Genomic DNA, 132,171 nt, shown 5'->3' on the forward strand with positions numbered 1-132,171 from the left:
CAAGACCAGAGAGCTGTCTAAGGACATCAGGGACAAAATTGTAGACTTGCACAAGGCGGGGATGGGCTACAGGACAATAGGTAAGCAGCTTTGTGAGAAGGCAACAACTGTTGGCGCAATTATTAGAAAATGGAAGAAGTTCAAGATAACAGTCACACTCCCTCAGTCTGGGGCTCCATGCAAGATCTCACCTCGTGGAGCCTCAATGATCATGAGAGGTGAGGGATCAGCCCAGAACTACACGGCAGGACCTGGTCAATGACCTGAAGAGAGCTGGGACCACAGTATCAAAGAAAACCATAATTAATGCACTACGCCATCATGGATTAAAATCCTGCAGCGCACGCAAGGTCCCTCTGCTCAAGCCAGTGCATGTCCAGGCCCGTCTGAAGTTTGCCAATGACCATCTGGATGATCCAGAGGAGGAATGGGAGAAGGTCATGTGGTCTGATGAGACCAAAATAGAGCTTTTTGGTTTAAACTCCACTCGCCGTGTTTGGAGGAAGAAGAAGGATGAGTACAACCCCAAGAACACCATCCCAACCGTGAAGCATGGTGGTGGAAACATCATTCTTTGGGGATGCTTTTCTGCAAAGGGGACAGGACGACTGCACCGTATTGAGGGAAGGATGGATGGGGCCATGTATCGCGAGATCTTGGCCAACAACCTCCTTCCCTCAACAAGAACATTGAAGATGGGGCGTGGCTGGGTCTTCCAGCATGACAACGACCCGAAACACACAGCCAGGGCAACTAAGGAGTGGCTCCGTAAGAAGCATCTCAAGGTCCTGGAGTGGCCTAGCCAGTCTCCAGACCTGAACCCAATGGAAAATCTTTGGAGGGAGCTGAAAGTCTGTGTTGCCCAGTGACAGCCCCGAAACCTGAAGGATCTGGAGAAGATCTGTATGGAAGAGTGGGCCAAAATCCCTGCTGCAGTCTGTGCAAACCTGGTTAAGTACTACAGGAAACATCTTATCTCTGTAATTGCAAACAAAGGTTTCTGTACCAAATATTAAGTTCTGTTTTTCTGATGTATCAAATCCTTATTTCATGCAATAAAATGGAAATTAATTATTTAAAAATCATACAATGTGATTTTCAGGATTTTTGTTTAAGATTCCGTCTTTCACAGTTGAAGTGTACCTATGATGAAAACTACAGACCTCTACGTGCTTTGTAAGTGGGAAAACCTGCAAAATCGGCAGTGCATCAAATACTTGTTCTCCCCACTGTATATATATATATATATATATATATATATATATATATATATATATATATATATATATATATATATATATATATATATATATATATATATATATATATATATATATATATATATATATATATATATATATATATATATATATGCAAAATAAGTAAAATGAGTTGGACGTAGCTTCAGGACAATCTTTATTTGGACAAGCTTTCGGCCAAATTGGCCTTCTCAGTCAACAACAGCAGGCTTGCATGAAAGATAATGTTACGATAACGATACATAAACATATATATATCTTCTTCTTCTTCTTTCGGCTGCTCCCGTTTGGGGTCGCCACAGCGGATCATCTGTATGATCCGCATAGTGATTTGGCACATGTTTTACGCCGGATGCCCTTCCTGACGCAACCCTGGTCGCCTCTTACGACACAGGGATATGGTACACCTATTTTAACTGGGGTATACACTGGTACTCACTTCGCTGACCTCGGAAGGGTGACAGGCTGAGTCAACCCCCTGGTGTATCAGTGGCCCAACGGGGCTTGAACTCAGGACCCTTTGGATCCCAAGCCGCTGCCCAAACCACTGCGCCAACACCAGGCTAAAGATATTAGATATTATATTATATATATATATATATATATATATATATATATATATATATATATAAAAAATATACATACATATATACATACACATATACGACATGGCCAAAAGTATGTGGACACCTCGTCCAACATGTTATTCCACAATCATGGGCATTCATGTTGAGTTGGTCCCCTGTTTGCTTCTTTAACAGCCTCCACTCTTCTGGGAAGGCTTTCCACCAGATGTTGGAACATTGCTGAGGGGATTTGCCTCTATTCAGCCACAAGCGCATCAGTGAGGTCAGGCACTGATGTTGGGAGATTAGTTCTGGCTCACAGTCGGAGTTCCAATTCATCGCAAATGTGTTCAATGGGGTTAAGGTCAGGGCTCTATGCAAGTTGGTCAAGTTCTTCCACACCGATTTCGACAAACCTTTTCTGTATGGACCTCACTTTGTGCACGGGGGTATTGTCATACTGAAACTGGAAAGGGCCTTCCCCAAACTGTTGCCACAAAGTTGGAAACACAGAATCATCAAGAATATCATTGTACGCTGTTGCGTTAAGATTTCCCTTTACTGGAACGAAGAGGCCTAGCCCGAACCATGAAAAACAACCCCAGACCATTATTCCTCCTTCACCAAACTTTACAGTGGGCACTATGCATTCGGGCAGGTTGCGTTCTCCTGGCATCCGCCAAACCCAGATTCGTCCGTCGGACTGCCAGATGGTGACGCGTGATTCATCACTCCAGAGAACACGTTTCCACTGCTCCAGAGTCCAATGGTGGTGAGCTTTACACCACTCCAGCCGACGCTTGGCATTGCGCATGGTTATCTTGGGTTTGTGTGCGGCTGCTCGGCCATGGAAGCCCATTTCATGAAGCTCTCGATGAAGTGTTTTTGCTGATATTGCTTCCAGAGTGTTCCAGAACTCGGTAGTGAGTGTTGCAACCGACAATAGATGATTTTCCGTGTTACGCACTTCAGCACTCGGCGGTCCCATTCTGTGAGCTTGTGTGGCCTACCACTTTGCGGCTGAGCTGTTGTTGCTCCGAGACGTTTCCGCTTCACAACAACAGCCCTTACAGTTGACCGGGGTAGCTCGAGCAGGGCAGAAATATGAGGAAATAACTTGTTGGAAAGGTTGCATCCCATGACGGTGCCACGTTGAAAGTCACTGAACTCTTCAGTACGGCCCATTCTCCTGCCAATGTTTGTCTACGGAGATTGCGTGGCTGTGTGCTTGATTTTATACACCTTTCAGCAATGGATGTGCCTGAAATAGCCGAATCCACTAATTTGAAAGGGTATCCACATACTTTTGGCCATATAGTGTGTGTGTGTGTGTGTATGTGTGTGTGTGTGTGTGTACACACACACACACACACACACACGTTGTTCTCCTTTCGGCTGCTCCCGTTAGGGGTCGCCACAGCGGATCATCCATAATGATCCGCATACTGATTTGACACAGGTTTTACGCCAGATGCCCTTCCTGACGCAACCCTGGTCGCCTCTTACGACACAGGGATAAGGATTGGGTTTCGCCATGATTCCGGGCTGCACTACACCCTCTCATAGCGCGGCCCAGAGCAGAGCACCCGTCCTCAAGCGATTCTCCAGCCCAAGCCTCTGAGTAGCCGGATTAAAGGCGCATGCCACTACGCCCGGTATATATATATATATATATATATATATATATATATATATATATATATATATATATATATATATATATATATATATATATATATATATATATATATATTCCTATTTTATTTATTTTTACGAATCCGCTTTGGGTGGCTTATAAGGGGAGCTCTCACAATGGATTCCCTGATAACGGTCCTGAAGCTGCCATCCCACGGATAACTCCGCAGCACAGCAGATTACTGAACAACCATGGACACCATCTGAGACATTTAATTTAAATTGGGTCCAGCGTCCAAATCTCACTTTACCTCCCTGGCAAATTATGTACCCTAGATAGGGAACAGTGCTGCCTACATGCCACCGAAATCACGATATAGCCGAGCATCATCAAAGGTGGACGCCTTGGCTATCTGCTACTCATAAAGGAACAGCGGGGGAAGACTCCCTGTTGCAACACACTATGCCTAACCAAGGTAAGCTGACAATCAGACATTTTGGAAAGAGTTTATAATTTTGCAAAACGCACGTATGTGCAAGTCAAGCAGATGCTATAAGTCAGCTATGTCCGGTGATGACACAATTGAAGTTGTGAGTGATTATGTATAACCTTGGCTGTATTTTTTCAAGGCCATTTCAAAACAAATATCAGAGCACTGTGCAAAAAGAGCACAGTTTTCCTTTTTATAGAAAGTACGCAGATTGAATCTACCTCTTGATGTTTAAGGTGATACCTGAGCATTCACCCTCTGCACCCCTCCAAGCACCTACATGACCCCCCCCCCCCACCTTGTTGGGGTAAACATGAAATTTTGTGGACATGTTGGGTGTGTGACCACAACCAACTGATTAGATTGTGGTGAAGATCCGAATCCGGAACCGACTACGAGCATTTTTAAAGTCATTCTTCGCCATTGAGAGATAGGGCTCAACCAATATTTCGCACGATGTCTCAAAAATGTATTGGGTCAGATATGTTCTCATGGATCAGGCATTACGTGGTGGAGGTATGCGCCCTACTGAGTGCCCTTCTAGTTTGTTATGCATTCAGACCCTGCAGGAACCAGTGCAACCACATTTTCCATGGCCTCTTTCATCCAGAGAAGGTCGAGGGCTTTGTTTGGATTAAAAAAATATATATAAACAATAAAATAAGATAATTGGCCCTCAGGCCTCGATTGGGTCATGTGCTTATACACTGCCTGACTTTTTATTTCCCCGGAAGCGATCGAGTAATAAATACGTTTCGTGACGATCATACGTTGAGGTTGTCGTGATTTGTTGTATTTAAAAAAAAATAACAAGAACTTTAAAAAAAAAAAGGGAAAGCGTTCGGTCCAAGTGCATTTTTCAACGCTCAAGATTGGTAATTCATACGAAACCATAAAGCCAACATTCCCCAATTTATCATGCAGGAAATATTTAAATACATATTTCATTGAATTTGCCCGGGAAACACCTGGTACTTCAACTACTTTGTTCTACTAAAGAAAGACTGGCATGTGCTTTCCACTTGGGGGCACCTGAGAATTGTGTAAGTACGGAATATGATGGAGTGGAAGATGAAAGAATGATGGCAGTAGTTTTCCCCCTCCTCCCCATCATTTTACCATTTGGAGATGTCATGAACTGGAAACGGAGAGTCGATGGTATTGGAGGAAAAATAAAACTCCAGTTGAAGTGAAAAGGGTGGGCGTGGGGTTATGGTGGGGAGGGGGTTGAGGTGGTGGAGGAAAAAGGTAGGTAGGAAGTGCAGACAAAATGAGCTTCAAATTCCACAGATTCCAGGAGCGAGACAAGTGATGCTGGGGCTCGAGCCCAAGCGAAGGAGTACTCAATGGAGCTGCTCACAAAGGCCTTGTAGGCCATCAGTAGATCAGACTTTTCAAGGAATGGCACGTTTTATTTCCTACAAAGTGATTTTCATGAAACGACCAACAAGTATAAAGCCAGGAAACTTAAACATCCATCACTGGTTATCATTTCCTGCAGTGATATGTGACAACTGAACACTTGTTTCACATCACAAAAGGAATCTCGGTATTCAGTTCTACACTTCTGAATGAACGCGTGATGTTAGGGTATTTTATAGGGCTGGCAGGATAGCCAAGAGGTACGCAGGCTCACCTCTGAGCAAGCTCGCCTGGATTAGAATCTGAGCCCAGCTATAATCTGTCATTCTGGTGTCTCACAGGCAGGGCGAGGCATCAATGTGTGAGACGTCCCTCGGATCAACGTTAAACTGGGTGTTCCGTTTACCAGCATTAGTTGGTGGATGTGAAAGATCCCAGGGAGTCTTTCCCAAAGAGCCAGTGAGCTATCGCCGGCACCCTCAACAAATTACAAATTCCGACCCTAACCGATAAGTGGCATTGCATCAGTGGCACAGCTGCACTCCCAGCATCAATGCAAACCAGCAGCCACAGGCAGCAGCCACAAATGAATGAATGAATCTCCAACTTCAAAACAAGCCACATCAGCGACTACTATTTTATCCCAAGCTTCACACTTCAGAATTTAATAATATAATACGCATATCAATTCCCCACAAGGATGATTTATATAAATATATATATATTTTTTAAACGAGCTGCAAGGAATTGCCGGTACTTGCATGTTACTGTCGACTCGTTAAAGTATTTGATTTTTTGATAAAATATCCCATCATAGCTGGATTCTTATCAAAATTAATCTCAAAGGACTGTGAACAAAAGTCCACTGTATCGTTCAAATTATTAAAGTGTTATTGAGTTATTTTAATTGGCTATTATTTTTGATAAACAAATGGGTTCTTTCATAACAGGTAAAAGTGGCCACGGGCAATTAACCCCGAGGTGACGACAAACAAGTAACGTAGGAGCAGTGGAGTGTATTCAAGGGGAGTCGGGTAGTCTCGACGTGCACATCACCGAACGATACACGTTCACAGAACGACCGTTCGCCATGATCTGCAGACATACCGCCATAATAGTGCTGCTCTCTTGGTTGAGTCCCATAAACCACATGCGCGTAGCACGGTCCTGCTCTTTTAAAAGACCACCTTTCCGTGCTCGTTCTGCCAACCAACAATGCCAGGCCTGCAGTCGTTTTGCTCCAAACCGATGCTGTCAAACATCCAAAAAAAAAACATGTTTCTCCAATGATCACATGGGGAAAAAATGGTCTCCTCCTGCAACCCCCAACCGCCGTCCCCGTGACACGATGTGAACCAACCTAATCGCGTGTCGATAAAACAGCCGTCGCACGTACCTGCCTCGCTCGATGGAGGGAACCGCGCCTGTAAAAGTAATCCTCGGAGTTTGCCACGAACTGGAGCTGGAAAGAGTTGAAGCGAAAACGGTATTCCAAGTCCTCTACGACTTTGAGATTGCTCTTGTGTTGTTTCGATCGATACCATTGTGCAATCATATTTTCCATCGTTTGCTGCCGTTGAAGGTTTCTGCACAATTAAGAGAGAAGAATGAAAAAGCGAACAGCAGCGACAACTACGTGTTTATTGATTTATTTTCGACACATCGATCGGTATTTTTTTTGGGGGGGGGGAGGGGGGATTTTGTGTGCTTTACACACAAAAGAAATGAGAAATAGTGAAAGTTTTCATGCCACCTTTCCTCTGAATAAGATGTAAACAGCACCTTTGAGCAAAATTTTAGTTCTGAGGAGCAATACATATCCAAAGTGATGAGGTGGTAAAACTTACCGACGTAAGAAAATAGGTTTCTGAGAGAGATGAATTTCCACACCGACGTCTTCAGAATTCGTATAATGCTCCACATAGTTTGACCAATTCTGAAAAATAAATCTGTTGAAACATTTTGTCTGAAAAACGAAATGGATTTTATCATGACATGTATAATTTGAGAAGTGACTGTGTGTTTGGTTGATTTCTATGCACTCCTGAACAGCTGCGATGATTTGAAAATTGCTCGTTGTACTCGGGGTGTGCTCAGGAAGAGTTTAGGTGAAAAAAAACAGGAAAACAGAATTTTACGCGAATGCGTCATTGCTTCTACCAATGTTCGATGTCAACCCACTGATGTGTTTTGTCTCAACGAAAGGTCACACAAGAGAGAAATGAGAGATAAATCAAAGAAAGAAAACATCACATGCTTCCAATTTGAGTTGTGATCTGCAAAAAGATTTTCAAAGGTCACATGACCCTTGACCTGTTGAACCCTAAATTGAAACGGTTAATCTTTGAATCGCATTCCATGCTCGTGTCAAGGTGTGATTGAAATCCCTTTTTTTGGTTCACAAGTTATTGTGGTTACAAAGACTTCCAATAAACGATCACATGACCACCAACCTTTGACCCCAAAATTGAATCGGTTCAGCTTTGCATCGTAGTACATATTTGTACCAAGTATGGTCGAAATCCCTTCAGTGGTTCACAAGTTATCACGGTAATGAAAATCTGCTACGCACGCACAGCTGGACGAACAACCCAAAAACACAATGCTCCAGCTGCAGAGGCATAAAAATAAAAATTCATCGTCCTGGGGGTTCAAGGTGGTGGAGGATGCAAATTCTCTGTACGAGTCGACGAAAATGTGCATCATATAGTGCCACCTTGGAGTGGATGTTACAAGTCTTAATAAAATATGCCGTAGATATCGCAGGAGTGGGAGAATTAACCTGTCTGCAAGGTGGGGTTCTTCACTAGTGTCTTACAATTTCCATTTCCCCCCCCCCAAATCTATGACAAGCTCATTTTGCAAATTCCCAAACATGCTTTAATGTTCCCATTATTCAGCAATAGGCTTGAAAGCACAATGAAAATAAAAGATTTTGCATGCAAATAAAAAGAGAGCAGTCCGCATGGAGCCGTTTCTTCGGATCGAGGCCTTGTACAATGCTGTAAGCAGAGGAGGGAATTCTCCCTGCAGAGAATTCTGGGGTAGCGGCTGGCTTAAGAGGTGAGCTCAGGGATATGATCCATCAAAGAATAATGTTATTTGAGACACATTAAACTCCCAAGAAGGCTGACCAAAAATTACGTAATTTGTGGATTTGCCAGCCAGAAGTTCTTCTTATGGAAGAACAAAGAGGAGATTATAGAACTTTTTTTGCATGTACGATGTCCGACAGCATGGAGCAGAGGTTTGACTTTCATATGATGCTGTGTTATGTTGAATCGAGTCTGGGTTCGATTCTCAACTGGATTCAAGATATAAATATATATTGCTTTCCAAGCCTTTCACACCACGAGGAGCATAGGGCTGCCGAGGAAGTTTCATTGGCTCGGGGGCACAATCCTGGACGGGTCGCCACTTTGACTCTGGATACTCGAATGGCTTATTTCCCAAAGTTAGTACTCATTTTGCCGACCCCGGAAGGATGACAGACCGAGTCGACCCACCTGGTGTTAATTAACGGATTGTCAGGGGCTTCACCATCGGACCTTGAGATCTTAAGCCGTCCATCTTAACTATAAAGCCAACACCAGGTTTTGATTCAAGATTTGTTATCAAGTTTAGAGACAGAAGCTTGTGCATAAGAAACGACGACCTTCTGCCAAAGGACTTGCTTTTAGCAAAAAATAATCTAAGGTTGGACTTTCAATTTTGGGATTGTTGTTACCAACCACATTACCATGCTCTTGAAACACTCATCAATGAAAATACACTTATCCACCTACTTCAATTTCAAATGTGTCTTCTGTTGACTCCTCTTCAGAATCCAGCAACTCCATTGTCATAACAACATGTTCTCCACTCTGGATAAACATGACCTAGAACACACAATGACCACAATAAAAATTAGTGTGCTCATCTTGTACTCATAAAAGGCTGTGTATGTGAGTGTGCGAGTGTGTGTGTGTGTGTGTGTGTGTGTGTGTGTGTGTGTGTGTGTGTGTGTGTGTGTGTGTGTGTGTGTGTGTGTGTGTGTGTGTGTGTGTGTGTGTGTGTGTGTGTGTGTGTGTGTCAGTGTGTCCCCTCCATAACTCCAAAACCATGAAACCGATCAGCCTGAAACTTTGCATAAAACTAAGAAACCTCCAAGGAAGTGCAAGAGTGAAAATTGGTTGTTTGGGTAAATTAAAACACCCCTTTTGAACATAACATCATATTTAATTATAACCTTCATCAGGGAATCCTCGGCCACCTCGCTGTCTGGGGTCTTGAGGCGTTTCCTGGGTAACCTCGCTGGGGTCTGAAGCCACCATGTTTTTTGGCCTGCTCAACCGTGCCTTGACTTGAAACAGGCCACAACGATTTAACAATATTTTTTTCCCCCCCAGTTTCCTCACCCATATCATCAAATGCCTGTTCATCATAGCTATGAATCGCTGGGTACATTGCAATGCTTATAAACGCCTGGAGATGTAAGCGTTCGTGGCTTTATTTAATTTGCGAAAATGAATAACCGAGAATCTCTTAAAAACTAAACGTCATTACAAAATCTAAGCTCTCGATTTGAAAGTATCAGCAGTTCCTACTCCCCCAAAACGTGTTGATTTGTCCAACTCGCACATTGCACGGACATTTCCGGGTGCATCGTTGGATCGACGGCAATTGGTAATCGCTTGCAAAGCCAGGCGTTCCGTTGGAGTACTTGATTGAGTGCTTAAGCCACTTAACGAGCACCCTACAGTCAATAGCGGTATTACGCATGCAGTTTGTGCCATACGGTTCATCTGCTGAACCACGTTGTTTCACCTTTCTGTGATCTGCTTTGATTATTTTAATATACTGTCAGACCCCACCATACGCCGATTCGCTATTCCCGGACCCCATGTATTCGTGGGTCATAAAGTGTGACCTGTTTCGACATTCGCACTTCACATTTGTTTTGTTTTTTTAACACTTCAGTCCTGGTCTCCCAAATCCACCTGGGAAATTGGAAATCAGCCAACATCACACCATTACATAAAAAAGGTGCAAAAACGGATCCCCTTAACTACAGCCCAATCAGCTTACTGTACTTGCAATCATCAGCAAGGTCATTGAATCCATCATTGCAGTTGACATAAAATGGTGGAAGCCCTCAATATCAGATAAGAGATCAGGGCCATCTCTCTTGACATATCTTGAGCTTTGATACAGTCTGGCATCCTGCCTTGCTCTGCAAACTGTCTGCTTACGGAATCCAAGGCCAACTCGACTCTTGGAATCCTGACTTGCTCCCCTCTCAAGTCAACGCGTGGGCTCTCAACGGAACCCTTTCATCTTCTCTGCCTGGCAAGGCTGGAGTACCACAAGGCAATGTTCTCGGCCCCATATTATTCCTAATTTTCACATTGATCTCACTGACTCTGGAAAATCCTTTTTATCTCTTTGCTGATGACTACACCCTCTGCCGTGACATCTCTGATCCTTCTGACAGACAGACAGCAGTCTCTCCCCTCTCCTCAGACCTTGACAAAAAACAAACGGGTCAAATACAATTTTGCTGATGTATCCTGTGTCCATATTGTCCACCATTTGCATTTTCCCTTATCGTTGCCTGCATCCCTTGTTTGTTAAATGTTAAACAATTCTGGCTGCCAGACCATTGGTCCAATCAAGTTGAAATTTAAAACATGTATTCGCCATGACTACTAGATCGTAGTTGTGAAGTTTCAGGTCGATTGATGAAGCATTTCAAGAGAAAGAGTTTTTCAAAGGTTTTCGTTCAATCCAATATGGCTGCCGCACCATGTGACCTATTAATTATTCGTGAACATCCTGGTATCCCCAATGTTTGTGGAACATGTGGGTGAAGTTTACCCTCGATCTGTCAAGCCGTTCTCGAGAAGGTTTTTAAAGGTTTATTCTTTAAAAAAAAAAAATTAAAATCACAGCTGCCAAACCATGTCACCTATGACCTCATTAAAATGAAAAAAAGCTCAAATGCCTGTAGTTGAAGCAAGCAAACCTGTTTTTCAGAATGTTCTCATCATGATCTTAAACAATGAAAGACATTTTAACTGTGTTCTTCCTCTTAACAAAAGGTACAGGAACAATTAAACGTTTTGCAGGTGAGCGTGCAGCATCCAGAAATGTACCTTGAAGCAGTTGTCATCGGCTACAATTTGCTCAGCCTGTCGGTGGTAACAGGCCTCCAGTGGAGCGCGTACAGCATGCGATACGCACAGACCGCCACCCGCACCTCGAGCACGCGCTTCTCTGTGCAGCTTCACCAGTGATATGCATGCCTCATCACACACCAATTGCTGAAGCTGCAAACCCACAAACGTTGTTTATACATCGTGCATTATTATAAATTGATCGAGTATTGAAAGGAAGCACGTCCGCCCGTGTGCGTGTGCGTGTGCGTGTGAAAAAGAAGGCGCAGCACAACATTGAGTTTTCGCAGTTCCTGCTGTCACTAGAAAGCTAATATTTGTTCATGCATTTCACTTGATTTTACATCGTCATTGAGACTCGTAGTTAGACAAGCAATATGTGTGTGAAGTGAATCGATGGGTCGGCATGTCTACAACGGTGAAACTGCTCCATTTTGAAAAAAGTTAATTACTGAGTAAAATGACTCCTTACTGGAGAGGCCTGTGGACATGCGACTGTGGACTCTGGACATACTGGAGGGGCCTCCCCCCCCCCAAGTGTTCAAGACAGTTCACCACCACCTCAGATCGTCCCCAATCAAAACCCATGATCTGTTCTACCCTCATTAACACCCCCCTCTCACATTCCTAAGCATACCTCCTTCCAAATTTCCAGTTTTTCCTTCCTGAGAGTTTGCTTCTGTATCCATCTTGTCCACCCCCCCACCCCCCCCCCTCCATGCGTTCTTCCCTACCTCTCATTTCTCCCCACACGTTGTTTGTCCAATTTTCCCGAGCTATTGGTGTTTCTCCCTCCCCCTTTCCTCTATCTCTATCTCTCTCTCTCCCATCTCCTTTTATTATGTTGCAATGTTGCAACATGATCCATTCAGTGTTCTATCTCTTCCACAAGTCTTGACTTTGGATACAAAAAAAAAAAAAAAAAAAAAAACTGTAGGATATAATAGGGAAAGTTACATGTTCCTATTAAACAAGAATCAGGTATGATTAACTTCGTGCAACTGTTTCAAACATTCATTGAAAAAGCAACGATGGCATTTGCACATAAAGGCAAATATCATATACAACATGTATGAGTAGAGCGCCTTTCCAAGCGTGCTGTGGAACAGCCGCACATGAATAATGCTACTGGAAGCCGATACCTGTCGGCAGGCATGGTGCACTAGACGGTCCATGGTGTAAGCTACAAAGCCGTGAATCGTCAGCAAGTCCCGCAGAGCATCCTCGTACTCCGACGGCTCCATCTCCCCATCAAGTAATCGTCGGGTCAGTGCCAGGAAGGCTGCATAACCACTGCCACCCTTTGCTTCCTTTTCTAGAACCCCCCCCCCCCACCCCCAAAAAAATAATTAAACGAGACACGTGCATAATCAATGGTTTACATCTTCATGCAGATGCCAATCTTCATCAGGCACTGCAACACAATCGAGGAAGTAGTAAACGATCCTAACTTTACCTTTCAGAGTGAAGCGACAACCTCATTGGTTCATAACTTCCTCTTACCTGGCTCTGAGTTGACCTTTTCCTCTGTTGTGTCTGCAGGGGAGATGGCGGTTTCTGTTTGAGGGTTGCCACCTTGAGCAAGCGAAGCCTGATTTTTGGCTGGCACACTTTCAGGTGCGTGTTCACGGATGTAAAGCAGTCGAGTACAGAGGATCTGATGCAACCGCAAGAAGATGTACCATGTCGAGTTTGCAAAGAAAAGGCTGTATACGCTGTCAGCTGCACCAGGATTGCAGGCTGTGGATTATAAAAGCAGAGTTAAATTTAGACAACACAGTTTAACAGATTCTACACAAAAACAACTAAACCTTAGACACCAATAATATACCTTGTGCAAAGGTTTTTTGGATTGCGTTTTCTTGCTCGCAAGGAGAGCCCAGTGAGTGGTCTTCCTTTTCTTCAGAAACACTTTCATCTTCATTTCCGGAACTTTTATCCAAAACGAAGTCCTCTGGGTGAAGTTGTGGAGCAAATAGTAACATCGGAAGGAAAATGAAAAGCAAATCACGGGTGTGCTGTAACTCTGCCGTGGCCGGGCCCGTATGACTGCCTAAGTCGTGAAGCAACAGAGCAGTGGCATCTGTGTGCAAAGTGTGGTCTGGGTAATCTAGGGAGATGTGGGGACTGCTGAATGCCTGAACTTGCCCTGTTGTCATCAGTTCTTGGCGCTGGAATAAAAGAAAAGAAAAGAAAAAGAGGATGTGAGATTAGAAAATAATTTCGTTATTCCCAATTGCCTAGTTTTGCGAATCGATGTTTCATCAATTGTTTTTTTCACATTAACATGAAAAATTTCCAATAAGGAAACGATCGTCAAATAAAACAAAACATTTGCCTCATCGAAAGCTTCTTCAATCTGGTTCAGCAGACTTTTGGAACGTAGTGCTTTGGTATCGAGCTGGCGAAATGTCAGACCACAAGGGTCCAGCGAGCGGAGGTAAAAACGATCATTCTGCTCTCGCCACAACTTGTTGAACCCTTTCTGAGCTTCACGCCATTCCTCTTCACGTGCTTTCAAACTGCTCATGGGGAAAAAAAATATACACTGTATAATGTATAAAATGAAGGGAAGATCGAAGACAAGTGGCCAAAAGCTCGATAACTCATTTGGATACATTTACTGCACAGCTTATATAGTTGCTCTGTTGAGTTTACATTTGGCATGCAAGGGGTTATTGTCAGCGTGCAACAACAAAAACCAGACAAAGTAAGTTCCATTTACTATTTGGGCGAATATGGCGAAAGTAAACGTTTGTTGTCCATAATCGTACACAAGACAAGTAGGTATCGCTGAATTTACCAACAAAACAAAACCAAATTCAGCACTGTTTCCTTGTTTGGATTTTTTTCTTTCAATGTATTGTGTACCAGCTTCTCCAGGAGTCTAAAGGCTGCCACACACTATCTGACAACACCAACGTGACGAAACAAGATCAGACGATGAGTCTTGATTCACACCATGTGGTTGGCGGCGACACTATTTTCGTAAAACAAATTGGCGTAAAAGAAGAAATGCAGGGAGAGTATGAGAATGGTGAAAACTCTGAGCACTCTTTCTTTGGCACTCACACTGGTATGTCACCAACTTCGTGTGAGGAGAAAGAAGTGGCTGTGGGTGTAAAGGGTACAACAGACTTGCTATAGAAGATAAGGGACCTGGTACCTATATTGGATAGTAAATACCGACTCCCTCTGGGAACGTGCCGCTGCCTTAAACTCACATTCCTGCATATTCTTCTTCAATCCCGGAAAGAAGTGCTTTTAAAACAGCAATCGTTGTGATTAAACGGACTTTTGTTATAAATAAATAGCTTATCAGCTTTCCAACTAAATAAATCGATTATTCAGGTACAAACTGAACCGTTTTCATTATTCTACGACAGCAGGAACAAGCTATTCAGCAAACGCTCTTTAATTCGGTAGTGGAGTGTGTCAGTACATGGAGGGAGAGGGAGACACAGTCACAGACACGAGAGAGACGAGAGACGAGAAACGAGAGACGAGAGAGAGACGAGAGACAAAGACAGAGAGACACACAGATAGAAAGACAGACAGACACAGACACGACTTTCAAGGACACCATCTCAACTGCAGAGCAAATTGCGATAACTTTCCGTTTTTGGCCACAGGTAATGCAGTACTGTACTACAATTTAAACAAGCAAGCGCACACATACACTTCACCTATCCAAGGGGAACAGGTAATGGTTCACAGAAGGTAACACCTTCCTCATCTCAAAATCAGAAGAAACCCAACTACCTCACAAATACTAGCCAATAACTTACAAACCTTTAACAGGAATAAATCACAGAAATGATTTACCAACACCTAACAACAAGCAGGCTCAGAGGCAGAACAGAAGGGATGTAAGAGTGGGTGCTGCAGAACAATAGACCATTTACTCCGAAACAAGACTATACTCGAAAACGAAAATGACAAGAACAAAACTTTTGACAGCATCCCACATTCATGGATGATAGCATGCTTGCAAATGTACAAGATAAATCCCCAAGAAATCAAACTGGTTGAGAAATCAAAGGATCCGTGGAATACCCCACCGATCCTGCAGAACTCAGAAGGAAAGATCGAAATAACAGGAGTGAAGATTTACAACAATACAGGAGGCGAGACAATGAAGCATTATACAAATACCTCAGAGTAGAAGAGGACCCCAGGTGTGTCACCAAAGAATGTGCAAAACAATTGCCAAAGAATACCTGTGTAGAACGAGGCTGATCCTGAAAACATACCTCTACCCAAGAAACAAAATCAAAGACAACTAGCAATGCCAGCATTCCAATACAGCTGCAGAACAATAAACTGGATATCAAAACAAGGAAACTCCTCACTATCCACAAAATGTTTTACAAAAACCATTGCATCTCGAGAATGTACCCGCCGAGACAAGGAGGTAGCGGCCTGTTGGAACTCAACCAAGTGCACACAATGACAACAGTCGGATTGGCTGAGTATGTCAAAAGTGCAACAGACTACATAATCCAATTTCCACGCAAACATGAAGACAGCAAGCCAGAGAAGGTATCACTAACCAACCTTGCAAAAAAAATTTCCAAAAACAGGTGCGAATAGAAGATGTGGGCAATTTTCAAAATAATGAAACCTTTCACTTAATCTTCTTTAAAACAAGAAATAACAATAGTACATATGTAAATATAATGTTATTACATGTAAACTAACTGGAATAATATTTTTCTGAAAAAAAAAGAACACTGATAGTATAATTATGATTGTAAATATCAAAATTAGTGTCAAAATGTCTGGAGTGTAACGCATTTGAGCGTGACATTCATAGAAGTTCCTCAAGTTAATCAATGAAAGTACATATATAGACACAGGCGACTCCTGATTTGGATGTTGTTTTTGCATAATGTGGCAAGTGATGAATAAAAATATGTATGGAAGTGATGGTCATTGTTAGTCATAACACTGTAGGGTAAGGGGAACAATTGTACTCTCAAATAAATTTCACGCAATGTGAAACGGTTTTATTTTGAAAAGAGTGCAAATTAAGGGGAATATCATATGTTAATGTTGATTTTGGAGATATTTTTTATTTGTACTACATTTCTTGTGTCTAATTTCATATAATTTGTTTGGCTGTCTTATATTTTCCTTGCACAGTGTCCTTTATAAATTCTCACTCAGTGTTGTCTGGAGTGCAACATAAGTGTCTGGAATGTAACAAAATTTCAACTTTGCAGGTTGTTTATTATCCGGCACTATACGCCAACTGATTTGCAATTAAAACTTGAATGCAGTGAATTCTTTTTGTGAACATGCTTGACTATTCTATGTTAGATAACAGAGCTTTTGTTACCTCGTTTATTTTATCTCATGGATTGGAATCATTGGAAAAATTTTGAAATCTGCCTAAAAATGTTTTTTGTTTTTTTTTGGCATGACATCGGTATACGGTTGTACATTTTGTGAGATATATGTCAGCTGCTAAAATACACAGCAGAATGAGGTGTATTAATGTAATTTTACACTCAAAGCTATTGATGTTGATACAAAAAAAAAAAATTAAGCAAATCCCTCAAAATGTAAACCAATTTTATTCTGAAACCATGAGTGTCAGGAACGAAAACTAAAAAACATTTAAAAGACTAGACATATGGCTATCACAAAATCACAGTTGCATTTCATGAAAATTATTTTCAATTTTTGACCCTTATGTCACACAAAGGCTTCATTATTTTGAAAATTGCCCATGTAACACATAAAAGCGAAACAGCAACGAATACAGCCCCAATGATTGCAAAAAAGATAAAATAGAGATATAAAATGAAATATCAACAGATATGCACTGACAACTGAGAGAATGACAAAAGAGCAGGAAGATTTTTTTTAATAAAAAAAAAAAACAAGAAAAGTCAGACAGATTGGACATGGATGAAGAAGGCTCATTGCAATGGCTCAGAAGAGATCATCTCAACTGGGATGAAAAATGCATCATAATAAATACCCAAGACCAAGGACACCACACCAACAGTTTTAAGATGAGGCCAAAAAAAAAAAAATGTTGCATTGGCGTAACCCGCCCGACCCTACGTTTTTTTTTTTTTTTTTTTGCTATCGATTTCAAGTATCTTGTTGATTGCGATCGCGATCGCAAAAACCCGGAAGTGTTTCGGACAGAACCCGCCGACAAAAAGGGTGGTACTCGAGCCGGGGGAGATTTTGGGAGGGATTTATTAGGATTTATTATCCAAAAATTTTGGGATTTATTAGGAAAAAAAAAAAGAAAAAAAAAAAAAGATCCCGACCGACCTACCCTATTTTTCAGTGACCCGTTACGCCAATGCAACATTTTTTTTTTTTTGGCCTGATGGTGGGACTGAGTCAATCGGACAAGCGTAAGTTTTGCAAGGTCGAAACAAAGCATGAGCCACCTCCTATCGGGATTAAAAAACTCACATCAGAATGAAATAACTGACCAAATACAGCGCTGGAGTCATCATGAGGAACCTGGATAGGATTCTGGCTTCGGCTGTTGCTCGACCCTCAAACCCATCCAGGCGTAGCCAAGTGAACTCTGCAAAAACTATTTGCAAGATTCACCCTTCCATCGACAAAGAAAAAGAAAGAGATGGAAACAACACACACACACACACACCAATAGAAAGCATACAAACCACACACCAACAAAAAGCTCGCACATCCCTCCACCCCACCCCCAACTCACACCAGAAATACCTTAACACTTCCAACCCTTAACTCTACAGAATGTACAAAGGAATCCACCAGCACACACAACACACCGGCCCTCTATTTATAATGAAGATCCATTTCCAGTAAACACATATGACACACTTACGGTTTAATTCATGAATGAATATAAAATAAATAAGTTTTTTTTTTAAAACATTATCCATTTTTTTATTATTATTATTATTTCACACAACTTCCAATGCTACAGGAACGTGTTTACACGAAAACCAACCAAACTTAAACAAGAGATTACAATGACATATAAAAACCTCACGTGACCAAATCAAACTCCTAGCACAATAACCCCTTTCTAACAGCTGTACACACAAAGGAACAACAAGGTATGTCGAACAATCCACTGGCACATCTGCAAAAACATCAATATCCCATTTTCAGGAAACTCATGGAAACATGAACTAAAAGCAATCATTGAAAACGAGGACGGAATGCTCATGTACGTCCTGATGATCCCATCGAGAGTGAACATCGACAACAAATCATTGCGACCAGATATCATATGGAGTTACAACAAAAAAGGAAAACAGCATTGCTAATTGAGGTTTCAGTACGCAGTGATTTCCATCCAAACCGCAATCATCAAGAAAATGACCAAATATCAAGACCTCAATGATGAAGTGAAAAGATCTTGGAAGCTGAAGATAGTCAAAATAGAACCAGCAATAATTGGAGTAACAGGAACGATGAAGAAGAAACTCACGGAGATCCTACAAACCATCCCCGGGAATATTACTACAAACGTACTCCAGTTGGAAGCTGCCAGGGCTCGATGACGATCCTCAAAAGAGCCCTCGGAACAAAACTTTAACGACAACAAAATGTCACAGCTTGGCCCATGAATCGCAATCCTTATTGAAACGGAGGACTTTGCGTATTGGGAGGACTCGGTTCGACCTTCTGAAACACAAATATGGAGATAACAACCAAACCACACACACACACACACACACACACACACACACACACACACACACACACACACACACACACACACACACACACACACACACACACACTTTATTGTTTATGAAGGTTTGTAAAATAGTTAAGGAAACAGGTGAGATTCACGCTACGACACTGAACTTTCGTTGTCCCTTTTTGGGCTTCAAAGTTCACACAAGCTGCAGATGGATATGTCGATGTACGCCTGGAATCGACAACAAGCTGAACTTTAATCAGTCAATAAATTGCGTAAAATCAGCGATTTTCGAAGACTACCACACGCAACACGATGATGCACAAATGTCACGAATAACTCGCCATAAAAGTTGAACAAGTTTCACTTTTACGACTGTCGCTTAACTGTGGAGCTAGAGCACAGGCAAACAACCATATGTTGGCAATACTAGCGCAGACGATGATGGGCTTCATGGCCTCCTCCTGCATTGAAACTCCTTATAAGGGAACTCATCATTAAATTTTGAGTGCCCCTTTTCTTTATACAAGATGCTCACTCACTTTAAACAAAGAATCAAAACAGACACATCCACACACACACGTATGTATTAAAAAAACAAAACATTAGAAAATAAAGCTTCGTTGAAGAAAAAAGGAAATATGTTACCGTTTGAGCACAACTGGGATGCTGTTTGCTGGGTTCTGTTTGAGACCAGCAATGACCTCGGCTGCTTTATCACCGTAAATGCGCTGCAGTGCTTTGCAATTAATAACTTCTGACGTTCCTCCAAGGCAGTCATCCAGGTGCAAATGAGATTGCTCTTCAGGTGAGAGTCTGGAGAGCTTCTTCTGCACATTCTCCAGAACTCGAATTGTGGCGAGGTTGGTCTCCAGCACCACATCCAACTGCACAACACAAAACAGTTATTTGGAGATAGTTGTCGTCCGTATGCAGTACTTGACTGAAGGTTAGCATCTGTTATTGCAGGGTTGCGGCTGTGTCGCCGATGCAGCGTTCCGTAGGTTAGAGCAAGAATTTGAAATTTGTTCAGGGTGCCGGCGATAGCTCGCCTACTTTTAACGAAGGACACCGTGGGATCTTAAACACCCAACAACTAATGCCGGCAGACGGACGCCAAGTTTAACATCTATCCAAGGGACGGCACTCGCATTGAAGAATCACCCTGCCTGTAAAACACCGAGATGACAGTCTATAGCCGAATCAGGATTCAAACCCAGGTAAGACAGCTTAGAGGTGAGTGTGGGGGACCTCTAGGCCATCTTACCGGCCCAGTTATTTGTCGACGATTCTGCTCGACGTATGGAGCAACTCATAAAGTCAGATATATTCAGAACATATACATATGGCTTTGGATTGCCCATGTTGCACTTGACGACCCGAATTGATTAAAGCAGAGAAGCAAGGACAGACCTCAAAGCGTTCATCTTCACAACGATAGATGTGCTCTTCATATTGAGTTTTCTTGGAGCTGACAAAGGTTGAATCTTCTGACCATGATGGAAAAGAAACCCAGATGTCGTTCAAAACCTGCAACAGATGAAAGTATGACATAACTGTATAACTTAACGAGAAAGCATCGAAAAATTTAAAGCACGTCCATGTGCGCTTTGTACTCAAACCAAACAAGATAAAAAAAACAACAGCTAAATGTTTGTTCAATGTACATTTCATCAACTAGCAGAAGCAACCATATTCTCATAATAAAGATTTGTTGAAAATCTAATAACAAAAGTTCAAATGGTAAACTGGTCAACTGCTGGAAACACGCACGCACACACACACACGCAAATCAGAAATGTTAGAACACTATAAAATCAAATAAAAGACACCTCACGACAGAGTGCAGTGCGACCACTACACTTGGGTTGCTGGTAACTTTCAGGGAGCGCACGATAGCTCGGTCCAAGGCGTTTACAAGAAGACAAATCCATTTCAATGTTTTCCACTCGATCCTGCAGAGAGTCTCTTTGCGTGGACATCCCAAAACATTTACCCAGAAGATGCTTGAACTGGATAAGCAACTCAGGAAACTTTCTGAAACCAAGAACAACAAAACAAGTATTGAGAGTCCACACATGTTGCATACCTAACCAAAATATGTTTGTCATGAATGTTTTTTTCCAGTCTCAACACAGTGTCAGAAAAGAAGTACTGTACATTGCGATGAAACATGTCGGGCCAAATTTACAAAAGGCGTTTTCGCCAAACAGTGATTATCTAATGCAGATCAAAACCGAATCACAAGCGTTTAAATAGCAAAAACTTCTACACGTCGGCAAGGGCACGTTTTAGAGAGTGTGTTTAAGGCCTTGAAGCAAGCATTCTATCCATCCATCGGGACCATACTCTGTGCAGAGCGTTGGTGCTGCTTCAGCAGTCTCCTTGGCTATTGGGGAACAATCCTGGACGGGTCACCACTCCGACACAGGATACCAGCATGCTGGTGTTCATTTTGCCGTCCTCCGAAGGATGACAGGCACAGTCAACCCCACCTGGTATTAATTCAACAGCTGAGCAGGATTTGAACTCAGGACCCTGGGATCCCAAGCCCACTACTCGAGCCATTATTCCAACACCAGGCATATGAAGCAAGCACTGCATGGTTTATAATTGGTAGTTTACATGAGACACTGAACATGGATGTGTCAGGAGTGCTTGAATTAGCTCAAGAGGAGGCAGAAGGGGATAGGAATAGGGTAGTTCGCTGACGTGCATCAAGAATCTTCGATGATAGATGTGATCCCTCGGAGAGGTATGATGATATTAAATTTGTTTGGCGTTGCAAACTCTCGAAGGAATCATTTCGTTGGCTACTGAATCTCGTCCAAGATGACCTGGATCAACCTATGATGAGGAGAAGTGAGCTGCTTTTTCTTATTTGCGCCCTTGTCACTTCTCCAGTCTCGGATTGTTCCTTGGTGAACATTGTGATTAAAACCATTCCTTACTCTTATGAAAAATCGTTCTCTCTTTTCTTTCCCGACATGTTGCCGTCATTGGGACACACAAAATCAAAATTGACGTAAGCAAGGCCAATGCGGAATCATTGAGGTGAATTGGTTCGGTAACCTCTTATATGGCACACTGAACAAAAGAAATGTTTAAAAGGCATTGAATCATAACTTAGACATGCACAACTGATTGGCTGTTTATCTCAGTTAGTAAATTTCGATCTAAACGGGCGATTAGCTGTGTGCATACAACGATGTTTTTGGCACCATTTAAAGGTTAGGTGTGTGTTCGCAAGACGCTCGCGAAGCGCTTTTCATAAATTCGGCCCACATTGTTTGGAAACAGTGGTTCCATAAAAGATAGAAAATAAAATAAAGGTTAAGTGTGTTCAATTGGGACCAGCCTTCACACAGTTAAATTTAATTCATGGATATCAGGAATGGAGGAACAAGCAAAGTAAATTAAGAGTGAAGTCGATGACGCGCCATCGCAAACGTCTACCCTTCCGACCGAAGGCAAAGTTGAAAGATGGCAAAAAGTTCTAGCAGGAATGACCCAAAATCAAATACAGAGTTAAAAAAAAAATCTTGGTTTAACCCCCTTGACCCTAAATCACATGAATCAGATGTCAAATCCCAAAAACATCGTTACATATTTCTCTTCAGGTGTTTACAGGGGGGCGGGGGGGCAGTGGTTGCTAAAAATGATATTGCCCACGCACCTTCTTGTCATGTGGTGATCATAACTACCAAGTTTGGTGAATTTCTGTCCAACCGTTTTGTAGGTTCAATGGAGTGTGTGTGTGTGCATGTGTGCATGTGTGCGTGTGTGCGTCGTTGGTTGTTATCTCCATTTTCAAGTTTGAGAAGATGGAACAAAGTCCTCCCAGGACTCAAAGTATCTACCGTCCACTTTAATAATGGTATGGTGACAACTCAGGAGTAGTTTACCATTTGTCATGTAGAGACGATGACAAATTCTACATTGGTGAAACTGTAAGGAATTTGAAACAAAGGCAAGATGAACATGATGGAGCAGCTGCCTTGGGACGGTGACAATCAGCAACAGCGAGTTGTTGCCTGCAATCTGGCCACAGATTTGATCTGGAAGGGACTGGTGTCTTATACATGACGTCAAACAAACTACATCGATTCTGGAGGCTTGGCATGTCAAGAGCAGAGAGGGTGGTCTAATTGGGGAGACCCTGGACATACCCACGCAGTATACTCCTTTGATACGAATGGAAAAACTGGATGGTGCAAACATCCTGGATTCCAGTTCAATCTAAATAATGTTTCTGCTGCCACTGCCTTTCCTGCTAAATCATTTTGTCTCACATTTTAGTTCGACAAAACACAAAGGGATGGAAAAAAAAAAAAAAAAAAAAACACTTGGCAATGATCGATCGGCCTCACCCCAAAAAAGGTTTAATGAGATCAAGTAGGTCTGATACTGAAATAATATCAATGTTGTAAAGATGGATGCAGCGTAAGAAATTTTCATAAACCTCCTGGCTTCGCAAGGCTCGTCGTACCTAAAAGTAAAAAGAAGAGAACATTTTCAAGTGAGACAATGCTTCATAAAATGCAGTTAAAATACAGATTGAGATTTACCTGTTAATGTTCCCATCAGATCCTCGAGCAGTCGAGCTCATGATATAGGTAACCATCGTTCAAATTCCACATTACCAATTGTCATGTAAAGATTTTTTTAAACAGGAAAAGGAACTCGAGATAAATGAAATTTACCTCCTGATACTAAATATTTCAATACATTCTCGAGACCACGTTAACGTTTGAAAAATAAGCTCAGCTGATTTAAACATCGTTATTGTGCATGCATGACATTCACTTTTTTTTTTAACGTCAAACACAGTGGATTCTCCTTATGACAAATACTTTACTTTAGATCAGTTCTGGAAAAAAAATAATTAAAAACTGCATAACTAAATAAATGACCCGCTTTTCGCTTTGCGTGTACGGGGAAATAAATAACTAGAAAGCATCTCAGAATGCAAAGCCCAGCATCCACTTTGTATTCTTGATGAAAACAATAGCAAAAATAAAAAATAAAAGGAGACATTTTAATTCTTCTTCTCCATATTCTCATAATAAGGGTTTGTTCAAAATTTGATGAAAAAAGCTCAAATGGTAAAAAGGTTATGACCTGGACAGACACACTGAAACACAAATGGTAAACTAGAAGGGCACTCGGTAGAACGCATACCTCCACCACGTAATGCCTGATCCACGAGAACATATCGGGCCCAATACATTTTTGAAACATCATGCTGTGCAGTACTATATCGTTTTTCCCCATCTCTCAATGGTGAAGAATCACTTTAAAATTAAAAAATTCTCATATCCAGATCTGGATCCGGATCTTCACCAACATCAAATCAATTCGTCCTTGCGATACACCCAACCTGTCCACCAAGTTTCGTCTGAATCCGTCCACAACTTTTTTGAGATATCGTGCTATATATGAGTTTAGCCCTATCTCTCGATGGTGAAGAATCACTGAAAAAATTCTAGGAGCCGGATCCGGATCTGGATCTTCACCAAAATCGCATCAATTCTTTGTCACACACCCAACCTGTCCACAAAAATGTCATCTGAATCCGTCCACACTTTTTGGAGATATCGTACTATATTTAGGTTTCACCCAATCTCCCAATGGTGAAGAATTACTTTCAAATCTTAGTAGTTGGATCCGCATCCGGATCTTCACCAAAATCTAATCAGTTCGCCCTTGTCACACACCCAACCTGTCCACAACATTTCATCCGGATCCGTCCGCAACTTTTTGAGATATCCTGTACACAAACAAACAAACAAACAAACAGAAAGGGGTGAAAACATAACCTCCTTCACCTTTGGTGGCGAAGGGAATAAAGAAACACAGAATTTTTTTTAACCCAGCTGTTTTGCACCGACATGCAGCGGAGGGGCTAATAAGGCCTATTTCTAGTCACTATGACTTTTGCCCTTTGACATTTTGACCGAATTTTAAAAATTATTTTCTCGATATTCTCATCATGAAGGTTTGATGAAAATTCGATGACAAAATCTCAAATGGTTAAAAAAAAAAAAAAAACAACATTTATGGACTGGACAAATGGACACACCACACACACAATTGCAAAACCCCGTTTTTTTAACCTACGCCTCACCTTGTCAAAGAAAGACAACTCCCTCAGTGTTCCGTACTGACCAGCTGCTGCAAGTGATGCATCTCGAAAACTGGACAAACGCTTGTTCTTCTGCAGAGAGTATCATCCTCAATCACCATCAAAACATGAACATCCATTGCTATCCTGGTTGGAAATATGGTGCTCATTTGTGTTTTTAAAAAAAATGAAAGTCAAAATCTTTTGCAGTCAAGAGAAAGGTTTCTAACAAATTCAACACAGACAGCACATGTGTGGCGCACACGCCTGATACCTGCTCGACTTCATGAAGGTAGACTGTATGATTATTTTTGAACTGATCTTATGTTCTTTATTGCATATGATTATTGTGAGAATTGGTGAGGTCGTATAAACAAGCTTTGGTGGATCACTTTTCTTGATGACGGTTTGAAGCTTGAATGAAAATTGTATGTTCGACGTGAAAGGAATGATGAAATCACTGACATGCAGCATTCTCTTACCCTTGCCTTGTGGCACTGATGTGCGCATCATTTTATCAATAAATCGACAAGCGGTCATAGAACGAACGGTACCTTGCGAAATCAGTCAACTACAACCTTCGCCTTTGGAGCTCAAATCAATAAGCTTCGAGCCTTTGATTGGTGAACCAATTCAGTGTCAACGTGCACACCCTGTTCAAATTTCAAGTCAATCGGATGAAAATTGAAAATTTGTGACCTTGACCTTTGACCTTAAAACAATAGGCTTCTAGCTTTTGACTATCTCGACCAGTCGGTGAAGTTCCATAAAGATCGGTGTGGAATTGTGAACTGTCAGCAATTGACAGACATGCAAACAGACAGAAGAACAGACTCGACCAACCAATATGCAGTACTCGCGAACGTTTGACTTCACAAGCATTAAAGATAGATAGGTCGGTGAACCATCAATGTGGCAACCATTAGGCCTCACGATTTTACAAGGCGTGACATATATCCATCCCTAGTAGTAGCTTTAGAATATGATGCATGAAAGTGGAGCGTCAACGTTGGCAACATCTCCGTCACCATCAAAAAGTTCGACAAACTAAATTGTCTGACACACGGCAACCTTGTTATGTTCTTCGAAATAGTCTTCATTTGCACCGATTCATTTGTCATAATTTCTGCAGGCATACATTTTCTAATCAACCTTAACAAGTTGGAAGCAACAATGTGTGCATAATTTGTGCAGCTTGAGTTGGACATATATATATATATATATATATATATATATATATATATATATATATATATATATATATATATATATATATATATATATATATATATATATATATATATATATATATATATATATATATATATATATATATATATATATATATATATATATATATATATATATATATATATATATATATATATATACATATATATATATAGTATCCACACATACATACAAGCGGACATGTAGCAAGTTGCATATTTACTTTGAGTGGAGGAAGATCCAGGTTTTCTCCAACAGCCACAGCTGCTGATTGCGTTTTGTCCAAAGTTCTTTTGTAATTCTTATTGTAAGAACAAATATGAACTTTGGAATCAAGCTGAGGCAAATTTGTGGAAGACAGAATGCACAATCAAAATGCTATTCATTCTTCAGAGAATGCGAGTATGAAATGAGGAGAATGAGCATAATCTTACTTGGCCCCTAAGTGTGGAAGGAAGAAGGCTCATAAATGTGTTCAAAAGGTTGTGATCTTGGGAAAACAAGTTGACGAGCTTCAGAGAAAGAGACAAAGAGAACACGTTCAAAGCAAAACACAAATCAAATCATGATCGATTAGAAAAATATAATGATTGCTAAATTGTTAGGATCGAGAGAAAACTAAAATGCAGTCAAGTGGTGCCGACTCATGCCATCGTTTTCTCTTGGTACAATACCATCCCAAAGGATGCCAAACTTCTACAGGCAGTCAGTCCATGGTTTCCGAACACAACGTGTTCTTGAATATGTGTCCGGAAGGTGGAACAATAAATCCTCTTTAAATACATGTAATAAGTGTTTCATTAGTTCCCGAACACAAATTAAACCCTATTTATTTATTTCACATAAAAACGTTATTAAATGTGTTTTTTTTTAAGTTAAAAAGGAATTAATTGATATAAATACACACAGTTCATAATAATAATGCCTAAAAACGTGTACGTACAAATCTTTTTTAGGCAATTGATCGACACCAGTAGCAGTTGGCGGGAGGTCAATGTATACAAATACATTACAAAACAGTGTAGTATGTCACCTCCAAAAAAAAAGCAAACAATAAAAAGCCAGTGCATTATGGGAACATAAATGAATCCCAACATTCTGCTGTTCAGCACTTCGCCCACACATTGTTCGTTTTCCCGCATTAGAGCGTCCGATTTCCTGCGCAGTATGTTTGAAGGCCCCATGAAACCATTTTTTTAAAACATAAAAAAGTGAAAAGAAAAAAAAGTGATTGTTGTGGTGCTGGGTTCGGTGGCGAGGATGACCGCAAGATGGAGCAGTTGGGCCGTCTCCCACCGAACACCCGGAATTGAAGGTCGTCACTCCGGATAACTCCAAAGTCGACGGGTCGCTTAATGGACCGTGGACGCCAATATTTCGACCGCGCGGTTAGGGTCTTTTTGTCTGATTCCAATTTACCTAATTAGCCGCGCGGTTCAGCTACCGGGGAAGCCACACCCTCGGCTGGCTTTGTCTGAACCAAGTCGCTGTTACCGACTCGGATCCGGCGTAACAGAGTGGGAATTACCAAAGCCGTGCCGGCCCAAATAACAATTTATGGCACAATCGGCCTCCCTAATTCTCAAGCCCGAACCATACTGGGTCAATGAAAGAAAACAGAGACAACGAACTGGAACATTTAACAGTTATTTATTTACAAGGCAATAGGGAGGGAAAAACAGAGCAGACTTAATCACAAATATAAATGCAGGCAAATGTACAATGGCAAACACTTAACAGTTTTACTTACAAGACTGGCTACAGACGGACACACACACCCAAAAAATAAATGGAGCCAGCTGGCCTTTATTGGACCCTCCAGCCGCGGAGGATAGGCAAGCTGGGGGTTAGAGTTTGGTCGGGTACCTGGCCGCCTCGTGCAGTTTTACCGACTCGCACTTGTGGGGCTCAGAGTCTGTGGACGGGAAAGGGAATCCCCAGCTCGAGCGCTCCAACGCAACCCACCACAGTGCGACTCGAACCCACGAACCAGAATCCAATGAGTGCAGTCAGGATCCTACGAATGACCCGGCCAGCCAAGAACGATGACAGACGACCAGGAGAGCCCAGCAGACCAGAAGCAAGGAACGACCTCCATGGAACCACGACACACTGGATACAGCTCGCGATCCTTCTTATCCCTCCCCCGTACGGGGTGGAGGGATCCGCTCTCGGGTAACTCGCCTCCGGATTGGACAGGGCATTTTCGGGTGTGGTGGTGGCCAGCCGAAATTGGAGGAGGGGCGTGTCGGCGTCTCGGTGCTCCTCCCCCGAGAGAGACTCTTTTGCCTTCCCCAGTATCGACAGGGGAGACATTCTTTCTTGATGAGGCGGAGTTGGAACTGAAGAGATCTCACCCCTGATTGGATGAGAAGAACATTCCATCTTGCTGGGGCAGAGTCGGCTCTGAAGCGATGGAAACTCCGTCTACGTTCGTGGCCTTGAACACGTGCGTAATGGGGCTGAAGGAGTGGAGGGATTGATGTAGAAAACTAACACGAAAGAAACTCACAGCGCACACATGAAATTTCCATTAGACATCCACATATACTTCACGAGATAACTGAACTATGGGGCTGCTGACTGTCTGTGTGCAAAAGGCTTCCAAATTCGTAACAGTATGTTCAAAAAAGCCTCGTTGTTCATGTGGATGGATTGAACATTCTAAATACCGAAATATGGTTGTAAAGTCTAACCTTCGTATGAAAGGATGCTCGGAAGCCGGGTGTTCAGAAACTGGGAACTGCCTGTACTGTCACATGGCCATGGTGTGAGTAATTCCAAGTGTGTGTGGTGTGTGTGTGTGTGTGTGTGTGTGTGTGTGTGTGTGTGTGTGTGTGTGTGTGTGTGTGTGTGTGTGTGTTGTGAAATATTATGACAGGCACTCGTCGCTATACACACTCCCAATGCATTGAATAAAGTAAAGAACACTTTTCACGAAAGGCTGTATTCTCGTTGATACGCACGACTGAAGGGGTGGCGCATGTGCTGGCTGCAACGTGAGAAGTGGAAGGGGATTATTCCATTGTAAAGCGAAGGGTATGGCTATAACACAGTACTATTGTATTGTAAATTAACATCGATCTCATCATGCATTGCCATCAAATTTCATTTCAAGTAACTTTCGTTGCGAATAAATTTCGTAAAACTTCCCCCAAACCCTACAATACGAGTGGAAAACGACCTGTAACTTCTCCATTAAGCTCTCCTGGTAAGAGGTCTAGTCACTTTCTACAACCACCCCCACCGCCCCTGACTCACATCTCCTCTTCTATCATTGGTGAGAACAGTACTGCACTGATTGTGTTTATCCTATTTTGATGCATTTATGGTGGGTTTTCATCAATACATTTTGTGATATTCTGTATTGATTTACCGAGTTATGTCTTTTGCATTTATTCAAGTTTAGTTGCACAAGGCCCGCGAGAAACCTTTTGCTCAGAAGACAAGACATGACAAAGGATATTTGGATAAAACATCAAAGACAGAACAAGCACAGAAAGGAGGAAAAGGAAGCAACACAGACATGACACATCGTGCCAAAAGTAATGAGTTACAGCACCACAAGACAGCAGGTGCGCAGCAAGCAACTGTGGAAAGAAAGAGAAAGAAAAAGAAAGAAAGAACTGTGGAAGAAATATAATGGATTACATCTTGTAACTTTTCAAGAGTGTGTGGGAAGTGTAACGAGTTCTTAGTGAGTGGTCAGATTCCAGTCACTACAAATACATTGAGGAAGAGGAAGAATGTCATTTACAGGACAGTAAACCCTCAAGTATCACAAGAATTAAACATGCGATCGTGGAAACCAAGGGCCAATGGGAAGAGGGGAGGTGGGGGGGGAGTCGGTTCCTGGGGTTCAAGAAAATATAGAAGAAGGTCGATGGCAGCCAGAAATAAACACATCACAATTTAAATAAACATGTAAAATATATATATTTCGGTTAGGTTAAGTATGGGAGCATGAACCAGAGCAGCACGTCGCTGCATGCACTTTCTATCGCTACTCCAGGAGCCTCCAACTGGCCATCCCCCAGGCAGGTGTCTGGCCCATCCCCATCTCCTTGTGATGCTGATCAATCTGCTGCAACCACGAGGCATGCGGTCATCCCGATGGCCTTCTACACTCACGAGGCTCCCTCGCCGATATAATCTGGTGAGCAGGATCAGCGTCAGGAAATCGAGCGACATGTCAATACTGCCACAGCTGACGCTCACGGACTATACAGGTAATAAATCTCATTTGAGTCTCTCTCAGCAACCGCTCCTTGGACACAAAGTCTGACCAGCGATAGCGAAGGATTCTCCGAAGAGAACTGGTCCCGAAGGAGTCAAGTCTTCATCTCAGATCCTTTATCAGAGTCCAAGTCTCACATCCATAGAGCAAGACTGGAAGCACCAAGGACCTGAAGACTCAGACTTTCATCATCCTGCATAGGTACTGACAGTGCCACACCCCATGATCCAGTGAATCCATGATTCCACAGGACTAACCCAGATGTCTGTTGAGCTCCAGCTCACAACCTGTTGAGACATGAATATCATTGCCAAGGTAAGTGGATCTCTCTGTGACCTCAACATCCTCACCACAAACAGGTATAAACAAGATGGCAGCATCCAAGATGTCATTGAAAGCCTGGATCTTTGTTTTGACCCTGGAAACCTCGAGTCACAGCAGCTCTGATTTTGCATTCATGACCTCGAAGGCCACTACAAGGACATCCAGTGTTTCTGCAAGTACGATTGCATCATCTGCGAAATCAAGATCAGAGATCTTGACATTCCCAAACGATGCAGCGCAGCTTGACCTCTCCGACATTTTTCCCAGAATCGAGTCCATGCAGGTGTTGACGAGTGTGGTGGCCAAAGCACAACCCTGACAAACTTCAGTAACAACTGGAAATAAGTCGGAGATGGAACTACCACACCTCACAGCACTCGAAACCAGAATATACTTCATAAATCAAATCGATCAACTTTGGTGGCACCCTGCAAAGACAGAGAATCCTCCAGAGGGGCATCCTGATTCACTGAATGTTATGCTTTGTGGAGATTAACATAGGCTGTGAGCAGCCCCTGCTGAAACTCTAGTCTGCATTCGGTGAGGGCTGAAAAGCAAGGATATGATCAATCGTTGACTTCTTTGGTGTAAAGCCTGACTGCTCAGGGCACTGCTGCACGAGCAGATGGTGGCGAACCCCATGAACAATTATCCTAGCAAAGACACCGAGAGCAGCATCACACCTCGGTTGTTGTTGCAGTCCTGGCGATCACCCTTCCCTTTCCAGAGAGGGGCAACAAGGTCCCTTTTCCAATCAGTTGGGATGATGCCTGTGCTCCAAACAGAGCACAGAACAGCATGCAATGATGCCAGTGCAGTATTTTAACAGCCTCGAGAAGTTCAGTGTGGATGCCAGAGACCCCAGGGGCGCTACCCCTTTCAACTGCTTCACCACAGCCTGTGTTTCCACAAAAGAAGGCAGACCACAGTTGAATGGAGAGTCAGAAATGGGGACAGTTATACCCCTGACATACAACTCAACAACCGGTGGGTCAGCCTGGTACAGTCGCTCAAAGTAACCGGCCCAGCGGGCTTTCACTTCAGACTCCTCTGTCAAGAGCCCACCACTCTCCAAGACTCGGCAAAATTTGTGAAAATGTGGATATTTAAAGTGCTGAAGGAAAATGGTGTTAATTTATGGCATACAAGCTATTTAGGGGTATTGAGGGGTGCTGAAGTCAAATCGAATGTATGCCCAGCTCAAAAATGGCCGATAATGCCTTAAAATTGAGAAATCCAAGATGGCCGCCAACGACGGGCTGAAATGTATTTATGTTCATATCTTTTTGACTAAACAAGGTAGAAACTTGAATGAAATGTGCTTTTGTATGTTTTCATATATGGGGAATCCAATGCCATATTCAGTTTTGATATAAAATGTGAAGAAACCGATTGAAGATGAATTATAATATTCGTCGACCAGATAAAATCCACAAGCAGGTTGATCCTATGTGCCCAGGAATAATTTTTTCAGTTTGCAGTTTTTTCTCACTGCAGATATATCCAATATAATATAATCCAAATACTAATAATATAATAAATAATAATCATAATATGTGAGGGCTCACAACCCCACAGGCAGGCTCCCTGTGGACCGTCCAGGTCCTGGTTGCTAAGCAGTTACGTCGCACGGTGACCAAGCCGCTGCGTTGAGAAAACGTTTCAGGAGCAATTGTTATATTGGCCCATGCTTTGGGGCTGTTTACTCGGTAAGTTGTAGTTATTATCTCTTATAATGGCCATACATATTTTGATTAGTGTCTATTGCTTTCACAGCTTTGGTTTCTTTAGTGTTTTCACATAGTTTTAGGGGTATTTTCCATAGTTTTGTGTCGCATGTTCGCATGATTCGAGAACATGTGCTTTGAGATCAAGCACTTACTTAGATTCCTTTTCTGTCCTTTTATGGTGATTACGTATTGCAGCCGTCAGGGTAAGCACTATGCTGACTATTATTCGTATTTTAGAGGTAGTTTTCGAGAGGTTATTTCATTTTGTAATTTGGTATTCATTCTTTCTACATGAGCCTACATGGCTTTACGGACAAGCAGTTGTGCTGACAGGATTCGGTAGTCTATCTGCCTACTGCTATTCCAGAATTAGTCAGTGTCTGCCTCAAACAAGTCCTGTAATTATCTAGGAACTGTGTATTAATATTGTTGCGGATTCGCGCCCGCCGGCGTGCGAACGGCCACGTAACTCGAATCGCGGCACGTCGCCCACCGGACGGACAATCCAGTCGTGACCCTCTCGGACTAACGCCGGGAACCAGTCACGGGTGGACCTTTCGGTCTCACCGCGATCGAGCCAATCAGCCCCCGCGTGGGATAGGGTTGCTCGCCAAATTCGACCTACCTAAGTACCCACGCGGAGGGTAGACCGGGCGATCGTACCTCGCCGCAGGTCGACTTCGGACACGGGCCACTTTAAGCGACCCGTTCCGTACTATTGGGATAACCGAGCGGTGTTATCGTCAACCTGGACGGTTCGATTAATTATCGGGCGTTTTAGCCCACGACCAACCCTTTACGTGAAGTAAGATGGAGATTCAATAAAGGAAAAGACGAAGCGAAACGGGAAAACAGTTCAACATAAAGCACATTTATTTCGCGATGAACGGAAAGCACACATATACAATTACACCAAAAGCAAATGTAAAAGAAGAAGAAACACACAATAATACACAAAAAGCAAATGTAAAAGCAAAACACAATGCAGATATACCACCGACTACCGAGCACACGGCAACACTTATACAGTTTTACTTCACAGACGGCGCCGACAACACATATACTCAAAGCAAAAGAAAAGGACCACCCTCCACGATGAGGGGGGCAGACGGGCCTGGGGCCGAGACCGCGTCGAGCCTACCCGTCTGATGATGAGCCGCAAAATGGCGGTGGCGCCCCGACTCCGCGGGCCTCGCGGACAGTGTCTGGAATGGGGTGGGAACGGGGCCCCCTTCTCGCACTATCTCAGCGCGGGGGGAAACAGGAGGGGGTTGTTGATGCTCGGGGGAAGGAGGGTATCTCCCTGGCTCGGGTCCCGCGACGAGCGTCTCCACCACGACCTCGGTCGCGTTACCGGCCTCTCCTCTCCGCAGCTCCCCGACTCTGACACGAGCACCCCCTCGACTGCCTTCGCCGCCGCCACCTCTCCAACTCTCCACAGCTCCGTCCAACGGCTTTCTCCGACTCTTCTCTTGGCTGGCTCTTCCCAACTCAACTCCGAACTCCACTTGACTCACTCAACTACGAGCGAACGCGGCCTTTTATATCCCCCGTGGCCTCGCTCCTTCACCTTCGACCCTTTACCTCTGACCCTTCACCTCCGGCTGGCTCCCCATTGGACAGAGGAAAAGTGGGCGTGAATGCTTTTTGATCCGCGAATCTGCATATAGCGACCACACTCCGACGCACCTGGAGGCGGGGCCAAATCGCCCCACGCTCGCCGATAGGACGGAACAGAAGTGGGCGTGAGTCGTTTTTGATCCGATTGCTTCGGAAAGGCTGGTGCCTCTGCACCCGCTGCTCGGTGCGCGCCCTGCACGAGTCCAGTATCGGTGCCCACAAGCGGCGCGGGAATGGTGGTGATGCGATGGTTGCGAGGGCGAGTTGTGACGGTAAAGGTCGTGGCTGTTGTTGTGAAGCGGCGTTGCGGTTGGTGGTTGTGTGATGGCTGTTGAGACGTGGTTGGTGGTGGTTGTGATGGTAGTAATGGCGGCTGGTCCAAAATAAAGATAGTAAAAGAAAAACGGCTATCTAGAGGGGTCGCAGCCCGAATGAATGACATTTATTCCCTCTAAACAACGGGTTTGGGCCTAACTACACATATACTTACAGAGATATCTCACCTAAGGGACCTGAATGGTGGTTTGCGAATTTCGTCAACCACAACACTACCCCCTCCCCTTTTTACAGACTCGTCCCGAGTCGTCAAATTTTCGTGTGCCATCATGTGTAGTTTTCCCCTAGTACATTTTACCTACGGATCCCTGAGTGCGACATTCATGGTATTCGTGTCCCCAAAATAAATAACCTGAGGGCTGAGTAACTACCTAAACAAACTCACTCACACGGACGACTTAAATAAAATTGCCGGCGCTAAGACAGACATGCCGGGGGCGCACTCATATGTACAGTACATCTTAACTTAACTTACAAATTTTACACTAAACCATGGCCCAGGATCACTGAACTCTGCAAAAAGAAAGCAGTTAGCAGGGAGCCAGACTGCTCGCATGCAGTCTCTGACCCAAACAATGCACGTGACAGGGAACGTGGCCGGCTGCTCACACGCATACCAAGGCCTTCCCTTTTTAACTGAACGCAGTGAACCACAACGGTGCATGGGCTGCACAAACGCAGTCTCCGTGCCAGCTCAAGTGGCACACGCAATGAACACAACGAATGGATGGATGGACACAAACATGGTGCACGGGCCGCCACTGCAGGCCCGTGTTGTAGCTGCCAACAGGGCAGTTCTTGCAGCTTGTAAACTGTTGCTTTCTGATCCTGGCGCACATGGAAATGAACAGGGGGGGGGGGGGCAAAGCAAAATTGAACGGGGCTGGTGAACGTGGGCAGTGGGCATGGCATGGCAAAGGCAGCAGGCAAACACAGCCCGCAGAAGAAGGCCGCTGCAGGCAAACACAGCCGGCAGACGAACTGGCCGGCACAGGCCTTGCAGACGATCCGGCCGGCACAGGCCTTGCAGCACAGCAGCTGCAGACAATCCAGCCGGCACAGACCTTGCAGCAAAACAACAGCTGCCGATGAAGTGGGCCGGCCTTTGCCTTGCAGCAACGCAGCCAGCAGATGAAGCTGGCCAGCCTTTGCCGTTCAGTGGAGGTTGGTGGAGGGAGTGCGGTGGTGCTGGCCACTCGGAAGGCGGGCTCGGACCTACCCTACGGTCTCCCTCCCAACCTATCGCCTTTGCCTGTCATCGTCTATACCCACTCCCTTAATTTGTCAAACCCCAATTTAGCCCCAACTTTTTTTTTTATTTTATTTTTTTTACTTCCCCACTATAAATCGTCCCCTAACCCCCTTTACTGTCCTTGTTCGGCTAACCTATCCTGTCACCTAGCCTACTCCCAACCCCTACGTTCCCTTCCCGGAGGGGAATAAGGGAGAGCTAACGTCCTGTGTCGAGGCCCAACGAAGCCTCAGGATGGCCTCCCCAGAGTTCAGCGATCTATAACCAAAGTGGGTCCAGCGGCCCACAACGAGAGCGAGGGGATGGATGGTGCGGAGGGGTACATCTAATCTACCCTAACCATTTAACTGTTAAACTACCCCGGGGCTTTCAACAAGCGCCTCTCGCTTAAACTATTGGTTCTAACAACCCAGATTCCCGTCGCCTGTGTTGGTGTCCTCACAATTTCGGGCCTCGCCCCCCAATTTTCTCTCCGTGCCCTCACACGGTCTCATGGCTGGGACACGTGGCTCCCTTTGGCAGGCACGACCCTCTGCCGATTCTCCGACGATGGCACCCCCGGGCACTACACTGCCTCCGAGCCTACCAGCTCCCTAAACACCGGGGAGTGCCCCCCATGGCACCTCCCCTGAAACGCACACGTGGCAGGCTGGCTTCCCGGGCCCCTTTCCAAGGGTCACCCGTGCCCACAACACTGCCCACGCGGCTTATGGCGCCCCGGGCCCCCGCACCAAGCAGGCGCACCCGTGCCCACTACGCTATCCCGGCCCCCCCATGGGCCCTTGGCCTACTACGGCCGACTAGCCTGGTGCACGGGGTACCCACTCAGCGATACTCACCTGTCGCAGCCACGCTCCCAGCCCGTCAACAGGGCTCCTGCACCCCTCCAAACGGGTTTCGAGCCTACATTCACACCAACAACAAAACGACCTCCATTTTTCAATTTAACTAACCCCCTAACTCACTCTACACTGACCCTGGGGTCCCTTGGGCGGGAGTCACTCCTCCCCCAAATCACTCATCGCACCATGCATTCGCCATTCGCTCCACTCACACAGACCCGCTGGCCTCACTCACTCACCAAGCACATGCTTCCACTTCACTCACCAACAACTCTTCAACACACTCACCGCTGAACTCTGCCATCCTTCTAACTACATCCCCTAACTAACTCGTGCTCCCACGTCGTCCCTTAAACTACAGCACGTTCCTTTTAACACTACGTAGCTAAACTACGTCCCCGCTACACATCCACAAGTCTGTCACTGTTCTCAAATGTCCCAAAAATTATTTACCCAACCTAAATCTCGCTATCATCCCTCTAACTAATCCATTCCACGGGCCCCATGAGGACTTACCCCTGCCCCATGGAGCCGGTCTAGCTAAGCTAACCCTTCCCCCTAACTAGTTTCCATCCTGTGCCCTGGTCAAGGGGGTCTTCCACCCCTTGCCCAGGAATCCTGTGCACCCGAAAGTGAGGCTTGCTGTTCCCCTTTTTTTTCTAATTGCGCAGGACCAGCGCGGCAACTCACAGCTCGCGCACTTTGCACCTGCCCGTGACGTCATGCAGCTGCACGTGTACCTCGTCCCTCCTTGGATGGTACCATCCGGCAGCGATACCCCTCCTGCCGGATTCCAACCCCGCGTGCAGCCATGACGTCACCGTGCGCATAAAAAAAAAACACAAGCCCCACGTCTCGAGGGGTTCCCCACGCGAACACATGTGCTTTGCCCGTTGGAGCTTAACACACACGATCGCGTGGAGAACCCGTCCGGTCCAAATCCGTAATCCTGCCTAAACTTTGTCCGTCCGCGGGATCGGCAAATCCACCGCTGGCGTTTCCGGACCGGGACTTCACTCTCGCAAGCGAGCACGTGGGGGCCTCGTGCGTTGCACAGCACGGACCTCGTGCTCGTTGCTGGGTGAACCCGGCACGGTCCCCGAAACAACTACAGCCGCTACTCGGCTTTCGTTCCTCACATGTCGCCGTCGTCGTCTCCATTCCACCCACGCACACCTGCGTGTTACGACGCTCACACACCATTCCATTGCACTCACCCCGGGAGAAGCGGCTGCATGTTCACACATGCCGACCGACATCTCCCTTACACACAACGACCTTGCACACGCTGTCTCTCTCACACACACGGTCTCCCTTGCACTCGGCCGTTCACTCACGCATGCCATCTCCCTCGCACACGTGGCTCCACTCACTCGCGGCCTTCCACTCACTCGTGCCATTTCCCTCACACAAACCATACCACTCACACATGCGGGGGCACTCGCCCACGGTGCCTCACTCATACTGGCCGTTTCACTCACACACACGGCGACACTCACGCACGGTGCCTCATCCACACACGGCGTGCTGGGAAGCACACACTCCGGCACACTCGCCACCACACCACTCACACGTGGTGCTCCATTCATACTGGCCGTTTCACTCACACACACGGCCTCTTCCACTTGCGGTGCCCCTTTTACACACGGCGTGCTGTGAAGCACGTACTCCGGCACAATCGCCACCACACCACTCACACACGGGGTCGCTTCCACACATGGGGACGCACTCACACCTTGCACCACACACACAGGGACAACCACACTGGGGATTAGTGTCCCCACAAGGGTCTCCGGGGCCTCTATACCCCCCAAGCTCTCCGTGCACCTGTTCGCAGCACTCCTCCTCTCAACCTCGCAAAGCACGACCGAACTCACCTGGTCGTGACTCGCCTCAAGGGGGCATACTCCCTCCCCTCGTTCCTGGAGGAGGCTATCCCGCTGCTCGCACTGGGTCCCTACACGCTCCGCGAGCTCACCCTCATCGTCCTCCACTACCTCCGTGTGTGTGTGTGCGTCTCTAAACCCGTCATTATCATGCAGTCTCTCCTCTATTTTTTCTGTCTCCCGTGTCTCTATACATTTTCTCTCCTGGTTCCTTTTTTCTGTCTCTTCCTGGTTCCTTTTTCTTTCCCATCTGAGTCGTTCTTTCTCTCTGAGCCCCATTAGCTGTTCGTTCTCCCTCCGTAGCTCCTCAATCTCCGTTGACTCCAATCTCGCTCTCCGTTTTAGTTGTTCAATTTCACACTCATAGAGTTGTTGTTTTCTCTCCCACTGTTCCTCCTGCTCTTTGTTTTCCAATCTCATCGTTTCTTTCAATTGGCTCATTTCCTTCCTGTGTTTCATTCGCTGTTCTCTCACTACTCTTCCTCGTTTCCTCTCCTGTCCTTCCTTCTCCAGTTTCATGGTTTGCTTCATTTGGTTAATCTCCTTTTTGTGTTTCATTCGCTGCTGTCTCATTACTCTTCCTTGTTTCCTCTCCTGTTTTTCCTTATCCAGTTTCATGGTTTGCTTCATTTGGTTAATCTCCCTTTTGTGTTTCATTTGCTGCTGTCTCATTACTCTTCCTAGTTTCCTCTCCTGTCCTTCCTTCTCCAGTTTCATGGTTTGCTTCATTTGGTTAATCTCCTTTTCGTGTTTCATTTGCTGTTGTCTCATTACTCTTCCTTGTTTCCTCTCCTGTCCTTCCTTCTCCAGTTTCGTTGTTTGCTTCATTTGGTTAATCTCCCTTTTGTGTTTCATTTGCTGCTGTCTCATTACTCTTCCTCGTTCCCTCTCCTGTCCTTCCTTCTCCAGTTTCATGGTTTTCTTGATTTGGTTCATCTCCATTTTGTGTTTCATTCGCTGCTGTCTCATTACTCTTCCTAGTTTCCTCTCCTGTCTTTCCTTATCCAGTTTCATGGTTTTCTTCATTTGGTTAATCTCCTTTTTGTGTTTCATTTGCTGTTGTCTCATTACTCTTCCTTGTTTCCTCTCCTGTCCTTCCTTCTCCAGTTTCGTTGTTTGCTTCATTTGGTTAATCTCCCTTTTGTGTTTCATTTGCTGCTGTCTCATTACTCTTCCTCGTTCCCTCTCCTGTCCTTCCTTCTCCAGTTTCATGGTTTTCTTGATTTGGTTCATCTCCATTTTGTGTTTCATTCGCTGTTCTTTGTCTATCTCCTCGTACTCCAGCCTCAGCTTTTCTTTCAATTGGTCAACCTCAGATTCATGTTCTTTTTGTTTTCTATTCCATTGTTCCTCTCGTTCTTCCCTCTCCAATCTCGTTGTGTCCTTCAATCTCCTGATTTCTCCTTCCTGCTTCATTCCTTGCTCCTTTACTTTCTCCTCGTATTCAAACCTATTTTTTTCCTTTTGTCGTTCAGTTTCAAATTCATACTCTTTCAGTTTTTTATTCCACCGTCTCTCTTGTTCCTCGTTCTGCAATGTCATAGTTTCCTTTAATTGACGGATTTCTTTCTCCTGTCTCATTCGTTCTTCCTTCATTACTCTTTCTTGTTCCTCATTCTTTAGTCTGGCCTTCGCTTCCAGCTGTTCGATCTGTACAGTGTGGTTTCTTAAAGTTTCATTTTCAGTTCTCATCCTTTCCTCTTTTAACACTCTCAGTTCATTTTGTAGTTCCCTCTCTTTGTTTTGGTGTTTCTCTAACTCAGAAACTTTCTTTTCCAATTCCTTTCTCATCTCCGCACACTCCGACTTTGCTTTGGCTTCTAATTGTTCAATCTGCTCAGTGTGGTTCCTTAACGTTTCATTTTCCGTTCTCTTCCTTTCCTCTTTTTACACTATCAGTTCTTTTGGTAATTCCCCCTCTTTGTTTTGGTGTTTCTGTAACTCAGAAGCTTCCTTTTCTAATTCTTTTCTCATCTCTGCACCCTCCGACCTTGCTTTGGCTTCTAACTGTTCTTCCGTCTTGCCCTTGTGGTTTTCTACACGTCTTCCCAGTTCCTCTGTCTCCGTTTTTACCTCCGGTCACAGCTTATCAACTCTCTTCGTCATGTCTTGAAGTCTTTTCTCACACTCCACCGTTACGACCTTCAATCCCTCCTTTGTCTCCTACTGGCTTTCTTTTAATTTTTCTAATACCTTTACCTCGTGTCTCGTCTCACACGTCTCCGGAATTATTTTCTCACCCGCCCCGACCACGGGCCTGACAGCCGTTGGACTCCCTCCCAGCTTGTTCGTTCCCACACGTGGCGTCGTCATTATGCCCGCCTGCAGACATTGGCCCATTTGCTGCATATCACCCTGCATCTCTTTCATTCTGTTCGTGTCTCCATCCATTTTGTTTTCCATCTGTTGGGCATTCATATCCATTTTTTCGTTCATGCCTCTCATTCCGTTTTTCAACTGTCGTGCAGCCGTTTGTATTTCTGTCAACATGGCGAATAGCTGGGCCATGTCGGATGCACTCAGCTGAGCCGTTTCGGCAAGGATCGGGGGGTTTTGGCGGAGAGGGGGAGGGGAGGTGTCATACACCGCGGCCGCTGCCGCACCTATTTCGGGCTCTGGGCTCAGTTGGGGGAGTTCATGTTCCTGCACAACCAACATTTCCTGCACGGGGATTTCATCCTGGACCATGGATCCTACATTACTACACATATACATTTCTAATACCCCCGGCTCCCGCTCGCCTTGAGACGCCATCTTATTTCTCGTAAAGGGTTAATTTAGCTCACTCGTAATTTGGAGGGAATCGGGGGTCGCTCCTCTCACCCCTGGACCGATTCCTGTGAATTTAGTTGGAGACAGGAGAGCCCGTTTTCCCGTTCTCCGATACCAGTGCCAAGAGGAGGGCGATGAGTTTATATCGCACGACCTGACACCAGTGTTGCGGCTTCGCGCCCGCCGGCGTGCGAACGGCCACGTAACTCGAATCGCGGCATGTCGCCCACCGGACGGACAATCCCGTCGTGACCCTCTCGGACTAACGCCGGGAACTAGTCACGGGTGGGCCTTTCGGCCTCACCACGATCGTGCCAATCGGCCCCCGCGTGGGATAGGGTTGCTCGCCAAATTCGACCTACCTAAGTACCCACACGGAGGGTAGACCGGGCGATCGCACCTCGCCGCAGGTCGACTTCGGACACGGGCCACTTAAGCGACCCGTTCCGTACTATCGGGATAACCGAGCGGTGTTATTCGTCGGCCTCGACGGTTCGATTAATTATCGGGAGTTTTAGCCCACGACCAACCCTTTACGTGAAGTAAGATGGAGATTCAATAAAGGAAAAGACGAAGCGAAACGGGAAAACAGTTCAACATAAAGCACATTTATTTCGCGATGAACGGAAAGCACACATGTACAATTACACCAAAAGCAAATGTAAAAGAAGAAGAAACACACAATAATACACAAAAAGCAAATGTAAAAAACAAAACACAATGCAGATATACCACCGACTACCGAGCACACGGCAACACTTATACAGTTTTACTTCACAGACGGCGCCGACAACACATATACTCAAAGCAAAAGAAAAGGACCACCCTCCACGATGAGGGGGGCAGACGGGCCTGGGGCCGAGACCGCGTCGAGCCTACCCATCTGATGATGAGCCGCAAAATGGCGGTGGCGCCCCGACTCCGCGGGCCTCGCGGACAGTGTCTGGAATGGGGTGGGAACGGGGCCCCCTTCTCGCACTATCTCAGCGCGGGGGGAAACAGGAGGGGGTTGTTGATGCTCGGGGGAAGGAGGGTATCTCCCTGGCTCGGGTCCCGCGACGAGCGTCTCCACCACGACCTCGGTCGCGTTACCGGCCTCTCCTCTCCGCAGCTCCCCGACTCTGACACGAGCACCCCTTCGACTGCCTTCGCCGCCGCCACCTCTCCAACTCTCCACAGCTCCGTCCAATGGCTTTCTCCGACTCTTCTCTTGGCTGGCTCTTCCCAATTCAACTCCGAACTCCACTTGACTCACTCAACTACGAGCGAACGCGGCCCTTTATATCCCCCGTGGCCTCGCTCCTTCACCTTCGACCCTTTACCTCTGACCCTTCACCTCCGGCTGGCTCCCCATTGGACAGAGGAAAAGTGGGCGTGAATGCTTTTTGATCCGCGAATCTGCATATAGCGACCACACTCCGACGCACCTGGAGGCGGGGCCAAATCGCCCCACGCTCGCCGATAGGACGGAACAGAAGTGGGCGTGAGTCGTTTTTGATCCGATTGCTTCGGAAAGGCTGGTGCCTCTGCACCCGCTGCTCGGTGCGCGCCCTGCACGAGTCCAGTATCGGTGCCCACAAGCGGCGCGGGAATGGTGGTGATGCGATGGTTGCGAGGGCGAGTTGTGACGGTAAAGGTCATGGCTGTTGTTGTGAAGCGGCGTTGCGGTTGGTGGTTGTTGTGTGATGGCTGTTGAGACGTGGTTGGTGGTGGTTGTGATGGTAGTAATGGCGGCTGGTCCAAAATAAAGATAGTAAAAGAAAAACGGTTATCTAGAGGGGTCGCAGCCCGAATGAATGACATTTATTCCCTCTAAACAACGGGTTTGGACCTAACTACACATATACTTACAGAGATATCTCACCTAAGGGACCTGAATGGTGGTTTGCGAATTTCGTCAACCACAACAATATTATGTTTTTTAGGTCCTTTTGTTCTGCTTTGGAGTACATAAAAAGTCACATGGCCAACTTGAAAACCCTGCGTTACAAATATAATATATCCAATATAATATAATCCAAAATAATATGCTGTAATGGAATATTTGATGGGAACATCTTTGTATATCATTGTAATTATACAAAGATGTTCATATAATTCTGTTTGGTCCTCGATCCAAACATTATGCGCTTTTTCCATCCTTTCAATATGATGATCATGTGGACTGGACTGAACCTTTTGTGCTTTGCTGGCAGGAAGCCTTGCACAGATATTTGACTCACATTTACCGCACAGTTCATTCATTGATCCCGTAATGGATGGCCACAGACGCTGCACTTTCAATTCTTGCCAACTATCTAGCAACTCAATCTTTTCACATAATGTCATACCTTTCTCTGTCTTTAGGCACAATAAATTTTGTCCATCGTTTCACATTTGAGCACCATTATCAACTGTTGTGTGTCTACCAGATCTTGTATATCTCGCATTACAGGATCTCCGTATGTCATTTCCTGTTCGATGACAATTTATTATTGAATTCAACTTCATTCCATATGCTGGTCTGAGTACAACAATTAATGGTGCATGAGAAACAACAAAAAGGCTCGTAATGGGAGGTAATTGTACACTCGGCTACAATCGGTGACTCATCTCAGCTCAAAAATTGCGATTGGCCGAAATGAAGGACTGCAATAATGAAATCGGAACACAATAGGTTGCACACGGTTGGTTTACTGTACAAACATAAGTAGCACATATACTGTTGAGCATGACACTGCAGTACAAACGTTATACAAGGACATCTCTGATTGGTAGGCAGAGCAAATTGTGTAGTCAGTTGAATTTCACGTTTTCCCCAAAATTTTCGGAAGAACAAGTCGAAAAACCAGGAACACAAACGAATATGGAATCCAATAACTGGCTGAGTTGGTGTTGCATTCAGTGCTAAGTATTAATTTTGCAGAGGCGGAAGCATTCGAAGACTCCACTATTTTTGTGTATGTTACAAATAGACAGCCTTCCATGCTTGCCTTGAGGACACAAGGAGGGTGGAGTGTATACAGATACTGGAATGGCAAAAAAAAATCTTTGGAAGAGCATTAACAACAAAAAACAAAAAACTGAGGATTCCTTCATTCAGATGTAACATAGGTCGCTGTCAGTGAAAGGCATTCTCCTCATAGAGCCTCAACAATATGAACAACTACAATAGTACTCGGTCGACCTCCGCCAGGCAGAACAGTTCACGTTTAGTATCCACCGATAGACCGGATCTGGATCCGGACCTGAACTAAAATGTAATCGGCTTGTTTTCGTCACCGACCAATTCAACCACCAAGTTTCGTCATGATCCTTCCATAACCTTTAGAGATATTGTGCACTATATCGTTTTTGGCCCCATCTCTCATGGCGAAGAATCACTTAAAAAAAAGAAAAAATAATCATAGTATCTGGATCTTCTCCACCAAAATCGAATCAATTTGTCTTTGTGACACACCCAACCCGTCTACCGAGCTTCGTCCGAATCTGTCCATAACTTTTTGAGCCATCGTGCTCACAAACAAACAGACAAACAGGGGTGAAAACATAACCTTAATCCACCTTTAGTGGGAGGAGGTAAAAATGATACTTTGCTCTTGTTTGTCGGTCACCAAACTGAACATAACGATTCTTCCTTCAAGAAAGACTTTTAATTGATTAGTAATTTAATCACGTCAAAACGTCGTACGCATCTTCACGGCCAAAGTTTAGTATTTCTGGAAAGAGATCAATACAGAAAACAAGACAGAACATTTAATGATGCAAAACCTCGTCAGGGTAGAGATTACGGTCAAGCTGAGAATGATCGATGTACTGTATATTAAAGTAGAAAAAATAAAAAGTGGATAAAAATACCTCTTGGCAAAACGTTTCTTCATCGGCTTCTTTCAACACCTCACCTTCTATTCCCATGTGCTTGAGCTGTAAAAGGGAGTGTCATAAAGAAATGTTCCTTATCAATCACTTTGATAATGTTTTCGTTCGGCCTGAGACCAGACTTAAGAAGTTTGGCAAACTTCAAATGACAGAAATCTCAATGTCTCACTCTTTCCTTCTTATCCATACCTCCCCATGCCTGGTGTTGGCTTAATGGTTGGGGGGTAGTGGGCTTGGGATCCAAGGATCCTGAGTTCAAATCCCACTCGGCTGTTGAATTAATACTAGGTGGGGTTGACTGTGCCTGTCATCCTTCCGAGGTCGGCAAAATGAGTGCCAGCTTGCTGGTATCCTGTGTCGGAGTGGCGACCTGTCCAGGATTGTGCCCAACAGCCAAGGAGACTGCTGAAGCAGCACCAACGCTCTGCAAGGGGTATGGTCTCAATAGATGGATGGATGGATACATCCCCGATTTTCCTTCCCTCTCCCCTCGTTCACTCCCCCTTCCCCCTTTTTTCACCCCAAAATTACTTCAACACCTTCTCAACCACCACAATGACCATGTACACTTGAAGGCATTCATTCACATCTTGTGAAAGCAACTAAACTGCTGTTTCAGCTGATAAGTTTTCCTTCACTTGTTCCTGACGATAGTTTTAAAACAATGGAGCCACTGGGAAACATGACAGGTTATCAATAAATGAAAAAATGGGAGGATATATATATATATATATATTTTTTTTTTAGCAGCAAAGAATTTTTTTTCTGGAGCGACCGAAGCACGGGTATTTTGCCCATACACCGCCAAGGTTCAATTATTTTTACGTGATTGAAAAACAATTATAATTTCCCCATAGGTTTGGATTCGTTTGAGGCGGCTTTTACTAAAAAGAAATTCTCTCTGATGAGCATTTTTGTGTTTCAGGGTAAGACAGACAGACAGACAGACAGCATTAGCATATTACATATACAATACCAGCGAGGTACTCGTGCCCAATTTCTCAAAAAAAAAAAACATGTTTTGAGAATTTTATAATTACATCTGGATGATGTAAAGGTTTGTAAAAGTTGGTTGTAAAAGTAGTTGTAAAAGTAAAAGCAATTGGTGATAAATACGTCGTCTGTTTGCCAATGTTTGCAATTGCTTGTAAAAGCGACGACAGCCGGCGCCAGCAGACGGTGGGCCGACATTGGCCCGCCGGACAAAATCACTTTGGCCTAAGATTGGGGCTGACGTTGGCCCAAAGTCGGTGTGTTATCTGGGTTATCACATTTAGCACTTTCCTATATTATAAGGGCTGCTGCCCACCATGAATGTGCTCTATACTCGCACCAGACATATCATGGTACACTGCCAGTGAATCGCTGACAGCCGCAGACTGGACTGAGTTGTGAGGACATTTGTGAAAACTGAAAATAGGGTGGAGGGGCGTGAGGAACGAGGGAACTCCCGCGGATTGGGGAAGATGCGAGACATGGGAGAGCAATGTTGTTTTGTGATGGACCTTCTGTCCTTCACCACCTTCGCTATGCTAATAATTTAAGTAATAATTACAACGTACGGTGAGGAAATGCTTCACTATTACATTAATTGAATGCATTTCATGCTCAGAGGCCGTTCAATTATCATGTATGCAAATATGGCAGAAATATGAAGGTATTTCCAGGAAATATTGCTGGCTTAAGGCCCGGTCACACCTTGACGTTTTAGCCAGCGATGGCAACGTATTAAAATGTATGTAAAACGCTGGCTTACGTTGAACTTTTTGATGTTTTTTTTTAAAGATTCGGACGTATTCATAGCGACTTGGTCTTATGTATAACGCATTGATAACGGACACAGAACGTTTCGTTGTGTTATAGATAACTTATACCAACGAATGCTGAACCTGTTGTCGGCCTACACAACCGATACCCAACGATACTCTAACTTAGGCATAGCACGTTGCACGCATCGCCGACGATGTCGTGACGTAGCCTATTAAAAGGCTGACGCACAATGATTCGAATCATAACTGCCATAGAAATGGAAGTGTCAACATCGCGGTCACACCTTGGCGATCTTGCCAGCGTATGCCGACCTAAGAAAAATGTGTCTAAAACGTTGGGGCACGTCAAATACGGTACGAGTAAGTTTGGTATACGTGAGTACAACGCTAAAGTACGCTATCATACGTCGTAGTAAGTAGAGTACGTCAAGAAATTTTAAACATGTTCAAAATTTTACGACGTACTCGGCGTATGACACACGTTCCGCATGCGATAGGGATAAGTTTTACACACGATATGTGGACGCTTACACACGTCCACAAAGGCTACTTATAAGCTACTCATAAGTCGAAACACGTCGCGGTAATGTATTTTTTACGCGAAACTTATTTTTAACTTATGTTTGACGTGCTTTGAACCAATTCTTTACGTAGTCCCAACACACATCGACGTATGTAGACGTATTCAAATGACGTCTTCCGGTCGACAAAAAAAAAATTAACGTGTTTCTAGCTTACAAATGCCATATAAAGACGTGTTCCCAGCGGTTTTGGGAATTGGTATATAAAAATGCTGCTCATAAAAGGGGAACCCAAGTGTTCGAGTCCTTTTTGAGTCGATGTCCATGTCAGCAGTAACAGTATCAGTATCAGTATCAGTATTAGTAGTAGTTTGTTCATGTTGGCAGTAGTAGGTGAGTGTGAGGGGGAGGGTGTGGGTTATGATGGATCGTCCTTGCGTTTAACGATTTAACGATTTAAATGATAAACTAAACGATTTAAATGGTTGCATCTCCACTATTGAAAGTAGACGCTTGCGCTCAACAATTGGATTTTTTTTACACTCAACGACTTTTAAACGGTACCACTCAACTATTTTCATTGTTTACAATGAACGATTTAAATTGCTGTCACTCGCCTTTGTTTTTTGACGCTGGGGTTTGGAAATTTGAAGCGTTTCTTCTGAACGTGTTAAAACGCTCAAACTCGACTATTTTAAATAGACGCTGCCGATGGACAATTGGAATCATAGCCAAGCTAGACATCGAAGTGTGAACATCCTCGTCATGCCGAAGAAAAGTTTGAAGAATGCTGCAAATAAGTGTCCTAGCCGTGGACGCTGACGCAAGGACGATCCATTATACCGGCGTCTTTCAGCCTATGAGTAACTTAAAAGTAACGTCTGTCGATGTGTGGCAACGATCGCGTAACGTGCCAACAACACGTTAATCATAGGTTAGAAATAAGTTTCGGGTACGCTAAGCATTACCTCGGCGTGTCTCAACTTATGATTAACTTACAAGTAGCATGTGTTGACGTCTGTCAACGATCGCAGACCGTGCATACAACTTGTGGCCAGCGTAGCGGAACGTGTGAGTCATACGCCGGCATACGTCGTGAAATTTCAAGCATGAAAAAATTTGAGGACAACCAAAAAGTACAACGTTTAAAGCCAACGTACAACGACGTATGGCAGTGTTTTTCAGCGTGCTCTCAATGTTATCAAAACTTACCCATAACGTATTCAATGTGTGCCAGCATTTTAGAAAAAAAAATTCAAAAATCGGCATATGTTGGCTAAAACTTCAAGGTGTGACCGGGCCTTTAGAGTTGCTAACGTACTTCCAGCATGGCAGTTAGCTGATAAATGATGAATGAAAGTAAAAAGGCGATTAATGGTAAAGTTTGAGGGCCCCCCCCTCCAAGATGAAGAGCCCCCACCTAGCCTGTGGTCCTCAGGCACAGTTGTTAATCCAGATGTGACGTGCAGGGATCCCAAAAGCTGCTGCACAGAAAATTTGGTGGGGCTGACCTGTGAGAGTGGTACTGTGAAAAATCAATGTACCTTTAATGATGATGATTAAGCTGATAATGACGATGGTTTACTGAACCAGCGAATGTTTCCACGTGCGGGAAATGGCGGAACTGCTAATGCGGAACCCATGAATTATTTTACATGCGGAGAGAGAGTAGCTTCGTACGGGTGGAAACTCAAAATCACAATTGTGTTGAGAAATTTATGAATCCTCCCACCCACCTTCGGACATCCGCTAAAACCCCAAAATGTTCCACAGTAAGTTTGGCGGGGCCAGCTCCAAAACTGATGGAGTAGTTCAGAGGCGGACAGACAAACAGACACTCCTGCTTTATTGTGTATATATATATATATATATATATATATATATATATATATATATATATATATATATATATAAATAATGTCGAGAGATGGTACCTGATATGTCCGAAGCAAATTCAAGAAGGACTGATAGAGTTCTGGTCGATCATGATAAGTGGCTTCAATCTCCTCAATAAACTGCATTGCATGTTCTCGCTCCACACAAAGAGGAAGAGTTCCGGTGGACACTGTAGATGTGGGAGATGCTTCGGGAGACAGCTGAGGGGGAGTGCGATTTCCAGCGGGTGAGGTGGGACAAGCCTGTTGTCCACTCTGTGAGTCCATAACAGATGTCAAACAAGTGAAATCATCGGATACAGAAGGAGTTGAGGAAGAAGAGGTGCCTGCCTTTGATGGTTCAAGAACACTGAAAGCTGAAATGAGACACCCGGCAATGTCATTTGATGCATTTTCCTGTTTCGTCATTTTCAGGCTGGAACTTGTTGGTTCTGGTGAGCAGGCACGAGAAAGAGTTGGAGGTGAAGAAGAATAAATCAGACTTGAACGATCTGGGGAATGTTGAATAAAATCCATTGCAGCAGGTAAAGATGAAGATAAGTTGCTTGAATGTGTGAAGGGTAGAGTTGGCTGGGGACTAGCTGACTGCTTCGCACATGGAAAGGGTAGTGAATACACCTTCGGCAGGAATCCATTGAATCCCTCGAGGAGGTCTGGAAAAGGCTGCAGCAGTCTGACGATCTGAGCAATGGACCGATTAATGTCAACTCTGCAAAGTATAAAGAAGAAGCAGTCAGGACATGAGGATTTTGATATATTGGTATCAAACGAGCAAATAAATTAAACACAAGTCGATGCACACAATGATATGCTGTCATTTAAACAGTGGTTTCCAGTGTCAGCATCAGCTGGTTCCCATTCAATCCTTTTCAGTGACAAATGGTTCTAATGATGATATTGATACAAAGAGACTATTGCTTACATTGCAGGAGCAGATATTTCAGTGTAAAATGTTTTTATTGAAACAGAATCTTGTATAAGAACTTTTTTACATTGCTCAGAGAAAATATGCCGATATATTTTCAGTTATGGTGTCTGATATCGAATATATATATAAACAATAAATAAATAAATATATATATATATATATATATATAATTCCAGCAATCTCTGTGTGTGTATGTGTGTGTGTGTGTGTGTGTGTGTGTGTGTGTGTGTGTGTGTGTGTGTGTGTGTGTGTGTGTGTGTGTGTGTGTGTGTCCGCTGTTTCTCGACAACCTCCGGTCCGATCTAATTGAAACTTGCCAGGTATATTGCTGGGGACCTGAGGATGTGCCTTTTCAAGGTTTGATATTAATCGGACAAGTGCTTCCCAAGTTATGGCCATTTATTTACCAACCAATGGCAAGACACGTTGTTGCGTGGGCGTGGCCGATGGGGAAGGGAAGCACAGCCACGTTCCCCATTACGGGTTACAACGTACGGGCTTCCGGAGAGTGATGACTTCGTGTATTCTAATAATTTCTCGATTTCTTATGCGCATTTATAGATAAACAGAATGGCCCAAGTTATGATAGTTTTCATATTAGACGGTGTATAAATTTCGGTAACATCAGAGTGCTGGTATGCTCCGAACCAGGAAGTAAATTTTTTCTCTCTTCTCTTCTCTTTTTGTTTTTCCTTGCCACGACATTGCGAAAAGGTAAAATACGCTGGCGCCAATTGAATAATTGGGTATTAAAAATAAATTGCGAATAATCGTAACTGCGAATAATATCGAACTTCCGGGTCACGCATGCACGGGCACGTGAGAGTGAAGAAACGGCCTGTGTGGTTTATTTATTTTTTACGAGCACGTACTCGTATCTATAATTCTAGCAATCTCTGTGTGTGTCTGTTTGTCTGTCTGTCTGTATGCGACCGCCGTTTCTCGACGACCGCCGGTCCGATCTGATTGAAACTTGCCAGGAATATTGCCGGGGACCGTGGATGTGCCTTTTCGAGGTTTGATATTAATCGGACAAGCGGTTACCAAGTTACGGCCATTTATCTGTCAACCAATGACAAGACACGGTGCTATGACATCACGAATGATGTCACAATTAATGTTTATTTATTTATTTATTTTTGCACGATTGACATCAAAATTCTTCTTCTTCTTCGTTTGGTACGATGTCACAATCGACGCTGGGGACCTGAGTATGTGTCTTTTCAAGGTTTGATATTAATCGGACAAGCAGTTCCCAAGTTACGGCCATTTATCTGTCAACCAATGACAAGACACGGTGCTATGACATCACGAATGACGTCACAATTAATGTTTATTTATTTTTGCACGATTGACGTCACATTGGCGTCACACGAGGGGGACGGGAGAGGGGGGGTGAGAGTGGGGGCGAGAGAGGGGAGGGAGAGAGGGGGTGAGGGAGAGGGGGCGTCACAATTCAAGAGAGGGGAAGTGAGGAGGGGCGAGAGAGGGGGACGGGAGAGGGGTGAGAGTGAGGGCGAGAGAGAAGAGGGGGAGAGAGGAGGGGGAGAGAGGAGGGGGAGAGAGGAGGGGGGAGAGAGGAGGGGGAGAGAGGAGGGGGAGAGAGGAGGGGGAGAGAGGAGGGGGAGAGAGGAGGGGGAGAGAGGAGGGGGAGAGAGAGAGAGGAGGGGGAGAGAGGAGGGGGGAGAGAGGGGGCGTCACAATTCTTCTTCTTCTTCTTCGTTTGATATGACGTCACAATTGACGCTGGGGATCTGAGTACGTTTCCCAGGTGTTTCCCAAGTTATGGCCATTTATGATACGGTTGGTCCGATCTCATTGAAACAATACCCCAATCCAGTCGTCGTTTACGAGAGCGAAGCTGCACATACTGGCACGCACTAGTATATATAAAACACACACACACACCAGTCACCTGCATTTGATTTTTTTTATTTACGGATGCTCTCCGACAGTTCTGTGATTTTTTTTCCTGGTGTATCAGCTTCAATGCCTGTCAGCACACAAAATTACCATGCTTCCCCATTGTCTCAGGTCACCCACCTGCATGTTTTTCTTTCATTTATGGATATTGTCTCAAAATTCTGCGATTTTTTTTTCCGGTGTACCGGCATCAATGTCCTTCGGCATGCAAAATTTCAGCTTTCTACATCACCCGGAAGGAACCGATCTTTAATAGCAGTCAGTGAGTCAGTGATTAGAAAGAGCTCCACACATATCTATATATATAGCTCAGTTCCTGTCTGTGTCATAAGTACCACCCATTCTACAGGCCACACCTTCCTCCTCTCCCCCAGTGTCACAAACGCCATCATTTTATTCGCCTGCATAGCTATGATGCCCCATCAGTCTCTGGTGTACATTTGTAGACTGAATCAACGAGTCTTCTATCATTAAATAATAAAGTGAGTGGGTGTAGGTGTGCATATGGAGAGACGAGTGTTTCCTGAGAAGAATAAGGTAAGTGGCGTGTTTTGATTTTATTAATGTTTAAAAATTCCCCAGTGCTTTGAGGCCGAACAAAGCTAAACCCTTTCGGGCTATCCCTCAATTTATTCTTATGATATCATTTTTGACCGTCATTAACATAGTTTAAGACTCGACTAAAATAAATCATGAAAGGGGGGGGGGAGACAAAATTAGACGTTTTTAGACAACATTGAAAAGCATTTTAAATAACTAAATGGATGTGTGGCTTTCGGACCTGTCCGCTTGGGGGATTGCTTATTTGTAAGGTCTATTTGACGTGCGTTTGCATTTTCAGAGGTCCCTCGAGGTGTTCTGAATGAAAATGTGAGACATCTGGAGAAAAATTAATGTGTTTTTTTATAAATATGGGGAAAAATGAACGGGTCCCGGCTACTGTTTTGTGAGATGCATGCATACTATATAGGACTTCTTTGAAAGTTCTTCCCGGTAAAGGGAAAAGGAGGGGGAGGGGGAGGGGGAGGGAGGGAATAGGAGGGAGGGAATAGGAGGGAGGGCAGGGTGAGAGGGCTGGGGGATGAAGGGGAGTTCGTATCGGGGATTTACGTCATAACTACTTTGAAAGCTTTTGTAACACGATATAGGACCCCTTTGAAATTTTGGGGAGGGGAGGGAGAGAAGGGAAAGAGGTGTCATAAAAGTGTTACCTGCAAAGACAAATTCGATGTTATTCGTCAAATGGACGCTGGTGAATGTCCCGTTGATGTTGCTGGGTTATTAAGTTTGCTTCAGACTATGGCGCGTGCCATGTATAAAAAATGCCGATGTTCATTGAAGAAAAAGGAATAAGAAGAGATACCACCGATTTAAACCGCTCATGGAAGAGGTCGATTTTTATTCTCCATAGATTTTTGGAATATAATTCAATACTCTTTTTTTTTTTCCCCCTGAAATCCGGGCCTCGACTTGAACTCAAAATCGACTCCTCTATGGTACAATACGATGAATTACATGAATGAAAAAAAAAGTGCAAAGTGTGATATTTTCTGAAATAAATTGTATAATTGTTCCTTTAAAAACACACTACAGCAAGTTTCTACAATGTGGTGGATGCATTCTCAGAAAGTGCGACATAAAGCAAAATGATGTTAAGTAAACGAGACATTCCCATGGACGTAGTGTTATCATAGGGGATGTGTTCCCAGGGCACATTTTCGATCACATTGATGTCGATAAATTTAACCTCACTTGACTACATATTAGAGACAAGTACGAAACAAATCAATAAAGAACACAAATTAAATACACAATTCGAATGGGGCAATTAAATAAAGAGTTACACGGGTGCTCATTAAAATGTAGGGCCGGGATTGCTTGTTGGGACGGGCGACGTGTGGGTGAGGAGTGGAGGGTTGCAGGGGAGAGAGAGGCAGGCCTTCGTGTATTGGATGAAAACTGCTCGAATAATATGTGGGCTGAGAAGGCAAAGGGGAGGTTAGCCTGCAGTGATATGGCACCGCTCAGCCTGATCGGGCTTCCGGGTGAGTCGTGCGGAGAATCTGGAATCGAGAAATTGAGCTATGGAGCTATTGAACGGGCCACACGGCGATCCGGAGCAGAGAAGGGGTCACCGAGGTGGGTGAAATGATGCAATCAGAGCACCGGGTAAATAGGAATATTTGTACGAAGACAAATCCTGTGATGAGAAAACAAAGGCTAATCATTGCTGCAAATCATGACATATCTAAAGCAAAGAAGACAAACATTGAGTGCTTGTATTACAAGTTGAGCCAGTGTTGATAACTATTTTGTAGCTTGTTTTAACTGCAGTACCTCTATATGATAACAAACATGTTGAAAAACTATTTACATTGATAATTCATCTGACAGGTCGTCCAACAAAGTAGTTCAAATAATATGCACAAAATAGCTCATCAATATTGATGACCCTGGATGTACCGTAACTAGCGATGTTTTGTGAGTGCCAGGGAGGATTTAACACTTCCATTGTTCTGACTGACAGTTTTGCCAACCACCGTAGTTGATTGAGCTTCGCCTTACACTGCATATCGACCTGGACTCCACATAGACTTATAGGCTGAAAAACACAATAAATATGTCTGGTAATTGTTTTAAAATTTTATTTATACAAATTTGTACATTAGTACAACTGTCATTAATCAAAAAAAATGACAATATGAGAGGTATAAAGAGAAACATAATCGGTGAAATGGCGACATTAGGAACGCATCCCCTCTTTATTCCATTAATTCGTATGAGAAATACTGCTTTGATTTACGTCGTTTCGATTGAAAAAAAAATTAAAATGCAGGAAGACAATGCGTACGTAAATTTTTGATACAAGAACCAAATCATCTTATCAAGGCATCATTCATTTGTTTTGGTGCAATCCTCACCCAGGTGAACTCATGCCTTGCATAATATTCAACAACATGAAAAAATCTTCACTTTGCCCAAGTTGATGCTGAAGCAGATCCAAAAAATCTAGCGTCGATGCAACCTGATAAACGCATTGATGTAGCATGTTAGAAAGATGAAAACACACAATTTTAACAACAGAAGGAATGTTAGAGGCCTTATAAACACTGCATTAAGAGGAAACCTTTGTTGCATCACAATTTTTTGTTTTCTTTGCAATTTCAAGAAGAATTATAATTAACGTTATAAATCTTAAGTCCATGCTGTGGTGGTGTTTTTCTCACAAGATTGATGCTATTCAACATGAAACACTTACATATATATATATATATATATATATATATATATATATATATATATATATATATATATATATATATATATATATATATATATATATATATATATCACATTGATAAAAATCCACTCGATTAAAAACAATCATGTTATTCTTCATGCATGATAAAGTTATTATTGTATCCAAACAATATTATAATCAGAGCATTTGGATAAGGAATAGATTATAATGAAGCCTCCAACCGACTTGAGGTTACAGAAAATAAGTATATCGACTTCAACAACATCGACCAACTTGTGACATCAAGACTCTTTCCAAAATAAATTGAGCAGTTGTAAGAGAAATAGTGGCATGACTCAAAAACTAAAAACATGACTCGTATTAATTTGCAGGAATATTCGGGTATGCGAGAGGACGTCGCACTATGTTCTCAGTTTTACTTCAGTCAGGTGACTTGGTTATTTCATTTTTGAGAGACAATCAATTCAATATGCACTTAACCAGTGATGAATATATAAATTACTGGAATGGCACTCAGTGGAGCACGTACCTCCTCAAAGCTGAACAGTTTACTTTTGTAAGCCACTGATACGCTAGATCTGCATCCGCACCTCCAAAATCTAATCGGCTTGTTCTTGTCACTGAACTAACTCGTCCACCAAGTTGTGTCATAACCCCTCCACAAGTCTTTCAAATATTGTGCTATATAATGTTTTGGCCCTATCTCTCAAATGTGAAGAATCGCTTTAAAACTTCTCGTATCCGGATCTTCACCAAAATCAAAATGTTTCATCCTTATCACTCACGTGTGTCCACAACTTGAGATATCGTGCTATACTCTATATCGTTTTTGGCCCAATCAATGGTGAGGAATGACCAAAAATAAATTAGAGTAACCGGTTCCAGATCTTCACCAAAATCAATTCATGTTGTCATTGTCACACACCCAACCTCTTCACCAAATTTTGTTTGAATCCATCCATAAATTTTGAGATATCCCATTCACAAACACAGACAGACAGACAGATAGAAAGACAAACAAACAAAGGTGAAACCATAACCTCCACCCTCCTTCGGTGGAAGAGGTAATTTTACTGGCAGGTGGACACCAAGCTTAACATCCATTGAAGTGTTGTGCAATTTGTGACAGAACATCCAACCTGCGAAACACCAGAGTTTATATTTGCGTCGGGAATCAAATCCAGAGGAGACGCCTCAAATATAAGTACAGGTACTGCTGTATTACTGTCGGACTATGGGACACCATCCAAAATGTAGTTAGACTCCCAGATCTAAATAAACCAACTCAAGTTGCATGCAAAAATCACTGAAACAATAAACATCTTTGTCTTTGAATTCAAACAAGTAGAACTACGAGCAATAGGCTACAATAAATTACAAGGCCAATGGGTAAACTGTGAAATTACCGTTGAATGTTCCATTTCCTTAAGATGTTTGTGCTGAATGGACATTATCCACGATCAGCTCCATTATCCATTCTCGTTTGACCAGTCAAGGTAAAAGCTGTCAGACAGTCACACAGAAGATTATTATACAAGAATATACAAGGAACTTTGTGCAGGAGGAGGTCATTCGGCCCATCATGCCTGTGCTACACCAACAGCAGATACCATCACCCTTCCACACACAAGCGACCTACAAGTCCTACCAATATCACTGGACTACTCTATCTCCAATGCATCCAGGTACAAGTCAAATTTCAATTCATACCGATCTACTTTTTCTGCTACCACTGCTTTCCAGGAAGACCATTCCATGAATTAACTACTCTCTGACTGAAAGACCCCTGTCTAAATACTGTCCTCACTCTCCTAGCTCCCAAGTACTATCACTGTCTATTCTGCTGAAAAACTCTTCTGCACTTATTTTTTCGATAACCTTCATTATCTTAAACACCTCCATCACATCCCCTCGTAACTGGGTCCTTTCTAATGTATAAAGACCCATCTCCTTCAGCCACTCCTCACAGCTTAGTTTAGCTAAGCCTGGAATCAATCTGGTAGCCCAACGTTTTCTCCAACTTGTGGTTAAGTTTCATCGGAATAGTGTGTGTAGTTTCTGAGAAGAAAGCAAATACCTCTTTTGGGAGGGTTACCCACCCGTAGACCCCCTTTGGGCCAGAGTTTTTTTTTTATGCCGTGAACAAACTTTGGTACAGAGTTGGTGATGAAGGTTGTGGTCAAGTTTCATCAAAATCATGTGTAGTTTCAGAGAGAGAAGAAGTGGGAACTGTGTGGATGTTTGGATGGACAGACGCTGCATTATCCCATAAAGGCCCGTTCACACCTTGACGTTTTAGCCAGCGATTGCAACGTATTAAAATGTATCTAAAACGCTGGCTTACGTTGAACTTTTGATGTTTTTTTTTTAAAAGATTCGGACGTATTCTTAGCGACTTGGTCTTATGTATAACGCATTGGTAATGGACACAGAACGTTTCGTTGTGTTATAGATAACTTATACCAACGAATGCTGAACCTGTTGTCGGCCTACACAACCGATGCCCAACGATAGTCTAACTTGGGCATAGCGCGTTGCACGCATTGCCGACGATGTCGTGACGTAGCCTATTAAAAGGCTGACGCACAACGATTCGAATCATAACTGCCGTAGAAATGGAAGTGTCAACATCGCGGTCACACCTTGGCGATCTTGCCAGAGTATGCCGACCTAAGAAAAATGTGTCTAAAACGTTGGGGCACGTCAAATACGGTATGAGTAAGTTTGGTATACGTGAGTACAACGCTAAAGTACGCTATCATACGTCGTAGTAAGTAGAGTACGTCAAGAAATTTTAAACATGTTCAAAATTTTACGACGTACTCGGCGTATGACACACGTTCCGCATGCAATGGGGATAGGTTTTACACACGATATGTGGACGCTTACACACGTCCACAAAGGCTACTTATAAGATACTCATAAGTCGAAACACGTCACGGTAATGTATTTTTTACGCAAAACTTATTTCTAACTTATGTTTGACGTGCTTTGAACCAATTCTTTACGTAGTCCCAACACACATCGACGTATGTAGACGTATTCCAATGACGTCTTCCGGTCGACAAAAAAAAAAAATTAACGTGTTTCTAGCTTACAACTGCCATATAAAGACGTGTTCCCAGCGGTTTTGGGAATTGGTATATAAAAATGGTGTTCATAAAAGGGGAACCCAACAGTGTTTTTGAGTCCTTTTTGAGTCGATGTCCATGTCAGCAGTAACAGTATCAGTATCAGTATCAGTTTGTTCATGTTGGCAGTAGTAGGTGAGTGTGAGGGGGAGGGTGTGGGTTATGATGGATCGTCCTTGCGTTTAACGATTTAAATGATAAACTCAACGATTTAAATGGCTGCATCTCCACTATTGAAAGTAGACGCTTGCGCTCAACAATTGGATTTTTTTTTACACTCAACGACTTTTAAACGGTACCACTCAGCTATTTTCATTGTTTACAATGAACGATTTAAATTGCTGTCACTCGCCTTTGTTTTTTGACGCTGGGGTTTGGAAATTTGAAGCGTTTCTTCTGAACATGTTAAAACGCTCAAACTCGACTATTTTAATTAGACGCTGCCGATGGACAATTGGAATCATAGCCAAGCTAGACATCGAAGTGTGAACATCCTCGTCATGCCGAAGAAAAGTTTGAAGAATGCTGCAAATAAGTGTCCTGGCCGTGGCCGTGGACGCTGACGCAAGGACGATCCATTATACCGACGTCTTTCAGCCTATGAGTAACTTAAAAGTAACGTCTGTCGATGTGTGGCAACGATCGCGTAACGTGCCAACAACACGTTAATCATAGGTTAGAAATAAGTTTCGGGTACGCTAAACATTACCTCGGCGTGTCTCAACTTACGATTAACTTACAAGTAGCATGTGTTGACGTCTGTCAACCGTGCATACAACTTGTGGCCAGCGAAGCGGAACGTGTGAGTCATACGCCGGCATACGTCGTGAAATTTCAAGCATGAAAAAATTTGAGGACAACCAAAAAGTACAACGTTTAAAGCCAACGTACAACGACGTATGGCAGTGTTTTTCAGCGTGCTCTCAATGTTATCAAAACTTACCCATAACGTATTCAACGTGTGCCAGCGTTTTAGAAAAAAATTTCAAAAATCGGCATACGTTGGCTAAAACGTCAAGGTGTGACCGGGCCTTCAGCAACCCAGTTCCAGGTGAACCAAAATAAATAAATATTTAGGAAAAAAAAAAAAGAAGACATCGATCACTGCACTCTCTCCACCCTCAATGGCTTCTCTACAAACTTGGTTGAAAAGCAATTTTGGACAAGAGATAGGAAATCCCCATCCAGGTCAGACCAGGTATGGGAGCATGCACCAGAGCAGCATGTCACCACACCTACTTTCTGCCAGGACACCAGGGGTTTCCATCTGGCCATCCCCCAGGCAGATGCCTAGCCCATCCCCATCTCCTTGAGATTCTGATTAACCTGCTGCAACGATGAGGCACGTGGTCGCCCTGTTGGCCTCCTCCACTCACGGGGCACCCTCGCTGAGAGAACCTGGATCAGCAGGATCAGCATCCGGAAAACGACCACGTCTGCATACAGCCGCATCTGACGCTCACGGACTATACAGATAACAAATCTCATCTCAGTCTGTCTCAGCAAACGCTCGTTGGACACAAAGTCTGACCATTGATAGCCAAGGATTCTCCAAAGAGATTTGGTACTTTGGTACTCCAAAGAGATTTGGTCAAAGGGCGGAGGAGCTCCTTGTGAGCCAACGGCCATCCATATCTAGTGCCCAACTGTGTCTGCGGACGTCCTCCTGCAGTTGGGTCACTTCTTATTAGGAGGTTGGTGGCAGGATTTGCACTCCGGCCACCGTAAAACCCTTCATTCCGCAAAACGCAAAAACGCAAAAAAATCTGAAAACCCACTCCGTGGGAGTACCTCCTGTGCAGCTTCCCTTCGCAGGGCAGCTCACCGGATGACGGGATTGGGGCAAAGCCTTCGGGACCCCCAATCTTTGATAGGAGGGAAACCATGGGGTAACATCCCTGGGTCAGATTGCGGGAGAGTGTGTCGGAGTGGTGCTGAGGTGTCCTCCACCAGACGGCGGTCTCCTTGGGTTAACCTGAGGCGGTCCCTTCGGGTGGGTGCCTGGAATGTCCTATCCCTAAGAGAGGATGATCACCTGTCTCTGTTATCATCTGAGCTCAAGCGTTTGGACATCGGGATTGCAGCTCTCTCTGAGGTTCGGAGACCGGATTGCGGCGAGATAATGGTGGGTGGTTACACCTACTATTGGTCTGGTCGCTCTGATGGTTACCATACCCAAGGAGTTGCTGTTGCTGTGTCCAATAAGCTGACCCCAATGATAATTGAGGTAACACCGGTCAACGAGCGTATTATGAGATTAAGGATTCGTCACTCCTTAGGTGTCATTTCCCTGGTCTCTGTTTATGCTCCGACTGAGGCGAGTGATCTCACCGTGAAGGATGGATTCTACGCCACACTCGAGTCTGTGGTTGATCAGTGCCCCAGACGAGATACACTTCTAGTCTTGGGGGATTTCAATGCATCGACTGGAACTGATAGGGACGGTTATGAGGTGTGTGTTGGTCCCCATGGGTCAGGAACTATGAACCAGAATAGCACTAAGTTCCTTGACTTTGCAAGAAGTCATGGACTTAGGGTGGCTGGTTCATGGTTTCAGCGCCCACAAGCTCATCGCTGGACTTGGTATTCCAACGCTGGCGGTGTGGCAAAGGAGATTGACCATGTCCTCATTGACGGTCATTGGAGGATGATCCAGAACTGCAGGGTCTACCGGAGTGCTCAGTTCCTCAATACTGACCACAGGCTTGTTGTAGCAACTCTAAAGCTGCACCTTAAATCCTGGAGAATGGTACCATCCCAGCTGAGACTGGATGTTGGCAAGCTCAGGGATGAGAGAGTAGCTGAGGAGTTTGCGAACAGGCTGAGTGGACACTTGGGGGGTCTGGGTGCTTTGGGGGGTCCTGAAGAGTTGTGGAGCGCCTTCAAGACCACCGTCCTTGATGTTGCCGGTGGATGCCTTGGAGCTCACCGCAGGGCAAAGAAGAATTTTGTCTCTCAAGGGACACTGGATACCATTGACCAGAGTCGCAGGGCCAGGCTGAATGGCAGAGCTGAGCTGTTCAGGGAGCTGAGGCGTAAAACTGTACGTGCACTGAGGGTGGACAAGGAGGCCTATGTGCGAGGAATCTGTGAGGGGGTAGAGCATCACCTGTGGACAGGTGATTCTCGTCCCGCTTACAGGGGAATTCGCGCATTACGTTCATCCAAGCTCATCCCTCGGAGCACTACAGTTCGAGCAGAGAGTGGTAGGCTCTTGACAGAGGAGTCTGAAGTGAAGGCCCGCTGGGCTGGTTACTTTGAGCGGTTGTACCAGGCTGATCCCCCAACTGTCGAGTTGGACGTCAAGGGTGTTACAATCCCTGTTGCTGACCCTCGAATCAACTGTGGTCCACCTACGCTTGTGGAAACACGGGCTGCGGTGAACCAGTTGAAACGGGGCAAAGCTCCAGGGATCTGTGGCATCCATGCCGAACTTCTCAAGGCTGGTGGAAATGCTGCACTCGTGTCGTTGCATGCAGTTTTGTGCTCTGCCTGGAACCCAGGCATCATCCCAACTGACTGGAAGAGGGGCCTTGTTGTCCCTCTCTGGAAAGGGAAGGGTGATCGCCAAGACTGCAACAACTACCGAGGGGTGACGCTGCTCTCAGTGCCGGGCAAGGTCTTTGCTCGGATAATTCTCGATAAGGTTCGCCACCATCTGCTTGAGCACCAGCGTCCAGAGCAGTCAGGCTTTACACCAGAGGTCAACGATTGACCGTATCCTTGCACTTCGTGTCCTCACTGAACGCAGACGAGAGTTTCGGCAGGGGCTGCTTGCAGCCTATGTTGATCTCTGTAAAGCGTTCGATTCAGTGAATCGGGATGTCCTCTGGAGGATTCTTGGTCTTCGTGGGGTGCCACCAAAACTGATCGATCTGATGTCTGAACTCTACTCTGGTACTGAGAGTGCTGTGAAGTGTGGTGGTACCACCTCTGACTTATTTCCAGTTGTTACTGGAGTTCGTCAGGGATGTGTACTTGCCCCCACACTTTTCAGCACTTGTATGGACTGGATTCTAGGGAGGATGTCGGAGAGATCAAGTTGCGGTGCGTCATTTGGGAATGTCAAGATCTCGGACCTTGACTTTGCAGATGATGCAGTCATCTTTGCGGAGACTTTAGACATCCTCTTGGGGGCCCTCGAGGTGCTGAATGAGGAGTCGGAGCCGTTGGGATTACGGGTTTCTTGGGTCAAAACTAAGATCCAGGCTTTCGGTGACATCTTGGATGCTGCTGTCCTGTCTGTGTCTATTTGTGGTGAGGATGTTGAGGTCATGGAGAGATTCACTTACCTTGGCAGTGATATTCATGTCTCTGCTGGCTGCGAGTCAGAGGTCAATAGACGTCTGGGTCGGGCCTGGGGAGTCATGGATTCACTGGATCATGGGGTGTGGCGCTGCCGGTACCTGTGCGGGAGGACGAAAGTCCGAGTCTTCAGGTCCTTGGTACTTCCAGTCTTGCTCTATGGGTGCGAGACTTGGACTCTGACCAAGGATCTGAGACGGAGACTTAATTCCTTTGGTACCAGGTCTCTTCGGAGAATCCTTGGCTATCGCTGGTCGGATTTTGTGTCCAACGAGCGGTTGCTGAGAGAGACTCGGATGAGATTTGTTACCTGCATAGTCCGTGAGCGTCAGTTGCGGCTGTATGGACATGTGGCTCGTTTTCCTGACTCTGATCCTGCTCACCAGATTCTCTCAGCGAGGGAGTCTCATGAGTGGAGGAGGCCAGTGGGTCGACCACGTGCCTCATGGTTGCAACAGGTTGACCATCATCTCAAGGAGATGGGGATGGGCCTGGCATCTGCCTGGGGGATGGCCAGACGGAGGCCCCTGGAGTACCGGCGGAAAGTGGACGCAGCGACGTGCTGTTCTGGCACATGCTCCCATACCTGACCTGACCTGATTTGGTACTGAAGGAGTTGGTGGTGGTCGTATGGCAGCTTAGCTGCCGGGGTAGCTATCATTTCTGGAAGCGCGACTGTGTCGCTGATGCAGTGCCCCTCTACCAGTACACACACTAGAACTGGTTCTCATTTCGCCGACCTTGGAAGGATGACATGACAGGCTGAGTCAACTCCCTGGTGTATTAATTCAGCGGCCGACGGGGCTTTAACTCAGGACCCTAGGATCCCAAGCCGCCACCCTAACCACTGAGCCAACACCAGGCTACTGAAGAAGTTAACTCTTTGTATCAAGTCCTTAGTCAGAATCCAAGTTTCACATCTGTTGAGTAAGACTGGGAGCACAAAGGAGTTAAAGACTCAGACATCCTTCCTCCGGCATTGGTACCAACAGTGCCACACCCCATGAGCCAATGAATCCATGACTCCCCCTGCCTGACCCAGATGAATAATCGACCTCTGGCTCACAACATGCGGAGACATGAATATCACTGCCAAGGTAAGTGAATCTATTGTCGACATCAACATCGTCGCCACAAACAGGTACAGACAAGATAGCAGCATCCAATAAGTCCTTGAAAGCCTGGATCTCAGCTTTGATCAAAGAGACCTGAAAGACTCTTCATTTGCGGCTCAGACTCCTCATTCAGCACCTCAAGGACCCCCATCAGGATATGCAGAGACTCCACAAAGATGACTGCATCATCTACGAAATCAAGATCAGAGATCCTGATATTCCCAAATGATGCACCGCAAATTGATCTCTCTGACATCCTCCCCGGAATCCAATCCATTACAAGTGCTGAAAAGTCTGGGGGCCAGTACACACCCCTGAGGAACTGCAGTAACAACTGGAAATAAGTCGGAGATGGAACCACCACACCTCACAGCACGCTCAGTACCAGTTTTGTTCAGAAATCAGATTGATCACTTTTGGTGGCACCCCACGAAGACCGAGAATCCTACAGAGTGCATCCCTATTCACTGAATCAAACGCTTTGCGGAGATCAACATCGGCTGAAAGCAGCCCCTGCCGAAACTCTCGTCTGCGTTTGGTGAGGACCTGAAGAGCAAGGATACGGTCAATGGTTTTTTGATGTAAAACCAGACTGCCCTGGGTGCTGGTTCTGAAGCAGATGGTGGCAAACCCCATCAATAATTATCCGAGCAAAGACCTTGCCTGGCACTGAGAGCAGCGTCACCCCTTGGTAGTTGTTGCAGCCCTGGCGATCACCCTTCCCTTTCCAGAGAGGGACAACAGGGCACCTGTTCCAGTCAGTTGAGATGATGTCTGTGTTCCAAATAGAGCACAGAACTGCATGCAACGACACAAGTACAGCATTTCCACAAGCCTTGAGCAGTTCAGCATGGATGCCACAGATCCCAGGAGCTTTACTCCCTTTCAGCTGGTTCACCGCAGCCTGTGTTTCCACAAACAAAGGTGTATCAAGGAAATTGAAAGGGAATGTTCTGATGTGTGTAAAGCCGGCCTACCTTTACGGTCTGGAGACGGTGGCACTTACAAAGAGAAAACAACAGACGCTGCAGGATTGTGAGAACAACTGGATCAGGAGGAATGCCGGGAACGAAGGGAGTGGATGGAAGGAGAATGGATGAACCGAGGGAGGAGATGGGTGTGCAGATGAGCTTGACGGGGAGATTCGTGAAATAATGGCTGAGATGGGCTGGACACTTGGTGCAGATGGGGAAGATAGAATAGCAAAGAGAGTGGATGGGTTGAAGGAGCAAGGTAGGAGGAAAAGAGGTGGACCATGGTTGAGATGGGAGGATTGTGTGCAGGGAGGGATATCAGTAAGGTGGGGGTGGTTTGAGAGTGGATAGAGTTGGCTGACAGAGGGAAGTCAAGGAGTATCGTGGTCAAAGCAGGGCAGAAGCTTGGTGTCATTGGACCTCACCCGACAATGACAATCCCCCATCCGCTCTGCCCAATTCCCATGTTCCTTGACCCAATCTAAACCTGGCAAGTTAAAATCCCCCATAATCAAAACTCTCTCCTCATCACATGCCTTTCGAAACTATTCATCTTCCATCACACCAGGAGGCCTGTAAAGTATCCTTCTCTTCTTCCAATCTCGAATCTCCATCCACACAGAATCTTCTTCATCAATATCAACCCTTTGTCCTCAATACAATAAGATCAGTCTTTCACCCCGATTGCTGTACCTCCTTCCTTTTCTCTTCCCCCATCACACCTATAGCCCCGTAACTTTAAATTCCAGTTCTTCAGGAAGATGCTCACTGAAACACTTCTCTCCTACAGCAACTACATCACATCCCTCACCATCCACCTGAGCTTCCAGCACTTCCATCTTTCCATTCAAGTTCCTGGCATTCGTGTACAACGCCTTCAACTTTTCCCGTCCATTAACACCCACTGCTGCCCCAACACTCCACCAACCACATCCTTAGTCTCAAGTCTATTAAAAGCAAAAAAAAAAAACAGTCCAAATGTCTTCCTCAAGAACCACCAGGAATCCCCATCCATCCATCCATCGGGACCACACTCTGTACAGAGCATTGGTGCTGCCTAAGCAGTCCCCTTGGCTGTTGGCACAATCCTGGACAGGTCGAGACTTCGACACAGGATACCAGAAACCTGGCACTCATTTTGCCGACCGAAAAAGGATGACAGTCAACCCCACCTAGTGTTAATTCAACAGCCGAGGGGGATTTGAACTCAGGATCCAAGTATCTCAAGCCCACCATCCATCCATCCATTGGGACCATACTCTGTACAGAGCATTGGTGCTGCCTCAGCAGTCTCCTTGACTATTGGACAGGTCGCCACTCTGACACAGGATACCAGCAAGCTGGAACTCATTTGGCCGACCTCAGAAGGATGACAGACAGAGTCAACCCCACCTGGTGTTAATTTAACAGCCGAGTGAGATTTGAACTCAGGACCCTCAGATCCCAGGCCCACCACCCCAACCATAAAGCCAACACCAGGGAAAGGAATCCAACCCCCCTCACCTCTAAAATTGGTCATTTACATTGTCATGACGTTTATATAAAACACGACAATTACAATTATAACCGCAAAACCACCATTAATTGGCCGATTCATGAGGTAAATCTCGTTTTTCACGCGACAACCAATCGCTCACATGGTCCACGGTCGACCTGGGTGCAGTCACGTGATTGGGTTCACCATTACCTCAGGCGTGGACTGGCGTCTTTCTATGTCGTTCGTGATCTGCCGAGCGTTTGGTTTCCTCAAGCAGCGCAGGGACCGCCACCGGAAGCGCGTTCAGGATCCTCACCGAACACTAGAACGACACAACTCAGGAGCAACCTTTTGTACATCGTAAAATAAGCTCGGAACTCATTGTCTTGTTTCCTGTTGTTGTTGTTCAACGTTTCTTGTTGTTGTTGTTGTTGTTGTTGTTGTTGTTGTTGTTGTTGTTGTTGTTCAACGTTCTTGTGTGTGTTTCACATTGATCTCTACACCTGGATTGGTCGCGTCCACAGCGATTGTATAGCGAGGTGTGATGTCACCGGAAGTTCACTTTCCGCCATCTTGTCTCCCCCAAAACATCACTGCAGCGAATACGAAAACAGCAGACTGGCAGGAAGAAATCTCCAAATGCAAGCAATAAACTTTGCGTGTAACTCATGCAAAGTTTTATCAGTTGGTGAAATGAACTTGTGGAAATCACAGACCTCATGTGACCGTGAGAGAATGTCACTTTGCGTGGTTTAATCACCTTTTACGTCTGTGCGCTGACTGGGAACGTTGATATTTCACATTTTCATGTGTTAAGTGTATTTTGTGACGTCATACACACGGTGATTGAACGCAGGTGGTGACCTTTCGGCCCATCATACCTGCACCACATCAACACAAGAAAATTCTGGACTTTTTTTTTTTTACAACTTCCAGAGGAGTGGGCATGTCTTGGGTAAAAAAAAAAAAAAACATCAACCACACAAAACCCCTTGACAAGACCCACCCCCACGAACAACACTGCTGACATGCACATAATCATCCATCAATGTTCAAACTTGCAAAAAGACCTGCCAACATCTCCATATATATATATATATATATATATATATATATATATATATATATATATATATATATATATATATATCTATATATCTCTCTGTCTCTGTCTCTGTCTCTGTCTCTGTCTCTGTCTCTGTCTCTGTCTCTGTCTCTGTCTCTCTCTCTCTCTCTCTCTCTCTCTCTCTCTCTCTCTCTCTCTCTCTCTCTCTCTCTCTCTCTCTCTCTCTCTCCCCCCCCCCTGGTTGCATCATTGGTTGGGATGCGGCTGTGCCTCTGATGCAGTGTCCCCCTTACCAGTACACTGGTACTCATTTTGCCGACCTCGGAAGGATGACAGGCTGAGTCAACCTCCTGGTGTATATTAATTCAGCGGCCAACGGGACTTGAACTCAGGACCCTGTGATCCCAAGCCACCACCCAAACCACGAAGCCAACACCAGGCTTTTTCCTCTACCCCCTCAATCTCCATAACTTCCAGGTTCCTATCTAATTCCAATTTAAACCCATCTACTGTTTCTGTCACCAATTCCTTTCCAGGGAGACCGTTCCATGCATTAACTACTCTTTGAGTGAAAGACCCGTACCTCACTACCTTCTTAACTCGACTCTTCTTTACTCTCAAGCAATGCCCCTGGTGCGATCACTGTGTCTACTCTGCTGAATAATTGTTCTGCACTTATTTTGTCGATGCCCTTCAATACCTTAAACATCTCGATCATATCGCCTCATAACTTCTTTCTTTCTATTGCATAAAGCCCTGTCTCCTTCAATTGAGTGGAGTGAGGCCCAGAATCAATCTGTTAGTCCTGCGTTGAACCCTTCGACATGGCAGCTCTGTCCTTCCTGAGTTGTGGTGACCAAGACTGCACACAATATTCTAGATGTGGCCCTCACTAAATTCCTGGGCTATGTTAACAACTCTTTTGATATATTATAATTGATCCCCCTTCAAATACAACTGAAAACCAGATTTGCTTCACATTTTGCTGCCTGCTTACCTCCCATATCTCTTACCACCCCGAGATCCTTACCCCATGTGACGCACTCAAACATTACCCCTTGTATCCTGTAATCTCTATTTATATTGTTCTTCCCCATCCCCAACACCTTACACTTGCTCAGGTTAAATCACATTCTCCAATCTTTTGCCCAATCTATGAGAGTATCAACACTTTCCTGAATCTGATCACCACCCCCTCTGCTACCCACCTTCCCTCCAAGCTTTATGTCATCTGCAAATTTGGAAAACCTCTTCACCCCTCTCTCTAAATAACATTAAAAAAAAACAAGACTTTAGTTTTGTTTTGTTATTGATGAAGTGACCTGGAGCATAATGTAACTTGGATGTTAGGCCTATGTTTGTTTCCCGATCCAACCCCGTGTCGGGCCTCATAATATGCATTGTTCGCCTCCTTGCAATTGCCAAGGAGCTCCAAGGGAATTTTCCGGAATTCGATTGAGTAATAGGAACAGTCATTCACTTCAAAATCCATTAAAATATTCGACAGAAGTTGAAATCTATTTTGGAAAATCGGCCAGGCCACAGTTCGCCTCTTTTGGGAGAGACAAGATGGCGGATAGTGCACTTCCGGTGGCTTCAAGCACGGAGCCGTGGTGACCAATCAAGTGGTAAAGATCAGTGGGTAATAATCTTCTTCTGCTGAAGCAGCACTTTTGTGGAAGGAAGGAAGCGGAAGTGACGACAGAAGTACTATCGGTTCAACAAAACCCTTGAACGACGTGAGTGACATTCGACTCGGGGTTCGTTTTATGGTCCTGTATTTACCGCGTGTGTCTGGAATTACTTTTCTCACGACCAAGTGGGTGGATTTAGTTGAACGTTAATTAATTTTAATGACCGTTCCAAATGAAACGTCGTCGCGGTGTTTTCACCGAAGCTGTTTCCTCTACAATACAGTCGACTAGAGTAGGCCTACACCATTTATTACGTACGCAAATATGGCGGGATTTGTGTTGATGTTGTATGTTATTTGGTGGAAATAATGGAAATGTTTATATGACGGACAAGTGGGAAACTTGTGGTTTGTTTTTTGTTTTCTTTACCCTCTTTTCCCCCCCCTCCCCCCATACGCTTCCTATTCGGTGCTGCTCTGTTTGCTCTCTCTCAACAGCTCCAGAACGTGACCGTTGTTTCTGTGAACCCTTCATGATTAAACTCACAAAATGGATGTTCTTTCTCTCTTTCCCTCTTTCCCTCTTTCCCTCTTTCCCTCTTTCCCTCTTTCCCTCTTTCCCTCTTTCCCTCTTTCCCTCTTTCCCTCTTTCCCTCTTTCCCTCTTTCCCTCTTTCCCTCTTTCCCTCTTTCCCTCTTTCCCTCTTTCTCCTTCCAGGGAAGCGGTGCACATACATGTCATGCCATCTGTATCCTTCCACGTGGCCTTCTGCTCCCATTAACTCCACCTGTCACTACCTGTGCCCTCTTACTGACGGTTTAATGTGTTTCCTCCCCTAATCTCACTCACTCCCCCAATCTCACTCCCTCCCCCAATCTCACTCCCTCCCCCAATCTCACTCACTCCCCCAATCTCACTCACTCCCCCAATCTCACTCGCTCCCCCAATCTCACTCCCTCCCCCAATCTCACTCACTCCCCAATCTCACTCACTCCCCAATCTCACTCACTCCCCCAATCTCACTCACTCCCCCAATCTCACTCACTCCCCCAATCTCACTCCCTCCCCCAATCTCACTCCCTCCCCCAATCTCACTCCCTCCCCCAATCTCACTCCCTCCCCAATCTCACTCCCTCCCCAATCTCACTCCCTCCCCCAATCTCACTCACTCCCCCAATCTCACTCACTCCCCCAATCTCACTCACTCCCCCAATCTCACTCACTCCCCCAATCTCACTCACTCCCCCAATCTCACTCACTCCCCCAATCTCACTCACTCCCCCAATCTCACTCACTCCCCCAATCTCACTCACTCCCCCAATCTCACTCACTCCCCCAATCTCACTCACTCCCCCAATCTCACTCACTCCCCCAATCTCACTCACTCCCCAATCTCACTCACTCCCCCAATCTCACTCCCTCCCCAATCTCACTCCCTCCCCCAATCTCACTCCCTCCCCAATCTCACTCCCTCCCCCAATCTCACTCCCTCCCCCAATCTCACTCCCTCCCCCAATCTCACTCCCTCCCCCAATCTCACTCCCTCCCCAATCTCACTCCCTCCCCCAATCTCACTCCCTCCCCCAATCTCACTCCCTCCCCCAATCTCACTCCCTCCCCAATCTCACTCCCTCCCCCAATCTCACTCCCTCCCCAATCTCACTCCCTCCCCAATCTCACTCCCTCCCCCAATCTCACTCCCTCCCCCAATCTCACTCACTCCCCCAATCTCATCACTCACTCCCCCAATCTCACTCCCTCCCCCAATCTCACTCACTCCCCCAATCTCACTCACTCCCCCAATCTCACTCACTCCCCCAATCTCACTCACTCCCCCAATCTCACTCACTCCCCCAATCTCACTCACTCCCCCAATCTCACTCACTCCCCCAATCTCACTCACTCCCCCAATCTCACTCACTCCCCCAATCTCACTCACTCCCCAATCTCACTCACTCCCCCAATCTCACTCACTCCCCCAATCTCACTCCCTCCCCCAATCTCACTCCCTCCCCCAATCTCACTCCTCCCCAATCTCACTCCCTCCCCCAATCTCACTCCCTCCCCCAATCTCACTCCCTCCCCAATCTCACTCCCTCCCCCAATCTCACTCCCTCCCCCAATCTCACTCCCTCCCCCAATCTCACTCCCTCCCCAATCTCACTCCCTCCCCCAATCTCACTCCCTCCCCCAATCTCACTCCCTCCCCCAATCTCACTCCCTCCCCCAATCTCACTCCCTCCCCCAATCTCACTCCCTCCCCCAATCTCACTCCCTCCCCAATCTCACTCCCTCCCCCAATCTCACTCCCTCCCCCAATCTCACTCCCTCCCCAATCTCACTCCCTCCCCCAATCTCACTCCCTCCCCCAATCTCACTCCCTCCCCCAATCTCACTCCCTCCCCCAATCTCACTCCCTCCCCAATCTCACTCCCTCCCCCAATCTCACTCCCTCCCCCAATCTCACTCCCTCCCCCAATCTCACTCCCTCCCCCAATCTCACTCCCTCCCCCAATCTCACTCCCTCCCCCAATCTCACTCCCTCCCCCAATCTCACTCCCTCCCCCAATCTCACTCCCTCCCCCAATCTCACTTCCCTCCCCCAATCTCACTTCTCCCCCAATCTCACTTCTCCCCAATCTCACTTCTCCCCCAATCTCACTCCCTCCCCAATCTCACTTCTCCCCCAATCTCACTCCCTCCCCCAATCTCACTCCCTCCCCAATCTCACTCCCTCCCCAATCTCACTCCCTCCCCCAATCTCACTCCCTCCCCCAATCTCACTCCCTCCCCAATCTCACTCCCTCCCCCAATCTCACTCCCTCCCCCAATCTCACTCCCTCCCCCAATCTCACTCCCTCCCCAATCTCACTCCCTCCCCCAATCTCACTCCCTCCCCCAATCTCACTCCCTCCCCAATCTCACTCCCTCCCCCAATCTCACTCCCTCCCCCAATCTCACTCCCTCCCCCAATCTCACTCCCTCCCCCAATCTCACTCCCTCCCCCAATCTCACTCCCTCCCCCAATCTCACTCCCTCCCCAATCTCACTCCCTCCCCCAATCTCTCACTCCCTCCCCAATCTCACTCACTCCCCCAATCTCACTCCCTCCCCCAATCTCACTCCCTCCCCCAATCTCACTCCCTCCCCCAATCTCACTCCCTCCCCAATCTCACTCCCTCCCCCAATCTCACTCCCTCCCCAATCTCACTCCCTCCCCCAATCTCACTCCCTCCCCCAATCTCACTCCCTCCCCCAATCTCACTCCCTCCCCCAATCTCACTCCCTCCCCCAATCTCACTCCCTCCCCCAATCTCACTCACTCCCCCAATCTCACTCACTCCCCCAATCTCACTCCCTCCCCCAATCTCACTCCCTCCCCCAATCTCACTACCTCCCCTCTCCTCTTGTTCATTTGTTTCAGTGCTTTTGTCCTACTGTTACGATACTGCCCCTCCACACACACACACACACACACACACACACACACACACACACACACACACACACACACACACACACACACACACACACACACACACACACACACACACACACACACACACACACACACACACACACACACACACACACACACACACACACACACACACACACACACACACACACACACACACACACACACACACACACACACACACACACACACACTGTGTTTGTTAACCTCCGCCATCGGAGATCGGAGGTTACTGTTTTCACCCCTTTCTGTTTGTTTGTTTGTGAACAGTATTATGGAAAAAACTCCTCGACGGATTTCGACGAAACCTGGTGGGGGGGTTAGGTATGGTCCAAGGATCATGCCATTAGATTTTGGACTTTGCCCCCCCCCCCAAAATTTTAGAGAAAAAAAATATTTTTTTTGCATTTCTACATGTTTTAAGTGATTTCCAACCCCCCCTAAAAAAAATTGTTAGAAAAAAAAAAATTTTTGCAACTTTTTTTTAAACAAAATTTTGATTTTTTTTTGCATTTCTACATGTTTTAAGTGATTTCCAACTCCCCCCCCCCCCCCAAAAAAAAAATGTTGGAGAAAAGAACTATAACCCTGTCAGCACTGTTGACATCATATTTGATGAATAAGATATAAGGTTCACTTGAGTGACCCAGCAGTATTGGCGGCGGAGGTTTTGCACTCTCCCGAGTGCTCCCCCTCTAGTTTTGATATGTGGCACCGTTTTGAATATTCTCAATGAGGCTGAATTGGAATTGAATGACATGACTATCTCAGATGGCTTCACCTTTTACCTGCAGCACGTTTTTACTGTCTCCCTTCGGAAAGTACCTGCTTTCTCGTACAGGTGATGGAAGGCGTCGACCTGCCTTTCTGCGAGCTGTGCCAACGCACCATGTTCGATTCTCGTCGAGGTCATGTCTACACGTCGTGCCACCGCAAAGCCGTGACCCGGATCACAAATAGCTTTCTGGCAAAGGTGAACCATGCTTTGTCGTCACTCGGTGAACCAGCAGTTGTGTTGCGATTTACCTTTCATGGATCGGCTTCATGTATCATGAAATCTTTTGTTAACTTGTTCGAGGCAGTCGCAGAGTGAACCAAATGAAATCTGAGTTGATAGTGAAATCAGTGAATTTCTCTTTTTGTTGTCAAGCTCTCATTTTGTACTTCCTTGAATATAAAAAAATGACAGTAATGGGATAAAGAGAGCTGCGGAAGTCTAAGATTGGTTTAAGCGGATTTGAAATGTAGGATTTTGATGTCGAAACAGAATTGAGATGACAGGGTGGCCTCGAGGTGCGCACACTCGTCTCTAAGCCGTCTATCCTGGGTTTGAATCCTGACTCCCCGTGTTTCTCAGGTAGGCTGATCCATCTATGTGCGTGTGCCATCCCTCTGATGGGCCGACATTCGTTGGTGGACGTTAACGATCCCACGGTGTCTTTCGTGAAGAGTCGGCGAGCTATCGCCAGAACCCTGAACAAATTCAAAATTCCTGTCCGAACCAGCAGAGGACACTGCATCAGCGGCACAGCCGCCCCCACAGCTTTGTGCTACATACAAACAAAGGAATGAATCCATAATTGAGACATTGAGGTTTTTATTTATTTTTTTTGTTTTTTTTTGCTGAGTCATGTTTAAAGCTCTTTCACAAGATAAGGTTTAAAGAAGCTGATATTGCAGAAGCAATATGTGGTCGGAAAGGGTCACTCGTTCCTCTAGTCTATCACATAGCCCTTCCTTGAGATTTGACCGATCTTATTATGTTATGGATGATGTATGTTTATTTATTTAAATTTTATTATTCGAAGCTTCACACGATGCCTTTTTGTTGATCGGGCAGGTGATTGAAGCTCGACGGTGTATTTCCACTCCCCGTGTTGCTCGGCGAGAGGATGTGGCGGTGAATGCAATGTTCTGGTGCCCAGTTTGTTCATGTGAGGCCCCAAGACACAGCGCCGCTGCTAATCGGGCTGTACTCCTGGCAGCTGGGATCTTGGAGCATTGTGCCGGGTAAGTCATTCAAGAAGAATATGACGAGCTTCTGTGGCCTTTCCTCTGTTCTTAATTGTCGTCCCTTCACGACCCTTTGCCTTACCTGAGCCTTGTCGGTCATGTATGTACATGTAGTAACCAATCACTTGGTTGTCTCCCAATCTCCAAGCTCATCTCTAATTATCTATGCATACGCAGCCGAAGATGCCGGAGGCAATATGTTTTTTGGTTGTCTGTCCGTCCGTCCGTGCGTGCGTCGCAAGATCTTCGTTACCGCGATAACCTTCGAACCGCTGAAGGGATTTTGACGAAACTTTGTACAAGTCAGCACGATGTTGTGTGGAGGAATTTGTTGGATGTTAGTGTCAAAAGGGCAAAGGCCTATCGTGGCTTTTAATTGAAAATCTTTGTTCCCACAATAACCTGTGAACCTCATCAGGGTTTTCAACCAAACATGGTACAAGTATGGACGGCGATGCAAAGATGAACCGATTCAATTGTGGGTTCAACAGGTCAATGGAAAGGTCATGTGCTCTTTGAAAATCATTTTGCAGTTTGAATCACCTGGAGTTTACTGTCTCGAACACTCTTTCATGTGACCTTTCATTGAGATCAAACATGATAATGGGTTGACATCTAATGCGGGCGGAGGCGGATCCATCGACGCATTCGCGTTAAATTATATTTTTCTAGTTAAAAAAAATGTATTAAAAAATTTCCTTTTACTTTATCATGCTTTTCTATCCAGTCCTTCAAGGCAATGCTTATTTGTGTTTCCTAATTCTCACCTGGAACTCTTCTCCCTTTGTCAACACCAATCACTTTGTTGAACTGCAGCTCATCTACACTCATTTATGTTTATGTGCATCTACCTTGTCCGTGTTCCCCCCCCCCCCTTCTCTCGCTGTTCATTTGTCAACCTGGCGCTCCTCTGTTTCTGAGATTTTTTTTTTCTATAAGCCTCGTCACCTGTATCGGAAAATATTACAGTGACTCGACGATTGTCCAGGTAACCACGCACCGTGTTTGTAATAGGGCGAAGCACCGAAGAAGTTTGCCTCGTTTTTGCCACGTGCATCGAGTGGCCAAAGAACTGAAGGCCAATTTTGTGGTGGATGAGAGCGACTACCACAAGTAAGTTAACGTTTTGGGCTTTCTAATAAGTGGTGCTTAGTTGTCTCGCCAACTGCACGTAATGAATGCATGTGGCCCCTTATGCTGCGCCGTGCATTACGAACAACTGATTGTTATCTTTGTGCTTCTAACTTCATTGAACATCTTTTTCAAGATATTTGGAGGCTGCTGTTCTGGCTTTATCGGCATTCGAAAGAAAATGTGACGATGCGATTATGCAGGTAAGTTTGATGCAAGTCGTCTCCGAAACTCGTGCCAAAAAAGCAGCCGGGGCTGAATGGTGACCACGTCATTTGAATAATCTTTCTTTTTGACCTATTATTTGTGCATTACACTAAATATGTCTCTTTTCCTCTGATTCCCGACTGAATTGTTTAAGACACTTGTTTTCTAATACCATGACATCTCTCATCCTGTTTACTTTGTCTCTCTTATGCAACACATGGCCTTCTACTGCTCTTCCATTTTGTCAATGGTTGTGAGAGAGGGGTTACCTGGTTCTTGTGATTTCTCATCCTCATTTACCAAGCTTTCTCAGGATGTGGCACACAGGTGGCTGGATCTGGGGCTGGCAGGATAGCCTCGAGGTATGCACACTCACTTCGAAGCTGTCTCGCCTGAGTTTGAAAAAAATTGGAATTTTGCCAGGGAGCCGGCAATAATTTTTGAGAAGGACACCGTGGGGTTTTTAACATCCACCGACTAATTTCAGAATCCATTGTCTGATGGTTCATGAGCTTATTTGTCATCATGCAGGTTGACAATAACCCTGGCATGTCAGAGGAGTCTCCTTGGACTTGTTGTGCCTTTACCGGGTTCTCTGCAGCTGTACAGCGGTACTTGACAGCCATTCAATGATACAAATGTTTAAACTGCCACAGGCGCAGAAGTGACACTGAGCGGGATGTTGGAAAGTAAAAAGAAATGAACTGGAGAGCTGCCTTTCTCAAATGTGATGCGCGTTTAACCTTTTTTTTTATATATATAATACCTAGTCGAGTCTCATGGAAGAACGAGGACAGTGAACGGATCAGGACATATCAGACAAAAACAGAATGCAAAACACCCGTGCATGGGGTGGACAAAATGGATACAGAAGGAAGCTCCAAGGAGGGGAAAACAGGATTTGGATGGGGTTAACGAGCGTAGAAAAGATCATGGTTTGGGATTGGGAACAATCTGAGATGGTGGTGAACAACTGTCTTGAAAATCTGGAGGGAAGAATGAGATTGAAGAGGATGTGCGAAAAAGAGGATCAAATGAATGGAGGTGAGCAGTGATCCTGGATTTAGGTAGTTTCATCAGAAGGGGGTTGATGGTGGACTGTGTGTTCCCTGCAGAAACCTGAGGGGTGTGGGGGGGGGGACAAAGCATGGAAAGAGCAGAGGGTGCAAGACCAGAAAGGAGGCGGTAGAAGACAGAGAGACCACCGACCTGTCTGCGATGGCGAAATCATAGACCCATAGATCCAGCTGCATCGTGGGAGATTCCATTGATCTTAAAGGCCTTTGTTTCCATGGCATCAAGCTGAGCAACATGTGAGGCAGGGGAGCCAGCCCAGAGGGGAGAGCAGTACTCCATCAAGCTGCGGATCAAGGCCCTGTGAGGTAGATAGTTCAGGTGTGCCAACGAAGGACTTTGTACGACGGAGGATGCCCAGTCAGCAACTGGCTTTGAAAGACAATTTTGAAATGTGGTTTGCCCAAGAAAGATCATGGCTGATAGTGAGAACCAGGAGGTTGAATGACTGAACTTCCTCAAGAGGATTGTTTAGAAAGTATACAAGACGATTTGCCACACAGTCCTTTCGGAAAGAGAGAGCGAGAGTGAGATTTGTCAGGATTGAAAGACATATATTCCATGTGTTTGAACAGCTTGTGATACCATTTTTTCCAAGGTTGAGCTAGTGAGTTATCGTATGCAACCTGTGGCTGCTGGTTGCATCATTTCCTGGGGCATGGCTATTCCGCTGATGCAGTGCCCTCTTACTAGTGCACTGGTACTCATTTCTCTGACCTCGGAAGGATGACAGGCTGAGTCAACCCCACTTGGTGTTAACTCAACGGCAGTCAGGCTCAAAATCGACCGCTGAGATCTTCAGCCAGCCACCTTGAACCGTTAAGCAAACACAAGGCTTTCTCAAGGTCTGGAGACAAGGATGAGGCATGTCACGGCAAACGGTAGTCATCAGCAAATATATAAAGAGGATTTTCCAGAGAATGAGAGAGATCATTGATGAAGACCAGGAAAAGGACTGGGCCCAGAACATTGCCTTGGGGCACACCACCCTTGACAGGGAGACAAGATGAAGGGATTCTGTTGAGTGCCACACATTGGCTTCGAGAGGAGAGGAAATCAGTAAATCACATGTGGAGTTGGCCTTGGATGCCCATAGGCAGAGAGTTTGGAGAGTAAGGCCTCATGCCAGACTATCAAATGCATGACACATGTCCAGAGAGATGGCCTTGATCTCATATCTGACATTGGTGGGCTCCACCCATTGTTGGGAGAGTAGGAGCATGTCCCAGGTGGAGTGACCTGGTCTGAAACCAAATTGGTGAACTGAGATGAGGTTGTTGGAGAAAAGGAAGGATTTCATATCAACTGTGATGATGGATTCCATGATCTTGCTGATGATTGGTAGTAAGCTGATTGGCCTGAGGTTGAGGGGGATCTGTTTTTGCTCCTTTTGTATTTGGTGCAGTGATGTTGGCGGATTTCCAAGCAGATGGAAGATTGCGTCGTGAAAAGGGCAGAGAGTGGATGTGCAGGAGGAGCAGAGCAGTCCTTTTTAGGACACGTGAGCTGATGCCGTCCGGTCCAATAGTAGAGTCAGAGTCGAGGGTTGAAAGAACCTTCCGCTCGAGATCAGGTATAAGTGCGTGGTTTTCAAAGGCTCGGATGCTTCAAAGGGCTTTAAACGTGTTTTTCTGCCTTAAGGTGGCCTGCACATCAACAGATCCTCATCTTTTTGTAATTGTTATTTCCGACAGCGGCTCAAACTCGAGACCCTGAAACCTTAAGCCAGCCACCTCAACCGTTAAGCTAATACCAGGCTTCCCAAAGGAAGAAAATGCCACGATGGGTGGAAATTCTTTCCTTTTTAAAACTCGATGGAATCGAACAAAACTTTACGAAACACACCTTCAGGGTGTCCTGAGTATTTCCTGAAAGTTTTGTCTTCCTCGGTCAAATCCTCTCGGAGGAGTGGATGTAACGTACATACAACATACTTTCCCCCTCCATGATATATTGATTATTTTCCCACACGTGTGAATTTATGTCAAATTATTTGTTATTGATGCCTTGTTAACTTTTTTTTTGATGACTTATTTTGCCTTTGTTGGCCTTGTTTTATCCCCATGTCCCTACAGACAGCTGTTCAGATCCGTGAGATGGAAGATAAACGTCGTAACTTGCTCATAGAGGTTGGTGACCATTCAGCAGGCTAACCACACGGATAGCCTAGTACATGGGTGACTGTATCCGAGATTCACATGATACAGAAGCATTGTACCCATCAGCAGCATGCACATGTGCAGTATACTGTTGAAGGATCGTCAATCTCCCGAGCACGTGCAAATGTGACGCTTGGTTTAACATCAATTGTATACAAGTTTCTTGTGCAACCCCGTAACCCCTTGTCTAATCGCACGAAAACAGCAGTTTTTGTTCAAGGGTTTTCTCTACAACTAGCAGAATACCTGCCCAACGGGCGATCTTGTTCCAAGCATGCAACACGTTCTTCTGACGCATATCTATATTTAGGTGGTGTATGGGCAACTGACAGCTCTGTATACGAAAAAAAACCAATAATAACCCGGGTTACGTGCATGAAGGAAAAACATACCTACTGCCTATAATTCACAACACCTCACAGTACTGGAAAACTGGACAGGAATACTGTACTGTAAATGGTGCAGACTTGTAATACCCTCCATTACCTGGAGGCATTCTACATGATACACATTTACGTAGAGAATTTGTGTCCCCTCTCAACCCTCCTCCTCCCCCCCCCCACCAAGACCAATGATAAAGATAAAACACCCCTATACACTATTTGGGGTCATGCTGATCCTATGTAGCAAGTCTGGATGTAATCGGTCCAGAACTGTAGGAGTAGTAGCACGACAAACACATAAACACTGGTCTGTGAAATATCGTGAGTATTCCTTTTATGATCGTGTGTATGAATATGTTTTGGCGTATGTACCTTATGATGGTTGGCCTATCTTTATTTCATGCTTCTTAAATTAGGACTTTATTCCTTTGAGATCCCAATCCTTTTCACTGTTGGCTATCCTGCCATTGATACCAGTTCACCATAAACCCTCCTGTGTGGTTCATGAAGCAGGACTTTAGTGCAATCATCTTGATTAGGTACAGTAGTGACTAGAACGGCACTCGGTCGAGCATATACCTCCACCAGGCTGAACAGTTTATGTTTTGTATCCCACTGATAGGTCGGATCTGCATCCAGACCTGAACCAAAATCGAACTGGCTTGTTCTTGTCACCTCCCCAACTCATCCACCAAGTTTTCTCCAAGTCCGTCCATAACTTTTTTCAGATATCGTGCGATATATCATTTTTGGCTCTATCTCTCAATAGTTAAGAATCGCTTCAATAATTCTCGGATTTGGATCTTCACCAAAATCTAATCTGTTCGTCCTTGTCACACAACCAACCTGTCCAACAAGTTTCATCTGAATTCATCCATAACGTTTTGAGATATCCTGCTCACAGACAAACAACCAAACAAGGGTGAATACATATAACCGCCGGCCACCTTCGATGGCAAAGTCACAAAAGATTCTCTTCTTGAATCTAAAATGTATCCCATCTTACTTTTCCACCTCGTATCTGCTAAAAAGAGGTTTGCATTCCTTTGCTTTGTATCAGACATTCGTGTTTCTCATTCACGTGGCAATCACAGTTATCAGATCCTCGTACACATTCTCTTTTTATCACATTTTCTTTTAACCTTCATTTTCTTCTTCTTATTCTCTTCCCTTTATAAGGGGTGAAGTCCAACGGTACCACTCTTTTGCCTGGCTTCGACCACACTACTCCACTTCCCCCTGTTCTCAGCCATCTTTCTCCACTCTCCAACCCCCCACGGTACTGATATCCCTCATCTCAACCGTGGTCTACCTATTTTCCTCCTACCTTGCTCCTGCAACCTATCCATTCTCTTTGCCCTTCTCTCTTCCCCTATCCACACCAAGTGTCCAGCCCACTTCAGATGCCTTTTTACTGATCTGCACACCAATCTCCTCTCTCGGTTCATCCATTCTCCTTCTATCCACATTCTTCGCTCCCACAATCCTCCTGACACAGTTGTTCTCGCAGACCTACAAACTCCGTTATTGTCTCTGTCAGTCCCCCTATTTTGAGACCGTAAATGTCGGTCACACAAGACACAAACTTTCCCTTTCAATTTCCTTGATGACTTTCTGTCTACCATTACTCCCTCCACCCTCCTCCATGCATTCACACCCACCTGAATCCTCCTCTGCAACCGACTTACCATCCCCGGTCACTTTTCCTCCCAGGTACTCAAGCCTATTTCCCTGTCTGATCTCCTTCCCCTCTCGCCTGATAATTATTTATTTTCTCTGCTGCCGAACCCACATCACGTCAGTCTTCTCCGTACTTATCTTCAGCCCATGCTTCTCAAATGCCTCCTTCCATTCCCCAGGACTTGTTAAATCAAATTGTTAAATCGATTCCATTGCAATTGTATAATGCATTATTTCACTTTGATTTTGATACCAAAGTGTCATTATTTTTTGAATAAAAATTAAATAAATTACTCTTAATAAGTAAGATGTTATTGCTGAAGTTAAGTTTGTTCCATGATAGAGAAAGAATATATATGTAGTATTAGGTGGCCCGCTGCTGTCATTATTTCTGGTTCATGACTGTCTCTGCCAAACAAACTGCTCTTCCTGACTCTCAGCCAGAAATTCAGGCTGGGTCACTTCCTGGCCCCACAACAAGCGAGCAGCATTTTCCTTCCTCTTGCAGGTCAGACAACTCCTCTTACCATTTCCACCATGAGTTTACACCCAAATTTTGGCACGTAATGTATGTTTTATATTTTGCCTCACCTTTGTGTTCTTCCTGCACTGCCTTTCCAGCATTCAAGCTGACCAGGCTGAAGGGAAGCAGTGTTCTATGCCACTTGAAAAGGATGGACAGTTTGGAGGTTTTGTACGTTTTGCTTTTGAAACATCAAAGATGATGCTCTTTTTGCTTCTCCTATCTCACCTGAGAATCGATCCTAAATTCCTGATAAATTTATTATGGAAACCTCACTGAACATATTAATTATACTAGTGCGTGCCTGTATATGCGTGGCCAAACGTGCAAAAAAAAAACAAACAAAAAAAAAAACTTTCAAACCACAAGCCAGAAACAACAACCACACAGGCCGTTCCTTCGCTCTCGCATGCCCGTACGTGCAACCCTCCCCAAAAAATACTTTCAAACAACCAAACAGTCCGTTCCTTCGCTCTCGTAAACGACGACTGGATTGGTGCATTGTGTTTATCTATAAATGCGGATAAGAAATCGAGAAATTATTAGAATACATTAAGTCATCACTATCCGGAAGTGGTGCGTGCCCGTACGGAATGTTCACATGCATTCCACGAATTATCGCTTGCATTGAACAACTGCTGTGATACTTCCAGACACAGTGGTAATTAAAATCCAAATTAATATGAAGTTTACCTCCCTGTCTTTGCTTGCCATGACATTCGCTGCCATTGACCATTGCCACTCCTACGCCATGGTAGCTAAGGCACCGATCCCCATCGTAACCGGCGCGGAATGTGACGTCATCGTCGGCCGGCTGCGCACCAGCCTACGCAGCCACGCCTACGCAGCAACGTGTCCTTTCATTGGTTGGTAAATAAATGGCCATCACTTGGGAAGCACTTGTCCGATTAATATCAAACCTTGAAAAGGCACATCCTCAGGGCCCCAGCAATATACCTGGTAAGTTTCAATTAGATCGGACCAGTGGTTGTCGAGAAACAGCAGTCACAGACACACAGAGATTGCTGGAATTATAGATAGATGAGGGTTGTTACCCTGTTGTATTATTTTGAGTAAAAGATCTTTATGATTATAAAATTACTTTTATACCATCTTATGATTTACTGATACTAGCAGAATAACCCTCATGTGGGCGATCCTGTTCCAAGCATGCAATACGCTCTTCTGACGCATCCCTTTATTTCAGCGGTGTATGGGCAACAGACCTGCCTCGATCACTCCCAAAAATAAAAAGAACCCAGGTTACGCACATGAAGCAAAAACGTGTCTCCTGCCTATGTGCATATGAAATAAATCATGGGTATATAGCTTTGATAGTACCGATCCCCCACCTCTCCCCCTCCCCCACCCCCCCACCCACCACAAAAGAAGAAAATTTCAAGATGAGTGAAAACCTTTTTTTTCAAAACTTGATGGAATCAAATTTGTACTGGCACAACTTCAGGGTGCCCTCATTAATACCTGAAAGTTACAGTTTCCTCAGTCAAATCCTCTCGGAGGAGTAGATGATACATACATACCATAGTATGTACATACCACACATATGCCATAGCTCCATTATAGTATGATATCTGGTAAATATCAAGTTTCACCCAATTTTTTAATTTTTTTAAGGAATGAAAATGATGGCGCCGAGCACCGAGGACATGTCCATATCCTTGGCATTCAATGTCGTCATAATCATAATATATCATAATATAATGGGCATAAGCCTGCAACTTCTAACACACTTTTCTCCGAACATATTCTGTTCATACTTCCGAAATCTTCACATTATGTGTTCCATGTATTTACGCAGGTGATCGCGAATTCAAAAAAATCGAATACAGGTACAATTTTCAAAGAGGGAATCGATGACGTCACAATCGGTGGCAAACCGACGGCCGGGTCCTAGATGACGTGCTTTACTTAACTAACTCCACGAGTTCAGGACGTTTGTTCAACTCAGCATTTATGACTTTTATCCTGCCATGTTGTTAATCTGTTGTTAAGCGACCGGTCTCAAATGCTACCATGGACACCCAGACATGCCACCAATATGAACTGAGCTGTTGAATGCGGCACAAAACATCCAAAGAAACTACCGTAACCGAGTATTGCGATCCGTCCTGTCCCCCATACCCGTCGTAGACGGGTATCTGCCAGTTGTTTTAACAGCAAAGAAAACATCTGAATTCTCACTGAATTCAAGGTGATGCAGAAGAAAAGGGCACGTGAAATCCACCAATAAATTTTTGCAATGTTCATTCAACTTTTGCAGTCGACTTGATTTACATTGAATGTTACATTTTGAATAGGAATCAGAACATGAATTGGAAAACAAACCTGTAGTTTTAACAGTACTTTGTCTCTGAATTTGTCCCGATCGCACAAGCATAGAGGGGAGTGAGATAATTTTTCTACTGTCTGGCGGTCAAGCAAAATTGAAAATCATTCCAAACAGGATACTTACTGTTTTTAAGGATGTCACAAAGGACACGAACAACACGCATGAAGAACTAATGTAACGTGTTGAATAAGGTGGTGTAAAAGACGCTGCATCAACAGCGGTAAATTTCCGAAAAAATTTCCTTTTTTTTTTTTTTCTACAGCCTTTACAATCTTTTATTTAATTTGGATTGAATACTTGAACACTGTAGAACACAAATCACCTTTTAAAAACTTTCAAAACACTCGTTTAGCGGTACTTGAACAAAATATGGCATTTTACATCGTCACCACCAGTCAAATTTTCCGCTCGCAAACCTTGCCCACGTCCTGTTTCTCAAGACTGCGTGGAGGAAAGGTGTTGTATGAACTCTCTAGTCAGAATTATGTCATGAACAAAGTTTGGAAACAGTACTATGCCCATTATGATGTAGGTGGGGTGACCGAACGTGTGCGCCCGTGCTTGCTTACAAATGTCTGTGTGTGCGTGCTTTTGATTTTCTATTGTAAGAGCTCTGGAACTTTGCTGCCACACATCTCTTGCACTTTGCAGTTCTGAACTGATTTTTGATAGTTCTTGCACAGAAAGCTCTATGCAGCAACAAAGAGCAGATGATTGCGATTGGATCCAGTTTCAGGCATTCCATTGTCTCCATTTGCTCCTGACAGTGTCAGAAAATGTGTGGGAGCCTGGGAACTGGAGAATTCGGAAATGTCCACACAGGTAAAGCCTGGATAAACACAGGTCATAACATACATTGGTTTTGAGTTAGGGTTTCTGGAACACTGCATTCTGCAGAATGAACCTGTTTCACTTGGAGAAGCACCTCGTATTTTTGGCTGTTACCAGGTTCTGTCCCACCTTGGCTCCTGGAAGACCAGGATGACAAGCCAGAGATTGGACCATCGTATGAAGCATTTCTCAAACACAGTATGTATAGTCAAACCTTAGCCCTTTTATAATGAAAACAGTTGGACCTACAGACAGCATAATTGCTTGTCATAATATTAGTTGTACTCACGTTCTAAGTTGTCTGGTTAGATACAGCAAAAGATTGATAATTTTGCAGATTGAGCATGCCATCCTTAAAAGAGGAAATTATTAAAACCAGCGCTCATGTTCTCGTATGATGTAATTTTTATTTTATTTTATCTTTTGCATTAGTGCCATGTTGATCCTTGAGTTCCCACTGACGAATAAAATAACACATGCAAGTTCAATAATTGGATCGGTTAGAACCAGGTACACCTACACCAAATGTGGTCAGCCCAGAAAAGGTCATGTCTGATGGTGAGACCTAGAGGTTCAAGAGACTGAACCTCTTCCACTGGATGTCTGTCTCTCTGTCTCCATATGGCTGCTCAGTTGCATCATTGGCTGTAGGCATGGCTCTGATCTGAGACATGGAACATGTCTCAGACTAGAGTCTAATCATATTGACATCAGCACAGAGAAGAGAAGAGCGAGGGAGAGGCTGCTACCTGCACAGCACAGGAATTGGGGGTGCTGTATGACACAATGTGGAGTTGTCTGCAAAAATAAATCGAGGGTTTTCCAGAGCAATAGAGAGGTCATTGATGTACGAGATGAGGAACAAAACTGGGCCCAAAACATTGCCTTCAGGAACTCCAGCATCCACTGAGAGAGGGGATGAGAGGGTTCTATTGAGGAGGGGAAGAAAGGTTCCAACACATTGATTGCTCGAGTGGAGGAAGTCAGAAAACTAGGAAAGAAGGTCGCTTTCTATGCCATAGGCAGAGAGCTTGGCAAGCAAAGCAGGATGCCAGACTGTGCCCATGCCAGAGATATGGCCGGGGAGACGATCCTACCCTGTTGCTTGAGATCGAAGGCCTCCAACCATTGCTGAGAGGAGCAGCAGCATGGCCAGAGTTGATTGCCTGGGACAGAATCCAAACGGATGGTCAGAGATCAGGTTGTTTGAAAACAGGAAACGGGTGACGTCGGAAGCAGTGATGAATTGTAGGACTTTGCTTGTATTTGCAACCAAATTAACTGGCCTCTACTTGGTCGGTTATTCATTGAGTTTTGCATCAAAACACATATTTAAGGATACAACTTTTATATACTGTACCAGTCAAAAGTTTTAGAACACCCCCATTTTTCCAGTTTTTACTGAAATGTAAGCAGTTTAATGTTGCAATGTACTCTGGAATTAAAGCATAGAACAAATAAACAATTTCAGATAAAAAAAGAAATCATGGAATCGTTTTGTTGAACAAAATTTAATCTAAATTTTTGACTCGTCAAAGTCACCACCTTTTGCAGATATAACAGCCGAACATACTCGTGGCATTCTTTCTCCAATGGAAATCAAATATTGTTCGGAAAATTCTTCCCAACACTGTTGCAGAAGTTCCCACAAGTGTGTTGCACTTGTAGGTTGCTTTGCTTTCACCCTTCTGTCCAGTTCATCTCAAACAAGCTCGATGGGGTTTAAGTCTGGAGACTGCTGGCCATTCCATGATTTGAAGCCTACCGTCTTGTTCTTTTCTTCCAAGGTAGTTCTGACATAGCGTGGAGGTATGTTTTGGGTCGTTATCTTGCTGTGGGATGAACCCCTGACCAACTAGGCAGAGACCAGAGGGTATTGCATGGCGCTGAAAAATGCTGTGGTAGTCCTTTTGGTTCAGGGTGCCAGCCACTCTGTGCAAGTCGCCGACTGGATCCAGCAAAAGAGCCCCAGATCATCACACTTCCTCCTCCATGTTTGACAGTTGGTGTCACTCACTGAGGGACCATCCTTTCGCCTACTCGACAGCGTACAAAAACTCTGCATGATGAACCGAAGATTTCAAATTTTGATTCGTCGGTCCATAAGACCTTCTTCCAGTTTTCAGTTGTCCACTGGTGGTGCTTCATGGCCCAGGAAAGCCTCTTTTTCTTATTTTGCCATCTTAGCAATGGCTTTCTTACTGCCACTTGACCTGTCAAACCTGCAGCTCGAAGTCTTCTCTTCACAGTTAAAACAGAGACTGCCTTACTTCGACCATAGTTAAGCTGTGCTTGAAGCTGCTGTCCTGTAAGCCACCTATCACGCAAGCTGTTGACTCTCAGAAACTTGTCTTCTGATTGTGTTGTGGCTTTGGGTCTGCCAGACCTCTTCCTGTCAGTTTCCTCCAGTTTCCAAGTGCCTTTTGATGGTGGAGGAAACTGTACTCACTGACACCTTGGCTTTGTTTGCAATTTCTCGAAAGGAAAGACCTTCACTTTTAAGGGTTATAATGGTCTGTCTGTCTTCCCTTGTTAATTGTCTTTTTCTCACCATTATGATAGCAATATACTACTTCCTGCAGTGCAATATTGTCCAAATAATGCTTCAGAGAGTGCAGCAACACAGTCTGTTCCAACACTGCTTTTATACAGACAGAGGGTTTGTAACTAATCAACAAAAGTTGGGACACCTGAAGGAATTGTTTGCATCAACTTTCAAGGTTTAATTTACTTCCATTACTGCAGAACAGCTGCAGTTGCTAACCCATTACTTGTTCCCTGAAAAGGGCCTTTTTAACAACTCTGAAATTTATATTATTTTTCAGTTTTTAGTAACCAAAACTTTTTTTTAACCTCTGGCAGTTTACTGCTTAGCTTTGTACCATTTCAGGTTATTCACTGGACTTGAACTACTTAAATTTCAGTAAAAATTGAAAAATGGGGGTGTTCTAAAACTTTAGACTGGTAGAGTACACGTTTAAGTCTATGTAATTCCTTGATTCACTATCATAACCATATAATACAACAAAATTTCAAACTACCAACAATATTGTTTTTTTTTTTGTTTTTTTTCTGAACCATAATTTTTTCAAACAACTTTATCAAGTTGGAAAACTACTCTTAAATTGGCAACACTGATTGGGGGAGGGGGGGGTCGAATTTTCGGAGGGTGGAGGCCGTTGTACGGAAATCCCTGTCGGACCACACTATAACGGTGGGCTAAACATCTGATCATTTGTCCCAATGTCTTAACGAATATAAAATTTATTTGGTCCTTCAGGATGGCCCTTCCAGTGTCTACAATAACTTTTGCATTTTTTTCACTTTCTCCTTCCATTAGAGCAACAAGAGGCGAAGCGTAACCTTCCTCCAGGTCGTGTTGGAGCCTCATTTAATTATGATGAACCCATAACTGATGGCTGGTTGCCATCATTTGGACGGGTCTGGGAGCAGGGAAGGAGACGGAATGGACGGTAAGTTCACATCTGAGGTGAGGTGAAATCTATACTTGTGTATGTGTGTGTCAGTGTCTCCCCTCCATAACTTTTAAAACCATGAAACCTAGCAGCCTGAAACTTTGCATACATACTAAGGGAAATCCAAGGAAGTGCATAAGTGAAAATTGGGTGTTTGGGTTAATTCAAACACCCCTTTAGAAGATAATTAACGGCTTTATTTAATTATATCCTTTATCAGGCACATCCTCTGCCACCTCTCCCTGCATGGGGTCTCTTAAGGTGCATCCTGGGTTACCTTGCTGGGATCTGAAGCCACCATGTTTTTTGGCCTGCTCAACCATGCTTTGACTTGGAACAGGCCGCAACGGTTTCTTAACGATAAAGTTTTTTTTGTTGTTGTTTTTTTCTTTCCCACTTTCCTCATTTGCATCATCGAATGTTGCTTATAAAAAAAAATAACTTGTCATCTAACAGCTGATTACACCTCCAAATTGCTGGATATATACATTGCAATGATAAATGCATGGAAACGCCATCGTTCGCGGCTTTATTTCATTTCCGCACATGCCATAACCTCGAAAATCTCTTAAACCAAGTTGAATTCCAAAATTGAAGCTCCAGAATTGAGCTTAGCAGCAGTTCCGACTGCTAAAAAAAAAAGTGTTCATTTGTCCAATTCGGACATTGCTTGGGCGTTTCCGGGTGCATGGGTTGACATGACTGGTAATCGCTTGCCAAGCCAGGCGTTCTGCTGCTTGCTTGAGTGCTTAACCCTCTGAACCCTGAGCTCCTTGGACTTTTGGCTCCCCCACCACGGCCTCCCTGAACAAAAATCCAGCCGCTTCGGTATATGGATGTATGAATAGTGGCTTGTAAACCGACCACTCAGGTATATGGAGGTATGAATAGTGGCTTGTAAACTGACCACTCAGGTATATGGAGATATGAATAGTGGCTTGTAAACCGACCGCTCAGGTATATGGAGGTATGAATAGTGGCTTGTAAACCGACCGCTCAGGTATATGGAGGTATGAATCGTGGCTTGTAAACCGACTACTCAGGTATATGGAGGTATGAATAGTGGCTTGTAAACCGACCGCTCAGGTATATGGAGGTATGAATAGTGGCTTGTAAACTGACCACTCAGGTATATGGAGGTATGAATAGTGGCTTGTAAACCGACCGCTCAAGTATATGGAGGTATGAATAGTGGCTTGTAAACCGACCGCTCAGGTATATGGAGGTATGAATAGTGGCTTGTAAACTGACCACTCAGGTATATGGAGGTATGAATAGTGGCTTGCAAACCGAACTCAGGTATATGGAGGTATGAATAGTGGCTTGTAAACTGACCACTCAGGTATATGGAGGTATGAATAGTGGCTTGTAAACCGACCGCTCAGGTATATGGAGGTATGAATAGTGGCTTGTAAACTGACCACTCAGGTATATGGAGGTATGAATAGTGGCTTGTAAACCGACCGCTCAGGTATATGGAGGTATGAATAGTGGCTTGTAAACCGACTGCTCAGGTATATGGAGGTATGAATAGTGGCTTGTAAACTGACCACTCAGGTATATGGAGGTATGAATAGTGGCTTGTAAACCGACCGCTCAGGTATATGGAGGTATGAATAGTGGCTTGTAAACCGACCGCTCAGGTATATGGAGGTATGAATAGTGGCTTGTAAACCGACCGCTCAGTTATATGGAGGTATGAATAGTGGCTTGTAAACCAACCACTCAGGTATATGGAGGTATGAATAGTGGCTTGCAAACTGACTGCTCAGGTATATGGAGGTATGAATAGTGGCTTGTAAACTGACCACTCAGGTATATGGAGGTATGAATAGTGGCTTGTAAACCGACCGCTCAGGTATATGGAGGTATGAATAGTGGCTTGTAAACTGACCACTCAGGTATATGGAGGTATGAATAGTGGCTTGTAAACCGACCGCTCAGGTATATGGAGGTATGAATAGTGGCTTGTAAACTGACCGCTCAGTTATATGGAGGTATGAATAGTGGCTTGTAAACCGACCACTCAGGTATATGGAGGTATGAATAGTGGCTTGCAAACCGACTGCTCAGGTATATGGAGGTATGAATAGTGGCTTGTAAACCGACTACTCAGGTATATGGAGGTATGAATAGTGGCTTGTAAACCGACCACTCAGGTATATGGAGGTATGAATAGTGGCTTGTAAACCGACCACTCAGGTATATGGAGGTATGAATAGTGGCTTGCAAACCGACCGCTCAGGTATATGGAAGTTTGAATAGTGGCTTGTAAACCGACCGCTCAGGTATATGGAGGTATGAATAGTGGCTTGCAAACCGACCGCTCAGGTATATGGAAGTTTGAATAGTGGCTTGTAAACCGAACACTCAGGAATATGGAGGTATCAATCGTGGCTTGTAAACCGACCACTCAGGTATATGGAAGTTTGAATAGTGGCTTGTATATGGAGGTATGAATAGTGGCTTGCAAACCAACCGCTCAGGTATATGGAGGTATGAATAGTGGCTGGTAAAACAGCCACCAGGGCTCAAAGGGTTAAGCCACTTGGCGAGCTCTCACCAAGCTGCTTGCGTAGTTATTCATTTCAAAGCCACCAGAAGTAAGACCTTTCCCTTCACTGATGGAAATACCAATCTTTGTGTAATTGCTAAAAAAAGCAATACAATTTTACTTTCACCTTTTAAATATCATACGAATAAATTTTGGAAATAGCTGCTTTTCGTATCCTTTTCTCACCTGTGTTGCAAGTAGTGACCTGCTTTCTGATGCTTCAAAAGGTGTTGCATAATCAGCATTTTCTGAATCTAATCAATATGAGGAAAAGGATTGAATGAGACTCACATTATGATAAGTGAAAAGGAAGATGAAGGAGGAAGAGATTTTTCAACACGGTGGTTAAAAACACAACATTGCTGATTGGGTGCGTTTTATTGCCCCGGTAATGCCCTGGCACGCTGCATTCTCACCCTCTCCTCGCGCTGCCTTCTTACCCTCCCCTCACGCTGCCTTCCCATTGTCTTACCCTCCCCTCACGCTGGCTTCTTACCCTTCCAAACCCCCTCCCCTCACGCTGCCTTCTTACCCTCCCAACCCCCCTCCCCTCACGCTGCCTTCTTACCCTCCCCTCACGCTGCCTTCCCGTTGCCTTCTTCCCCTCCCCTCACGCTGCCTTCCTGGTCCCTTCTTACCCTCCCAACCCCCCCTCCCCTCTCCACTTCCATGGACATCTCTTGGAGGTGTTCACATGCTGTATTGATGTGCTGTTTTAACGTACCTTCTTTCGTTCAATCCTGTATTACCCTCCCCCCTCCCATTTCTCCACAAGTCCCACTTCCAAACAAGTCGAGAACCCCTCCCCTCATGCTTACCTCCTCCCAAACCCACTCTGTGTATTCCCGTCAGCGAAGCGACAGATGGTATTTGCTAGTTTACAATATAGGGAAAAGCATTTATCATTGGGCCCCAAAGGCCTTTTCTATTTTTAAACAAGAAAACCAGTCTGTTAGATATTTCAGCATTAAACATTGCCATAATAAACGGATAAGGAAGGTTTTTCAGTCTTCTGAGGAAATGGTATCCAAAAAACATAAAACCCGAGCTACATTTATTTTTATTATCCCCACACCTTTTGAAATAAACAAGGAAGGATACTGTAATCGGCTCCGTCCGTCTTTCCGTCACGCTACCTCCGAAACAGTTGGTGAAAATTCACTAAACTTGGTAGTTGTGATCACCAAATTGCAAGAAGATGCAAGAGCAGTATCATTTTTGGCCCTGCCCCCCCCCCCCCGTGGGATCAAAAAAGTCAAATACCCCCAAAAATGTAATTGCGGAATTTTTTTTAATATTTTTAATGAACTTCGGATATGCAATCAACAGTGGGAGTCACATAAACCATGTAACTTTTTTGGGATTTCGTTCATGCCTGAGCGGGTGGAGGATTTGGGGTCACAGGGGTCAAAGCGGGAATTTTTTTTTAACTCAAAGTTTGATATTGGGTCATCCCTAGTGGAACGTTTTGCCATCTTTCAACTTTGCTTTAGCAAAGACTTGTGATGGCATGCTATTGGCTTTACTCTAGTTTTTATCTTTGAATAAGCACACAGCAACTTTGAATGAGTGACTCGTTTGATTTCAGCTTTCTTACAACATGACATCTGTCGCAGCTCTCTTAACCCACTTATGACAGACACCATGTGATGTATATCAGAGCACTTTTCATCCAATCAATGATGAGCACATCAAGCATTCTACATCATCTGATAACATGGAACTTGACAACAGTTCGATGTGTTTGTCGTTGACGGTGTCATCCTTTGTTTCGTACGATGTTACTATTGATGAGAGGCATCCGTTTTCGTGCTCCGTGTTGCAGAAACACAAAAGCAGGATTTCCAGCTGTTGGTTTCAACTTTGAGATGTAATTTCAAGTTTTATTAAAATTCCATTGCTGTTTACTTTAAGCCCCATGGAAACATGCTACATTAACTAAGACTTTAGTTTACAAGACCAGAAGCTTTCCCACATATGAGCCATTTGAAATATTTTATTACCTGAACTCGTTCAACAAAACCAAACGAGGACACTTTTCCAAAGTAATTTTAACGTATTTTGGTGGTGTTCCGAGTAAGTTGGTGCGTCTGTGAATTCTTTTTGTGCATAGACTGCGATCTTGGCAGAAGATCAAGTGTAAGTCTCAGCGGGAGACGTGCATGAATGGAGCACATCAAAGAGGAAGAAAGAACTTGAACTAGCCTTGCTAGTCAGCATGGAGTTGTAGATCAGCCGTGGTGTGAATACAGTAGTAAAGCACTGGCCTTGCCACGGCTCGGTGTTGCTCTTGTCAAAATGTATTCCTGAGTATGTGTATATATATATATATGTATATGTATATATGTATATATATATATGTATATATATATATGTATATATATATATATATATATATTAAACATTACCTTGGTGTACAGAATTTGAAGATTGTGAATTAAATGAAGGTTGTTAATTTTGTAGAGTTGGGGGAGGTTGGGAAGAGGACGGATTTTTTTGTTGTCGTTGCATATGTTGCTATGAAAACGATTTTGCAAAATAAATATTTTCTGCATATCTCGATGTTGTTGTGGTTTGCTTTAAATTCATAACACTTGTACTCGTAAATCTCTCTTGATTGTTGGAAACGATCATGTTGACCAGTGATCCCCATACTTAACATCTCCTTGGGCAATAATATTGAAAAAAACACAAGGTGTTGCAGGCACTATATTCTTTCCTCGAAACATATTCCACCATATTCTGTCACCATGACGAAACATCTGAAGAAAGCCAAATTATGGACATTGTATTGTTGGGGGAAATGTACTTACTGCATCAACCAAGGTAAGAAACTATGTCCAGATCAAGAATACGGATGCTATTGACTTCTTGTAATGGTGTTTGGTCCATAACCAGGTTATGAAAAGAGGCAACACTATAACTTCTTCCTCTGCACACACATCAACAAAAGGAAGTCAAAACCACTCAACAGCATTGTCATCATAATCTCCATCATTGTCATGCCTTCTAACACAATCCTGGAAATACTGTATTCTCTCCATTGCTTTCTCCATCTCAGTTCAATTTTTATTTTATTTTGCCTTCAATTTCACATCTTGATTTTATTCATCACCACCTCCCACTGGATTTGTATTAAAGTTTTTCAAACAATTAATTTTAATGATCATCCGGGTATACTTTTAAACACTGTATTGTTATACACAAAAAATATAAATCTGATAATCTGACCAGAAACAAGACACCACCGTGGAAACAGAGACACCGACTGAGGGTGGAAACGGGACAAATAGAACAATTCAAGAGGAGAAACAGACGTTCAAAGCTCATGAAAAGAATCGGACAAATAAAAAAGAAATACAACATGGAAAACAATGGACGAGAACCATGAGATGCCCGTAATAAGCTCCAAATACAACAGACAGCAGGGAAACAAAAAATAAAACTATGATGAGGCAAACAACAGAAGAAATCAAAATAAGCAGTTTGGAAAAAACAACGCCCCAAAAAAGTTCTACCAAGAGCTGGGGAAACAAACAAAATGTGACAACTCCCATAAAAAAAAAGGAACACAACAAGGAACCAGAATGGATATGACACGTAGAAAAGAAAAAGCACCATCTACAGGAAATGTACCCAATGACAACTGATGAAGAGGAGGAGAGCAGGAGATTGGGACCATACTCTGTGCAGAGCGTTGGTGCTGCCGAAGCAGTCTCCTTGGCGATTGAGCACAATCCTGGACGGGTCGCCACTCCGACACAGGATACCAGCATGCTGGCACTCATTTTTCCAACCTCGGAAGGATGACGGGCCGATGAAGAGGAAATGAGAAAAAATCTCGTAAAAAGCACCAGACTTCAAATGCCCAGGCTGGATGGGATTCCAACCTTCTGGCTAAAGCAACTGCATGCTCTCCACCCTCACTACGCTCGAGCATTTAACGAGTTCATCCAAGGGAAACAGTGAATGGACGAGTGACTCACAGTTGGCAACTCTACTAATCCTGAAATCTGAAGAAACTCATCGACCCAACAAAGATAGACCAATAACATACTTACAAACAACACACAAACTTTTAACAGGTATAATTACCGACGCAGTTTACAACCACCTCACTCAACAAGGAGCTTTCGAGGCAGAGCAGAAAGGATGCAAGAAAGAGGATTATATGGAACAATTGACCATTTATTGTTAAACAAAACCATCCTCGAAAACTGCAAGCTCCAACAAACCAACTTATCCACAGCCTGGATAGATTACAAAAAAGCCTTTGACAGTGTCCCACATTCATGGATTATAAAATGCATGCAAGTATACACTCTTGACCCCTAAGTAGTCACACTGATTGAGAAAGCAATGACGTTATGGAACGCAAGGCTGATACCACCTTACCAGGAGTAAAGATACAACATGGTATCTGACAAGGTGATAGTCTTTTCCCCCTCCTGTTTTGCCTGGCTCTAGAGCCAATGAGTAACCTCATCAATGAACAAGGACACGGATACAGTCTGACATGCAACAGAAAAATGACCAAAGAAAGGTGACATACCTACCGTAAATGGATGATCTAAAACTCTCAATCGATGAAAGCACAACAATACAGGAAGGAGAAAACGAAGCATCCTACAAATACCTCGGAAGAGAAGAATGCCCCCAGGTACAACACAAAACAATGTGTAAAATAATCAGCAAAGAGAACCTACAAAGAATAAGACGAATACTGAAGTCATCCCTCTCTACAAGAAACAAAACCAAAGCTATAAATCAATTTGCAGTGTTGGGGTTCCAATATAGCTGTGCAATTATAAACTGTCCACAATTGGAGATTAACAATTTAGATTCCAAAACGAGGAAACGTCTAATTATTCACAAGATAGTCTGCAAAAACCAATGCATACCGAGGTTGTACAGAAAGAGACGAGGAGGGGGAGGAGGTCTGATGGAGTTTAATCAAGTACACAGAACAACGTGTGTAAGATTAGCAGAGCATGTGAAAAAACTCAACAAGCCATCAGATTAGATTTATACACGGACAAGAAAACAACAAATCAGAAAAGGGATCCTCAATGCATTTCGCAACAAATTTCCTCAAACAGGTGTAAATTACAGAAATTACACAGGCAAACAAAACAGAAACAAACAAAGCCCCAATGATCACAAAGACTAAAAAAAAAAGGAAAACTACAAAAAGAAATATCAGCAGATATACTCTGACAAATAGGAAAATGACAAAAGGGCAGGAAAGTTTTAAAAATAACTTGAAAGGACAGGGATCGACAAGGAAGGCTAATTGGAATGGCGAAGAGGAGGTCAAATTAATTGTGATGGAAAACGAGTCATAAATGCCCAAGACCAAGGACACCACACTCATGCTTTTAAGAAAATGGCGGGATTGAGCCAAGTGGACAAATGGAGGTTTTGTGGGATAGAAACAGAAAGTACCAGTCACCTCCACTCGGGATGTAAAAACTCATGTCAGAACAGCTGAACACAGAAAGACACGACAGTGTCTGCAGAGTACTCCACTGGCACATCTGTAAACATTTCAATATCAGGGTCCCAGAACAATCATGGAAACACAAACCAAATCTGATCCTTGATGATGAAGAAACAATGCTCACGTGTGACAAGATGATCCCATCAAGTGTGGACATTGCAAACAAAGCACTGCATCCGGACATAGTGCTCAAACACAAAAAGGAAAAGTCAGCATTGTTGATCGAGGTTTCAGTTCCCAATGACTTTGGACTAACTGTTACAAAAATCAAGAAAACGACCAAATACCAGGATCTGAAAAATGAGGTCAAGAGGACTCGGAAATGGAAGAAAGCTGAAGTTGTACCAGTGATAGTCGGAGCGACGGGAATTATGAAGAAAACCCTGAATGAGTGTTTAAATAGCATTCTGGGGAATATCACTCCAAACAAGCTACAAGTGGAGACTGTCAGGGGTTCAGTGAAGATTTTGAAAAGGGCCCTTGGAATGAGTCTATGAGAACGAAGTTTCACAGTTTGGTTCATGAATCATGATCCTTTACCAAAAAGGAGATGGAGATTTGGAGTTCTGGAAGAACTTCCTTCCACCTCCTGAAACCCACAAAAAATGGAGATAACCAACTTTTATACGGTTACATTAACACTCGTGCCAGACTTCCACAAAATGGAAGATCTATCTGCTGCTTGTCTAGATTAGAGTTCAGCAAAATATCTGTTTGTCCTCAACACTTCTGAGGCACATAGGAAATGGGACATGATGGAGGTGAAGAACATGCAGTTAAGAAAAAGTTTGGAATAATGTCATGCAAGGCAAGAACCTTGGAAACTTACGTTCAAACCGGGGCGATGTTTTCATAAGAGGCGGTGGAGGAGGGAATGAGCGCCTCCCCTTCCCTCTATCTGTCAACCTTGCTTGTCTAATTTCCCAGATGTCGGAGGTGTCTGTGTCCATGTTTAGTGCGAAGATCAGATGTCTGAAGATCTTTGATTGCTCGGAGTTACGATTTTCTCTTGCGTGACACTGAATCCTTGTGAACACGTTTTAATTTCAATAAGACCTATTATTTCCAACCTGTTTGTGTGTCTCTTTCTCCATTGGTTAGATATTTAATGGAATTATAGATGAGAGTTTCACCCCACTGGTTCGTGATGGGAGAGGGTAGCCAACGTTTCCGCTCGGCCATCCTAAACAAGAAATAGTGGAAATGTTGAGAGCACAGGCCTTATCTGGGGAAACCAATTCACCGGGGCGGTCACGAAGGATTTGGACGTGAGGACCCTCGCAGAATTAATGGTTGGGTGGTGGGCTTGGGATCCTGGGATCCTGAGTTCAAATCCCCCTTGGCTGTTGAATCAATACTCGGTGGGGTTGACCCTGCCTGTCATCTTTTCGAGGTCGGTAAAATGAGTGCCAGCTTGCTGGTATCCTGTGTCGGAGTGGCGACCCGTCCAGGATTGTGCCCAATCGCCAAGGAGACTGCTTCGGCAGCACCAACGCTCTGTATAGAGTGTGGTCCCAATGGATGGATGGAATGGCACACTGATGTATTTGCCGGTACCCTCTGATGGTACGCTTCATTCTCACTCGTGTTGTCCATGAAATACCCCCAAAAGGTAATTTGCATATTTTGAATTAAAATTATAAACTAAACCAGAAAATTGCACAAGATCAAAATGAGAGAATATGTGAAAGGCGTGACTCGTCTGTTTGGGCATGCCTATCCCTGACCGTTGTCGGACTCGTCAGGGCGATAAAATGTTCTCAATCCAACGTCACCAAGATTTATCATCAGAATGTTCGTGATCTCGGATCGAGCTCAGAGGTGAACATGAAATTGTGAATCATAATCGACGGATCGTTTTCAAATCTTGGGTTCACGTGTGTGTAAGTCCGCTGCACCTTCCCGCACTGTGAGTGCAGTGCAGTTGAGAACAAGATATCTATGATCACAAAGCGTTCACTGGGGGTAAGCCTCCCCAGACCGAGCATTCAAAACCAGACCACTTGTCCAGTTTGGGTTCCTGATGATGTAATCAGGTGCTGCAGGTACCCATTAATGCCGAGCCCTGCACTCGGGCTTGCCTTATACAGGTGAATTACACTTGTTCTCACTACCTTTGGCCCATATACCTGTACTTTGCTTGGACACGTGATCTCTTACAATGTCCACTTACCTCCTGGGGTGGTGGGGATGCTGTAAGACCGAGGACTAGCAAGACCGCGATGATAAACAACATCTCCGGTTCACACTAGCCCACAAATTAGCGAGCTGGGGTTTCAACGCTCTGTTTTACGTCGTTCAAGTGTTTGTGACGTCACAATGAACCGTGACCACACCCCCTACTTTTCGCATCTTTTTAATTGTTCTGTTAGAATTCCCATTGTTAATTGTCACCACGAACAACCAACACTTAACTTTGACCACGCCCACTATTTTACATCACGTATTGGTTCTTGAATTATTAAAATCTTTCCAGGGAATCGCTCAAGTACAGGAAAGTTCAATAAAGTTTAAATTTAACATTTCAGGGAAATTACTGTGAGTTTATCAATACGGCAGTAAATATAATTTTAAATTCTACTTTACCTCCACCACTACCACTCACCATAACCACAACCACAATCACCATCAATATCACTCTTACAACCATCACACCACACCACACCACATCGATGGAAGGTTATATTCAGTGTGAGAAAGTTGTTTTAATAAACCGTTTTACATTTGAATCACACTTGCTGCATCCACTCACGTCTTTACAGTGGAATCCAATTCCCTCTCGAATCAAGCACAAGAGAAATGTGTTACCTGGAATACACCACCTGTTCACTCTCCCATCAGAGAACAAGAAAGGTGTTTCACAATATCCCAACAAAACAACTCTGATCGTGTTACCTGTGTTACCTGTGTACCTCTCCTGAGGATGTCGTCATCATTTACAATGTCCACTTACCTCCTAGGGTGGTGGGGATGCTGTAGTACCGAGGACTAGCAAGACCACGGTGATAAACAACATGGCTGGTTCACGCTAACCCACGAACTGGCGAGCCCGAGGTTCAACGCTCTGTTGACGTCATTCACGCGTTTGTGACGTCACCATACATCGTGGCCCCGCCCCTCCCGTGACGTCACTCCACATCGGGTTTTTGTTTTTTCTTTTTCCTCGAGTATCAACATGAAGGTTTTTTTCTTCCTTTTTGAATACACAGTCGAGGCTCGTGGAAGAGCTAGTGCGGGTACAATGAACGGATCAGGACAAAAGGAACAGCAGAGAGAGAGAGAGAGGGACCAACAGTGGAGGGAAAGATGGAGGGGGAAATTGGACAATGGTGAAGGAGTATCACCATGGAGACAGCTTGAGACGGGAGATTCCAATGACTTGTGGAACTCCAACCTTGAGAGGGAGAGGAGATGGAAGGATTCCCTTGAGTGCCACACAATGGCGACGAGAGTGGAGGAAGTCAGTGAGCCATGTGTGGAGTCGGCCATGGATGCCATAGGCGGAGGGTTTGGAGAGCAGGGTGGGAAACCAAGCTGTATCAACTACACGAGATATGTATGTCCAGAGAGAGAGAGAGAGAGAGAGAGAGAGAGAGAGAGAGAGAGAGAGAGAGAGAGAGAGAGAGAGAGAGAGAGAGAGAGAGAGAGAGAGAGAGAGAGAGAGAGAGAGAGAGAGAGAGAGAGAGAGAGAGAGAGAGAGAGAGAGAGAGAGAGAGAGAGAGAGAGAGAGAGAGAGAGAGAGAGAGAGAGAGAGAGACAGAGAGAGTGAGAGAGTGAGAGAGAGAGAGACAAAGAGAGAGAGAGACAGAGAGAGAGAGAGAGAGAGAGAGAGAGAGAGAGAGAGAGAGAGAGAGAGAGAGAGAGAGAGAGAGAGAGAGAGAGAGAGAGAGAGAGAGAGAGAGAGACCGAGACCTGATGTCATGTCTGATATTGAGGGCTTCCTCCTGAGAGTGTTGAGGGAGGTGGCTGCGCAGGTAAGTGAGATGTTAACGGATATCTTCAATAGTTCACTAGAGTCAGGACAGGTACCGGAGGATTGGAGAGTAGTGAATGTAACACCATTATTGAAGGAAGGATCCAGAGAAGAATTGGGAAACTATAGATCTGTTTGACTTCAATGGTAGGGAAGGTGGTGGAGTTATTAATTAGGGACCGGATAAAGAACAAGTTAAATGAATACAAACTAATTAAAGGTAGTCAGCATGGGTTTACCAAAGGTAGTTCCTGTTTAACAAATCTTTTAGATTTCTACGAAGCAGTGTCTGATTGGGTGAATGAGGGAAAGGCAGTGGACATAGTGTATCTAGACTTTAAGAAGGTATTTGATGAGGTACCACGTCGGAGGTTGTTAGCCAAAGTGAGGGCTTGTGGAGTGGCTGGTCAGGTAGATAATTGGATTGTAAACTGGTTTAGTGGAAGGAGGCAAAGAGTGACTGTGAGTGGGGGGATGTCTTGCTGGGAGGAGGAAGGTAGCGAGGTACCTCAGGGATCAGTACTCGGACCATCATTATTTATTATTTACATCAACGATTTGGATAATGGGGTGAAGAGTAGGTTTTCCAAATTTACAGATGACACAAAGCTTGGAGGTGAGGTGGATATCAGAGGGGGTGGTGATCAGATTCAGGAAGGTATTGATACTTGTTATATGGAATGGTCTCCCTGGAAAGGTTGTGGCAGCAGAAAAAGTAGATAAGTTTAAATTAGAATTAGATAGGTTCCTGGAAGTTATGGAGATAGAGGGGTATGGGGATGTTGATAAGACTTTTAGGTAGTTTGAGCATTGACGGGTGATTGAGTGTACGTATACCGAGTGTTGTTGGTGGGGGTCTCGTCAAAGGGTGTTGTGTGGTTGATTGTTGTGTTTTTTACCCATACCCCTCCCCTAAAAGAGGTAGAAGGGGGAGGGGATACCAAAACTACAAAAAGCACTTTATTTTGAAAAAATCAAAATCATTTTGCATTTTCTTATTTTACTATCGTGGTGTTGGCTTCACGCTTGGGGTGGTGACTTAGGACCCTCGGGTCCTGAGTTCAAACCCTGTTTGCTGCTGAATTAACACCAGGTGGGGTTGACTTCATCTGTCACCTCCCGAGGTCGGCCAAATGAGTACCAGTGTGACAACCAAAAAGGCTTCACACGAAGGGACGGGGGGGGGGGGGACATCAACAGATTGATTAAATCTGCCATTGGTGTGGTGCAGGCACGATGGGCCGAATGACCTCCTCCTGCGTCTGATGACCTTCTTTTAAATATTTTCTGAGTGCCATTCTTGGTTTTGTAATCATTGTTGTTGTTGCTGTTTAATGTCCTTGCACGTTCGCTCTGGCTTCGTTCGTCGTACACTTTGTGTCGGCCATGATGTAACAATGAGCGGTAGGTCCTCAGCAACGAACCGACTTGTCCTTGGATTCCTTTTTGTCCCCAATGATTTGGTAAACTTTCCGTTGGTTGATTCGAGTTTATCGGGACGGATCGAACAAGTACAAACACGGTTTAGTCTGAATGAAGAGTTCGAGCCTCGTCGCCGTCGGTGTCACTGAGGTGAAGTGAAACGTGTCAGGTAAACATGGCAGGTTCGCCGCGCTTGTCGCCGCTCGGCGTCACCTTGTCGGCGGTGGTCGTGCTCGGCATGCTTTACCTCCTCCTGACCCGTGGAGCCCACGACACGGCCCGCCTCGTCGATCTGCGACAGGTGTTGGCGCTGTCCGTGGAGGCGGCCGTGCTCGGTGGACAGCAGGTCCGCAACGTCAAAGAGTCCGGAGACCTGAAGGGCCGCGTCAAAGGGCACACCAAGGAGGGGGTCGACGAACCGCTCACTCTTGGGGACATCATGTCACACCGCGCAATGCTCGGACTGTTCCACAACACCTTTCCGTACCTCAAGGTGCGTGCACGTCCGTGTGTGTGTGTGTGTGTGTGTGTGTGTGTGTGTGTGTGTGTGTGTGTGTGTGTGTGTGTGTGTGTGTGTGTGTGTGTGTGTGTGTGTGTGTGTGTGTCCATGAAACCGAGCAGCCCGAAACTTTGCATACACACTAAGAAAACTCCAAGGAAGTGCAAGAGTGAAAATTGGTTGCTTGGGTTAATTAAAACACTCTTTTTGAAGATAATTAATGGATTATTTAATTATATGTTTCATCAGGCAATCCTCGGCCACCTCCCTCTCTGGGGCCTGAAGGCGTTTCCTGGGTAACCTCGCTGATGGAGTCTGAAGCCGCCATGTTTTTTTTGGCCTACTCAACCATGCCTTGACTTGGAACAGGCCGCAACGGTTTCTTAACAATAATTTTTTTTATTTTCTTCACTTTCCTCATTCATATTACCGAATGCCTGTTCATCACAGCTACGAATCGCTGTGTACGCTGCAATGCTTAATATGGAATAGGCAAAGCCGAAGAAGAATTCTTCTTACATTCGATGCTGCAATTTCCGGTTACTTCGGCCTGGATTCGGGATCAGCGATCAAAAAATGTAAATCACGATTAAAAATTATTTTTTGATGATGCGGGAGATATCTTTATTAAAATCAGTGGAGGAAATATACACCATGTCTGATATTTGGGTCTTTCATGTCTCCGACGATGCCTTTATCTCCCGGGACGCATCATTCCCCATGACAAAAACCGGAAGCAAAAGGGTCATAGCCGACGACACGGATTCCAAATTTCCGGGGTATTGTGTTGTTGTTGTTTCCTATTGTCTCATGTGCACGCGTTGAGTATGAAGCTCACTACGTTCATTAATATGGAATAGGCAAAGCCGAGAAGCGAACTTCTTCTTCTTTCGGCTGCTCCCGTTAGGGGTCGCCACAGTGGATCATCCATATGATCCGCATAGTGATTTGGCACATGTTTTACGCCGGATGCCCTTCCTGACGCAACCCTGGTCGCCTCTTACGACACAGGGATATGGTACACCTATTTTAACTGGGGTATACACCGGCCCAGTATACTGGTACTCATTTCGCCGACCTCGGAAGGATGACAGGCTGAGTCAACCCCCTGGTGTATTAATTCAGTGGCCCAACGGGGCTTGAACTCAGGTCCTTTTGGATCCCAAGCCGCTGCCCTAACCACTGCGCCAACACCAGGCTAACAAAGCTGAGAAGCGAACATAGAATTCTTTTTACATTCGCTTTTAAATATATCAAATTAAAGTCTTTTTGCTATGAAAAAATAAATATTACCTTAACATTACCTTCACAACAACAACTACACTGCTTAGAACAGGATCTCATCTGAAAAAAAAATCCTCAACATTACCTTCACAACGACAACCACACCGCCTAGAACAGGATCTCATCCAAAAAAATTAATATTACCTCAACATTATACCTCAACATTATCTTCACAACAACAACTACACCGCCTAGAACAGGATCTCATCTGAAAAAAAAAAAGTTTCCTCAACATTACCTTCACAACGACAACTACACTGCCTAGAACAGAATCTCATTTAAAAAAAATAAATATTACCTCAACATTACCTTCACAATGACAACTACACCGCCTAGAAGAGGATCTCATCTAAAAAAATTAATATTACCTCAACATTACCTTCACAACAACAACTACACCGCCTAGAACAGGATCTCATCTGAAAAAAAAAGTTTCCTCAACATTACCTTCACAACGACAACTACACCGCCTAGAACAGGATCTCATCTAAAAAAATTAATATTACCTCAACATTACCTTCACAACAACAACTACACCGCCTAGAACAGGATCTCATCCAAAAAAAATAATATTACCTCAACATTATACCTCAACATTACCTTCACAACAACAACTACACCGCCTAGAACAGGATCTCATCTGAAAAAAAAAATTTCCTCAACATTACCTTCACAACGACAACTACACCGCCTAGAACAGGATCTCATCTAAAAAAATTAATACTAGAAGCGAACGTAGTATTCTTCTTACATTCGCTTCTGACTTTACCTTTAACTTGTTCACAACTGTATACGCAATTTCCGGTTACTTCGGCCTGGATTCGGGATCAGCGATCAAATAACGTAAATCACGATTAAAAATTATTTTTTGATGATGCGGGAGATATCTTTCTTAAAATCAGTGGAGGAAATATACACCATGTCTGATATTATTTGGGTCTTTCATGTCTCCGACGATGCCTTTATCTCCCAGCATGCATCATTCCCCATGACAAAAACCGGAAACAAAAAAAAATCAGAAACAAAAAAAAAACGGAAGCAAAAGGGTCATAGCCAACGACACGGATTCACAATTGCCATGGTATTGTGTTGTTTTTGTTGTTTCCTATTCTCTCATGTGCACGCGTTAAGTTATATTCACAAGATAGAAGTAAAACCCAATCGTGTTTATACTCCGCACAGCGTTTAAAAACAACCGGAAGCAAAAGGTCATATCCAACGACACGGATTCCAAATAGCCAGAGCTATTGTGTTGTTGTTGTTGTTGTTGTTGTTGTTTCCTATTCTCTCACGTGCACGCGTTAAGTATGAAGCTCACTGTGTTCGCTAATATGGAATAGGCAAAGCCGAGAAGCGAACGTAGAATTCTTCTTACATTCGCTTCTGACTTTACCTATAACGTGTTCACAACTGTATACTTGCCAACTATACCGTGGTACATGTAAGCGCCGCACAGCTGATGATTTTGACGCAATTTCCGGTTACTTCAGCCTGGATTCGGGATCAGCGATCAAATAATGTAAATCACGATCAAAAAATATTTTTTGATGATGCGGGAGATATCTTTATTAAAATTAACTTTGGGAAAAAATAATTGAATAAATAAATAAATAAACGATCACTTCTGGTCAAGAATAAAAGAAATTAAAAGTTCCGGAAAGAGTTTCAAAATCACTCCCGGTCATGTTAAATACGAAATAAACACTTCCTGTCATGAGAAAAATCACTTTCGGAAGGATAAAATTAACTTTGGGGAAAAAAAAATTGAATAAATAAATAAACACTTCCGGTCATGATCTCCCGGCATGCATCATTCCCCATGACAAAAACCGGAAACCAAAAAAAGAACGGAAGCAAAAGGGTCATAGCCAATGACACGGATTCCAAATTGCCAGGGTATTGTGTTGTTGTTGTTGTTGTTGTTGTTGTTGTTTCCTATTCTCTCATGTGCACGCGTTGAGTATGAAGCTCACTACGTTCGCTATAAACACCCGGAGACGTCGGCATTCGTGGCTTTATTTCATTTCCACACATGTGATCACCATGATTATCTCTTAAACTAAGTACAATTACAAAATTTAATCTCCAGAATCGAACTTACAAGCAGTTCCAACTCCTGGAAAGTGTTCGTTTGACCAATTTGGACATATTTGACATTTTAGGCCTCTCCGGGAGGTGTATGTTTAATATGACGGTTCGGTGATTGCCAATTGTGTGCCAAGCGAGCCGTTTCTCATCGACCGTTTCATTGTCGTGCTTAAGCCAGCACTCTACAATATTCACACTGTCACTGAATACTGTACATAGATCGACTTTAACTAAGTTCAGGGCAACTCGCCTGCGTTGGCCACGTGTTGTTCTGCGGTGCAACACACGGTGGCTGCCTCACTGAAAATGTGAAATTTTATTTTCCACGACATTTCCCATTTTTGACGATGTTGTACGACCCGTTACTTCGGCAGAGATATATACAAATTAAAACTAGAGGGGGAGCACTCTGTAGAGTGCAAAACCTCCGCTGCCAATACTGCTGGGTCACTTAAGTGAACCTGATATCCAATTCATTGTAGGTCAAAACGGATCAGACTCTACTGAACCACGATTGAATAAACTAAACGAGATCGATGCGCATGTAGAAATGCCAAAAAAAGAAAATCGAAATTTTTTTGAAAAAAAAGTTGCAAAATTTGTTTTTTTTTTCTCTAACAAATTTTTTTGGGGGTTGGAAATCACTTAAAACATGTAGAAATGCAAAAAAAAATTCAAATTTTTTCAAATAAAATCGAAATTTTTTTTGAAAAAAAGTTGCAAAATTTTCTAAGTTTTTTTTTTTTGGACCAAGTCCAAAATCTAATGGCATGATCCTTGGACCATACCTAATCCCCCCCACCCCCTCCCACCAAGTTTCGTGGAAATCAGTCCAGGAGTTTTTCCGTAATACTGTTCACAAACAAACAGACGGGTGAAAACAGTAACCTCCATCCATCTTCGATGGCGGAGGTTAACTTGGGGGGAGCACTCGGTAGAGTGCAAAACCTCCGCCGCCAATACTGCTTGGTCACTTAAGTGAACCTGATATCCTATTCATTCAATTTGACGCCAACAGTGCTCAGAGTTATAGTTTGCAACTTTCCCTTTTACTTTTAACTTTTACATACTCATTTCATTCGTCATAACTAGATTCCTTGAGACAGAAATTGATTTTTACGTGTGTATATCCACCTGAAGTTCCAAAATCAGCCGCAATTATAATTTTGGCATGTTTTTTTTGTTGGAAATCACTTATAACATGGAGAAATGCAAAAAAAAAAATCGAAATTTTGCTGAAGAAAATGTTGCAAATTTTTTTTTTCTGTAACAATTTTTTTTTGGGGGGCGGGGGGGGTTGGAAATCACTTAAAACATGTAGAAATGCAAAAAAAAAAACATTCTAATATTTTTTTTCTAAATGGCTGCCATAGTGGCCATATTGGATTTTGGACCACGTCCAAAATCTAATGGCATGATCCTTGAACCATACCTAACCCCCCACCAGGTTTCGTCGAAATCCGTCGAGGAGTTTTTCCGTAATACTGTTCACAAACAAATGAACAAACAAACAGAAAGGGGTGAAAACAGTAACCTCCGATCTTCGATGGCGGAGGTTAATTAAATGTTTCGCATTGAAAAGTTTCTTCAAACGTTTCGTGTATTTCATGGTAAAGCCACTTGGCACGTTCTTCAACATTCATTTGCGATACCGTGGTTCTACACTGGAGGTAGGAAGGCAAAATATATTATATGATCACAATGAGAAAACTAGAGGGGGAGCACTCGGAAGAGTGCAAAACCTCCGCCGCCAATACTGCTAGGTCACTCGAGTGAACCTGATATCCTATTCATTCAATTTGATGTCAACAGTGCTCACAGAGTTATAGTTTTCAACTTTCCCTTTTACTTTTAACTTTTACATACTCAATTCATTCGTCATAACTAGATTCCTTGAGACAGAAATTGATTTTGCATGGGTATATCCACCTGAAGTTCCAAAATCAGCCGCAATTATAATTTTGGCATGTTTTTTGTTGGAAATCACTTATAACATGTTGAAATGCAAAAAAAAGAAATCGAAATTTTGTTGAAAAAAAGTTGCAAAAATCTTTTTTCTCTAACAAATTTTTTTTGGGGGGTGGGGGGGGGGGTTGGAAATCACTTAAAAATGTAGAAATGCAAAAAAAAAAAAATTCAAATATTTTTTTCAAATTGGCCGCCATAGCGGCCATATTGGATTTTGGACCAAGTCCAAAATCTAATGGCATGATCCTTGGACTAGACCTAACCCCCCCATCAAGTTTCGCCGAAATCCGTCGAGGAGTTTTTCTGTAATACTGTTCACAAACAAACAAATAAACACAAGCAAACAAACAAACAGAAAGGGGTGAAAGCAGTAACCTCCATCCATCTTCGATAGCGGAGGTTAAAAATATGTTCGGTTCTGAAGTAAGGAATCGCCACATTACGGCAGGAAAGCCCAAAGAGGTATTATATTTGCTTTCTTCTCAGAAGCGATAAACACAATTCCGATGAAACTTCATGCCAACCTTCATCACCCATGACGTACCAAAGTCTGTTCATGACATTCGAAAAATCTGTCTCGAAGGGGGTTTAAGGGGGTTTCCCCTCAAAATATGTATTTGGTTTCTTCTCTAAAACAACACATACAATTCTGATGAAACTTGACCACCATCTTCACCACCCGTGATGTACTAGAGTTTGTTCACGACATAAAAAAATTAGAGTCTAGGATGTTCTACGAGGGGGTTCCCCCCAAAAATATGTATTTGCTTTCTTTTCTGAAACCACACACACAATTTCGATGAAACTTGACCACAACCTTTATCACCCGTGATGTACCAAGGTTTGTTCATGGCATTAAAAAAGACTTCCATAGGTATTTACTTTCTTCTCCATTATATATTTTGTGGGTCATCCATGCCTACCAGTGGTTGCCTAGTTATCTTATCCAGCCACTACCAGCTGAGTATCCTGGGATATTGCCCCTATGTTTAATATCTCTGTGAGGTTCTTTGTCATCATTCCTGTCGCACCAGCTATCACTGGTACAACTTTGGCATTCTTCAGTTTCCAGGATCTTTTCACTTCATGCTTGAGGTCTTGATATTTGGTCATTTTCTTGATTTCTCCATCGCTTGGTCCAAAATCACTGTTGTTAACACCTCAATCAGCAATGCCTTCATTCTCTTTTTTGTACCTAAGTATGATATCTGGTCGCAACGCTTTGTTTTCGATGTTCACGCTCGATGGGATCATTAGTTCGTACGTGATCGGTCGGTACTTCCCTGTTTTCAGTGATTACTTTTGGTTCATTTTCCCACAAATTTTCTGGAGCTGGGACATCAAAGTTTTTGCAGATGTTCCAGCGGATTACTTAAAAAACTCTGTTGTGTCGTCATCGTCGTCATGTGTGTGTTCGGTCATTATGCATAACATATCATTCTCTTTACTAACCCCACATCCACCCCTCACCTTTCTCTTTCTCTCTTTTTTTTCTTTCACATACTCTCTCTCTCTCATACCAGATCCTCGCACCTCTCCCTCCTATGGTATAGCAACGTTTCGTGAGGCATAGCTCTCCCCACCTCCCCCCCCTCCTCACTCTTCCCCCCTTTCTAGCCTTCCCTTCCTCCTGCCTCCTCTCTCTCCCCTCCTTTTCTCCTCTCTTCCTCTCTCTCTCCCTCTCCTCCCTCCTTCTCTCAAACCCCCCCTTAAATACCCTGTCCGTGAAGCGACGGGTTGTATCTGCAAGCGGCTAATAATCTCCCTTGTCTGCAGCAGGGTCAGTAAACCACTTGTGCTGTGGAACGGGTACAGGTGAAAATCCTGAGGATTTTTTTTTTGTGCCAATGACCTGACACTGGGTACTCCCAACATGTCTGCAAAATTTGGTGGAGATCAGCCCAGCCTTTTTTTGTTTGTTTTTCTATGATTTTCAGACATGCATACACACACACATACAAGGAATTGCCTTATTTCATGTAGTCGGATGAAATTCCCAATAAATTAGACATCAATTCACACCTGCTATGATATCCTTTCCATTTTGGATGGACGGACACCTGGAGGCGATTGCATGCTCTGTAATATAGGAACTGAAGAGTCTGGGTGAGTCGAAAGCTTGGATGTCAGGAGAGAAATCAAAATGGGTTACTGGTTACAAGAGGATTACACACAACCTGATGGGATTGGTAAAGAACAACGAGTTGTCAGGTTTTTTCCTCCCATCGATGTGAGGTGATACCGAGACGATGTCAACGTGCCTGTGTTGAGAGAGGTTCAAGTCCTGTACTGCTGTTTCCTGCCAAGCAATGCAGTTTTTGCGAAAAACTTTTTTGGATCCTCATCCTCTAGCCATTCTGAATGGCACTAGCTGCATATCGATGGTGCCTTGCTCGGTTTTTCGTCGAGCTTGGCCAAGCAAAGCTGTTGACGAATGAATATTCCTCGGTGATGAACCTCGGAAATGTGGTCAGCCAGCAAACAGGTATTGGGGCAGGTTATTAAGCCATGTAGCTCCAAGAACTGCATCATATACCAGAGGTCAGTCATGGGATTGAATTGGAGAATTTGCCCGTGGTGCATTTGCTTTGATAGCACTTCCAATATTTCTAACCACACCGGACAAATCGGGGCTGGCAGGATGGTCTAGGCCCGATAGGTGCACACACTCATCTCCGAGCTGTCGAGCCTGGATTTGAATCCTGACCCAGCTATCAAATGTCATCTCAGGCAGGGTGATTCATCAATATGTGTGCTGTCCCACCGATGGACGTTTAAACCGGACGTCCCATCCACTAGTGTGAGTTAGACGTTAAATTTCCCACAGTGTCCTTCACAAAGAGTTGACAAGCTATCGTCGGCGCCCTGAACAAATTACAAATTCCTGCCCTAACCTGCAGGGGGCACTGCCATCAGTAGCACAGCCACACCTTCAGCCAATGATGCCACTTGCAACTATGTGCTCCGTATGAAAGAAGAAGCGACAAATGAAAATGGTTTTTTAATTTTTATTATCACATCATCTCATCGAATTTGCAAACAACGTTTCGATGTGCTCGGCCAAAAATCCAGACTCATACCGACATTGAAATGATTATGATGTGAAAGATTGCTTTGTATTTTATTCAATCAAGGGAGCCACCAAGCGCCCCTCCCTTTATACGGGACGGTTTCTCTGTATGCATATAATTATAATTTTTTTTTGCAGTGCATTTGCGGAGGTGCTGCTCAGGTAACAAGTCCAGAACTTTGTGACACATCCACACGTCCTTCGAGAAACTGCTGCCAATTGCAGTGGCATTGTTGTCAAAATTAACTAATAGCTGAATATAGATGTAAAAGACTGGTACAAATGCTGATTAAATAAAATTTCTGGCAGTACTGCAAACCTAAAGTGCAATGATTTGTCCCACCCAACAGGTAATATCTGAGGAGCATGACAATTCTGACCTGAAGTTGATCCCATGGAGTGGCCAGATCCCTCAGGACATGCTGAAGCAGCTGCCCGATGCACTACTCGTGCCAGCCCGTGATATCACCATTTGGTTGGATCCACTGGATGCCACAAAAGAGTTCACTGGTAAATAACAGAGTGGCAAGACCAGGAAGTGCCCCTGGTAGATTAGGGCAGGAATTTGGCATTTGTTCAGGGTGCCGGCGATAGCTCGCCGACTCTTCGCGAAAGGGCACCATGGCATCTCTAATTCATGCCGGCAAACAGGATGCCCAGTTTAATGTCCATCCGAGGGACGGCACAGTGATGCCTCGCCCTGCCTGCAAGACAACAAGATGGCAGTTTATGGCTGGGTTGGGGTTCAACCCGGGCTCGATGGCTCATAGCTGTGTGTGCATACCTCTCAGCCACCCTGCCAGTCCTGTTATTATTTAATGTGATGATTATTAACAAACAGGGAATTTATTTTTGTTTGACTGAACTCTCAACAGTGCCATATCCCCAGAAATGTATATATCTTGCTTCTCTGTATTTTATATTTTGCTTCTCTACCTGAGTTGAACCTGAACCCATCTATAAACTGCCATCTTGTTGTCTTGCAGGCAGGGCGAGGCATCACTGTGTGCCGTTCCTCAGATGGACATTAATTTTTTAAATAAATTATATATATATATATATATATTTTTTTTTTTCTCGAGAATGGACATTGTTTTAAGTCTTGCACTGTATTTCAAAGCAGAATTTGGAGAAGAGGAATTGATGGTATAGTCACCAAACCATTGTAATCTTATTATGGATAGGAAGTACATTACCTGAGAAAAGGGATGTGTGGTCATTTGCTTATTGAAATGAGATATGTAAACAGAAATAGGAGAGCCTCGGTGGTTTGCAGTGAAATTGCAAACGTTTTGGAATCATTCAGTTGATATCTTAAAGCTTGAACAGCTGCGCTAATCAGAATGTCAACGAGTCATGGTATTTTGCTCTGATTGGAGATGTGGGGAAAGGGGGCCATCTGAATAACGTATGGATCCAAAAATGGCAGACTTTCTGATGCTCTCTTTCTCCTTCCTCCCCTAACTTTCCCACTTCTCCTTTAGCTTCCCCTCTCTTACTTCCTTCCTCTCCATTTCTTTACCTCCACCACCGAAGGTGAATGAGGTTGTTTTCACCCCTTTCTATCTGTTTGTTTGTCTGTGTACAGGACATCTCAAAAAGTTGTGGACGGATCCGGAAGTAATTTTGTGGACATATTGGGTGTGTGACAGGGATGAACTTATTCGATTTTGGTGAAGATCTGGATTCGGATCTGACTACTAAAAATTTTTAAGTGATTCTTCACCATTGAGAGATAGAGCTAAACTAATATGTAGCACGATATCTCAAAAAGTTGAGGACGGATTCGGATGAAACTTGGTGGACAGGTTGGGTTATTGATTCGATTGATATTGACAAGGACGAATTGTTGACAAACATCACTCCTGTGCACAAGAAGCAACTGTAAAAACAAGTAAATTCGCTTCCAATTTTTTGTAAACTCATGGAATTCATCATTGCTGTTGGTGGTAAAGTCTCTCCTCTTTTTCAAACAGTCTGATCTCCGATTAACAGTTTGGATTCCGGTCTGGTCACTCAATTGTGGACATGCCGGAGAACTAGAAGGGTTGGAGGCCCTAAATCTCTTAAGAGCTCAGGACAGTCGTGCTGAATAAATATTTCGCATTTGACACATCCGGCATTGTTTACCAAGCTTGCTTGCAGTGTGTGCCATACAAGACTGCCTTTATTCCTGGATTTTGGACTTCCTCGACTGCATCAGTCAACATGTTACCATTAATGGAAACCCTCTCCACTCCTAGTGTAGGCTGGAGTGCCCAAAAGTAGTGTCTTGGACCCAGTCTTGTTCCTCATCTTCATAAACAATCTTTCTGATTGTCGAGAAAACCCTCTTCCATTTTTCAGATGACTGGACATTATGTCCAACAGTACCCCCATCCCACTGACAGGTGGACAGTTGTTGCATCACTCTGCAGATTTGGAATTTATTAGCTGCTGCTCTGATAATTGGAAAATGTCTTGTAATCCTGGCAAATATGACAGTGTCACTCTTGAATGATGGTTAAACAAACCTATCTATGTATTTCCATGGTTAGTTACTGAAAGACGTTCAATCTTCTGAATTTCTAGGCCTCAACATCAGCCATGACCTCTCCTGGGCCGATATCACAAAGCTGGCTTGGGCATCCTCCATTGTTCCCCGGTCGGAGACTGGACATCCTCCATTGTTCCCCGGTCAGAGACTGGGCATCCTCCATCGTTCCCCGGTCGGAGACTGGGCATCCTCCATCGTTCCTCGGTCGGAGACTGGGCATCCTCCATCGTTCCCGGTCGGAGACTGGGCATCCTCCACCGTTCCCCGGTCGGAGACTGGGCATCCTCCATCGTTCCCCGGTCGGAGACTGGGCATCCTCCATCGTTCCCCGGTCGGAGACTGGGCATCCTCCATCGTTCCTCGGTCGGAGACTGGGCATCCTCCATCGTTCCCGGTCGGAGACTGGGCATCCTCCACCGTTCCCCGGTCGGAGACTGGGCATCCTCCATCGTTCCCCGGTCGGAGACTGGGCATCCTCCATCGTTCCCCGGTCGGAGACTGGGCATCCTCCATCGTTCCCCGGTTGGAGACTGGGCATCCTCCATCATTCCCCGATCGGAGACTGGGCATCCTCCATCGTTCCCTGGTCGGAGACTGGGCATCCTCCATCGTTCCCCGGTTGGAAACTGGGCATCCTCCATCATTCCCCGATCGGAGACTGGGCATCCTCCATCGTTCCCTGGTCGGAGACTGGGCATCCTCCATCGTTCCCCGGTTGGAAACTGGGCATCCTCCATCGTTCCCGGTCGGAGACTGGGCATCCTCCACCGTTCCCCGGTCGGAGACTGGGCATCCTCCATCGTTCCCCGGTCGGAGACTGGGCATCCTCCATCGTTCCCCGGTCGGAGACTGGGCATCCTCCATCGTTCCCCGGTTGGAGACTGGGCATCCTCCATCATTCCCCGATCGGAGACTGGGCATCCTCCATCGTTCCCTGGTCGGAGACTGGGCATCCTCCATCGTTCCCCGGTTGGAAACTGGGCATCCTCCATCATTCCCCGATCGGAGACTGGGCATCCTCCATCGTTCCCTGGTCGGAGACTGGGCATCCTCCATCGTTCCCCGGTCGGAAACTGGGCATCCTCCATCGTTCCCCGGTCGGAGACTGGGCATCCTCCATCGTTCCCCAGTCGGAGACTGGGCATCCTCCATCGTTCCCCAGTCGGAGACTGGGCATCCTCCATCGTTCCCCGGTCGGAGACCGGACATCCTCCATCGTTCCCCGGTCGGAGACCGGGCATCCTCCATCGTTCCCCGGTCGGAGACTGGGCATCCTCCATCGTTCCAAATCATTCCTTAAAACATCTGAATGGCTTTAGCCTCCAAGGGCTCCAAGGGCTCTTCCCTCCAGGATTTGTACAGCTATTGCACTACCGTATCTTGTCACCCCCCATCCCTACCCTGCAATCTCTCCTACCCCTTTCAACCTCACCTAGCCCTTTGACTCAAAGGTTGCTGTTTCTTACCCTTCAACCCTTTCAACCTCACCTAGCCCTTTGACTCAAAGGTTGCTGTTTCTTACCCTTCAACCTCTTGTCTTTCCTCATTCATTCATCCCCTTGCTTGCGTTTAACTATTGCCCCACTGTCATACCGTCAGTTTGTTGCCTTTTTTACCCCCAGCATCATTACTCTGCTCTTCCATGAGCATCATTGTTGTATTGTTGTGGGGGGGGGGGGGGACTTACAATAGTCGTTCAGCCGTTCAAATATTTTATGTTGAAAAGGTCTATTACCCGTTGTCTCTAATATATATATATATATTTTTTGTTGTGCCTTTTGCAGAAGATCTTGTACAGTATGTAACAACCATGGTGTGCGTTGCTGTGAAAGGTCACCCCCTCATTGGTGTCATTCACAAGCCCTTCACGCATCTCACAGGTGCTTCTAAAGTTCATTGATTGCTATTCATAATTGGTTTCTTTTGAGGTTTCATTTGCAGTAATATCGATTATTGAAAGTTTTTATGTCTCCTCGGACAAAGTCTCTGGAGACATTGTTTTCGGGTTGTCAGTATGTACATCCGTCCACGCTAATTTTCAGTTGTTTTTTTTTTGTTTGTTTTTTTTTCTCTGTAACTGCTGTCTAATTGACAAAAAAAATTTCAACATAGAGTAGGTGTGACTACTCATGTAGAATGTTTGTTTTGATGATAATTATGACATCATAAGTCACGTGGTGTGACAGCCATATTGGAAACAGGAAAAACTGGACCTCTGTATCTCCAAAACTGGTCCGTGGAAAATTTTTTTAACTTGGTGCATGGCATGTAATCAATGGGAAACAAGAGTGATTTTTAATAATTAATTAATTTAAATGACGTCATTGCACACGTTGAATGCTTTATCCGATCAGTGTGTAAATTTGAGTGTCATCTCAGGCTAAATTGCATTGGGGGGGGTGGGATGGGGTGTGGAATTGGTGACACCAGTCATGTTGTTCAGTAGCCATATTGTTTTTAACATAACTTGAAAAAAATCCTCTCCGAAACGGCTGAACAGATCAAGGTGAAACTTTACAGGTATGATCGCCTACCCATGAGGAACAAAAAGTTCTCCACGTTTGAGGTCATAAGTCGCATGGTTTTGCAGCTATGATTTTTATTTATTTTTTGAAGAATAAACCTTTGAAAATCATCTCGAGGATGGCTTGACAGTTCGAGGGGAAACTTCACCCACATGCTCCTCAAGCCTTGGGGATACCAGGATGTTCATGAATAAGTAATAGGCCACATGGTTTGGCAGCCATATTGGATTCAACGAAAATATTAAAAAAAAATTTCTTTCTCTTGAACCACTTCATCAATTGACATGAAACATCACAATCATGATCTAGTCCATCCATCCATTGGGACCATACTCTGAACAGAGCATTGGTGCTGCAAAAGCAGTCTCCTGGGCTATTGGGCACAATCCTGGACGGGTCACCGCTCCAACACAGGATACTCAAATGGCTCAATCATCCCAGCAAATTGGTACTCATTTTTCCAACCTCAGAAGGATGACGGGCTGAGTCAAACCCACCTGCTATTAATTCAATAGCCAAGCAGGATTTGACCTCGGGATCCTAGGATCCCAAGCCCACCACATTAACCATTCAGTCAACACCAGGCATATGATCTCGTAGTCATGGGATATATATATATATATATGTATATATATGTATATATGTATATATATGTATATATGTATATATATATATATATATATATATATATATATATATATATATATATATATATATATGCGTCGCCCACCGGACGGACAATTCAGTCGTGACCCTCCTGGGACTACCGCCATAAACCAGTCATGGGTGGGGGTTTAACCCCACCACCACCCAGTCCGCAGTCTACCCGCGCAAAATAGGGTGAATCGCCGAATGTCGATATACCTAAGTACCCGCGCGGGGTAATCTGCCGAGGGATGGGACCATGCCACAGACCGACTCCGGACACGAACCGCTTAAGCGGTTCGTTCCGTATTACAGGGATAACCGAGCGGAGTTATCGTCGGCCTTGACGGTTCCGATTAATTACCGGGTGTTTTAAAACCCACTATTAATCCCTTACATGATGCAAGATGGAGATTCAACAAAGGAAGGGACGCAGAGAAACGGGGAAACAGTTCAACAAGCAAGCACTTTATTACACACACACAAGCACATATATACAGCCATACAGTCAAAAGGAAGCAGGGAAAGAGTTAAAACCGAATATAATTATTACAACACTAAAACAGTTCTACTTTTTAAGACTGGCGCCACCCACAGACATTTACACAAAACCCCAAAAGAAAAGGAAGTCGCGACTTCCCTGAGCGCGTCGAGTCCTTGGCGATCGTAACTCCGAGTCCCTCCCGCGTGGTCCGCGAGCTCGTGCCGCGCGTCGCTCGTGTGGTCCGCTCGACAGCTCGGACGAACGAACAGAACCTCCGACCAGGGACGATCACCACAACTCTTCACAATTCCCCTTCAGGGACAAGGGAACAGGAAAGGGAACGACGTTCTCGTCGACCTTCACGTCCATGCCTTTTGTCAATCGCTTGCACGAACCAAGAGCCTTCAGCCTCCAACTGGGACAAGGGAACAACCAACCCACCACGACTCTTCACGCCCACCCTTTTGTAGGGGCCGGCTCCGCCCTTCGCTCCGCCCCGCGCCCCGCCCCGTTCTTGGCTCCTCCTTCCTTCGAAACGCTTCCAGGAAGCTCTCAAAGGGGGGCGTGCCCCCCACTCCGACCGCCTCATGCCGTGCATCCAGCAATCGGGAGCGAGCTGCCGCACCCCTCCCCTTCACACCAAGCATGGTGGGGGGGGGGATTCAGGTGGAAGCATCAGGCGGGGAAATTAGGCGGGGAAATTAGGCGGGAAAACCCACAAGCATTGTTGGTTTTTGTTCTTGCACGTGCCCACACGGTGCTCGTTGAATGGCGAGTGGCGAAGATGTGGTAGTGTCGTTGTGGAAGGTGGCGTCGTGTAGTGAATGGCGTGATCGTTGAGATGTTGGTTGTGGCGATGTTCGTTGTTGTTTCTGCACCAAATTAACAATCGCCAAAGAAAACAGCCAACTGAAGCGTCGCAGCCTGAATGGATCACATATATTCCCTCTATACAACGGGTTTGGGCTAATTACACATGAACTTACCGATATATCTCACCTGAGGACTCTTTATGGTGTAACGCGAATTTCCACAACCGTAACAATATATATATATATATATATATATATATATATATATATATATATATATATATATATATATATATATATATATATATGTGTTTTAAATTTCAACCTGATCGGATGCATGGTCTGGCAGCTAGGATTATTTAATATTTTGCATCTGGGTTCAGGGATTTAAATCACACTTGGTACAAGTATGTATAATGATGTAATAATGGGGGCGGAGGCATATCTGCTGACGTAGTGACGTCAGAGTGCCCTTCTAGTTGGGATTAAAGCCATTTGGACAGCTGCAATCTGCTTGTACACCATCACATACAGTCGCATCATGTACAATCGCATCACTCCACTGCGTCATAAGTAACAAAGTAGGTATCGTGGTGAACTGAAATACGGGCTGATTCTCACTGGTTGAGACTGCTGATGAACAGACAAAAAGGGGTCAAATCTTTCGTTTATTTTATTTTCAAGTTTGTCTTCTTCCTCCTCTTCTTCATCACTACTCGATGTCGCGAAGGGTTGTGAGAAGACACCCCCTTCTTTGGGGTTCCTCGAGCCTCCAGAGTCGGATTATTATTATTTTTTGCTGGTTCTTCATGGCGCATCACATGACCAACAAGGTGATGTCTGCTTGCCTCACTCACTCTAGCAGAGATGTGGGGAAGAGAACCATACAAATCTCTGTTGGTGATATGGTTTCGCCAAGAAACGTTCAGGACTTTGCGAAGCGATCGGGTATAGCTACCATCCAACAATTCCTCCAGTGCTTGGGGCAAGGACCAGGATTCACACCCATCACAACGGATTGACTCGATGGTTGTTTTGAAGATCTTTAGCTTACTTTGTCTGTTGACTGGAGATCTTCAAACTTTGTGGAGGGGGTGAACTGTTGCCCAAGCCTTGGTTCTCCTGCATTCCAAGTGGTGCTGCATGTCAGTGTAGGAGCTGAAGTATTTAGTCGTTCACTTTTTGCGTTGGACTTCCATCAGCATAAGGATTGACCTGCATGTACTTCGTTTATTTTTCAGCATTGAGTACCAGTCCAATCGACTTGGCAGCACGTTCAGCCTTGTGAAGTGGAAGTTCAGCTTCACATATGTCATAGAAGCGTGCTAAGTCATCAGAGTCTTGATTAGGAATGTGCTGGGATGGATGTCTGTGCTTTCTATGTTTGTAAAAGTTTTACAAAGTGGCCGGTTTGTAAAAGAGCGAAATAAAGGAACGCTGTGGATGTGAAAATGAGAAAGGGTGTGGCTGTTTTTGTTTTTCATGAAAAATGTTTTGTTTGTTTTTTTGTATGAAGAAATTGACCGTGCTCTGTCCTTTATTATTATTATTATTATTATTATTATTATTATTATTATTATTATTATTATTATTATTCAGTTGTTATCTGCAGTCACCGAATCATGTGATGTGTATGTATTTGGGCATTGTGTGTTTTCCAGCTTGGGGCTTTGCCAACCACGGATTGTCTGCCAACCTCAAACGACGCAATGTAGACCCGAGCAAACTCTCATTTATCATGTCTCGCTCTCACTCTGGCATTGTGAAGGACCTTACTCAACAGGTGTTTGGGACCAATGTTTCCATTGTCTCTGCAGGGGGAGCAGGTACCAGTAAATTAGACTTCTTTTTTGGGGGGGGGGATGGGTTCCTTTGGAAGCAGTGTCGGTGTGTAATTACATCACTACTTTGTTTTTACTGTGAAGATGTTTTGTCTGGAATGTGAGAGATTTTATTTTTTAGTTTAATTTTTCACTGTAGTGTCCTGCCTGTTATGATATTTATTTCTTTATTGCAGTTTGTACCAACTACCTGATCATAAACATAGCATTATTGTTGATCTTACCAACTAATCAAATATCACAAGCAAGATATATTGTCAATTAACTTTCACCAAAAATTTATTCGTTAACATTGCTAACTACAACGTTGCTCAGTTGAGCGCAGACCTCCTCCAGGCTGAACAGTTTACGTTTTGTATCCCACTGATGGGCCGGATCTGGATCAGGACTTCAACCAAAATCTAATCGGCTTGTTCTTATCATCCACCCATCCCCCAAATTTTTTCATAACCCATCCACAACTTTCTGAAATAGCATGCAAAATATTGTTTTTGGTTCCATCTCTATTTTGGGCCAGTGCATGCCTCTCGTATTGGGGAGATCCCCGCGTTCACCCATCGTGGCTGGACCGGTTGGGCATGAGTGCGGGAACTCTCTCCTTATGTCCCCCCCCCCTGCACAGGCAAGGTCACGAGCCATCAAACTCGTCGATAGTGTATGGATACCGTTGGGATTCAAATCTCATCACGCTGCCCGGCCCTTCGACTTGGCGGCTGATGTTGGATGGCGTAAGGAGGCCACTGCTGTTGCAGAGGTCCTGCACGCCATTCACTTCGTGTGAACTGGCCCCACGCACGTTCCGTTTGTGGTGGGGGCTCCTTTCATTCTCCAGGCCTGGTGACCGACCTGTTTGATAGGTTTGTGCGGGATGAGGTGGTAGCCATGACCTTAATGCAGTGTCCTGATCTGTCTAAACGTTGGGATGGAGCCCCCCCTGCATGGTCGCAAATCACATGGAGGTGGCACTTGTGTGGCTTCGAGGTGTGAGGGGTAGATCACCAAGCTCTGGTCTGCCAGCTCCTTGACCGCCTTCGAGCCATCTCTGCCCAGGTTGCAGTCTGGGCGAGGTCAGGTGTTAGGGTTGGTCGTATGGGGAGGGGTAAACTACAAACCACTCTGAGCCGAGTGGGGTTGGGGGTGGGGTCGATGCAATGCCAGCTTGTGGTGATATTGGGGTGGGCCTGATGGTCCAGCCCATGCCTTCATTGTACTAGCTCCATTGATCTCGCCGGCTCCATTTATCTCCGTGTACTTGCTCCGTTGATCCGTTCAGCATACTCGCTTTTCGACGAACTTCGGCCATGTACTCAAAAAAAATCTCTCAATTATGCAGAATCACTTTAGAAATCAAAAAAATTCTCGTTATCTGGATCCGGATCTGGGTCATCAACGTCAAATCGATTCGTCCTTGTCACGCACCCACTCTGTCCACCAGGGTGTGTCCGAATCCGTCTATAACTTTTTGCGATGTCCTGCTCACAAACGAGACAAACGGGTGAATGCATGACCTCCATTCACCTTCGTGCACGGGGAGTGATTATTCTTTGATCCAAGTCTCTGCCCACGTTTTGTGTGCTGCGAATCTGTTGGCTCAGTCGAGTATCTTGTTAACTATCAGAATCTTCGTGTATTTTCCACCACACAGCTTTTTCATGATGTAATCATTACAAATATGATGTTACATTTTGCGAATGTATTATTGAGCTGTTGTTGCATTCAGAAACTGATAATATTCCTTGAACATTCTGGCATCATAAATATGTATTTTTTAATTTTTAATTTTATAAAATGTCGTCATTCGGTGAATGCTTCGACCTCTTGGTAACCGTGGACTTTGATCGATGTGATAATCTTCGTTATTTTATTTTGTGTGTCGGCAGGTTTCAAGGCCCTATCATTAATCGATGTTGAGAATGACAAGTCAGATAAGGCTGATGTATACATCCACACAACTTTAATCAAGAAGTGGGACATCTGTGCAGGCAACGCAATCTTGGAGGCAATCGGCGGAAACATGACCACACTGACTGGTGAATCAATTTCATACTATAACAGCCCCAGCAGTGACGGTGGATTGTTGGCATCTGCAGGCGTAAATCATCAACAACTCTTAAAAAAGGTTGCTGCATTATTGAAGAGCTAGCTGTGTACACAAACTGTAATTGGATGGAAGTGGACTTTGCTTACTTATCGTATAACGTTTTGTGTTTTGGAATGAGTCAAACTATGTTTTTGGTCCATGTTTTTGCCTTGGGTTTTCCTTGTTCAAGTGTAAGGATCCACTCCACTTGCACTTGTCATGTTTATGTGCATGAAATTATGGTATTTTCTTACTGGACGAATCTTTGTACATATATTGGTACAGATAGGCTGTTACAAAGCACTGCGAGGCATTATTTGGAGGATTTTGTTTCCACTTCTTGTTTAAAGTTGCCACTGTAAGAGAATGGGTGACCTATTTGGCTTGGTCAAATCACTTTCTGCAGATCTATAAGGCACAAGAGTTGAACCCCATTATTGTATGTTAATTTGTCATTTGTGCCTTATGAATCATTGCTTTAATGTACAAGTAATCGATGTTCAAGCCCCTCGGTCTTTTATTATTATTTTAAAAAATAATAATAATTATAATAATAATATATGGTCTAAGCTCACAGAAGAGCGAGGACACAGAACAGACCAAGACACAACATAACAAAGGGAACAGCAAGAGAAAGGGGAAACACCTATAGCAGGGTGGCGAGAGAGATGGTAGACAGAGACAAATGAGATGCAGGTGAGGATGAGGGTTAGGGGTGGACAAGATGGATATATAGGCAAAATTTTGGGAGGATTGGGGGTGGTTTAACGGGTGTGGAGAAGATCATGGCTTTGGATAGGGTATGACCTGAGATGGTGGTGAACCGCTGTCTTGAAGACCCAGGGTGGGGGAGGGGTAGGAGAACGAGATCGAAGGGAGTGTGAAAGGTGGTTCTACAGGTGGGAAAAGAGACATAAATGAGTGGAGGTGAGCAGTGGTTCTGGATTTGAGCAGTTTCACAAGGAGGGGGTTGCTGGTGTACCGTGTGCATCCTGCAGATACTTGGGAGGGGTCGTGGTGGGGGGGGGGGGACAGAGCATGGAGAGGACAGAGGGTGCAAGACCAGAAATAAGACAGAGACTGCCGACCTCTTGGCGATGGTGAAGTGTTAGGCCGATAGACTCGGCTTCATCGTGAGGGATTCCAATGATCTAGAAAGTCTTGGTTTCAAAGATGTCAGGCTGAGCAAGATGACTCCATCATGCATTACTCCATCATGTTGCGGATGAAAGCCTTGTAGGTGGATAGGAGCTCAGGCGTGCCAATGAAGGGACTTTGCATGATGGAGGATGCCCAGTTGGCATCTGGCTTTGGAGGCCTGTGAAACACCGGGGTGACAGTTTATAGCTGTTTCAGGATTCAAACCCAGGCGAGACAGCTTGGAGTCGAGTGTGCGTACCTCTCGGCCATCCTGCCAGCCCAGTTTCGTACGTACAGGAGTGAAAACAAGTATTTCACAATTTCTTGCATGTTACACTGTATTTCACCTTTCTGCAGGCTTCAAGGCCTTCGATGTCGACCTTATTTGTGCTGGGTCTGAAGCTTTGCCTGTCTATCGGGTTTGCGTGTTCTTGACTTTCTCGACAACGAAACTGTGATTCTGTTCCATCTGATTATATTCTGGAGGTTTTGGTTTTCATTTTTCTATCATTAGATTCATTTAGTTGTTGTTTTTTTCAGCCGTAATTTTGCATAATTTGCTGAAATTCATCTTCTGAACGATACTAATGTAGATATGACATGTTGCCATCACTAATAATTTTAAGTTGTTTAATAATTTAATTTAAATAAGATTTGAGGTCATGCGATGGAATCTATTGTAATACCCGATACATAAATTCAATAGCAGCAGTTGTATTGGCTGTAGTCATGACACTTTGATGGTATAATTCACGAGTACTCTTTTACATGTTTCTGTACGTTTCATCGATTCAAGTATGACCACTGTGGGGGAGAAAAAAATGTTACTTCCAAAAAACTTTTATCAAAGTCGTGAAGACGATGCTGATTCTCAAAATCTGTGAACATTGGGGAAAAAGAAATTTGTGAGTTTTTATTTTTATTTTTTTTCCACGTCGGCCTAAGCCATGAATCGCATCACAGGCCCAACACGCTGAGATACATCGATGTACTTTTTATGTGGATTATAAGGTCGTAAGTAGACAAATGGACGTACGAGCAGGTGGGGAAGGGATTGAAACGTGATCCTGGGTTCCCCCATATCATTACATGACTTGTGGTGTATAAAGGAACACGATATCGGCTGAATAGATTTGATATGAGACTGTTTTGTACGTTTGCTGTGATATTGTTGCTGACACAGGAATGTCTCGGTCATAAATGCAGAATGTGTGAGCAGCAAAAATGGTCACATGCACACCTGAGGTTGTCTTCGGTTGTTGTAAGCTGAACTCTTCCAATTTGCAATCGTTGCACAATAACGGTTTGCTGAAACAGGAATCATTGAAAGCTCGTTGTTTTTATTTATTTATTATTATTGCGAGGAAATACTGTTTTGATTGATAACCGACCACTGTTGCCAATCAAAAAACAAAAAAACGGAACTCAGGGAAAGGTTTTATCATTGAAAATTTCTTCTTTTTTTCTCTTCAGTCGTATTCACATTGTTGTATTAAATTCTTAGTCAGAAATAGAAATTGTTAAAATAGGATTTTAATTGTTTCATTACCTTTAGTGCTTCTTAAAGTTTGTATTGTTTCTAGTTGATGGTTACCTGCAAAGACTGTGATGATGTGGGCTTTCCTTTTGTGCTTTTAAGGCTGTATCTACAGTGTCTTCATAAAGTATTCACACCCCTCAAATTTTTTCACCGATCTACACAAAGTTCCCCATAATGACAAAATGAAAACATGTTTTTAGAAATTTCTCACAAATTAAAAATGAAGTTCTGAAATGGCTCGAGTCAATAAGTGTTCGACCCCTTTGCTATGACACTCCAAGTTGAGCCCAGGTGCATCCAATTTCCTTTGATCATCCTTGAGATGTCTCCACACCTTAATTGGAGTCCACCTGTGGCCAATTCAATTGATTGGACATGATTGAGAAAGAAACACACCTTTCTGTATAAGGTCTCACAGCTGACGGTCATTGTCAGAGCAGAAACTCTCCCGTGAAGTCCACGGAACTGTCCGTAGAACTCCGAGATAGAATTGTGAGGAGGCAGAGATCTTGGGAAAGATATAAAACAATTTCTGGAGTGTTGAAAGTTCCCAAGAGCACAGTGAGCTCCATCATTAGGAAATGGAATGAATATGCAAATACTCAGAGCTGGTCGAGTTGGGCAACCGACCAAACTGAGCAATCGGGCAAGAAGGACCTTGGGCAGGGAGGTGACCAATAACCCAATGACCACTTTTACACAACTACAGAGTTCCTTGGCTGAGATGGGAGAACCTGCCGGAACAAAAACGATCTCTGCAGCTCTTCACAAATCCAGGCTTTATGGGAGGGTGGCTAGACAGAAGCCACTCCTGAGAAAAAAAGCACATGAAAGCACACCCGGAGTTTGCAAAAAGCATGGGACAAAATATTCTGTGGTCTAATGAGATGAAAATTTAACTCTTTGGCCTGAATGCAAAGCACTATGTCTGGCGGAAACTGAGCACAGCTCATCAACCATCTCACAGCATCCCTACCATGAAGCATGGTGGTGGCAGCATCATGCTATGGGGATGCTTTTCAGCAGCAGGGACTGGGAGACTTGTGAGGATGGAGGGAACAATGAACACGCTGCTCCGGCGCATACTCCTTTACCTGACCTGACCTGAATGGAGCCAAATACAAGCAAATCCTTGAGTAGAACCTGCTTCAGAGTGCAAAAGACCTTGGACTGTGGTGAAGATTTACATTCCACCAGGACAATGATCCCAAGCATACAGCCAAAGCAACACTGGAATGGTTTCAGAACAAGCACGTGAAAGTTCTTGAGTGGACCAGCCAAAGCCAGACTTGAATCCCATTGTTAAAATCTGTGGAAAGACTTGAAGATTGCTGTTCACCAACACTCCCCATCCAACTTGACAGAGCTTGAGCAAATGTGCAAGGAAGAATGGGAGAAAATCCCCAAATCCATACGTGCAAAGCTGATAGACATACCCAAGAACACTCGAAGCTGTAATCGCTGCCAAAGGCGCTTCTACAAAGTATTGACTCAGGGGGTTGAATATTTATGTAAATTAGACATTTCAGCTTTTCATTTTCAATAAATTCATTAAAATTTCTAAAAAAGTTTTTTTCACTTTTTCACATTTTGTTGTTGCAGCATGAATTTAAAATGGACCAAATAAAAAAACAAATTGTTACTGATCCACACAAAATACCCCCAAAATGACAAAGTCAAGGGGGGTGTGAATCCTTTCTGAAGGTCCTGTATATTTGGGTGTTTATTAACATTTTAAAAAGGTGGTGAAAAGTTCATTTCATTTGTGGTTGGCTGTATTTGTGCAAAAAATACATTATCTGGGAAAATGCATTGTGGTTGTTGTGGTGTAATATTTACTGAAATTCAAGCAGCAATATCAGATGAAACAATACTTCCTGTTAGTGATTTTATTTAATTTTTTTTCAGCTATTCCACTTCCTGTTTCTGCAATACTTCACTCGCAGATTTCATTCCTCTTTCTCTTCTCCATGTGTGATGATGTAACAGAGAGACTTGTAATCCAAGTTTCCAGCAGGATCAATTGGAGAGCATTGAAACATCTGTTCAACCTGCAGTGACATAAAGCATCGATTTATAAACCACGACTTGAGTAACACCTTGCATTCGCATCAAGTGGCAAGACGGACAAATGGCCTTTTCCTGTGCCTTTTTGTGATTGTTCATTCTGTCCATTTAACTCTTACTGTTGGAAAGCTAATAATCGATTTGCTTGGAACAAAAATTTGAGTCTGATTCAAGGATGCCCATTTCGAAAGCCCTCTTTCTGGCATTGAAGCAGAAAAGAAGTGGGAATGGGAGCTACATGCAACAGTTCTCACGGTATCATTTATTTTTCCACAACAGCAATAATCCTTTCGAAGGACACAGAAGGAGAGGAGCACACACAATTATATATATATATATATATATATATATATATATATATATATATATATATATATATATGTATATATATGTATATATATGTATATATGTGTATATGTATATATGTATATATATATATATATATATATATATATATATGTATATATATATATATATATATGTATATATGTATATATATATATATATATATATATATATATGTATATATGTATGTTGTTGTTCATCTTTCGGCTGCTCCCGTTAGGGGTCGCCACAGCGGATCATCCGTTATGATCCGCATACTGATTTGGCACAGGTTTTACGCCGGATGCCCTTCCTGACGCAACCCTGGTCGCCTCTTACGACACAGGGATCAGGATTTGGGTTTCGCCATGATTCCGGGCTGCTCTACACCCTGCCCAGTGCAGAGCCCCCGTCCTCAAGCGATCCTCCAACCCAAGCCTCCGAGTAGCCGGATTACAGGCGCACGCCACTACGCCCGGTATATATGTATATATGTATATATATATGTATATATATATGTATATATGTATATATGTATATATATATATGTATATATGTATATATATATATATATGTATATATGTATATATATATATGTATATATATATATATATGTATATATATATGTATGTATATATGTATATATATATATATGTATGTATATATGTATATATATATATGTATATATGTATATGTATATATGTATATATATGTATATATGTATATATATATATATATATATATGTATATATATATATATATATATATGTATATATATATATATATATATATATTGTTGTGGTTACCAAATTAGCAAACCACCATTCAGGTCCCTTAGGTGAGGTATCTCGGTAAGTACATGTGTAGTTAGGCCCAAACCCGTTGTCTAGTGGGAATACATGTCATTTATGCGTGCTGCGACTCTTCAGGATAGCCGTTTTTCTTTTACTATCTTTATTTTGGACCAATCGCCATGTTACCACCACCAGTCACAACATCAACCACCAACCACAACGCCGCTTCACCACAACCGCCACGACCTTCACGTCACACCTCGCAACCGTCGCATCGCCACCGTTCTTGCGCCGCTTGTGGGTACCGGTGTTGGACTCGTGCAGGGCGCGCGCCGAACAGCGTGTACAAAACCACGGATTTTCTGCTTCAAAAACGGATCAAAAACGTCACACGCCCACTTTTGTGCCGTCCAATCGGTGAGCGAGGGACGATTTGGCCCCGCCCCCAGGGCGTTGGAGGGCGATCGATATATGCAAATTTATGGATCAAAAAGCATTCACGCCCACTTTTTCTCGGGCCAATGGGGAGCGAGGTGAAAGGTCGAAGGGAGGGGGTCAAAGATGAGAGGGCGAAGCCACGGGGCTGATAGAAGCGACCGTGTTCGTCAGTCCAGTGAGTAGTAGAGTCGAGAGAGAACAGAGAGTTAAGACTTCGCGGGCGGTGGAGTTGGCAAGAAGGAGCTGGTCGTCGTGTGCGTTGGAGTCGGAGCGGAGGGGACGGAGCTGTGGAGAGGCGGCGAGGGCAGACGAGGGGGTGCTCGCGTCGTGCAGGGAGCTGCACCCCAGGGAGGCCGACAGCGCGACCTGGCTGAGGTGGAGATGCTCGTCGCGGGGCAATAAAAATCCTCTATACCCCGAGCATCAGCAACCCCCTCCTGTTTCCCCCCGCGCTGAGATAGTGCGACCAAGGGGGCCCCTTTCCCACCCCCTACCAGACACTGCCCGCGAGGCCCGCGGAGTTGAGGCACCATCGCCGCTCCGCGTCTCATCACCAGACGGGTAGGCCCGACCCGGTCTCGGCCTCAGGCCCGCCTCATCCTTGAGGGTATTGTTTCCTTGGTTTTGGGTATGTGTTGTCGGCGCCGTCTGTGAAGTAAAATTGTATAAGTGTTGCCGTGTGCTCGTGTAATCGGTATTAGATCTGCATTGTCGCATTTGCTTTTTGTGTAAATTGCATTGTGTTTTTCTTTTCTGTGTGCTTATGGTGGAATTGTATATGTGCGCTTTCCGTTCATCGCGAATAAATGTGCTTGTGTTGAACTGTTTCCCGCTTCGCTTCGTCATTTCTTTCATTGAATCCTCATCTTGCTTCACGTAAAGGGTTGGTAGTGGGCTGAATACGCCCGATAATTAATCGAACCGTCGAGGTCGACGAATAACACCGCTCGGTTATCCCGATAGTACGGAACGGGTCGCTTAAGTGGCCCGTGTCCGAAGTCGACCTGCGGCGAGGTGCGATCGCCCGGTCTACCCTCCGCGTGGGTACTTAGGTAGGTCGAATTTGGCGAGCAACCCTATCCCACGCGGGGGCTGATTGGCTCGATCGCGGTGAGACCGAAAGGTCCACCCGTGACTGGTTCCCGGCGTTAGTCCGAGAGGGTCACGACTGGATTGTCCGTCCGGTGGGCGACGTGCCGCGATTCGAGTTACGTGGCCGTCAGCACGCCAGCGGGCGCGAAGCCGCAACACTGGTGTCAGGTCGTGCGATACAAATCCATCGCCCTCCTCGCGGCACTGGTATCGGAGAACAGGAAAACGGGCTCTCCTGTCTCCGGCTAAATTCACGGGAATCGGTCCAGGGGTGAGAGAAGCGACCCCCGATTCCCTCCAAATTACGAGCGAGCGAAATTAACCCTTCACGAGAAGCAAGATGGCGTCTCAAGGCGAGCGGGAGCTGGGGGTATTAGAAATGGATGTAGAATGTGTAGGATCCATGGTCCAGGATGGAATCCCCGAGCAGGAAATGTTGATTGTGTAGGAACACGGACTCGCCCAACTGAACCCAGAGCCCAAAATGGGTGCGGCAGCGGCTGCGGTGTATGACACCTCCCCCCCCCTCTCCACCAAAACCCGCCGACCCTTGCCGAAACGGCTCACCCAAGCGCACCCGACATGGCCCAGCTATTCGCCATGCTGGCGGCAATGACAGCAAAGATGGATACAAACACAAATGAAATGAAAAACGAAATGAACAAGCAAATAAACGGAATGGAAGCAAACATGAGGGAAGAAATGAAAGAACTACGGGGTGAGACGCAGAACATGGGCCGATGCCTGCAGGCGGGCATGAAGGCCGTGACCAGGGAGCTGGGAATGGCGACTCCACGTGTGGGAGCAAACGAGCTGGAAGGGGGTGCAACGGCTGACAGGCCCGCGGTGGAGGCGGGTAAAAAAATAATTCGGGGGGCGTGTTGGGGAGGGTCGTGACAGAGGAATCGACGGTGACCAAAAGGGAAGAATTAAATGGGGAGACCAAAACGTGTGAGACGAGACACGAGGTGACACGCACGTGTGCGTAACACGCAGGTGTGCGTGGGTTGAATGGAGACGGAGACGGCGACATGGGAGAAACGAAAGCCGGGTAGCGGCTGTAGTTGTTTCGGGGACCGTGCCGGGTTCACCCAGCAGTGAGCACGCGGTTCGTGCTGTGCAACGCACGAGGCCGCCACGTGCTTGCTTGCGAGAGTGAAGTCCCGGTCCGGAAACGCACGCGGTGGATTTGCCGATCCCGCGGACGGACAAAGTTTAGGCAGGACTACGGATTTGGACCGGACGGGTTCTCCACGCGATTGTGTGTGTTAAGCTCCAACGGGCAAAGCACATGTGTTCGCGTGGGGAACCCCTCGAGACGTGGGGCTTGTGTTTTTTTTCTATGCGCACGGTGACGCCATGGCTGCACGTGGGGTTGGAATCCGGCAGGAGGGGTATCTCTGCCGGATGGTACCGTCCAAGGAGGGACGAGGAACACGTGCAGCTGCATGACGTCACGGGCAGGTGCAAAGTGCGCGAGCTCTGAGTTGCCGCGCAGGTGCTGCGCATGAAAAAAAAAAAAAAAAACAGTAAGCCTCACTTTCGGGTGCACAGGATTCCTGGGCAAGGGGTGAAAGACCCCCTTACCTGGGCACAGGATGGAAACTAGTTAGGGGGAAGGGTTAGCTTAGTTAGACCGACTTCATGGGGCAGGGGTAAGTCCTCATGGAGTCCGTGGAATGGATTAGTTAGAGGGATTGCAGCGAGATTTAGGTTGGGAAATAAAATGATTTATTATTTGAGAACAGTGACAGACTTGTGAATGTGTAGAGGGGACGTAGTTTAGCTACGTAGTGTTAAAAGGAACGTGCTGTAGTTTAAGGGACGACGTGGGAGCACGAGTTAGTTAGGGGATGTAGTTAGGAGGATGGCAGAGTTCAGTGGTGTGTGTGTGTTGAAGAGTTGTTGGTGAGTGAATTGGAAGCATGTGCTTGGTGAGTGAGTGAGGCCAGCGGGTCTGTGTGTGTGTGGAGCGAATGGGGAATGCATGGTGCGATGAGTGATTGGGGGGAGGAGTGACTCCTGCCCAAGGGACCCCGGGGTCAGAGTAAAGTGAGTTAGCTGGGTTAGTCAAATTGAAAAATGGAGGTCGTTTTGCTGTTGGTGGGAATGTAGGCTCGAAACCCATTTGGAGGGGTGCAGGAGCCCTGTTGACGGGCTTGGGAGCGTGGCTGCGAAAGGTGAGTATCGCTGAGTGGGTACCCCGGGCACCAGGCTAGTCGGCCGCGGTAGGCCAAGGGCCCATGGGGGGCCGGGATAGCGTAGTGGGCACGGGTGCGCCTGCTTGGTGCGGGGGCCCGGGGCGCCATTAGCCGCGTGGGCAGTGTTGTGGGCACGGGTGACCCTCGGAAAGGGGCCCGGGAGGCCGGCCTGCCACGTGTGCGTTTCAGGGGAGGTGCCATGGGGGGCACTCCCCGGTGTTAGGGAGCTGGTAGGCTCGGAGGCAGTGTAGTGCCCGGGGGTGCCATAGCGGGAGATTCGGCAGAGGGTCGTGCCTGCCAAAGGGAGCCACGTGTCCCAGCCAGGAGACCGTGTGAGGGCACGTAGAGGAAATTGGGGGGCGAGGCCCGAAATTGTGAGGACACCAACACAGGCGACGGGAATCTGGGTTGTTAGAACCAATAGTTTAAGCGAGAGGCGCTTGTTGAAAGCCCGGGGTAGTTTAACTGTTAAATGGATAGGGTAGATTAGGAGATGTACCCCTCCGCACCATCCATCCCCTCGCTCTCGTTGTGGGCCTCTGGACCCACTTTGGGTTAGATCGCCGAACTCTGGGGAGGCCATTCTGAGGCTTCATTGGGCCTCGACACAGGACGTTAGCTCTCCCTTATTCCCCTCCGGGA

General features: G+C 44.6%; 4 protein-coding genes across 10 annotated transcripts in view; 2 read left to right on the forward strand and 2 right to left on the reverse strand.

The window, feature by feature from the left end:
* Positions 1-5,342: 5,342 nt before the first annotated feature.
* Positions 5,343-57,145, reverse strand: LOC147013538 (paired amphipathic helix protein Sin3b-like). Its single transcript, XM_085855408.1, is given in 21 exon segments — positions 5,343-6,564; positions 6,710-6,899; positions 7,161-7,249; positions 9,099-9,191; positions 11,448-11,621; positions 12,611-12,783; positions 12,972-13,208; positions 13,300-13,639; positions 13,807-13,990; positions 19,786-20,024; positions 20,551-20,667; positions 20,970-21,174; positions 23,508-23,626; positions 25,265-25,354; positions 26,715-26,828; positions 26,926-27,003; positions 45,328-45,393; positions 49,573-50,242; positions 55,306-55,409; positions 57,053-57,077; positions 57,079-57,145. Coding segments are annotated over 21 exon segments (3,576 nt in total). The 5' UTR covers positions 57,117-57,145; the 3' UTR covers positions 5,343-6,333.
* A 12,158-nt stretch (positions 57,146-69,303) lies between these two features.
* CENATAC (centrosomal AT-AC splicing factor) lies at positions 69,304-93,768 on the forward strand. Of its 4 annotated transcripts, none has more exons than XM_085855409.1 (12): positions 69,304-69,453; positions 73,667-73,798; positions 74,666-74,835; positions 75,853-75,951; positions 76,106-76,172; positions 79,326-79,379; positions 81,913-81,980; positions 82,094-82,166; positions 85,113-85,167; positions 85,294-85,374; positions 88,517-88,649; positions 93,320-93,768. In XM_085855409.1, exons 2-12 carry the CDS (start codon positions 73,670-73,672, stop codon positions 93,408-93,410), a joined length of 1,020 nt encoding a protein of 339 aa, XP_085711535.1. In that variant the 5' UTR covers positions 69,304-69,453; positions 73,667-73,669; the 3' UTR covers positions 93,411-93,768. The 4 variants fall into 4 exon arrangements, with proteins under 4 accessions (XP_085711535.1, XP_085711537.1, XP_085711536.1 ...); XM_085855411.1 differs by having other exon boundaries at positions 69,368-69,453; positions 73,648-73,798; XM_085855410.1 differs by having other exon boundaries at positions 69,453-69,662.
* An 8,323-nt stretch (positions 93,769-102,091) lies between these two features.
* BPNT2 (3'(2'), 5'-bisphosphate nucleotidase 2) lies at positions 102,092-126,425 on the forward strand. 3 transcript variants are annotated; one of them, XM_085855415.1, is made up of 5 exons: positions 102,150-102,594; positions 111,361-111,520; positions 115,331-115,426; positions 119,674-119,838; positions 121,734-126,425. In XM_085855415.1, exons 1-5 carry the CDS (start codon positions 102,277-102,279, stop codon positions 121,994-121,996), a joined length of 1,002 nt encoding a protein of 333 aa, XP_085711541.1. In that variant the 5' UTR covers positions 102,150-102,276; the 3' UTR covers positions 121,997-126,425. The 3 variants fall into 3 exon arrangements, with proteins under 3 accessions (XP_085711540.1, XP_085711543.1, XP_085711541.1); XM_085855417.1 differs by lacking the exon at positions 115,331-115,426 and having other exon boundaries at positions 102,144-102,594; XM_085855414.1 differs by lacking the exons at positions 115,331-115,426; positions 119,674-119,838; positions 121,734-126,425 and adding an exon at positions 113,582-115,308 and having other exon boundaries at positions 102,092-102,594.
* A 62-nt stretch (positions 126,426-126,487) lies between these two features.
* LOC147013541 (myosin light chain 5-like) overlaps positions 126,488-132,171 on the reverse strand; it is a 53,681-nt gene continuing 47,997 nt past the window's right edge. For both annotated transcript variants that reach the window (XM_085855422.1, XM_085855423.1), the window contains one exon: positions 126,488-126,664. In XM_085855422.1, coding sequence (XP_085711548.1) covers positions 126,563-126,664 — 102 coding nt within the window. In that variant the 3' untranslated portion in view covers positions 126,488-126,562. The remainder of the gene's footprint in view (positions 126,665-132,171) is intronic.

This window comes from Eptatretus burgeri, chromosome 14 (genome assembly GCF_056783735.1).
Source record: "Eptatretus burgeri isolate ZD-2024b chromosome 14, Ebu_testis_v1, whole genome shotgun sequence".
Taxonomy (NCBI): domain Eukaryota; kingdom Metazoa; phylum Chordata; class Myxini; order Myxiniformes; family Myxinidae; genus Eptatretus; species Eptatretus burgeri.

Coding starts and splice junctions, on each gene's coding strand:
- CENATAC (XM_085855409.1), top strand. CDS start 73,670: ATGGAAGGCGTCGACCTGCCTTTCTGCGAGCTGTGCCAACGCACCATG. Junction 74,836..75,852: donor ATCTTGGAGCATTGTGCCGG/GTAAGTCATTCA, acceptor TGTTTGTAATAG/GGCGAAGCACCGAAGAAGTT. Junction 85,168..85,293: donor ATTCGGAAATGTCCACACAG/GTAAAGCCTGGA, acceptor GGCTGTTACCAG/GTTCTGTCCCACCTTGGCTC.
- BPNT2 (XM_085855414.1), top strand. CDS start 102,277: ATGGCAGGTTCGCCGCGCTTGTCGCCGCTCGGCGTCACCTTGTCGGCG. Junction 102,595..111,360: donor ACACCTTTCCGTACCTCAAG/GTGCGTGCACGT, acceptor CCCACCCAACAG/GTAATATCTGAGGAGCATGA. Junction 111,521..113,581: donor TGCCACAAAAGAGTTCACTG/GTAAATAACAGA, acceptor CTGAATTTCTAG/GCCTCAACATCAGCCATGAC.